The 144,179-nt window shown below is 42.9% G+C and overlaps 1 protein-coding gene across 3 annotated transcripts; it reads left to right on the plus strand.

The window, feature by feature from the left end:
• The first annotated feature begins 5,032 nt into the window (after positions 1 to 5,032).
• UCHL5 (ubiquitin C-terminal hydrolase L5) lies at positions 5,033 to 108,382 on the plus strand. 3 transcript variants are annotated; one of them, XM_089692631.1, is made up of 12 exons: positions 5,033 to 5,231; positions 10,527 to 10,590; positions 17,807 to 17,912; positions 31,473 to 31,598; positions 36,377 to 36,438; positions 39,195 to 39,325; positions 43,961 to 44,024; positions 59,271 to 59,373; positions 69,622 to 69,732; positions 85,780 to 85,878; positions 86,071 to 86,126; positions 108,110 to 108,382. In XM_089692631.1, the coding sequence occupies exons 1-11, from the start codon at positions 5,156 to 5,158 to the stop codon at positions 86,101 to 86,103; spliced, it is 975 nt and encodes a 324-aa protein (XP_089548757.1). In that variant the 5' UTR covers positions 5,033 to 5,155; the 3' UTR covers positions 86,104 to 86,126; positions 108,110 to 108,382. The 3 variants fall into 3 exon arrangements, with proteins under 3 accessions (XP_089548757.1, XP_089548756.1, XP_089548758.1); XM_089692630.1 differs by lacking the exon at positions 86,071 to 86,126 and having other exon boundaries at positions 5,035 to 5,231; XM_089692632.1 differs by lacking the exons at positions 31,473 to 31,598; positions 86,071 to 86,126 and having other exon boundaries at positions 5,035 to 5,231.
• The last annotated feature ends 35,797 nt before the right edge of the window (positions 108,383 to 144,179 follow it).

Raw genomic sequence — 144,179 nt, forward strand, 5'->3', positions numbered from 1 at the left:
AATGTGATAGAAAATAAAGTCTGCATAAATTCCAGTATATATACTATAGTTTGTAGACTCAATTACTTTCACACAAACCAAATAATATACACTTATTGGGATTTTTTTTTACCAGACATGTAGCAGAATACATTTTGGTCTAAATTTATGATGAAATTTGATTTTATTGGATATTTTTTATTAAAAAAAAGTAGAAAGTATTTATTTTCTTCAAAATTTTCAGTCTTTTTATGTTTTTTTACTGAAAAACGAAAACCTTGTGGTGATCAAATACTACCACAAGAAAGCTCTTTTTGTGTGAAAAAAAAGATAAAAATGCAATTTGCATGCAATGTTGCATGACTGAGCCGTTGCCAGTTAAAACAGTGCACTGCTGAATAGCAAAAAATGCCCTGGTCATAAGGGGGGTAAAACATTTTGGAGGTCAAGTGGTTAAAGTGGAACAAAAGGCACATTACTAACTGTAGATCCCTCATTGGTGGCAGCGTCTTCTCTCTAGGTTCCGGTCTTCTGGTATCTCCATTGACCAGCACGGAATGACATAACGTCTGCACTTGTGTGATGTAAGCATGATCAGCTCAGTGTACATCCTGCAGAAGACTGAAAGCAGGCAGCTACAGTGGTGACAATAATTATTTGATCCCCTGTAAAATTTTGTAAGTTTGCCCACTTACAAAGAAATGAAGGGTTTATAATTTTTATCATAGGTGCATTTTAAATCATAGAGACAGAACAGCTACCAAAAATCCACAAAAAACATGATACAAATGTTGTAAATTGAGTTGCAGTTCAGTGAGTAAAATAAGTATTTGATCCCCTAGCAAAACACGACTTAGTACTTGGTGGAGAAACCCTTGTTGGCATGCACAGATGTAAGATGTTTCTTGTAGTTAGTTACCAGGTTTGCACACATCTCAGGAGGGATTTTGGTCCATTCTTCTTTACAGATCTTCTCTAAATACTTAAGTTTCTTGGCTGTCACTTGGCAACTCAAAGTTTCAGCTTCCTCCATAAGTTTTCTATAGGATCAAGGTCTGGGGACTGGCTAGGCCACTCCATGACCTTAATGTGCTTTTTCATGATGCAGTCCTTTGTTGCCTTGGCAGTATGTTTTGGGTCATTGTCATACTGGAACACCCATTCACGACCCATCTTCAAAGTTCTGGCTGTGGGAAGAAGGTTCTCATCCAAGATTTTCAATGTATGGCCTCATCCATTGGCCCCTCAATGTGGCAAAGTCTGCCTGTACCTTTAACAGAGAAACAGCCCCAAAGCATAATGTTTGTACCTCTGTGCTTGACTGTAGGGATGGTGTCCTTAGGGTCATAGTCAGCATTTTCCTCCCTCCAAACACAGTGAATCAATTTAATGCCAAAGAGCTAAATTTTGGTCACATCTGACCACAGCATTTTCTCCCAATCCTACTCTGAATCATTTAGATGTTCATTGGCAAACTTCAAACGGGCCTGTACATGTGCCTTCTTGAGGAGCGCTGCAGGATTTCAATTCATGGCAGGCGTATGGTTGGTTTGGTGACTGTGGTCCCAACTGCCTTAAGATTATTCTCAAGCTCCTCCCGTGTAGTTCTGAGCTGATCCCTCACTTTTCTCATGATCATCCTTACCCCATGAGCCAAAATCTTGCATGGAGCTCCAGACCGAGGGAGATTGATGGTTATTTTATATTTCTTCCATTTGCAAACAATCACTCCAACAGTTGTTTCCTCACCAAGATTCTTGCTGATGGCCTTGTAGCCCATTCCAGCCTTTGCAGGTCTACAATCTTGTCCCTGACAGCATTTGACGACAGTTCTTTGGTCTTGCCCATGATGGTGAGGTTTAAATGGAAGAAAGAGATTTTGTGGACAGGTATCTTTTATACACATTACGAGCTGTTGTTAGGAGCACCTTCTTAAATTGACAGGACTAATCTGTGTACCCAGGGGCGGACTGACCATTTGGAAACTCCGGCACTGCCCGAGGTCAGTAGGGGGCCCCATGAGATGCCCTGGTACCTTTTTCATAGGCTTTTTTGAGTTTGGGAAAGGACACAGGGGCCCCATGATCCCCTATTGCCCGGGGGCCCCATGAGTTGTCAGTCCGCCCCTGTGTGTACCACATGAGCAGATAGCCAGTGGGAGCCAGAATTATTGTTGGTTGGTAGGGGGATCAAATACCGGTACTTATTTTACTCACTGAACCGCAACTCAATTTATACCATTTATATTGTGTTTTTCTTGATGTTTGGTTGATATTCTTTTTCTATCATTTAAAATACACCTATGATAAAAATTATAGACCCTTCATTATTTTGTAAGTCGGCAAACATACAAAATCTGTAGGGGATCAAATTATTTTCCCCACTGTATGTGTATTTTATTGCATAAAAGTTATTGCATTTTCCTTCTGCAATCATAGCCTGCTTGTTATAGAAATGACTTTTGTTGGAGTTGGACTTCAAGATTCTGGGAGCATAAGCTGCCCAGCACATGGTAGGAAAAAAGAGACCGTTTTTTTTTTTTTTGTAAAGAGGAGTCATTAAAAGTCTCCTCTATCAAAAGATTCCACCTGTTTGCATTTTTTTCAACATTTTTTATAAAATCAGAAACGTTCATCAATATAATGAACAGCCAAATAGAATACAAAACCAAGTCATCAGCTGACACAGCATAGATTGAGTTATGCAGGCCATAGATGGGTCGAAAATCGGCCGATTTTTCTTTAAAAAAACGAAAAATCGGTCGTTCAAGCGGCCGACGTTACCAGCAACGGTAAAAAAAATTGGCCGATTTTCATCCCATCTACAGCCGGCAAAAAGTGTCCCTGCAGAGAGCTCCGCTATTTCTTTGACAGTTCCTTGACATTTATAGCGGTTGCAACAATGTATTTGTATCCATTTAGGATACAGATGTTTTTATTCGGAAACAAATAGATAGATTGTTGCAACCGCTATAAATGTCAAGGAACCGTCAAAGAAAGAGCTCTCTGCAGGGACATTTTTTGCCGGACTGGAATTCCTCTTCTTCTTCATCTTCCTCTTCTTCATCCTCTTCTTCTTCATCCTCTTCTGCTTCTTCTTCATCCTCTTCTTCTTCATCCTCTTCTTCCTCTTCCTCATCCTCTTCTGCTTCTTCTTCATCCTCTTCTTCTTCATCCTCTTCTTCTTCTGCTTCTTCTACTTCTTCACCCACTTCTTCTTCATCCTCTTCTTCTTCATCCTCTTCTTCTTCCTCCTCTTCTTCTTCCTCCTCTTCTTCCTCCTCTTCTTCTTCATCCTCTTCTTCTTCCTCTTCTTCTTCATCCTCTTCTTCTCCTCTTCTTCTTGTTCTTCTTCTTCTTCATCCTCTTCTATTTTCTTCTTCTTTTTGTCTTCCTCTTGCAGGTCACTGCTCATGCGCAGATTTTTTTATCGGTAAAAAGATCGTCCGATTTGCCCATCATTGCTGCGAAAATCGGCCGATCGGCAAAATCGGCCGATTTTTTTTACAACTTTACCGATAAAAAAAATCTGCCAAAAAACGGCCGAACAATTAGCCCACTAACGATCTGAAAATCGGCCGATTTTATTTTCGGCCCATCTATGGCCTGCATTAGGGTTGCCACCTCATCCCTTTAAAACCAAACACATTAATTACACAGGTTTTATGGCTGATTAAGGTGGCAATTAACCGCTTCCCCGCTGCAGTATAGCAGATATACTGCTACAGGGCTGTGCAAAATCACGTACATATACATGATTTTGCATTCCCAGGTAGGGAGCACGCGCAAGCCCTACCAGCGTCGCCATTCGCGGCTGTCAATCACCAGGTCCCGGACGGTTATTACCAAGCATCTCCGACGGGGAGGAAGACTGTTTTGTTTACAGTCTTCCTCCCTGTCAGCTCAGGCACGTTGCTCTGGATGGCTGTGCACAGCACAGCCATCCAGAGCAGTGTGCTTACACACCCTGCCCCCTAGTAAAACACTCCCTACGCATTTGATCGCCCCTCATATTAACCCCTTCCTGCACAGTGCAATTAGTACCGTAGCAGTGTTTTTTTTTAGCACTGATCACTGTATTGGTGTCAGTAGGAATGTCAGTGACACCAAGTCAGTTCCCACCCAGTGTCAGAATGTCCTCCGCAGTCCCGCTAAAAGTCGCTGATTATCGCCATTACTAGTAAAAAAGAAAACTCCCTGTATCTATACCACCATTTGTAAACGCTATAATTTTCACGTAAACCAATTGGTTTAATTACTTTACATGTATTGGAATTTTTTTTTTAGCAAAGACATAATTATTATTATACAGGATTTATATAGCGCCAACAGTTTGCTCAGCGCTTTACAATATTACGGGAGACAATACAGCAACAATACAGTTCAATACAACAGGGATAGGAGGGCCCTGCTCCTTGGAGTTTACAATCTAGGAGGCATGTCGCAGAATACATTTTGGCCTAAATTTATAACGAAATTTGATTTTTTAAATTTTTTTACTGGACATGTTTAATAGCAAAAAGTCCAAAATATTGTTTCTAAAAATTGTCACTTTTTTTGTAGTGCAAAAAATAAAAAACACACAGGCGATCAAATACCACTAAAAGAAAGCTCAATGCATGAGAAAAAAAGGGCGTAAATTTCATTTGGTTGCAGCGTTGCATGACCACGCAATTGTCAATTAAAGCAACGCAGAGCCATAACGCAATAAACGGCCTGGTCAGGAAGGGGGGGAACTCGTGTCTTGAATTAGCCTCAGAACCTGTGTAATTTATATGTTTGTCGGCTTTAAAGGGATGAAGTGGCAACCCTAGATAGAGTACGTTAAGAATCATATTTATTTGTACTCATTTCATAACTTGTACAGAGAAATGACGGAAGGACACTCATATCATGCTATCTATGCTGCAAAACACCAACCGCTCACTGCACTACACTGCCATAGAACACAGCATATCAACCCATTCAGCAGTGAAACGATTCCGGAAGTGCAGACACAGAGCGAAGTCCCGCCCAGTTGTGTGGTGAGCGTAGATTGGCGGACGCGGGGTCACACCAGTGGAGAGCGGAAGTGACGATGTTGTTGGGGCTGTAGTGAATGCGGATTGAATGTTTCAATGACTCAGCCGTACACATGGTAATACCGTTGTACATGCGGTGAAGCAGGCAGGGTTGACATGGCGGGCAGTGCTGGAGAATGGTGTCTGATGGAGAGTGACCCCGGTGTGTTCACCGAGCTTATTAAAGGCTTTGGTACGTGCTGTTGCGGATATGAATTCCATACATTCACCATGAATCTGTGTTGTTAGTCAATGTGATGTCATTAGTGTGAAAGTCGATAGCGTTACGTGTATGTGCTGATCGCACAATAAATGACAGCTGCTAAGTATACTATTATTCTTGTAACTTAAATCTTGTCCTGGTGCAGTGCTGTGTTTGGACGTGCTTGGTTATTTAGAACTGTGTCTGTGTGCTGGGCTAGCCGCTAGTGGAACACGGAACTGCAAGGGTTAAATGCATGGGTGGGTTTAAACCCCCAAAGAGAAATGTAATATATTGTTGCTTCTCCTTAAGGTGCCAGTGACATGGATCTGAACACAGGCAGTGTGTATTGGGATCTGCACAGCTGTCAGATTATGACATGCAGATGTGTCTATGCAGCCTGCATCCACCTCTATAGGCTGTTTGTGTGCAGCTCAATGCAGGCGCAATAACAAATGCAGCATGCACGCTGAACAGGTGTCCGTTGGGACGAGACCTTATAAATCAGCAATCTTTAGGTTTTAATTACATTTCTTAGTAGCAGTGAATGTGTAATGTTTTACTACTATGCATTTGACTAGGATAATCATGTTTGTTAATTGGACACAATCTTAACGTAGATCTATGTTCAGTCACTGAAATCTCATAGAACTACATCAATTTTGAAAGTAGTTCATGCGCTACTTTTTGCAAGTTCAGGTGCGATTTGCATAGACATATGTGCATGAAAACACGCAGATGTCTTCCAAGGCGAACCTGAAATCACACTAACATCTGACTTTGAAATCATGTGAATTCAAGGGAAGTTGCACAATTTCAAAGTCAGATTCTGTGTGGCCGAAGCCTTACAAAAAAACGAAAAGGCGAATTAACACTGGATATTGTTGCTGCCATGTTTACCTCTGGAGATGCTGAGCTATCCGTGTCCACAGGAGCTGGGGAAGCAGGAATCCAAGAGGACATCCTAGGTCAAGATCTCTGGATAGCACAACTCCAACTCCCCCCCCCCCAGTCCCTGCTTTACTTAGCTCTGGGGATGTTAAGCTATCAGTGCCCACACAGCTGGTCTTGCAGGCCGGGGATTTCAGCTTCTCTGGGATGGATAACGTCAATTTAATAAGCCAGTTCCATGACAGTGAAGAGATCTCGTCCATCCCAGAAGTACTGCGCAGAGCAGGGTTTTCAAATCCCCAGACTGCTGAACTAGCCGTGTGGGCACTGATAGCTTAACATCCCCAGAGCTAAGTAAAGCAGGGACTGCGGGGCAGAGGGGGAGTTGAAGTTTTGTTATCCATCAGGTATCCAGAGATCGTGACCTAGGATGTCCTCTTGGATTCTGGCTTCCCCAGCTCCTGTGATGATTATGCAAGGGCAAGAAAAGATTCTTCACTCCTAGGAAAAAGTAGAAGAAAAAGTTATACCTTTTAAGGTTGATGGGGATTGAAAAAAAACAATATTTTTGTGATATTAAAGGTACAATTTTTGTTTTCCCCTTTAAATAACAAACTTATAATATTTACCTGCTCTGTGCAATGGTTTTGCACAGAGCAGCCTCCATCTTCCTCTTTTCTGGGTCCCCTGCCAGCCCTCCTGGCTGGCTGCTCCCAATGGTTTCTGCTGCTCATAGGAGAGCAGAGCTGGTCAGAGGTACACAGCGTTGGCCCAAGATCGGGCTTAGGTGGGTATTTAGGGGAAGCTGAACTTAAAAAGTTTTTAACCTTAATGTATAGAATGCATTAAGGTAAAAAACCTTTTGCATTTACAACCACTTTAATTGCATAGGTTGTTTTTTAATTCTGCAACTTTTGTTTAGGCCTCTTGCACACAGGAGAAAAAAAACTTTTAGCTATGTAGCTGTAAACATACACTATATTGTCAAAAGTATTGGGACACCCACCCTTACACTTACATGACGTTTAATGGCTTCCCATTAGTCCGTAGGGTTCAATATTGAGTTGGTCCACACTTTGCAGTTATAACAGCTTTAGCTCTTCTGGGAAGGCTGTTCACAAGGTTTAGGAGTGTCTATGGGAATGTTTAACCATTCTTCAAGAAGCTCATTTGTGAGGTCAGGCACTGATGTCGGACGAGAAGGCCTGGCTCACAGTCTCCGCTCTACTTCATCCCAAAGGTGTTCTATCGGGTTGAGGTCAGGACTCTGTGCAGGCCAGTCAAGTTCCTCCACCCAAAACTCGCTCATCCATGTCTTTATGGGCCTTGCTTTGTGCACTGGTGCATAGTCATGTTGGAACAGGAAAAGCCATCTCCAAACTGTTCCCACAAAGTTGGGATCATGAAATTGTCCAAAATGTCTTGGTATGCTGATGCCTTAAGAGTTCCCTTCACTGGAACTAAAGGGCCAAGCCCAACCCCTGCTGAAAACCCCACACCATAATCCCCCTTTACCATACTTTACACTTGGCACAATGCAGTCAGGCAAGTACCGTTCTGGCAACCGCCAAACCCAGACACGTCCATCGGATTGCCAGACAGAGAAGCGTGATTTATCACTCCAGAGAACACATCTCGACTGTTCTAGAGTCCAGTGGCGGCGTGCTTTACACTACTGCAGCCGACGTTTTGCATTGCATTTGGTGAATTAAGGCTTGAATGCAGCTGCTCGACCATGGAAACCCATTGCATGAAGCTCTCTATGCACTGTTGTGCTAATCTGAAGGCCACATGAAGTTTGGAGGTCTTTAGCTATTGACTCTGCAGACAGTTGGAGACTTCTGCATAATGTGCGCTGACCCCGCTCTGTCATTTCACATGGCCTACCACTTTGTGGCTGAGTTGCTGTTGCTTCCACTTTGTTATAATACCACTAATAGTTCACCGTGGTATATTTAGTAGCAATTAAATTTCATGGATGCACTTATTGCACAGGTGGCAACCTATCACAATACCATGCTTTTAGTCACTGAGGCTGCACAGTGTAAATTTATATATCTTAATTGCACAGTAGTGCAATTTGAATGTAACACACACACACGCCAAAAGTATTGGGACACCCCACCAAATCATTGGATTCAGGTGTTCCAATCACCTCCATGGCCACAGGTGTATAAAATCAAGTACCTAGGCATGCAGACTGCTTCTGCAAACATTTGTGAAAGAATGGATCACTCTCAGGAGCTCAGTATATTCAAGCGTGGTACTGTGATAGGTTACCACCTGTGCAATAAGTCCATCCATGACATTTCCTTGCTACTAAATATTCCACACTCAACTGTTAGTGGTATTATAACAAAGTGGGAACAACCACAAAACAGCCACAAAGTAGCAGGCCACGGAAAATGACAGTGGGGTCAGCGCATGCTGAAGCGCACAGTGTGCTGAAGTCACCAGTTGTCTACAGAGTCAGCAGCTAAAGACCTCCAAACTTCGTGTGGTCTTCAGATTAGCACAACAGTGCATAGAGCGCTTTATGGAATGGGTTTCCATGGCCGAGCAGCTGCATCCAAGCCTTACATCACCAAGTGCAATGCAAAGCGTTGAATGCAGTGGTGTAAAGCATGTCCTCATGGATTCTAGAGCAGTTGAGATGTGTTCTCTGGAGTGATAAATCACACTTCTCTGTCTGGCAATTCGGTGGACGTGTCTGGGCTTGGCGGTTGCCAGGAGAACGGTACTTGCCTGACTGCATTGTGCCAAGTGTAAAGTTTGATGGAGAGGGGATTATGGTGTGAGGTTGTTTTTCAGGGGTTGAGCTTGGCCCCTTAGTTCCAGTGAAATGAACTCTTAAGGCGTCAGCATACCAAGACATTTTGGACAATTTCATGCTCCCAACTTTGTGGGAACATTTTGGGTATGGCTCCTTCCTGTTCCAACATGACTGCGCACCAGTGCACAAAGCAAGGTCCATAAAGACATGGATGAGTGAGTTTGGGGTAAAGGAAGTTCACTGGCCTGCACAGAGTCCTTGACCTCAACCCGATAAAACACCTTTGGGATGAAGTAGAGCGGAGACTGTGAGCCAGGCCTTCTCGTCCGACATCAGTTCCTGACCTCACAAATGCGCTTCTGGAAGAATGGTCAAACATTCCCATAGACACATTCCTAAACCTTGTGGACAGCCTTCCCAGAAGAGTTGAAGCTGTTATAGGTGCAAAGGGTGGGGCCAACTCAAAATTGAACCCTATGGACTAAGACTGGAATGCCAATAAAGTGCATGTAAAGGCAGGCATCCCAATACTTTTTGTCAATATAGTGTATCTAAGTGGTGTAAAAAAAAAATAGCTATTACCCAACAAGCTCTTGCTTTAATGTTTCTGTGCATTGTTAAATTGTAGCTGGCTGATATTAACTCTTGCATATATTGTATTTCAGTAGTACAGGACTGAGCAAGCATGCCCTCCTAGTGTGTTTTAAAACCGTGCTTATTTCATTGTTCTGGTATGGTCACTTGAGAACAGTTAGACTATGTTCACACTTGGCAAAAATTCTAATGCTGACGTAAACCAACCTGCCTATAGTGGTTTTTTTTCAAGTGGGAAGTATTTTTTTTTTTTCATCTCACTGTTCTTTTATAAACGCTTTTCAAACACAATGTAAATACGCTGTAATCGCTACAGGTGCGTTTACTCGTCACTATGGACTTGAATGGAAGGAGTTGACAGGATTCAACTTATTTCAGATTCAACATGTAGCTTCACCTTTTGCTACACAGCAACACAAAGCGATGCAAATGCTACATGTTTTTCAATTGTGAACAGCGCTGTCCATATTATTCATTTTAGGCTGCTTTGCTAGGCGTTTGGGGAGTGGCAAAAACCTGCCCCAAACACCTACCTGTTTCTAATGCCAGTGTGAGCAGGGCCTTCGTTACCAGAGGTGCTTGAAGGACTGTCCATGGAAGTCTGTTAGAAACTACTGCGCAGTTGTGACCAGCATACAGAAGATATTTGGATTGGAATGTAAACATCAAAGAAGGCCAATGCCACTAGATTGAGGTAAGTACCTTGAGAGGGTAGACTAGTTTAGGGTAGGGAAATCCAGATAAAAGGATAAGAGATTTTACTTTTAAAAAAGGTAATTTTGATTAAGCTGAATATTGTGGTCTCCAACTTGGTTTCTACAGAATTGATTGAACAAGATAAAGTCCAGTACGACCAGCATTCGATCTGCAACTGCAGTCAGAATATACTGTCCTTACCAGGAGAGATCCCTGCATCAACATCACTTGTGTTGATGTGAGGACCTGTCAGTATTTTTTCCTTCAACTGGTGTGTGTACCCAGCTCAAGTTGCTTTTAAAGTGATGTTTAGTTTTTTCTTTCTTTCATAGGTTGTCAAGGAGTTCAAGTGGAAGAAATCTGGAGTTTAGAGCAAGAACACTTTGAAGATCTGCAGTAAGTTAAATTTAATTTTTACTTACTAGTTTTATTTACCTGTAGTCATACATATACAAGTACATGTTAGATAATCACGGCTATAAAAATGGCCAACACCTAACAACAATGGTATTAAAGCCTATGGTAGTTTCATTTATTGTAAAAACGTAGAACAAACAATAAAAACCACTGCAGGTGCATCTCTAGGAAGTAACCCAGCTGCTTATCTGCACATACATGATGCTCCACAGGGAAAAAAAAAACCTGAGTGCTTAAACGCCTCCTTAATGCTGCCAAAGCCTGCATCACAGTAATGAGGAAACAAAGTTCACCCCCCACTATCTCACAGTGTCTTTCCAGAATCACAGAGATTTAAGAAATGGAACAGTTTACTGTGGCTTGAAAGGAGAAGGGTAAAAAACACTGCCAAGTTTGGACACCTTAGTTCTTTCATAAAGACCAAAGTCCCTTAGCATCCTTGCCGAGGATTGCACCCTGAACCCAGGCCTTCTGAATGTGTGGCACTGGTCTTGGATGCAGGAGGAGAGGTGGGCATCTGAACAATGCCTTTCACCCTCTAGGTTAGATGCCTCCCCTTTCTTTCTTCCTTATTTTCCCCCATCCCCATCTACTTTTTTTTACAGGTACATATACAATTTGGACTGTCTTTCTCTTGAATAAATAATTTATTAAAAAATGGTTATTGTCATAGAGACATCTTTTGCGATAAACAAACTGATTTTTTTTTATTATGCATAGTTGATTTGTGTGTGAATAGTTGAAAAAAGTCGAATGTTTTCTGTGTTCACTTTCTGCCTTTAGGCACTCATTCAAGTGAACGGGGTGATGTTGCAACTGCATGCGGTTGTAGTTCGGGCTTTTAGGGGTTAAAATGGCACAGAGGAAGCCTGTTTTGAGGGCTAGCTCTAGTGTAAACGAGCCCTAAAACATAAATTTTCTGTGTCAAATGCTTTGAAGTCCTAGATACACTACATCCACATGCCTTCCTTTATCCAGATTACAGCTCACCTCATAGACTGTTACTAGGTTGGTCTGATAAGAAACATCTTTCATAAATCCATGCTGGTTGCTACTAATGATACTATTTTTATTTGCAAATTCTTGGATATGGTTCCTTATCATCCCCTCCAATAGTTTACAAACTCTTGATGTTAGGCTGACTGGTCTGCAGTTTCCAGGTATGTATCTCGGCCCCTTCAGTCTGCTGGTACCATTCCGGTCAGTAAGCTTCCTAAAAGATTAGGCATAGCGGTCTGGCAATGACCTGACTCTTCTGGTGCAAACCATCTGGTCTTGGTAGTCTCTTAGTAGTCTTTTCAGTGCTGAAAAGTACAAGCACATACTTATCCATCATCCAGTACCTTTTAGAGAGGCATCTTAGCATTCCCAAATTAATTCTTCAGTTGGACAATGATCTCAAACATACAGCCAATATCACAAACAACTATCTTCATTAAAAAAAGAGCGCGTATAGCCCCCAGAGAGCCCTGATCGCAACATCATTAAGGGGAATTCAATAAACCATATACAACATTTTTCTGGCAGTAGTTCCCATTAGAATCTTTAGTTCAGACAAGCATTTGGACCATTTTCAGTAACATTACTGACACACCAAATGCTTAGACAGTCATTTGATGTGTCAATTTCCTGAGTAATTGGTGACTGGTTTTTTTTTTTTTTTTTTTTTTTTTTACACCGTACAGTGTCTTTACAGCAGCTAGCCAGTGTTCATGATCATTATTCACCCCAGGACAGTGTCACTGTGGTGGCTAGTGATCAGGGGCACTAGATTGGTTGCTCTTGTGACACTGTATGCCGGGGCAACCAGCCAGTGTCCCTGATCACGAATAACACCAGTACAGTATCACCATGCTACTGCAGCCTGCCACTATCCCTGATCGCTGCCACAGCTGTACAGTGTCACCAGACTAGTGCAATCAGCAAATGTGTTCTTGATTGTTCTTACACCAGTCCTATTGTCACCAGACCAGTATAAGCCAGCAGCAGTGTTTCTGACAGCCGGTAAACCAGTCCCAGTGTCATCAGACTAATGCAAGTCAGCAACAGTGTTCTGAATGCTAACCACTCCAGACCAGTGCAGCTACCCTGGAGACAGGTCGTACCCAAACGCAGGACTCCTCGGCGTGTTCTTCCCTCTAGGCGGTGTTCCAGGATGCGCTTCATCTTCAAACCTCTGCCAGTAAAATTAATTTATGACACCAGACTCAGCGTAGTTTTGAGCAGGGACGGAAGAAGGGGCGCATGGTGGCGTGCCTGTCCAAGGAACACTTCTCCCCTGTATCTATCCCCTGGATACTTGCCCTCACTGGTGCGGTTTTGACTGATCCTGATCAAATTAATGCTTTCTTTGCCTCTTATCAGGATTTGCATAACTCTCTGGAGGCTAACATTGATCTTCCTTGCCTAACTCCCTCCTGTAGGGACAAGTTAGACAGCCCAATTACATGAAAGGAACTGCAGGTTGCTGTGGCCAGCCTTTAGTCCGGTAAAACTCCTGACCCAGGTGGCTTTCTAGCCAAACTTTTTAACACATACATATGAGCTGCTCCCCACATTTCATATTATGATGCTAAAATCTTTGGAAGCTGGTTCCCTTCCCCCCTCTATGACCGAAGCAGTGGTGGAGGTCCTCCATAAACATGACAGGGATCTGGATCTTTGTTCCTCATACAGACCTATTTCTCTCTTCAGTGTGGATGCTAAGATCCTAGCTAAGGTTTTCTGTCATCGCTTGAACAAGGTCTCATTACTGCCTTGGTACATGCTGGGCAATCTGGATTCATGCTGGGCAGGGGAACTGAAATCAATATACGCAGGCTATTCGCACACATTGCCAGGGCAGATGAGTACAGCACTGGGGGGGTAACCTCCTTTTGATGTTGAGAAAGCATTTGATTTGGTAGAGTTTCCTCTAGACTGTCCTCATAAATTTGTCTTAGGGCCCCAATTTACAAACTGGATTTGTCTGCTATACTTGCAACTGTGACAAACCACCTGGCATCCCGTCTGGGTGCTTCCACCAGAGAGCTGCTTTCTTGCCTCTGGAACACAAGAACAAGTGATTATAGCTGGGAATTGCACCCAAGAACTAGACGACAGTAACTTAGATGCAAACAGGAACTGTTTTTATTGAAAATTTATACTACACAAAATCAGTAAGAGCTTGATCACATGATCCTACACAATGCAAACTTTAAACCGTAATATCATCAGTACACCTAACACACTTCTAATGAACAGCTAGCAGCTAACCAGTAACCTAATTAAACAGTGGCCTAATTAACAGTAAGCTAATGAACAGCCAGGCACCTTGGCCATCTTTAATTAGCCAGGGAGTCCACCCCATACAGTCTGGTGCCTACATAGGAGTAAATGGAACAGAGACCAATGTTAGTAGCTCTTTCAACAAACATGTATAGTTCCAAATAAAACAAACCAGGAATAGTCTTTTAAGGCAAATACAAGAAAATAGTCCTTCAAAAATGTAACAAAAAGGGAAATATAACCACTAAGAGGGTGACTATGGACAGAAAAGGTCCCTGCAACCAGTGTCCATGACAGCAAGCTACTGTCTTCCCATTTCTTCTCTGTAGGGGAACAAGATAAGGGTGTCTGCTCTCCCCGGGATTATTCGCCCTGACTGTGGAGCCACTTGCTACACAAATCGGGAATGCAGACTCATTATGGTTTATTCACGTCAGAATGGTGAAGGAGAAAATCTCCTTATATGCAGGTGATATGCTCCTGTACCTTCGTGATAATGCCTCTTCCCTACCCTAAGCGTTTGGATTATAGACACCTTTGGCTTATACTCCAGGATTAAAGTTAACTGGGGGAAGTCCCTGTTTTTTCCTCCTTCATCCATCCCATCCTAAACCCCTGCAAATACTCTTTGGGTGGATGAATTCAAATACTTGGGGTAGTGGTTGGAGGCCACATGGCTAATTATTTTGATCTGCATTTACTTCCCTGCCTAAACACCTTCCCTAGAAATGTCTTATGTGGAAATCCCTACCCCTCACCCCAGTGGGTAGGGTAAATCTTATCAAGATGTTTCTCCTGAAATGTCCTTACCTTTTTTCAGAATTGTTCAATTTTTCTACAGAAATCTTTCTTTGGTAAACTGAACAGCGTTAACACCTGCTTTTGTGTGGGCCGGAAACATACCTTGACTGGCCTTGTTTACCTTCCAGTTGTCTCCTTACCCAGGGTGGGTTGTCCTTGCCAAATTTTCAGATCTACTATTGGGTGTCAATCCTGGTCACAGTTATATGGTGGTTCTCCCAGGCAAAGAACAAACCTGCGGTGACCTTGGATGCGGCTATCATAGGCTCTTATTCCACTCTTAGCAACCTGGTGTTCCAGGGCAAAAGGTCTCACCCTGGAGTCATGTGTCTGATAAAGATTACCATCTCGATCTGGCATAAGGCTAGGGCAAAGTATCTCTCTCCCAAAAATTTTTTTCCTTTATGGGGAAATCCAGCTCTTCTGCATATGAATAATATTCCAGAACCCAAAGTCTGGGTGACTATTGGGGAGGTGGGACTGAAGCATATTGTTACTACGGGTAAGTAGAGGATGTTTCCTGACCTTTAGAGCTACTTATGCTCTTCCTAATTAGATGTTTTTTAGGTGTTTTCAACTCCACCACGCCGATTGTAAACAGTTTCTGTCCCCTATTACCTTACCTTGGTTGAGCGATTATTGAACGCTAGAGTGCTAGAAAAATCGTTCTCGATTTATCTCTAACCTTCCCTGACCTACACTTCTAAGGTTACTAGAGTATGCCAAAAATGGTGGTCTGATCTCCCAGATTTGATGGACGATAATTGGGATGGCAGTCTAAGTTCTTATATCACTAATCTGATTTGACCTAGAGATTGTTCCCTTCAACTCAAACTACTTCATAGGGCATATTATACCCCTCAGAGATTAGCGGTTATTTATCCTTACACTTCCTTCTCTTGCTCCCAGTTTTTTGTGTCCAAGTCAACCCTTTTACATATTGTGTGGTCCTGCCTTTCCCTCTTATCCTTCTGGACTGCATTATTGGCTGATTTTAATCGTGTATGCGATCTAACCTTCGAATTGGACCTGAAGAGGCTTTTGTTGAATATTTTTGATGATTAAGTTATAGAATGTTATACTAAGTTGTTTGTATGTTATGGCACGTTTTATGCACACAGAGAGTTACTTCTCCATTAGAAATCTGTTACCTTAGCACCAGTTGCTGCATGGCATTCAACCCTTAAAGTGTTATTAAACCCGCAACAGTAAAATCAGTCTGTATATGCAGTAAAGCATGCTTGTTATACTCACTGTGGAACTTAAGGGGTTAATCCTCTGAATTGTGTAAAAAGGCCATTTGATCCTTTCTTCTCTGTTCCTCCTTTTTTTTCAAGCGACCACCTCTTATCTCCAGACTAAACCGTTGGCATGCACATGCTTAGTTTGGTGTATATTGCTAGAGAGGTTTTTTTTTTCTTGGGAGAGTGCATGTGATCAGCACAGGGCCAATCAGCACTGTCCAGACAGAGGTCAGGTGATTTCCATTTTCCTAGAGCAGAAATAAAATTCCTACAAGCTTTAGCTAGTGGTGTGCTGGACACAGAAGTTACAAGACTGCTCTAACTGCTGATGAGAAAAAGGAATTTAGAAGTTTTATATTTACTAAAAATAATTGCATTTCCATGTTCTGTGTACTGTGGGAGACCAGATATAGTGGATGCAGGGTCCTGGGTTTAGTAACACTTTAATTCTGTATTGCCATTATATAAGCTCATGTATACTAACAGAAACTGCCAGAAAAAGTTTGAGAAAATATGGTCTGCTTGGATAGACTCCCGGGGCTCAAATGAGGACCCTTTGAGGCTAGATAACGAGCCTTTTGTAGATGATGGTTCCCCTTTGGAATGCCACTTCCCCCTCTACCTTGCCCCATTTCTGTACTTTCCTGTTCCCTGCCCCCCATTTGTACATTGCCGCAGTCGTCCTCCCCCCCCCCCCCCCCCTTTTTTTTTTTTTTTTGCGCCTTTATCTTGGTCTAGAAGGATGAATTTTGTCAGGAACTATATTCTTTATGGCTGTTAATTTAGGGCTTGACAAATGTTGCTTTGAATCTAGGAGCCAGGTAAATAACGTTAGGAGGCATATTTTTTTTTTTTTTCTTTTTAGCGTAGCATGGGCTGTCAGCGCCTGAGGCAAGGCAACCTTTGAGCGACAAGCTTTACGTGATGCGATTTGCCACACTACAGTCATAGCAAAACCGCACCACGTTTTAGGTGCCGTTGAAAATGATGGCACCTGAACCTATCGCAGAGATTCTGCCATGATCCCAAAACGCCCAGGTGTGAATGGAGCTGCCCTGGTTGACACATATGTCATTCTGGATGCGTTTTTCAAATTCAGATTCACATGACAGGCTAGACATTATATATTCTATTGAGGTGGTTCACACAGATGCATTCTGCATGCATTGTATTTTGAGTGCCACTATAAAAAGGGTCCATTGTGAGTTTGTAGCGTTGCATTCCAGAATCCTGAATTCCAGAAATGTTATTGACAGGCGTTTTTGCACTGAAGTCTGTGTGTGCGTGCGTGTGTGCGTGCGTGCGTGCCCGCCCGCGCAGGCGCCAGGACCCAATTTCTAGTTGCAATGGCAACTTGGAATTTGTTAAGCCTTGTGTTAATTGTATTTCTCTTGTTATGCTGGATACCATATATTATGAGATACCTTTTGTGTATGTATAATTTGGTTACAATTTTTTTTTTAAATGTTATAATTTCAACTTTTTTGCTCTATTTTGTTAATAAAAAAGTTGCACATCATAAACGCCCCATCCATCTCTGCTGTGAAGCACAGTGATGACAGCAAAATGCTTTGAAAGGTTCCTGTGTAGCAGGCCCTGGTTGCCTTGGAAGGAGTTGCATAAATGCAGGCAATACTGTGACTTTCTCTTTAAAAAAAAAAAAAAAATCCACTGTGATTTAATTTAAGGACAATAATGATGAAAACTTCCAAGGGGTTGAATACTTATAATAATTTTTTTGTTATGAATGCCTGGAAATTACTTCATTGTTACTACTAATCTTGTTTATATGTGTCTTTCAGGATAGACTATTATGTTTAAGGTCCACATTGTTTAAATGCTGTTTGTGTGTAGTTAAAACTATTTATCATTATGTGTTGCAGACCAGTGCAAGGTTTGATCTTCCTTTTTAAGTGGCAGCCCGGAGAAGAGCCATCTGGATCTGTAGTACAAGATTCCCGCTTGGATACAATATTTTTTGCAAAACAGGTATTTAAAAAACAAAAAACCCAGAGTATTGGATTTTTGTAAGGTTATTTTTGACTTCCAGACTAGTTGGCTGGATATCAGCAAGAGTGCAGCCAAACTTAAAAACAAAAAATACTATGATGGCCTGCTTGGGCTCCAGAGGAACAGGAAATTGATTTTAAGGCGAAAGCTGGCCATACACTAGTAGAATTTGTATGTTCTATTTTTAGAATATTCATTTGATTTTCTAATCGGAGGGATTCACACTGATGTTCATTTTGAAATGCAGTGGTGAGAAAATTCAAAGGGTCATGGTGGAATGTTTTTCTCTAGTGAATGTCAAATTACATTGTTTCTAAAATCATTACAGTCGCTTTGAATGGCATTAGTCAAGGCTTCAAGTGTACTGATCAGAATGTTTGCATAAATGTTTGTACAAACGTTCATTCAGAAATCTAGTGTGGAAAGCTTTACACACATATATTGTTGTCTGCAGTTTAGTTCTGCTACTACATAGAAATGTTTTAAGCCAGATAAGATCAATTTTAAAACTCTAAGTAGTTTCAAAAGACACAAATTAATGCAGGTATGTTACCGTTAAATTTTTCATATTAATACAAAAATCCAAAAAGGGAAATAATTCTCATACAAGTAGACAATTATATAACATTTCTGCCTTTCCCTTACTAAAAACTCTTTTCCTTCCCGTCCCACCGCCCCTCCTCCCCCCTCCTCCCCCTCTGCAGACTCTAGCCCTTTCTAATCTCTTGAGGCTTTTTAATTTTTTTTGCTAACATCCTAGTTCATATCTTCCTATATTTCTCTTTCAATCCTGCTCTTTCCCACTTTTCCCATCTCCTAGAATAAACTGCCATCCGATCTTCTTGCATATGGTATGATCTTTCCATTCTACCTGTCTGGTTTACTCTATTAATCCAGTCTACCTCCTTCGGAACCTCAGCTTTCCGCCAAAACTTGGGTATCAACCCTTTCGCCGCATTCAAGAAGTACCAAATACCTGAATCTTTATATTTATTTACGGATGTCTCCACATTGTGTAGGAGGCACGTCGTTGGGTCTAACCCTATGTCAAATCCAGTTATTTCTTCAATTAATTTAACTATTATCTTCCAAAAAGCCTGGATTTTCGGACATTCCCACCATATGTGAAACACCGTGCCTATCTCTCCACATCCTCTCCAACACATATTTGAGTTTTCCCCATTCATCTTGTGCTCTACACTCGGTGTAATGTGCCATCGTGTCACACACTTATAATTAACCTCAACCTCTCTCACGCTAACATTATCGTGTATCAATCTAAACATCTTTCTCTGTCTATCTTCATCAAACCCAACTCCCATATCCCTTTCCCATTTTGTCATAAAAATAAACTTTGTGTTTGTGTCTAATTCTGTGAGTATTCTATACACTTTTGAGATACCGTGCTTCCCATCCCTTCGTGTCTCTAACAACCTTTCAAACATATTCCACTCCTGTTTTATTCTCAGGGGTTTCGGTAGATTTCCAATAAAACTTTTCAATTGATGATATTTCCACTCATCTATTCTAATAAAAATATCTCCCTTCTTCTCTATTAACTCTTTAAGTGATCTCAATTCTCCCTCCACCAAAACATCTCTCAATTGGGTATCCTCCTTTCTAAACCATCTTCCTGATATCTTATTCTTTCCCGGGGGGAAGTACTCAGAATTTGTGAGAGGCATTAAGATAGAATTAAATTCCCATTTCATATTTTTGTGTAAATTATCCCATACCCTAAAGACATTTAAAGTGTATATACTTGTGCTTTCTTTAAATCCCCTGAACTGTGGTGGGACCCATATCATCTTACTCAATCTTTTGCCACTAAGATTATTTTCAATTGTTACCCAACTTTTCCCCTTATGGTTAAATGTCCAGTCATATATTCTTGCTAAAACCACTGCTTTATAGTATCTCTTGACATCTGGTAGGCCCAGTCCCCCTTTCTCTTTGGTCCTACTCAATGTTTCATATGCTATTCTGGGTTTTTTATTCTTCCAAATATATCTTGTTAACATTTTTTTCATTATCTTAAAGAAGGCTTCTGGAATTTTAATTGGTACCATTTGAAATCTATACAGTATTTTAGGCATAATTACCATTTTGACTAGGTTTATACGTCCTATCCAGGATGGATTTCCTCCTTCTAGTCTTTTTAAATCTTCCCTGATCTCATTTATCAAAGAGATATAGTTTAATCTATACAAATGCTTAGATGAGGCAGTGAGTTTTATTCCTAGGTATTTTATCTCTTTTTCTCTCCGTATAAAGGGGAATTCTTTTTGTAGTTTTTCTTTTTCATTCTTTGGTATATTAATATTCAGGATCTCTGTTTTCGTTGGATTAATTTTTCAATTTGATAGTTCACCATACTCCTTCAGTATCTTCATTATATTTGGGAGAGTTATTCGGGGATTCCCCACATAGAACAATAAGTCGTCCGCAAAGGCCGCTACTTTATGTTCTATGGATTCTATCTGAATTCCCTTTACCGATCCACTATTTCTTATTATTGACAACAGAGGTTCAAGTGACAATACATATAGCAGAGGGGACAGTGGGCAGCCCTGTCTTGTACCATTAGACATTCCGATGGGTTCTGATCTCTACCCATTTACCGCGATGATTGCAGTAGGCTCCCTATATAATTTACTTATCCACTCTCGCATTCTATCACCTATCCCCAGCACTTTTAAGTTGTCCATCATAAAGCCCCAATCCACTCTATCAAATGCCTTTTCTGCATCAATTGACAAGAGCACCACCGGGGCTTTCCCTTTTCTACTTTTCTGAATAAGCATCAGGGTTCTCAAGCCATTATCTCTACCTTCTCTCCCCGGTACAAAGCCCACCTGGTCTGCATGAATCCATTCAGGCATCAGATCCCTCAACCTGTTTGCTAACACCTTTGCATACAGTTTAGTGTCTGTGTTCAATAATGAGATAGGTCTGTAGCTGGAGCACTGAGATGGATCTTTTCCCTCCTTGTGTATAAGTACTACATAGGCCTGTAGGGATTCTCTCCTCACTTCCATCCCACCTCCCATATCGTTCATATATTTCTCCAACTTGGGTAGCAGTACTTCACTAAATTTCTTATAGTACTTAACTGTATATCCATCCGGGCCTGGGCTTTCCCCCCCCCCCCCTGTGCTTCTTAATGCTGTTTTAATTTCTTCCTGGGAGATTTCTGCATCTAGGGAGTTCAACTGTGCTTCACTTAGTTTTGGTAATCCCGCATTTTTTAAGTATGTCATCTTTTTTTCATTAATTCCCTTTTGGGCTTCTTTTAGGGGGCCTTGGGGGCTAATATTATATAACTTTTTGTAATACTCCATAAACACTTTAATAATCTCTTTATTTGAGTGGACCAACTCCCCCTTTGAACTTTTTATCTTTTCTATATAATTCCTATTTTTCTTTTTATTCAAAGCTCTCATTAGATATCTTCCTGGTCTGTCTCCCCATCTATATCTCTCATTCAAAACCTTGTTGTATACTCTTCTCTTCTCCTCATCCATCAACCTCTCTAGCTCATCTTTTTTATCCGATAACCTCTGTCTCGTATCTTTTGTTATTTTCTTCTTATGTATCTGCTCCAAGTCCAATATTTCTCTTAATAGCCCACTGACCCTCTCTCTTCTTTCCTTTTTCTTCCTTGCTCCTGCCGCAATCAAGATTCCTCTTATGAATACCTTATGGCTTTCCCAGACTGTAGCTATCGATACTTCCTCCGTTTTCGTTCTCCTTAAAGTATACCTTAATCTCTTTCTCGATTTTCTGAACTACATCCTCATTCAGAAGAAGACCCTCATTTAATCTCCACCCTAATCCTCCCGTCCACCTTCTTCCCCATCCCATTTTCATTACAACCGGAGCATGGTCCGAGAACGTCCTTGTCTCTGTCAATTTTAACCAGATGATCTATAAGTTGATGGTCTATTAAGATGTAATCTAATCTCGAGTATATCTCATGTGCATTAGAGAAGAAGGTATAGTCTCTGTCTTTCATATGCTTTATTCTCCAAGTGTCCACTAGTTGATATTCATGCATCACTTTTTTCAGAGCTCTCAGAGACCTACTCCCCTCTCTTTGCACGGAAGAGGTATTATCCTTTTGTGGGTCCATACAGAAATTTATGTCTCCAGCTACTATCAGGCGCCCTTTTTTAAATTCCATTAATTTTTTCAGCAGACCTTTCATATACATCTCCGGGTTTTTATTAGGGCAGTATATATTGGCTAAAGTACACTCAATCCCCTGGAGTCTACCTTTTAAGAATAAAAACCTCCCCTCCGGGTCGGTTCTTCTATCCTCCAGCTCAAATCTCATATTCTTTGCAAAACCTATTGCAACCCCTTTTGCTCTTTTAATTGGAGAATCTGCATAGTACCATGTTGGGTAGTGTTTGGATTTCAATTTCACGTTTGCCTCTATCTCAAAATGCGTCTCCTGTAAAAATACCACTGACGTAGCCCTATGATGTAACTCATTAAACAACCTAAATCTCTTCCCTGGACAACTCAACCCGTTCACATTATAGGTTATAAACTGTATTTCTTCCATCATTCCCAATTAACTCCATCTCTCTTCCAGATTGCCTCTTCCTCTTTATCCCTTCTGTCATGCAGAGTATTGACCCAATACCTCCTCCCTTCCCTCCCTCCCACCCAACTTTGTCCCCTCCCTCCCCCCCTCCCCCCTTTCCCCCCACCCCTTTTTAGGCTTGTAAAGTTCCTACTAATCATTTGTGGGATCATTCCCACCCTTGATTTAAGACTTTGGGGTTGACCTCCACCCATGGGCGGCTCACCTCTCCTCCATCCTCCCCAGTTTACCTCTCTCTAAAAATTTGACTCAGAGAGAGAAAAAAAAAAAAGATGAAAATCAGTCCAGAAGAAATACCCTATTTTCAGAAGGGGGTGGGTGGGAGGGAGATGTGGAGAGTGGAAGGGAGAGAAAAAAAAAAAAAATTTGAGTCTCTATTTCTCCCCTCCCTCTCTCCCCCCGCCCCAAACCGCCCCCTCTTCTTCCCCTAACCCGCAGCCAGTCCTCTTTTCTTATATCTTCTAATTCTCCTTTTTCTTTTTCCCATCCTTCTATTTCCATTCTTTGCAAGTCCAATCTCTCACAAAAGACTCTCAGTTCCTCTGGAAATCTCAGATAGGCTGTGACTCCGTTTCTCCATCCAATTAGGCATTCTGGGGTTCCCCATCTATACTGCACCTTCTGCTTTCTCATTTGTTCCAATAAAGGTCTCAAGGATCTTCTTCTCCATAGGGTCTCTGATGTTAAGTCCGCATAGATTTGGATATTTAAATCTCTATATTTAATTATTGATCTTCCTTTAATCTTCCTCCAAATCTTATCTTTGTCCCCAGATTTTTGAAATTGAACAACTGTATCCCTCGGTCTCTCCTTCCCCATGATCTGTTTGAGCTTTCCTGTTCTGAACACTCCATCCAGATTAATCACTTCTGATTCCGCTCTATCCATTATGGAGTTTAGAATTTTACTAACTAGTTCATACAGTGATTCCCCTTTTACAGACTCTGGGATTCCTCGTACCCTAAGATTACTCCTTCTTTCTTTATTCTCTTGAACCTCCATCCTATAAAGAAGTTTTTTCTGAATAAAGTCCATATTTATTATCTTCCTTTCTAGGTTAACAATGGTTTGGGCCTGATTTTTAACTTTCTCCTCTCTTTCCTCCACTCTCAGCAACAGGTGCCCCAAATCATTCCGAATAGATGTCATTTCTTGTTTTATCATTTTCTCCAGACTTTGAAACATTTCTGTCATCTCTTTTTTATTTGGTACATGTAGTTCATCTTCAGGTTCGTTTTTCTCCAGCCTTTCCACCGTTTGTTGACTACAGCTGCTCATCATGTCCAGTGATAATCTAGGGTTACTTCCCAAGCTGATTTCCATTTCACCCTTTTCACTAGTATCTTAGGGCCTTTCTGGGGTACTATTTCCTTGAGTAGTATATTTCTTGATCGTTCCCGTTTGAGACCCTTTGAGCCCTGCTCCTTTAATTCCTTTATTCTTCATATCCTCTATGGGTCTTGTTTTTTTCTATAACCCCTTATACAAGTGTAAGTCATATGTCTATGGCTTGTTAACCCAGCCTTGCCTTGCTATTTTTCCTTTTATTTTACTTTTCTGTGTCTCTTTCTTCCTCTTCTCTTCTCCACCTCTTCTTGACCCTTGGGAATCCCCCCTCCTCTCTTTCACCTTTTTCCTCCCCTCTGCCACAGGAGATTATAGTACACACACAATATTCCAATATGTAAAAAGCCCCAGCCGCTCTCACTCACCCGTCTCTTTACTTGCTCATCGGGTAGAGGGCCTTTCTCAGTCCCAGGGGGATTCCTCCGGGTCTCCTTTGGCCTCTCGGTCACCTGGAGGTCATCACAAGGCTACAGGCTGCTCCTCCCTATTTTCCAGGGTCCAGGGCCAGTCTGCGCGCCGGGGAACTAGGCCAGGATTGAACCGGCACTTCCCTCTCTGCTCGGGATGCCGGCCGGTCTCACCTCCTCCCAGAGATCCTCCGCGGCTTGTCACATGGTCCCGCCGCGTCTCCTCATCTCCCGGCTGACCCGGCTCCTGCCTCTCTTCACGGGCCACTCAGCTCCCCTGCTCTCCGGCCTCTCCTGCTCGACCCACCTAACTCCGGTGAGTCTGCCCCTTCATTTTTTTTTTTTTGTTTCCGAGGGTCCCTGGGAAGGATGGGAAGCGGAGCCTAGCAGAGTGCTAGTGCCTCGCGCTCTCCTCGGCCGCCATGTTCGGGCTCCTCCCCCGACGAGCGTCCACACGGTGGTATCTGGTATGTTACCGTTATTATTTGATTTAACACAGCATTGTTAGAACCTGAATTTCACTTCAGCCTCTTGTAGTTTACTCCTCTTCTTTTTCTTTCCTTCTTTGTCACTCATTTCTTTCTCTGCTTTCCTCCTCCTTCCTGATTTTTTTCTTTCTTCCCCTTTATTCAATCATTCCCATTTTTCCACATTTCATTCTTTCCTCACATTGAGCTTCCTTTTCTTTTATTATTCCTTTTTTTTTCTGTCATCTTCCTTCCTTCCTTCCTTCCTTCCTTCCCTTATGTGCCTTCTTTCCTTTTCTCTCCTCCTTGCCTCCCTGCCTTCTTCTATCATTCTCCTCTTCTCCTTCCTTCGTCATTCCTTTCTCCACTCCCCTTTTCCCCTCTTTCTGATTTTTTACATCCTCTGATAGATGCACAATCAAAAAAATTTTTTTTTTTTTTTTTTGTAACCATGTAAAACTGTAAATAAGCAACTTATATTTAAAACATTTGTGACCTCCTCTATTTGATGTAATAGTGAAAAAATGTCCTCAAAAGTATTCTTAAGCCTCTTTCGATTGAGAAGTTTAAAGTGGAGCTGCAGACCCCCCCCCCCCCCCCCCTTCCACGCGATATCACCTTGCACGCTGTGCTTTGTGAATGGCAGCAGTCTTCCGGGACCTGTGAAGTGTCCCACAAGGGTGTGGGGGTTAGGATGGGGGGCCAAACTTCCAGCTCAGATCGCTGCGTTGATCTTACCCAGAAGTGAAAGCGGGTACCTGTCAAAACCAGGTACCTGCTGCCCCCCCCCCCCCCAAAAAAAAGTGTCAAATGTGGCAGTGGAGGGGGGGAGGAGGCAGACAAGCAGAACTTCCCCTTCTGGGTTGAGTTCTGGTTTAAGTGGACTTCTGATGTTTTCCTGTGGTTTTGGAGACCATCCCACAGTAAATGTTTGTCCACCTACTCCCTGACACTGAACCCAGTCTCTCCCAACTCACCATCCTGAAGTTACTAGTTAGAAGGCTGGCTTTAGAGAACAATGAATACAGTAGCTGAGTTAATACACCCATTGGAAAATTGAATAACTCAGGCTTTGTTATAGTTGGTAGAACTGATAAGCAGATTTGCAGCAATCCAGTTTGGTTTTACCCTTAGCAGAGAGGTCATTGGGTATAATTATGATAAGCTACTTGTTTCAGTCTTTTGATTGCCATGAGCTATAACATAAAATCACTGGCTACTCAAGAAAGGGTACAATAGTTATCTATGTAATAGGTACTCAGCAGTGTAAGGGATACTATTCCTTGGATCCAAGCTTTTCTGCTGCTTTTCAGCATTTTGTTGGCAGAAATATGGGATGAATGTAGATGATTATCAGAATGATAAAATTGAATTCAGTTGTAACTATATAATCAAGCAGAACATCCATTAAACAAGTGAAGTACTGCTCAGTCTCTTCCTCCCCCCAGCCTCTAATTTAGTTGCATATTTTTATGGGGAGAGGGAGTATCTTGTGTTCACTGGGAAAATGCAAAGCGTTCTCTGGTGTCTGTGCTGAGCAAGGGAATGGTAAGGGCTCACAGTAAAAGGTAAGTCCTGTGTTTGAGTACCCTTATTAAGTTGGGGGAATATTCAGGTGGCAAACCCAGAGGGGGGCAGTTTCATATGCCACTATTACCACGAACACCCAGAAGAGCAGCCCATCTAGTAAGGGTGTTGAGAGTAATGCAGGAAGGCCCAGACAGTTAATGGTAATAGGAAATCCTATAATCAGAAGGACTGGAAAAATATTTTTTCTAAGGATCGCCTCAACTGACTGGTTTGCTGTCTCCCTGGTTCTAGGGTTTGGCATGTGGTGGACTGAGCAGACAGATTACTGGGAGAAGCTGGGCCTAACCCAGCTTTCATACTGGGACCCATGACAAAATACGTGGAGGATGAAAGATCCTTAAGAATTAATGTAAAGAAGCTGCAAGTTGAATGGAAAGACCTTCATGGTCCTGTTCTCAGAATTATTTTGAGCCTTGTGCAGCACAGTAAAGACTGTAGGAGAACTGAATGTATGGTTAAAGACCTGGTGTAAGTTGGAAGAATTTGGGGTTTTTAGAGCACTGGGCTTACTTTTCATTGGGATACAACCTGTATGCTAAAGATGATTTTACCTAAATGGAAGGGGATCCGTATGCAGATTCTTATAGGAAGCTTTATAACTTCTTATTCAAAAAGTGTTTGGGTCTCCTACAATGTACTTACAGGGATTATGAGCATGTTTCCCTGTCTTACGGAGCCTTTGTCCCCCTTGACATTCTCTTTATATAGGAGTGTCTAAAAGTGGATCTAAAGGCTCAAGGTTTTTTACCTTCATGCATTCTGTGCCTGAAAGTAAAAAACCTTTTGTATGCAGCAGCCCCCCCCCCCCAATACTCCCCCTCTTGAGCCAGCGATGTGTACTGGGGTCTCGGCTATCCCTCTTCTTATTGGCTGAGAAAGAAGTGGGAACCATTGCCTCCCACTGTTGTCAATCACATCCAGTGAGCCAATGAGGAGAGAGGGTGGAGCCGAGCTGCTGCTCCGCGTGTGAATTGCACATAGAATGCCTTAAGGTATAAAACTTTCTGAGATCGGCTTCCCCCCCCTGCCCCCCCTGATACTTGCCTGATTCCCATATCAATCCAGCACTGCCCTCTCTCCCTCCTCACAGGACTTAGATGCAGCCATTGGCTCCTGCAGCTGTCAAACACAGCCTGTAAGGAGGAAGCGGGGGCTTGGTGCGGAGCTGAGCTGTATGATTCCCTCCCAGCATCCGAACCCAGAGAAGCTGGAGGCTGATAAACCGAAGATAAATTTAGGCATTACAATTAAATTTGAAGTAAACGTTTACCAATATTGTGCATTACATAAATAATTGTATGCATGCTATAAAGTGTCAGCCTTTTAATTTAAAAATTTATATCTTCTCCTCAGTCCTCCCTTCATTTAGCTTGACTGACTCTGTGTGATGACACTTTGCTACAGTGTAAAGTTGTGAGCGTACAGCTTGTATCACAGTGTAAATTTTCTCTCCCCTTAAAATAACTCAACACACAGCCATTAATGTCTAAACCGCTGGCAACAAAAGTGAGTACACTTCTAAGTGAAAATGTTCAAATTGAGCCCAATTAGCCATTTTCCCTCCCCGGGGTCATGTGACTCGTTCGTGTTCTAAAGTCTCAGGTGTAAATGGGGAGAGTAGGTATGTTAAATTTTGGTATTATCGCTCTCACTGTCCCATACTGGTCATTGGAAGTTAAACAAGGCACCCCATGGCAAAGAACTCTCTGAGAATCTAAATAAAAGAATTGTTGCTCTACATAAAGATGGTCTAGGCTATAAGAAGATTGCTAAGACCCTAAAACTGAGCTTCAGCATGGTGGCCAAGACCATACAGCAATTTAACAGGACAGGTTCCACTCAGAACAGGCCTCGCCATGGTAGACCAAGGAAGTTTAGTGCACATGCTCGGCGTCATATCCAGAGGTTGTTTTTGGGAAATAGACGTATGAGTGCTGCCAGCATTGCTGCGGGGGGGGGGGGGAGGGGGGTGTCAGCCTGTCAGTGCTCATACCATACGCCGCACACTGCATCAAATTGGTCTGCATGGCTGTCATTATTATTATTATACAGGATTTATATAGCGCCAACAGTTTGCTCAGCGCTTTACAATACAGAGACAATACAGCAACAATACAGTTCAATACAAGAGGGATTTGAGGGCTCTGCCACTTGGAGCTTACAATCTAGGAGGGAAGGGCTAGTGGTACAAAAGGTAGTAACTGTGGGGGATGGACTGGTTGGAAGAGTAGAAGATTCCAGTATTAGCTGAGAGAAGGATAGGAGAGGATTCCCAGAAGGAAGCCTCTTCTAAAGATGATGCACAAGAAAGCCCGCAAATAGTTTGCTGAAGACAAGCAGACTAAGGACATGGATTATTGGAACCATGTCCTGTTGTCTTATGACACCAAGATTATTTGGTTTAGATGGTGTCAAGCGTGTGTGGCAGCAACCAGGTGAGGATTATAAAGAGAAGTGTGTCTTGTCTACAGTCAAGCATGGTGGTGGGAGTGTCATGGTCTGGGGCTGCATGAGTGTGCCGGCACTGGGGAGCTACAGTTCATTAAGGGAACCATGAATGCCAACATTTACTGTGACATACTGAAGCAGAGCATGATCCCCTCCCTTTTGAGACTGGGCCGCAGGGCAGTATTCCAACATAGCAACTGCAAACACACCTCCAAGACGACCACTGCCTTGCTAAAGAAGCTGAGAATAGAGGTGCTGGACTTGCCAAGCATGTCTCCAGACCTAAACCCTATTGAGCATCTGTGGGGCATCCTCAAATGGAAGGTGGAGGAGCGCAGTCTCTAACATCCACCAGCTCTGTGATGTCATCATGGAGGAGTGAAAGAGGACTCCAGTGGCAACCTGTGAAGCTCTGGTGAACTCCATGCCCAAGAAAGTTAAGGCAGTGCTGGAAAATAATGGTGGCCACACAAAATATTGACTCATTTTGTTTCCAGCGGTTTAGACATTAATGGCTGTGTGTTGAGTTATTTTGAGGGGACAGCAAATTTACACTGTTATACAAGCTGTACACTCACTACTTTTACATTGTAGCAAAGTGTAATTTCTTCAGTGTTGTCACATGAAAAGATATAATAAAATATTTACAAAAGTGTGTGTGTGTTTTGAATAGAAATTTTGATCTGAGTCTGATATGTACCAGATTCAACCTCCTATAAGTATACATCTTTTTCCTTTCCGTTTTTCTGAAAGTGGATTACATATTTGGTTCCCTAACTATATAGCTGGTTATTTATATTTACCACTGCATATAGATATTCGAGAATAATTTAGTTTTCTTTTTACTTTTACATATTATCTAAATTGCACATTATGCCTATTTTTTTAAGGTTTTTATCCAGTTAGTTGGCCAACTAATTGATTATGAAAACAATCATTAGTTGCACCCCTAATTTAAAGTGATTCAAAAGGCTTTTTTTTAAAATAATAAACATTTCTATACTTAGCTGCTGTGCGCAGTGGTTTTGTACAGTGCAGCCCGGATCCGCCTCTTAAGTCCCCTGCAGGCACTCCTGGCCCCTCCCTCCTGTGAGGTGCCCCGCCCCAGCAAGCTGCTTGCTATGGGTGCACCTGCTGCTCCATGTGTCCTTTCACACATGCAGCTGTGCTTGGCCCCACCCCCTCTCTCCTCTGATTGGCTGTCTCAGCCTATGAATAGAGGGAGTCCTGAGATAGCTGAGACTCCAGTGCACATCCCCGGATCAAGAGGGGGCTTAGGTGACTATTAGGGGGGCTGGGGAGGTTGCTGCATAGAGAAGCTTTTTACCTTCATGCATAGAATGCTTAAAGATCTAAAACCTTGAGTCTTTTCGAACCACTTTAACCACTTCCCCTATATGGTTGTCATATTACATCCTGAGGTTTAAGCAGTTGTATTGGGAAGATGCCTGCAGCTACAGGCATTAACCCAGTATCAAAATTTGCAGTCGATGATGCTGTTTCATGTAGAAGTGATTCAAATGGCCATACAGCCACCTGATCACTCCTATGGGTGGTGGAAGGGGGTGCCCTTCCTTCCCTCCCACTGCTGCCTTTCCCAGGTTCTCATATCCCATCTCGGAGCCTGGCCATCGACATTCTGTGCACTGCACGGAGAGAGAGGAATTGTTGTTCCTCCCTCTCTGTGAGATCAGGAACCGGAATCAACGAAGATTTTATCACTTTGGTTTTGGTTCTTTGTTTACTGGCCTGTTACCGGCCAGTGAAGAAGCTGATCAGATTGATCTGTGTCTGATTGGTTGCATTGGAGGCCAGAGGAGAGATTTTGTGTCTAAAAGACCCCAGATCTTTCCATAACGAGGACGTGTAATGGCGCTTGCTATCACAAGGAATGTTGTTCATCCTTTGTGAAAGCAATAAAGTTGATTTATTTAAAAAAAAATTTTTTTTTTTACTGTCCCTTTTAACTTTTTCTTTAAAGTGCAAATGCGAAAGTAAGTCCCGCACACACGTGACTGCTGATCACACCACTCGTGAAGTATCATCACTAATGTCAGAATGGGAGCAATACTTCTAGTACTAGACCTGCCATGTGACTCTAAACTGGTAACCTGTAAAGACCTTTAAAGCGTTGCATATGGAGATATTTAGGTACCATAGTCTGTCACCATTCCATGGGCGTATGTAATTTTAAAGCATTAAGTGTTGGGTAATCCTTTATATTTGACAAAAAAATTGGGTATTATATTGTTTTTGTTCACGAAGATTCATTAAAGTTTATTTTTTCCAAAAATATTGGATTTGAAAAACTGTTGAGCAAATACTGTGTGAGATAAAAAAAAAATGCAACCCTCGCCATTTTATTTTCTTGGGCTTCTGCTAAAAAAAAAAAAAAAAATGATATAAATATATGTATTGCATTTTTGATATGTTTTTGCCACATTTTGCATTTAAAATCTGCCTAGCAACAAGAGAAATTAAAAAACCGCAAGTGCAAAAAGGCAAAACGCAATGCAGAAATGCAAACTGCATAGGTGTGAACCTAGCCTAATGGAGGGTAGAATTCAATGTTGAAATGGAATTCCAAAAGATTTTTGGAATTCTTTGGCATATTTGTTAATTGTGTATAAGTTGTGACAAACATACATTTTATTTTCTTTTTTCCTAGGTAATAAACAATGCATGTGCTACTCAAGCAATTGTCAGCATTTTGTTGAATACAAATCATCCTGATGTACACCTAGGAGAAACACTCAATGAATTTAAAGAGTTTACCCAAAGTTTTGATGCTGCAGTAAGTACCTGATTCATTTTTTTTTTTTTAAACCATTTTTCATGATAATAGTCTGCAAATCAGTTTTATTCAATACTGGACACTTTAACCCTTTTCCTGCCTATGCCAATTTTCACACTTTGAATTACAATTATTCAGTCATGCAGTGCTGTAATGTAAATGCTGCAATGCTGTACCCATATGAAATTTTTATAATTTTTTTTTTCTCACAAATTGAGCTTTCTTTTGGTGGTTTTTTATTTTTTTGCGCTATAAATGGAAAAATTATCAAAGTTTGAAATAAAACCTCATTTTTCTTTGTTAAAAAATTTTGCAAATAATTTTGACTATATTTTTTACTGCTACATTGCTTTGGTAAAAATAACCCAAATCCGTGTATATTGTTTGGTCTGCGCAAAGGTTGTAGAGTCTACAAGGTATGGTATCCATCATTTTGAAATTGATCACACCTGATCACAATTGAAATACTGATGTTAGTGTCTCAAGAAATGAGATCGGCCAAGCCAGGAAAGTGCAAATACCCCCCAAATGATCTCTTTTTGGAACATAGACATTCCAAGCTATTTAGTAAGAGGCAGGGTGACTTTTTTTTTTTACGTAATATTTTTTTTCCACAATTCTTTGGAAAATGAAGAAAGTAAATAAAATTAATTTTTTTCACAAAAATGTCATTCGTTATTTCTCACACACGGCATAGGCATACTTGCAGCTACATCCCAAATCACATTCTGCTACTCCTCCAGAGTATGGTGATACCACGTGTGATACTTTTTTTTCCTTCAGGCATTATCCACTTTAAGACCAGGCTTTCTTCTGACACTTTTTGTTTTAGAGGTAAAAATCAGTTTTTTTCCTAAAAAATTACTTAGAACCCCTAAGCATTATATATTTTTAGCAGAGGCACTAGAGAATAAAATGGTGGGTTTTTACAGTTTGTCACACAGTATTTGCGCAGCGGTTTTTTTGAACACAGAAAAAAAAACTTTTAAGGAATTTTACCAGTTTAGATTTACAGAGGAGATCTGGTGCTAGAATTATTGCTCTCGCTCTGACGTTCGCAGCAATACCTCACATGTTTGGTACGATTGCCATTTTTGTATGCATATGAGACCAATGCATGTGTTCATCTTTGCATGTGAGCAAGGGGAGATGGGGGTACTTTTAATTTTTTATTTATTTATTTTGTGCACTGGTACACTGACAGATATTTATGTGCACTGTACACTGGCACACTGACAGATGTTTATGGGACACTATGACAGGTGTTGAGCACTGTGGACAGGGACAGATGGTGCTTTGGTGCACTGGTGTGGGATGGCTGCAGTTTGTGAGATCTGTGTAGCTGAACAATAAAATCATCAGCTGTCACCAGCTGCAGCATACCCTGCACTTAACTCTCACTGAGCTCTGTGGGGAAATCAGCTACAGGGACACATGTTTACATTCAGTGATGGCTGTGATTGGACACGTGATCGGGCGAGCTAATCGGAGAGCCCATATCCCAAACTGTGATGGGCTGTGTCCAAGGGACACAGCCATTATAGAATTGCGCTGCTGCTTGGCATCGGGGCCAAACGCAGGCACCCTTTCTGAGGGACGTACAGGAACGTTTACTCAAAACGGGGAAGCTCCCATCTGCCCGTTTAATGTACATTATCTGTGTGGGAGGTGGTTAAAGGGTAATGGTTTGAGGTCAAATTTATTTTACAGGGTTTTTTTTTTTTCCTTTTTACTGTAAATGTATACATAACAAAGGATTCCCAGATTACTGTGGATTATTTAAAGAGAAGGCACAGCTGTAGCAGCCTGCCTTTTTCTGATACTATGGGCAGAGCTGTATGATAAGGTATTACAGTTTGTCGTTGATAAATCTTATAATGTGACTTTTCAGTCTCTACAAAATCCTCATTAGATATACAAACTACAGTTAGGTCCATATATATTTGGACACAGACACAGTTTTCCTACTTTTGACTCTGTATGCCACCAGAATAAATTAAAATGAAACCATCGAAATGAATTTTAAGTGCACACTTTCAACTTTAATTCAAGGGGTTGAACATAATTATCAAGTACACATTTTAGGAACTGCAACCCATTTTTCATACACAGTCCCTCCATTTTCAGGGGCTCAAATGTAATTGGACAAAAGAATATAATAAATAAAATGTTCATTTTTAATATTTTGTTGAGAATCCTTTATCGGAAATGACTGACTGAAGTCTGGAGCCCGTGGACATTACCAAATACTGGGTTTCCTCCTTTCTGATGCTTTGGCAGGCTCTAACTGCAGCTGTCTTCAGTTGTTCTTTGTGGGTCTTTCTGCCTTTTTAGTTTTGCCTTCAGCAAGTGAAATGCATGCTCAATTGGATTAAGATCAGGTGATTGACTCGGCCACTGCAGAATATTCCACTTCTTTTCATTCCAAAGCTCCTGGGTTGCTTTTTCAGTGTGTTCTGGTAAATACCTGAAAAAAAACTAAAATTGTGCCAAATATATATGGACCTAACTGTATATATCAAGAAGGTTTACCTAAAGAACACTGTTCTTTTTATATCTAGGCAGGTAGGCTCTTGCCCACTACCTAGTAACTAGTAAAGTTCCCTTCTCGCTGCTCGTAAAAACAATTCAGCAGCTAATTGGCCACTAGGATTGCTTTTACATGAAAGCCGACCGCAAGATGAAATAAACTACCAGGATGCCTGTAGCTGCAGGCATCATCCCGATATAACTGCTCAAAGTCCAGTGACGTACCAGTACATTGCTGGTCCGTGTTGGGCATATATGTAACAGTAGAGAGCACGGGCATATGATGAATCAGGTCTGTGGACCAATATGACTGCAATTCATTCTTTTTTGTAATGCCCATGTTGAATGTAAGTCCCAAGAAAGTTTTAAATTCAGAAACAGTAATAGGTTTCCATGCGGATTGCAAGAGCTGAATTTGGGTGGGTAGCGATGTATTGTTGTGCATATAAATTGCTTTGGCCCACAATCAATTGGTACAAATCTTCCGTGAAAAAATGGCGGAGGGGTTAAATGCTAGTGCTGGCAGCAAACAGGGCTGATCCTGCTAACACTGCGGTTTTGGGGACACTATACAAAGCAGGCACCAGTATAGTTCTGTACGTGATCATTATATTGATCCGTACAAAGACTACGCTAGTAATGGAGGTGATCAGTGACCTATAGAGTGAGTGCGTTGGTGTGTGGGCAATCTAACGCTAGCTGACACTGACTGGGTGGGGCGCTTACTGACTCTGACGTTATCTGATGTCGCTAGTGGCAGGGATACAGTGATCAGTGAAAATTTTTATATACCGATACTGTACTAATAGCATTGGCTGAGTGACGGGCCGATGAAAGGGTTAAATGTGCTAATCTAGTGTGTGTGTGTGTGTGTGTGTGTGTGTGTGTGTGTGTGTGTGTGTGTGTAAAATGTAGTGCTTTTACTCTGTGCCGTGTTCTCTCTTCTCTCCCTTGACTGACTGGTGGGGGGCGCAGGCGTGTTCGCACCCCAAAATAGGAAGCGACGCAAGATTACGTCGCTTTGCCAAGAGCCGCTGCTCGCCCGCAAAATGCGGGTAAGCGCTTGGCAAGTAGTTAAAAGAAAAGAAAAATTTGCAAAAAATTCTCACTATGGTATTTTTTTTATTTTGTTTTTTTATTATTTCTTTTAATACTTTTATCAGAATAGTACAATGTTACCATAGTAACCGTGTACTACTATGGAGGGGGGGGGGGGGTGATTAGGGTTTTTTTTTCCGTACACTTAGGAGAAATAAAGATAATTTCTATTGCAATGCGAAGCTTGTTGTGATGAACCTGACAGCTCAAGATGGTGATCTGTGATTGGCTGGAGCTGGTCACATGGTACAGGGTGCTGTGATTGGCCCCATGTGTCACCGCTGTGTGTGACCGCTATGGGCCAATCACAGCTCACTAGGAAGAGAAGCACAGCTGTTATGAATGAGATTGATTCATAACAGCTTTGCATGTGATCATGTGATTGCATAATGGGTCCCATTCATCAGGATCTTCATTCCGTTGTGTCTTTCAGACACAGCAGTCGCTGGGGGAGTGCTGTGCGCCCCCCCATTGTTAGTACAGCCAGAGTGACGTATGGGTACGTCGCTTTGCCTGTAGCTGCTGCCCGGCCGCAGTACATTGTGGGCGGGCTGTCAGGAAGCGGTTAAGGAGACCGAACAATCTGTAGTATACGTAACCATTTCAAGGAAAAATAAATGTGCTCAATTTAAGCCCATGTACATAAAAGCAAATAGTTTTTGTTCTGTTTTAGCTACAGTGTCAGCTAATTTGGGAAGCACCCAACTGTTTTTTTTGTTTTTTTTTTTGTTTTTTGTTTTTTTTTGTTTTGTTTGTTTTGATTTTTTTCTATTTTATTGTTGACATAAAGGGCCCTGTTATAGTTTTTCTCTTTTAATAATTTTTGAATAGTGTGTTTATATACATGCAAAAATACCATAACCACATTTACTTCGGCATATGAAAGAATCTGAAATATTATGTTTGGTCAGAAGGTCTGGCAGTCAAAAGGCGACTAATAAACTGTAACAAATTAATTCATGTTTTTAAATAAAGCATACAACATCACATGCATGTTACTGGCATGCTGTCCTTTTAACAAAGTTTAGAATTCTCAGCTTATCTGAAGAATTAAATGGTTTTTTTTTTAAATGTGTGAACAAGCGTCAAGGGGGTTCAGAGACTCTAGAACAATTGACCTGAATTTTACATGTGTTTTTTTTGTCTTTCAGATGAAAGGATTGGCATTGAGCAACTCAGAAGTGATCCGACAAGTGCATAATAGTTTTGCAAGGTACTTCCTTTGTTTATTTTTTTCATGTGGACTTGCTGGATGAGAATTTTAGGTTTTTAAAATATTATTTACGCCATTAAAATACTTGTAGTTTAAGTAGAATTCCAAGTCAAGTAAAAGGCAGGTGTACTTTTAGCAAAACATTTCTGAATTTGGCTTATTTACCACCATTGCAGAGGCTCTACATTTTATGAGATAATATTCAGTGGACCCATTGAGAATAACAGACAAGTTGTAATGCATGATATTCAACCCAGACTGTGGTTGTGAGCAACCTTTTTATTGTTGAGATTCTGTGCTTGATTTGGGTAACAATGCTGTGAGTCTGAGAAGAACTACAATTCCAATTCCAAAAAAGTTAGGGCGCTGTGTAAAATATACTTAAAAACAGAATGCAATGATTTGCAAATCATATAAACCCATGTTTTATTCAAAATAGAAAATGGAAAACATATCAAATGTTTAAACTGAGAAAATGTGCCATTTTAAAACTGTAGTAAAATCTCAAGAGCAAAATTAAAGAAATGGTCCCCCTGCAGCTTTTAATCATATGCATACTAGTACATTGTGACAGACTTGCCTACAAATGATGCCCTCCAGCAATGTGCTAGCAGGGCTCTCCTCTGTGCTTTCATCTTCACCCAGTCTTCCTTCTGGCCTTCGTACTTTCAGCTGCGTGATTGGCCGAGCCAATGTGACGTCACTCTTGCGGACCGTAAATGTGGTCTGAGCTGTACATATGTGGCTCAGGTCACATTACCCAATGACAGGCAGGGGGGACATTTAGGAAACAAGAGACCACTAGGGTCTCTTCAGTTATAAAAAGCCTGCCTGTCAGCATTTTTTTTTTTTTTTTAATGACTTTACTACCACTTTAAGAAACAAAATAAGGTAATTTTGTCAGATTCTTGTAAACTTTTGATATTCTATACTGTAGATTATATATTTAAAGCCTTTGCAATTTTAAGTTGAGGAACATTATTCTGACATTTGTTTGACACTTTTTAGACCCTGCTTTTTACAGATTGGTGAACCTCTGCCCATACTCTGGCTCTCCAAGATTCTCTTTTTATACCCAATCATGACTGACCTGCTGCCATTTAGCCTAATTAGTTGTAGACTGTTCTTCCAGCTCTTCCTTGTTAGTACCACTTACTCTTACATTTTTTTTTTTTTGCCCTGTCCCAACTTTTTTTAAATAATGTGTTATGCTAAAAAAAAGCAGATTTTTCTTATTCCTGCTTTAAAGTGGTTCTAAACCCAGTGAAGTGATGTCATGATGCCATATGGCCCACTGCCATTTTTGTGCTGCCTGCAACCTGGGCCATGCTGATATGGTGGTTTACTCACTAAGCTGTGAGTATATAACTGCTTATTGAATAGAAGGGGAGCATGAGCTTTGTGATGGCAATGCTGAAGAGGCTCTATGAACCCGCAGGTTATTCCCACCAATGACAAGAAATTAAGACTGAATAGCAAACCTGTCCTCTCCCCTCCTGTAGGCACAATTCTTGTTTTAGTGTTAAATTGAATAGGACTTTGATTTGCTCACACTGCTACCCCTTCTTCTCGAATGTACCAAGTAACAGAACAGAAGATGATATATTTACCAAAATGTACAAAGAAATGTACCTTAACACTGGTACATAAGATCCAAGTCATTGAGGTTTTTTTTAAGCTTTTTTTACCAGGCAGAAGCTAAAAACAAACATTTTTGCACACAGGCCCATTGCGTCATTGCATTATTTCTCCAAATTGCCATAGTTAGTGTTAAACCTGAGTTTGGCAGTGTCCATAAACATTTTTTGAAAGTTATCTGCAAATATAAATTTCTATGTGAACCCCACAAGAACTGGCTGGAGGGTTTCCACGTCCTGCTATCCATTACTAATTAACATGTGTCCCCTGACAACCATTTTCAATCTAATAATCTTGCTACCCCTTACTAAGACAATATAAGTGAATAGGTTATATATCCCAACGTTTACTATTTTTTGTCAAAGGAATACTGTGTGGGAGTTGGTATTGCATAAGGAAGAGTTGTGACACTGTAGTAGAGAACAAAAAACAAAGCGCACCAACCTTGCGCATTACCTCAGTAAGCAATTCATAAATTTATTGATAAATTATACTCACGAGTGACACATTTAGAAGGGGGGTCCCTTCTTCCTCAGAGCTCTGAGGAAGAAGGGTCCCCCCTTCTAAACACCTCAGCTTGACCAAGAGTTTCTCCCTTCCGGATGGAACTTGCACGTGTCTCCTAACCCTGTGTTTGGTTTTGGATGTTGTATGCCTTTTTTACTGCTACTCTTGTGAGTATAATTTATCAATAAATTTATGATTTGTTTACTGAGGTAATGCGCAAATTTGGTGCACTTTGTTTTTTGCTCTCTACTACAGTCTGTATCGAGCGTTCCCAACTTCGTATTAGAGCCGCACAACCTTTGATCAGTGTTGGATGAACATTTATCATTTTTATTCGAATGGCCTTCTTATCTGGGTCCCTGAGTGCAGGGATGTGTGTCGACGAGTTGTGACACTGACCAGGGTTGTCTTCAGTGGGTTGACACTGGCAATTTCTGACAATACCTCCTTCTGATCTGCCATGTTGTGACACTTCCCTAGTTTGACAGAAGCAGTTTTTTTTAATGTAATTTCTGTTCTTGAATGACCAAGCATACTTTTGCTGGTTTACAAAGTATTAAAGGAAATAGAAGTATATAAAACGCCTAAATATTTGTTTCCTTTAATTTTAGGCAGCAGATGTTTGAGTTTGATGCAAAGTCTTCAGCAAAAGACGACGATGCTTTTCATTTCGTAAGTTATGTTCCAGTCAGTGGGAGACTTTACGAGTTGGATGGCTTACGAGATGGACCTATTGACCTAGGTAAGTATTTTCTGTGTTAACGCTATATTTTTTAGTTAGAGGTAAATGTATTTTCTTTCTATTGAGATTTTAATGCATCAATAATTCCATAACAAATGAGAGTGCGCCGATATGTGATTGCTAATGACAGTGGTATCCTTTATTTACATGTAACTTCTTCTGATATCTTCAAAACAACTCTATTGTGAAAAAACTCTTAAATTAGAGGTATGCCTGGTTCTCCACTTTTCACCATGAACACCATCAGGCAGCTTCTACTTAGCTGCAGGAAGTGACCAGAGTTGTATTGCTTAACTAGCTGCCGACCGCAGATAGCCGAATGATGGCTACACTGCGGCCGGCCAGTTCTGAGTGGACGTCATATGACGTCCTCCCAGAACGCGCTTTGCTGCGCGCCCCAGGGGGCGCGCACCTGGCGATCTCCGTGATCGCTGTGTCCTACGGACACAGCTGATCACGTGATGTGGTAAAAGGCCAATCACAGCGGCCTTTTACCACGTGATCAGCGGTGTCCAATGACACGCTGATCAGAGGGAAATGCAAGTGCCGGTTCTCGGCTGCACTTTCCTCACGCTGTCAGATCGTGAGGAAAGTACTGCCGAGGACCGGCAGTTGTCAGAGCGGGGATCGGCACTGATGATCAGTGCCCTGATGATCGGTGCCCAGCAGTGCCACCCGCAAGTTCCGCCCACCTGTGCCCAGCAGTGCGCCCACTAGCTCCGCCCACCTGTGCCCAGATCACCCACCTGTGCCCAGCAGTGCACCCACCTGTGCCACTCTGCAGTGCCACCCACCTGTGCCCAGCAGTGCACCCACCTGTGCCACTCTGCAGTGCCACCTACCTGTGCCCACCAGTGCCACCCACCTGTGCCCGCCCACCAGTGCCGCCCACCAGTGCCACCCACCAGTGCAGCCCAGCAGTGCTGCCAGTCAGTGCCACCAGTCAGTGCCCAGGGGTTGTGCCAGTCAGTGCCGCCAGTCAGTGCCCAGCAGTGATGCCAGTCAGTGCCGTCTATCAGTACCCATCATCAGTGCCGCCTATCAGTGCTGCATATTAGTGCCGCCTATCCGTGACACCTCATTAGTGCTGTCTATCAGTGCCGCCTATCCGTGCCACCTCATTAGTACTGCCTATCAGTGCCCATCAGTGCTGCCTATCAGTGCCCATCAGTGCTGCCTCATCAACGCACATCAGTGAAGGAGAAAAAATACCTGTTTGAAAAATTTTATAATAGAAACAAAGAAACTTTTTTTTTTTTTTCAAATTTTTTGCACTTTTTTTATTTATAGCGCAAAAAGTAAAGCGCCCAGTGGCGATTAAATACCACCAAAATAAAGCTCTATTTGTGAGAAAAAATGATCAAAATTTCATATGGGTACAATGTTGCATGACCGCGCAATTGTCAATCAAAGTGCGGCAGCGCTGAAAGCTGAAAATAGGCCTGGTAAATAAGGGGGTATAAGTGCCTGGTAGGCAAGTGGTTAATTACAGAAGAGTTAGGTCACCAACTTGGACTTTGCATGCCTTTTGTAAATCCAGCCCGGCTAACCTAGAGATGTAATATTTTCAGAAGTATTGAAGCCATGAGAAAAAAAGTTTTTTTTTTTTTTTTTCCCCAGTTTTTTTTTTCCAGAAAAAATGTACATTTTTGGAAACATTTTAAAAATATTCAGTGTTTTTAGAGCAGCTCTGGCATGCAAGGGTGTGTTTTTGTCTTCCTTGTAGCATTTGAAAAAGAATATTTCTTCTCACAATATTTGCAAATTGCAGCTTTCCTTTCAGCAGAATTTGCTATGTGTAAATGTGTCCAAACTCTAGATGTTGGTCTCACCATTTTACTGAGAGGAGGAAGAGAAAAAAAACTAATTACTGACCAGACTATAGGCATACATTATGCTGTGATGGTAGAGAGCATTAATAGGAATCATTTAAGGGTTCTAAAAATTAACTAAATTGTCAGACAAATTTACCCTGCTACCTGTCAAGGCCTGAGAGGAAGACAGAAACTAACATCTACTGTATCCCAACAATCATCCAACTGTAGGAGGTACAAAATGGAGCCCATAAGCAAACTAAACTGGAACCTTTCTCATACAGTACACCTTAGTGGCAGAAATGTATATATCTCTTGTTTGAGAACTGCATTGGGAAGCACAGTGTTACTTGAATTGTATTCCAGGATTTGCTTGTCTTCAGCTGAGAGAACTTGCAATCATTTAAGACTTTTCATAAAGTCTCAAATGTTTCATTAAGGTCTTCATGTTATGTCATTTGAATACCATGTCATAGAAATATTATTTATCATTTTTAAAAGAACATATTCCACACTTTCTTCGATTTTTTTTTTTTCTGGACAAATCGGCTTTGGAAAAAAATTTCAGTTTTTTTTCCAGTCCTTAACATCTCTAGTCTAACATTTTAACCTCCGCTTATGTATTTCAAACAAGAGCTTCCGGTTTGTTTTTGTTTTTTTAAATTAAAATAATAAACATGTCATACTTAGAGCAGCCCCGATCCTTCTCTCCTCAGATCCCCGATAGCGCTCATGGCTCCTCCTCTTCATCTAGTGCCCCCATAAGAAGCCACTTGCTATGGGAGCACTTGTGCGGGCACGCTCCTGTGCCCCGTTACCTGCGTCCATAGACAGAGAGTTTGACAGCAGCAATCTGCCCTGTGAGCAGGGACAGAACCAGGAGAGCCGCTGCTCTCATGCACAGTGCTGGATCATGATAGGGCTCAGATAAGTACAAGAGGGGGTTGAGGGTTATCCCAGACACAAGTTTTTTACTTTAATGCACAGAATGCATTAAGGTAAAAAGATCTTAAGGCTTTACAACCACTTTGTTGGGGGGGGGGATAGTTACACTGCTCTGTAAACATTTTTAGGCAGGTGTGAAAAAATGCTGTAAATTTTAGAATGCTTTCAGAAATATGTGTTTAATAGTTTTTTTTATCAATTCACAAAGTGGAAAGTACATGGACAGAAGATAAATCCAAATCATAAAATCAGAATTTGGTGTGACCACCCTTTGCCTTCAGAAACCGTATCAATTATTTCACACAGGTCCACTTGCACACAGTTTTTGAAGAAACTCATAAGGCAAGTTGTTCCAAACATCTTGGAGAACTAACTACAAATCTTCTGTGCATGTAGGCTGCCTCAAATCCTTCTGTCACTTCATATAATCCTAGTCGGATGCGATATTGAGATCAGAGCTCTGTGGAGCCAAACTATCACTTCCAGTACTTGTTCTTTTTTTATGCTAATTAATCCTTAATGACATTGGCTGTATGTTTGGGGCTGTTGTCCTGCTGCAGAATAAATTTAGGGCCTATCACACGCCCCCCTGATAGTATGGCATAATTTAGAAGTATCTGCCTGTATTTCTCTGCATTGAGGACACCATTGATACTGACCAAATCTCAAACTCCATTTGCATAAATGCAGCCCCAAACTTGCAAGGAACCTCCAGCGTCCTTCACTGCTGCCTGCAGACACTCATTATTGTACTGCTGTCCAGCCCTTCTGCAAACAAACCTGCCTTCTGCTACAGCCAAATATTTCAGAACACCAGCTGCCATTTTTCTGCAACCCCTTGTTTACAGCTAGGAAGTATGGCATTTTGGCTGTCAATTTTCCATGAAGACTGCTTCTAGCCAGATTTCTCCAGACAGTAGATGTGTGTACCTGGGTCCCACTTGCTTCCAGCAGCTCTGTGCTGATGGCACTGCTGGACATCTTCCGATGTTGAAGGGAAGTAGGCATGATGTGTCTTTCATCTGCTGCATTAAGTTTCCTTGGCTGACCACTGCGCCTACGTTCCTCAACATTGCCCATTTCTTTGTGCTTCTTCAAAAGAGTTCGAACAGCACATCTTGAAACCCCAGTTTACTTTGAAATCTTTGCCTGGGAGAGACATTGCTGATGCAGTATAACTACCTTGTGTCCTGTTGTGCTCAGTCTTGCTGTGGTGGCATCTGTGGCATAAAAGGGTCTTTCACATCCTCATCTTAGTAGTAGAGTTTGGCCGTTCACCCAGTTTTAAGCCTCCTACACAGTTATTTGTTTCAGTTGATGAATGTGTTTCAACCTGCATATGAAATTGATGATCATTAGCAACTGCATGGTATAATTGGTTAATCATACACATGATTCTAATCCTACAAAATCCCTGACTTTGTGGAACTATAAGAATTGATGCTGGTTTATAAGCAAAGGGTAGTCACACCAAATATTGGTTTTAGATTTTTCTTCAGTTTGCTCACTTTTGCATTTTGTAAATTAATAAAAATAAACTATATAAAACTATATATTTTTGAAAGCATTCAAACTTTACAGTATTTCTTCACACCCACCTAAAACGTTTGCACAGTACTGTATGTTTTAATTGTTAGGGATATGTTAGAGGACAGGGCAATACTAGTCCAAATTTGAGGACCATGATAACTGGGCTGAGGGTTAGTGAATGTAGAGACTTGCTGATATTAGGGATTTTGATATTTTAGTTCTCTGACAGTTTCAACCTGAATGATCACATTCAAAAAAGCAAAATTTTAAATATTAGTACAAACACAGTCGTAAAAAAATATTTAAAAACATTTAAATTTGTTTTTCTTGTTTTCTTTTATTGCAGGAACATGCAACCAAGATGACTGGATCGGTGTTGTGCGGCCAGTTATTGAAAAGCGAATGCAAAAGTAATTTAATATTTTTACTACTTTTCCTCAGTCTGCTGTGACTACAAGCATATATTGGGACTTAATATAATGCTGTCCAGGGACAGACTGAGTAGGCTGTGACTGGAAGAATTTAAATATTGCCTGTCAGACGTTTAAGTCGGTATTGTTTTGCTGCATTTGACGTGTTTGAAACATGTCACATGGGGGTCAGCAAATTGGCATTTACTGATAACAGTACACATTACAGTTCACAGGCTGAGTTTGAACTGTGTTGCATTGCATTTTTGGTTGCAGCATGTCCTATCAAGGTGCAGGCAAATTTGGTCAAATTCAACCTTTTCTTGTGGATGAACATGAAGATATCTTTGTTTAAAATTCCGAAGACATGCCGAAGAATCTAAAAGTTTACCCGAATCCTACATGTCTTTGGCAGACTTGGGTTAGGTTATCTTTATGTTGTAACAAAGTTGATTTAGTCCAATTTATAGTTAATCCCGAGAAGGTACCAAATTGTTTAATAGTGTCCATTACAGCCTATAGTGAACTCCAAGTGTTACCCAAAAAAAGAAGCATTTAACTATGGAACCCCTTGATAGCGTCATGAAGTCTGCTGTGATTTTGGCTGTAGTAACAAAGAGGTGCCCCCCATGTGTTTCCCTTCCTCGTAAAACATCAGTTACTTATTGTCTTTCTTAAAGGTAGACAAATATTTCAATATATCCTGGGATGCCACCAACTCAGCTTCTGTATGTGGGTAAGGTGAAGCAATGTACACCTGTTCTTTCAGGCCTGTCTGACGAATCGGACTCTTCCAACAACCTAGAAGAGAATTTTATCTCATTAATCTCTTTTAATAAGAATTTTTAAAAAAAAATATGGCTTAAACAGGCTTGCACTATCCATGCTTGTAGATAATTATTTTTTTTTATATCAGAAAAGATTTTTTTATTTGTACAAATTCAAGCATACAGGTTCCAGAAATACTCACAGTACAATACAAAAATGTGATGTACAGGATCAGGTAATCAAGTACAGCTTCCAGCATCAGAACTGTGTGGCATACCCCAAAGTCAGATAGTGTTAAAGTGACAGCTTTTTTTTTTTTTGTTTTTTTTCTTATAAATAACAAACATACTGTATCTATACTTACCTGCTTTGTGCAGTGGTTTTGCACAGAGCAGTCTAGATCCTCTTCTTTTCAGGTCCCTTCCGCTGTTCCTGGCTCCTCCCCCTTGAGCAGTGCCCCCAGGGAAACTCCCCGCTCTCTCCTTATTGGCTTACTGGCTGTGATTGACAGCAGTGGGAAGAAGTGGGCTCCCGCTGCTGTCTCAGCCAATGAAAAGGAAGGGTCCCCAGACAGCTGTCAATGTTGTTGGATCGGAGGGGGCTCAGGTAAGAATTGGAGGGGTCACTGCGCACAGAAGATTTTTAACCCTCATGCATAGAATACATGAAGGTAAAAAAAAACTTAAACCTTTAGAATCATTTTAACCAACAGCAGACAAAGGCATCCTAGCCCAGTATCTTATCAATAACCAAATATACTGGTGCCAACTTCCCTAAACCCTGTCAAATTTAGCAGGACATTTGCAGTGCTGATAAGTGACTCGTTCATATCTTAGGGTGGTACCCATGTGGTCAATCCATTCCTTAAGGGATGAAGGGTAATTACTTTTCCAGTGCTAAAGAATAGCTTTATGTACCTGAAACAAGGCCCTGGATGTGGCTTCCATAGTAAAGGCATCCGTGATAATATCATCTAAAATCCCCAGCAGACGTCTGTAGTCAAAGGGGGGATGGCTGTTTTGGAATACACTATTAACAGTAGCAAGAACTGACTCCCAATATCTGTGCAATTTTGGGAACCTCCACAGCATATGCATTCGATCCCCATGATCCCTACTGCATTTAGGGAAGATTGGGTCTTGCAGAATTTCCAGTTTGAACAGTTTTACCTGGGTATAATGCACTCGCAGTAAAAGGTACAATTGTGATAGACGCTGAGAGGCATTAAGAGAACTAGCATACACCGCTTCCAGCACATTTTCCCACTGTTCTCCAGGCATGCCCCCCACATCAGGCTCCCACAAATCCACAGCCCTATACACCTCCAAATATATATTCAGTAAAGATGCATGGCAATTAGAAAAGATGGTTATATTTGGCAAATAATTGAGATTCCAAGCCCTCTGGGAGCAAGGAGGAGTGGGCATGTTGAAGCATAATGGACAGGAAAGAGTCTCGAGACTCACCAACTGGCTCTTATGTGATCATACCCTGCTGCAGATGCTGCAATTGAGCAGCCAAATAGTATACCCATGAGTTCAGAAATGCTATTCCCCCTATTTCTTTAGGTTTTTGTAATTGTTCTAAGCAGATCCTTGCTGAACCTTGCCACCAGAGTAGTTGATGAAAAATGGAGTTAAGTGGCATAAAAAGCTTAAGGGGCAGAACTATGGGAGTGTTATGAAGAAAGCATAGAAACTGAGGCATTACAATCATTTTCATTAAATTAGCTCTTCCTACCACAGAAAGCAATAGTTTTTGCCAAACGTTTACATTATCCCAAAATTTTAATGTGAAGAACTCGACAAGGTTAATGGCTGTTGATTTACCAGGCATGAATAGCCAGTCTGATCAGGGTGGATAATGCCCTGTTTAGGCGTAGAGCCAGAAACTTTGCAAGGATCTTTATATCTGACTGAAGCAGAGAAATGGGCCTAAAAAAGCTTGGATCCATAGGAGACTTGCCCAGCTTCAGCAGGAGAACAATAATTGCTTTGGGCATAGAATCAGGAAGACGTTTAGATTTTAAGGTGGCAGTGAATATTTCCAATAAATGAGGCAGAACAGTTTCTGAATATCGCCTGTAAATCTCTATGGGAATTCCATCTTCCCCCAGGGCTTTACAAGCAGAGAATGAACCAACCACCTCCTGCATCTCCTCAATAGTTATAGGAGCATCTGATTGTGCTTATTTCTCTGTCAATCGTATGTGCACCGGTGTTACTTAAACATAAATCAATCCTAGATAAAGATAAATGAGTTGAAAAAGCCAGCTTTGAGGAATTTCTAATCTTCCACAAGTCCTGCCATTAGAAATTCCAAATAAAGTGGGCCAACAGGGATCCTGTAGATGTCGGTGGACCAACAGGAGGATGATGCCTATCCTGCTGTGACTGTAGGCAGCTGTTAAAGTCTCCCAGTATGAAGAGCGTATGTCAGGCTTGTCAGATAAGTCACCAAATGTCTCGCATTGGTAGAAAAGGGTGGTGGTATATAGACTAGTACAATAACACTAGCAATATTGCAAGACCTTCAATTAACCTCAGACATGAGCTTCTTGAAAAATGATCATGACCCAAGATGCAAGTACACACCGTCCCCCCAGCAAGCATAGAAAGGACCTGTCCAGCATCCCTAACAATGCTCCCCAAATAGGCCATAAGGATGTAAGGGATATGGGAACCATCCAAGTTATTGTAATAGCGAAGCTGAAGCCATATGAGCAGGTGTAGTTCTGGAACCAGGTTTAAATAGGTGCAAACTGAAAATACAAGACATATTGATTGCAAAAGAGTACATATCCCACCCAACAGGATAGGAAGGTTTAGAAAAAATAGTGGAGTGCTAATACCAACAACAAAAATTCCAATTAGGTTATTCCTTCTATTCCCAGAAGGTCCTTTTCTGAGAAAGCCCCTGGGCATAGTGTCCATCAACGGAGATATGCATACATTGTAAAGATAGAAACCACGTTGGTCCCCCAAACTACAAAACAAGGAATATATAAAAATCTGATCTCCCTGCTCGTATATCTTCCAAAAGAAAAAAGGAGAAAAGAGACTGCTCTGCTGTAAGGCAGTGATCACTCACGCTTGATAACAAGTGGTCATCCAGCTTCTTCCTCCTCAGTGTCCACTGAGAGAGGTGTCATTCACATCCAGCAATTCCATAGAATGCCAGAGACAGCATTGTTAAAGAAGTGGGTCCTACCACAAGCTGTACCCACAAGCGGGCAGGGTATAGCATGGCATACGTGAGCAAAAGTCTCTGCAGATGCTTTTTGACTTCCACAAACTTCGAGCATTTATGCTGCACTAAAGCAGAAAAATCCAGATAAAAGGATACAGGGACACTGTTGTACTTGATATTGCAATGTTCCCTGGCTAAACGCGGCACCGTTTCCCTGTCCCTTTAGTGAAGTAGCCTGGCAAAGATAGATCTAGGCAAATTCCCTAGGAGGCATACGTTGGGGGCAAACAGAGGCATAAAAGTATCGTGCCCAGATATGTCCTGCAACCATTTTTCCACTAGTTCAGTAGGATCATTTCCTTCGGGGCGCCTGAGAAGACTGTGGACATTGTTGCATCTTAAATAGTTCTCAGTATCATCCACTCGGTCATTACCTGCATGCACCATGCGGGTTGTAGATTTAGGTTCAGCAGCTAAAGGTGGCAGCTAGTCCTCCAAATCACTAATATGAGACTCCGCAACTGTAGTGCGTTCACAGATTTTCTGAAAGTCCTGTCTAAACAAATCGGCTTCCTCTTGCAGTCCTCCCAACTGGGATTTAACTGATTTAACTGTGGCAGTACAGGTTTTCATTGCTTTCAGAATTTCACCCAAAATAGGCTGCTGCTCTCTCTCCCTAAGGTCTGCTGTATCATCCATGATCTCCTCATCAGAGGACTGTAATGCAGCCAGGCCTCTTTCTGGTGGAGGGTGCAGCAGCCTGTGTATCTGCAAAGCATTCTCCCAGCTCCACGTCTCCCCGTACCTTAGCCTGAGGCTTTGGGAGCTTTTGGGCATAATAGACTGTCTGTGGGGCTGTCCTTACCCGACTGCCGGGTGTTCTTTCCAGCTTTAGCTGTCCTCTCCTTCAGCTTGTCCAAGCCACAAGGCATTCTCTGAGGCTATGCCAATCCACCAGCATTTCGGAACTTCTGGACTGCTGCTTCCTCAGATTTAAGACTCATCATGGGTGCTGCCATTGCACAAAATATACCAGTAGACTGGGAACAGTCCGAGGCCGTGAATAATGCTGGTCACAGAGCGTTTGGTAGTCATGCAGAGGATTGGTGACAGGGAGCCTCACGAACCACAACTGCCCGATCTTGCCACACCCCCCATGTTGTAGATAATTGATTGGCTGTAGCTATGACTAGAGCTTCTCATAAACAAATCATTTTGAACATTTTTGTTTTTGTAACTGTTACATTTATTTAAGATGTACAGTGGTACAGACAAACAGAGGTGCATTAAACCTAGTCAAGCGGACAATATATGATAAGGTAAACAGAATACGTTAATATCCAAAAACAGAAGAGTCCTACAATAGCATCCTGATGAAATTCTGTGTTCCACCCAAGACACAAAACGAACAAGCTAGTCAAACAGGAACTTGGTGGGACCAGCCGGGGAAGGGGAGCGAGGGGGGAGATGAGGAGGAAAAGGGGAATAAAGCAGGGAGAGAGTTGGGGAGGGTAGGAGTTGGAGGGGGGGGGAGAAAGTAGGGAAAAGGGAAAGACAGAGGGCATGGGAGGAGATTAGGTGGTACAGGTAGCCATACGTTATTTGGGTGCTACAAAAATCTTCAAATAACTGGAGACATCACAACCTGTATTGTGAGGAGGATAGAGAGGAAGAGCACCATTAATTGCTGCCTTCCATCCAGAAACAGTGGGTGGGGTTGTCAGCTTCCATCTCAACAAAATATCTCATCTAGCTTAATAAGCAGAGAAGACAAACAGCTTACTATGCTTTGGTGCCTCCACAAGATCAATAAGTCCCAACAGCATTATCAGCGGGTCCATAGGAACAGACAGGTAACCAACTGCGTTGAGTGTCCAATACCCCAGTCCAAAAGGGACACATCCTCGAACATAACCAAAACATGGTTAAGTGTGCCCTCAACCATTTCACAGCGGGAACACTCCGCCATTCTGCCAGGATACATTGCAGCCAGTCACTGAGGAGTAGAGCATTGTCTATGGATAAATTTGTCGCAATATCTTAATGCCATACCAAGCCCACACAGCAGGACCTGGTACCATGTGCAGATGAGGAAGTGTAGGGTTGCCCCAGAGTGGTGTGTAGGTGGCATTTATGCCATATTGAACCCTAGCCTGCCTCCATACTGTCAGAGTCGTCTGCATAAGGGTAGTGATGGCCGGGTTAGACTTCGGGCCCCTATAAACAAGGTTACTGAACTCTGCATAAGAGCCCAATATAGCTGCTTCCAGGATCACCGCCACGTTGTACCTAGCTGAGAGAACCACCAGTACACTGTAACTAAGACAGCTGCCCTGTAGTACAGTAGGAGCTTAGGCAGCGCCAGGCCACCCCGATTGGTAAATGTAAGGTAGATCAGGAAAGTCTAGGAGCTCCCCCAGCCCAGAGAAACACAGACAATGCCATCCACACAACAGAAAAAGGATTGTGGAATCTGTATAGGAGTTTGGAGGGAATAAATGGAGAGATTTGGTTAAAAAAAATAATTTTAAAAAGATTTACTTTATGGTGCTAATAGGTAGGGAGGACCAGGCACTAAATTTAGTCTGCAGATGTTGCAAAAGGGGAAGGAGACAGTCTGAACCACCACACCTAAGTATTTAAATTTGGAGACTGATTTTATAGGGGCCAACGGAATGACAGGGTTCTTGATGCAAGAGGGAATAATATTGATTTTTCCCAGTTTATGCGCACTCCAAAATAATGGCTTAAGCGATCAATAATGTCAAGCGCTGCTTTAAGAGATAGAACACTCCTCCAGGTATAGAAGAGTGTTGTCTGCATACAAGGAATCCCAGGCTTCCCAGTCACCCACAGGAAGCCCTCGCAAGGTCTTAGAGGAGAGGATCAGACAGGCCAAGGGCTCGATCGCCAGAGCAAAGAGACCTAGCGAAAGGGGAGAGCCCTGTCAAGTGCCTCTGTGGAGAACAAAAGAAGGGAGATTACAGCATTATTAGTATGGATTCTCGCATATGGTGAGTTGTAGAAGCACTTGACCCATGAGATGAATTGGGGCCAAATCTGAAACGCCGAAGAGCCTCCCACAGGTATTTCCATTTGACTGATTCTTTAAGGGACAGCATGACACCTGGGCTTTCTCTGGTACTGGCAATAGAGATGTGAGTGAATAACCTTCATATGTTAATGTCAGTGCCTTCACCCGGGATGAAGCCTGTCTGATCATTATGCACTAACATAGAAATAATCAAACAATCTCCCAGCAAGCACTTAGCGAAAATTTTCATGTCTGTATTCAACAGGGAGACTGGCCGGTAAAGAGGAGCCCTGTCCATGCTTTAAAATCACCAATATCACTGTCTGCAGCATAGACGGTAGCAAATTTCCTGTCTACTGTAGGGGATTTTTGGAATTTTATGCTGCTCTCATGGATCCTACAGCACAAGCCCAGGATTATTAGGAAAAAATAAATTGTTTTGTGGGAGGATTAAATGGATCTTGTTGATGATGATGACGCCTTGCAGGAAGTTTTAACTAGCTACCTCTTTAGCCTGCCTATAATTTGATAAGCTGACTCAATTATTTTACTCCTCTGTGCCTATCTGACACCAATTCATCTAGCAAGATATACAGTAAACAATCTTATATAGCCCATTATGTTTTACGAGTTAGTGGACTACTGGCACTTTCTTTTACCAGCTTTGGTTTTGCCCACAGATATAGGCTTGCTGGAAGTAGGTTTTACCCTTTCTGCATGATGTCATGGGCTCTCCAGTACAACCAGATCCTTGGCTTTGCTTGCAGGATCCTCATGGGACTAGAATTAAATATTTCTCACGGTCGTTAACGGTCTTCTGTGACCATTGGGTTTATAGTGCCAACTACAGGAGCAGGAAACGTGGCAAGAAAAAAAACAGCACCGCCCATGGGCAGTCCTAGATGGTGTAAACCCACTCTCTGATATACAGTTAGGTCCATATATATTTGGACACAGGCACAATTTTTGTTTTTTTCAGCTATTTACCAAAACATATTCAAGCTATAGTTATATAATGGATATGAGCTGAAAGTGCACACTCTCAGGTGTAATTTGAGGGTATGTACATGCAAATTGGAGGAAGGGTTCAGGAATTACAGCTCTTAAGAGTAGCCATCCCCCCTTTTTCAGGGGACCAACGTAATTGGACAGTTGAATCAAAAGGCCAGGTATGGGCTACTCCTTCGTTAATTCTTGATCAATTAAGCAGGTAAAAGGTCTGGAGTTGATTCTAAGTGTGGGATTTGCATTTGGAATCTATTGCTGTGACCCTGCATCATGCGTTCAAAGGAGCTGTCCATGCAAGTGAAACAGGCCATTGTAAGGATTCACAAACTAAACAAATCCATCAAAGAGATTGCAGCAACATTAGGAGTGGCCAAATCAACAGTTTGGAAATTCTGAGGAAAGAAGAACACACTGGTGATATCAGCAACATAAAAAGGCATGGACGTCCACGGAAGACAACAGTGGTGGATAATCGCAGGATCCTCTCTATGGTAAAGAAAAACCCATTCACAACATCCAGACAAGTGAAGGACACTCTCCAGGAGGTGGGCATATCATTATCAAAGTCTACAATCATGAGAAGACTTCACAAGATCAAATACAGAGGGTTCACCACAAGGTGCAAACCATTCATAAGTCTGAAGACAAGAAAACCAGATTAGGCTTTGCCAAAAAACATCTAAAAAAGTCAGACCAGTTCTGGAAAAGCATTCTTTGGATGGATGAAACTAAGATTAATCTGTACCAGAATGAAGGGAAGAAAAAAGTGTGGAGAAGGCTTGGAACAGCTCATGATCCAAAGCACACGTTGTCATCTGTAAAACATGGTGGAGGCAGTGTGATGACATGGCCAGTCATGGCTTTCAGTGGCACTGGGTCATTAGTGTTTATTGATGATGTGACAGAAGCAGCCAAATGAATTCTGCAATGTTTAGTGATATACTGTCAGCCCAGATTCAGCCAAATGTAGCAAAGTTGATTGGAATGCGCTTCACAGTACACATGGACAATGATCCGAAACACATTGCAAACGCAACCCAGGAGCTTTTGAAGGAAAAGAAGTGGAATATTCTGCAGTGGCCAAGTCAATCACCTGATCTCAACCCAATTGAGCATGCATTTCACTTGTTGAAGGCAAAACTAAAGGCAGGAAGACCCACAAACAATGAGCAATTGAAGATAGCTACAGTTAGAGCCTGGCAAAGCTTCAGAAAGGAGGAAACCCAGTCTTTCGTAATGTCCATGGGTTCCAGACTTCAGGCAGTCCATTGTCCGTAAAGGATTCTCAACAAAATATTACAAATGAACATTTTATTTATGATTATATTCATTTGTCCAATTACTTTTGGTCCTTTGCAAAAGGGGGGATGGATGGATACTCTTAAGAGCTGAAATTCCTTAACCCCTCTTCCAATTTGGATGTACATACCCTCAAATTAAACCTGAGAGTGCGCACTTTCAGCCCATATCCATTATATAACTAAAGCTTGAATACGTTTTGATAAATACCTGAAAAAAACTAAAATTGTGTGTTTTTCCAAATATATATGGACCTAACTGTAGGCCTAGAGTGGGAGTAAGGAGCTAGTTCTCTGCTGGGACGTGTGGTTCCATAATATTGTTTCCATTTTTTTCTTGGTATCTTTTCCTGCGGAGATCTTCAGTCAACAGCCATGATGGACGACACACTGGATAATGTACATCCAGTGGTCACCGCAGTCTGGCCAATGAGCTCATGCAGACTTTTAGCACCGCACTGCGCCAGCTGCAACAAGCCCCATCCTAGACTGGGGTGGCCAAGGAATTAATCCTCTTGCAGTGACCCCGAGTGGCCTGACCTTTCATCAGTCCACCTTGTTTCAGGAGGAGATCTGCCCCTGGGGTTTCTAGCCCTGTCCCCCTCAATGGTGGTGGTGGGGTCCTACAGTCCCTCCGCTTCTTTGGACGTGCTGTTGGTTGCCTGTGTGTTTTTGCTCCAAAGAGGAAGTGGCGTGGACGCAAGGGCAAGTGAGAAATGTCCCCCATCCAGTCCTTCCTCCTCGGGTGAATTTGAGTCAGTCTGTCTCTGTTGCTGCTAGTCACGCTTTCCCTGTGCACCCAGAGGCTGCAACCCATAACTCCTCTAAAGCGAGGGCATCTCCCCTGCTGCTGTTTTTGTGAACAAACAGATGCTGGTGCTTCTATGCCGCAACTCTGAGCGCAAACTCCCTACTGCTGACAGTCCTCTGGAGCTACGGTGGTCCTTTTTGTGGGACCTTTTTTTCGGTATGTTATTGCTTTGGTGAGACCCATCCGGAGTGGCCCTTCTGCCTGTCATGGATCCTTCTGTCTCTAGGCTGAACAGGCCACCTCAAGTCCCAGGGGCAAATCTCACATCCTCATCAAGGGTGCTTTGCCCATCTCCAGGGTCTAGATGGCTTTTGACAGGATTGCCCTTTCATAACGAGTGTCCTTTTTGTGCCCCGCTAGACATCTTTCCAATTCCTTTGGGTGGGCAGCAGTGTCCTTCTAAAGCAATCTTGGGCGGGCAAGGAGCCCTGCACTAGTAGGGTCTTCCCCTCTGTGCATCTGCGTGGCCTTTCCTTTTTTCCTTTTTTCGCTCCCCAGGCTACTCATACAGGAGCTCTTTAAGCGCTTTTGGGAGTCCAAAGCATGTTGCTGACCTTTCCATTCTCATGACCCACAGTCATTCTATCCATGACACAAGGCTTGGCCCACCTGTTTTTTCTCCACGGTGGGGGCTGTCTTCTTTGATTCGTGGACCTTTGGATTACCTTCTCTCCCATCTGATGTGTTTGTGACCTGCTATTGTTGGACTATGGAAAAGGTTTTCTTCCTCCACCCCACCCCCCCTAGAGGTACAGGATCGGTTGGACTCTTGACTTCTTTAGAACCGTTTACGGTATATTATAAAGGTTAAAATCCATAGGATTTGTGCGTAGGATGAATAGGCGGGGTGACGTACATAACCTGCCTAGTTATCCAAGTGTGCTTTACAAATAATTTTACATTAATCCTGAGTTGGTTACAATCCTATAGTTCCAAAAATATTGGCACCCTTGCATTTCTGTCAGATAATGCACCACTTTGCCCAGCAATTACAAATATTCAAGCATTCTCATGTTTATTTCTTTTGTTTGTATTGGTATGACAAAAAAGCAAAGAAACAAAAAGCCAAATCTATTCCATCCAAAACCCCAAAAATGTACTGGACAAATTTATTGGCACCCCCAATTTAATATTTGGTAGCACACCCCTTGGAAAAAATATCAACCGCTTCCTGTAACCATCAATGAGTTTCTTACACCTTTCTACTGGAATTTTGGACCAATGTTCTGTCGCCAACTGCTCCAGGTCTCTCAGATCTGGAAAAAAACAGACAAGGGCGCACTCTCATTGTGCATCACCGTGGTAAAACACGTGTTTATTGAATAAAAAGAGGATATATACTCACAAAGCAACGTGATTAAAAGCAGTATAGGTGGTCCACAAAGACAGTCACAATACATCTGTGTCTAATGATGCGAATGAGCTGACGCGTTTCGGGAGCTAAACCCCCTTCCTCAGAGCTAGCCACGGTAATGCACGATGAGAGTGCGCCCTTGTCTGTTTTTTTCCACTAGTGCTCAGATTTCCCGATCTTAGAAGGGCTGCACCTCTTCGGTTGGCATTTTGGCATCTTCTTGGGTGTATGAAGAATGGAGCGCTGGTTACGTTTGTTTATCTCTCAGATCTGAGATCTTTCCACAGGTTCTCTATGGGTTTGAGATCTGGACTCTTGGCTGGCCAGTTCAGTACTCTCCAGCGCTTTGTCTGAAACCATTTTTGGGTGCTTTTTGACGTGTGCTTTGGGTCATTGTCCTGCTGTAAGACCCATGACCTCTGACGGAGATGCAACTTTCTGACACTGGGCCCTACATTGCACCCCAGAATTTTTTGGTAGTCTTCAGATTTCATAATGCCATGCCCACGGTCAAGGCACATCCTGTGCCTGAAGCAGCAGAGCAACCCGAGAACATCAGTGAACCTCCACCATGTTTGATTGTAGGTACTGTATTATTTTCTTTAAAGGCCTCATTTCTTTTTCTGTAAACAGTAGAATGATGGGCTTTACCAAAAATCTGTAATTTTGATTGATGTCCACAGCACATTCTTCCAAAATAACTTTGGCTTCCTCAGCTAAGTTTTGACAAGCTCCAGCCTGACTTTGTTTCTGTGTCAGCAGTGGGATCCTCCTGGGTCTCCTAACATAACATCCTTTTTCATTTAGATGGCAACGTATAGTGCGAGCTGACACAGTTGTACCCTGTGCCTGAAGGTCAGCTTGAATTAGTCTGGACGTTGATCAAGGTTCTTTGGCCACCATTCGAACAATCCTTTTTTTGCAATCTTTGATTAGGTTTTTCTCTTTTGTCCACGTCCAGGAAGATTAGCTCCGGTGCCAAGGGACTTCTTGATAATGTTGCGCACAATGGACACAGGAACATTAAGATCTCTGGAGATGGACTTAAAAACTTGGAAAAGTCCATGCTTTTCCACAATTTTTGTTTTCAAATCCTCAGACAATTCTTTGCTGCTCTTTCTCTTCTCCGTGCTCCATATGGCACAAAGAAACGCACAAAAGGAAGGATGAGTGAATTTTTCACCATTTTAACTGATTGTGTAATTTTTATATTGTGAGCACCTGTTAATTGATACATGTGAGTTTAATTACAAATTACAGAAGCATCATAAGCTTGGAATGCAATTTTGAAAAGGTGGCAGTAATTTTCTGTCATACCATTACAAACAAAAGAAATAAACATGAGAATGCCTAAACATTTGTAATTGCAACAATTTTCTGGGCGAAGTGGTACATTATCTGACAGAAATGCAGGAGTGCCAATATTTGTGGCCAAGACTGTACTTGTTTTGCAGGCAACAGATGGCAAACTGGTAATTTTACAGACTAGAGAACACGTGTATGTTTCAGGAGTTCTCCCAGTCACCTACAGGTATATTCCAGGAAATACATGAAACCTCTGTAATAATGCCGTAAGGCTCCTCATAAACATTGCCCTCCTAAGCAATGAGTGAGATGTAGCCCTCTTATCAAAGCAGGAAAGAAGCATGGTCCATCAGAGTGAGAGGAACAACTGAAAATTCTGTCCATTTTGGCCAGCTGAAGGTAAACCTTTGATAATGAAATAGCTTTTGCTATAACTGCAAAAAGAGAAAAACTACAGCCCTGGAGGACACAAAGGGTTCCTGTACAAGAGTTAATGAACGGACAGTGTAAATTCTAGCTTCTTATAGCCTAAAGGAAGCTGGGTGTCCCTCAGACAAAACTACTTACAGTGGCAGAAAAAAGGTACTGTATTTTTCGCTCCATAAGACACACTTTTTTTTCCCCCAAAAAAGGGGGGAAAATGTCAGTGCGACTTATGGAGCGAATATGGAGTGGCCGGTCTGGTATTGCTGCTGCCGCCACCCTGTCAGAATACTGGGCCGGCCGCTCAGCTCTTCTCTGCAGTAAGACCTTACCTGTTCCTCGGTCCAGCACTGTACAGTCTTCCCACGACGGCATCTTTAGTGTGGGCACCCGGCTGTGACAGCCGGGTGCCCACTGCGCATGCGCGAGAAGCCCTACGCTTTGTGAATGGCCCTGCGCCTTCTGGGACACATGACAGGTCCCAGAAGACGCCGGGCCATTCACAAAGCGCAGCACTTCTCACACATGTGCAGTGGGCACATGGCTGTCAGCCAGGTGGCCACCCTAAAGGGAGGACAACTCTGCGGAAGTGGGAGCGGATACCTGTCCAATTCAGGTACCCACTCCCCCTCCCTCCCCAAAGGTCCGCAGTCTCTTGGTTATCCCCTGTACTGCCTGCAGTCTCTTGGTCATCCCCTGTACTGCCTGCAGTCTCTGGTCATCTCCTGTACTGTGTCCGCAGACTCTGGCCATCTCCTGTACTGTGTCGGCAGTCTGGTCATTTATTTCTGTATTGTGTCTGCAGTCTATTGGTTCAGAATATTTTTTTTCTTGTTTTTCACCTCTAAAACCTTGGCGCGTCATATGGTCAGGTGCGTCTTATGGAGCGAAAAATACAGTAGACTCAGTACATAGAATCTCGCCAGCCTTGGCATTTTTGCAGACAAATGAAGAACCTTCATTCACATTGGTAGCACAGGTACGGTTTATTTCTTTCCAAATCAAAGGAGTGATTTTCCCTTTGGGCAGCCACCCTTGGTTTACCAGGGTGTACAGTGCATGTGGATGCTGTAGACACTACAGGCAAACTTCTCTTGTGCAAAACTGTATTTTTCTATTTGAATCTATGCAGGTGCATGAAATTAGACAAGTACGCCCATCAATATGAGCCCTAAAATTCCTGTATTAAAGTGATTCTAATGGCTTATTTTTCTTTAAGAAATAACAAACATGTCTATATTTACCTGCTGTGTGCAGTGGTTATGCACAGAGCAGCCTGGGTCCTCCTCTTCTTTCGTCCCCCGCAGGCTCACCTGGCCCCTCTCCCCTGTCAGGTGCCCCCACAAAAAGCAGCTTGCTATGGGTGCACCTGCTGCTCCATGTCCATTCACACATGGTGCCGTGGCTCGTCCCCCCCTCTTTTCTCATTGGCTCACTGGCTGTGATTGACAACAGTGGGAGCCAATGGCTCCCACTTCTGTCTCAGCCAATGAGAAGAGGAAGTCTTGGGATAACCTGTTCACATCGCTGGATCGAGAAGGGGCTTAGGTGAGTATTAGGGAGGCTGGGGGTGATGTATACAGAAGGTTTTTTTTACCAAGGTAAAAACCTTGAGCCTTTGGAACCACTTTAAAGCGGAACTCCAGGAAAATATATTTTTTCTTTTATCCTGGATACTACAGATAGTGATATTCTTCCAGTGCTGCAATTGACAGCTCCTGACTATTGTACAGTGCAGGGATTGTGTCATTGTCTACCCTCCCCATCCATTTGTCCATTTACAAAAAGCCTTTTTTTAATTTTTTTTTTACTTTAATGCTATTACAAGAGCTAATATCACCTTTTCATGCTCTTGAAGCTGATGAGTACAAGGAAGTGGCTTCATTATTACTCTATAGATGCGATCAGACAGCTTAAACGTTTAACAACAAAAGTTTGTGCACATGGCAACGCTGCAGTCAAACATAATAATTACATATAGGTGGAAGGGAATGCCCATCCATTATTACTACCATAAGCTGTTTTCTTATTAATGTGGATCAAAAATTATTTTCAGATACTGTGAAGGTGAGATACGTTTCAATCTGATGGCGATTGTTTCAGACAGAAAGAAGATATATGAAAAGAAAATCTCTGAATTACAAAAACAACTTACGGAGGTCAGTAAAAAATTTTATTTTATATAGAATAAAGATAAATATTTTTTCCTATCAGATTCGAAACATTTTCTTTGTAAAGAAAAAAAATCAGGATATAAGAGAATATTACTTTAAAAAAAAATAAAATAAGCTGCTGTCAGTTGTAGCATCCAGTGGACTATGTGAGTAGAAAGCTGACTCCTGTGGAGGAAAATTAAAGTATTGTGGCATGGGAATGCATAGTGATTAAATTGTTGCTGGAAGTTTTACGGTATTATTTTGTGGGTTGTCAGTTATGGCTCATTACTCTTGTCCCCTCATATGGATGACAGATATCCAAATATATCCAATAAACTCAGTCATAAATTTAGGCTAAAATGTATTCTGCTACATGTCTTTGGTAAAAAAAAATCTCAATACATGTATATTAATTGGTTTGTGTGAAAGTTTTAGTGTCTACAAACTATAGTGTATATACAGTATCTCACAGAAGTGAGTACACCCCTCACATTTTTGTAAATATTTTATTATATCTTTTCATGTGACAACACTGAAGAAATGACACTTTGCTACAATGTAAAGTAGTGAGTGTACAGCTTGTATAATAGTGTAAATTTTCTGTCCCCTCAAAATAACTCAACACACAGCCATTAATATCTAAACCGCTGGTAACAAAGTGAGTACACACCCCTAAGTGAAAATGTCCAAATTGGGCCCAATTAGCTATTTTCCCTCCCTGGTGTCATGTGACTCTTTAGTGTTACAAGGACTCAGGTGTGAATGGGGAGCAGGTGTGTTAAATTTAGTGTTATCGCTCTCACTCTCATACTGGTCCCTTCCAGCTGCTCGTAAAAACAATTCAGCAGCTAATTAGCCACTAGGATTGCTTTTACATAAAAGCCGACCGCCAGCTGAAAAAACAATACTAGGTTGATGGCTGTAGCGGCAGGCATCATCCCGATATAATCACTCAAAGTCCAGCGATGTACCAGTACATTGTTGGTCCATGTTGTGAATACATGTAACATCAGAGAACAAAGGCATACAATGAATTGGCTCTGTGGATCAACATGACCGCAATTCATTCTTTTTTGTAATTTCCATGTTGAGGGTTAGGCCCAGAAGAGTTTTAAATTCAGAAACAGTAATAGGTTTCCATGCGATTTGTCTGGCAAGAGCTGAGGTGGGCGGCGATGTAATGTTGTGCGTATAAATTGCCTTGGCCTACAATCAATTGATACAAATCTTCCATGAAAAACAGCGGAGGGGCTAAACGCTAGTGCTGGCAGCGAATGGAGCCGATCCTGCTAACCCTACGGTTTTGGGGACATTATACAAAGGAGGCACTAGTATAGTTCTGTACGTGATCAATATCTTGATCTGTGCAAACACTATACTAGTAATGGCAGTGATCATCGACCTATAGCATGAGCGCAATAGTGTGCGGGCAATCTAACGCTAGCTGACCCTGGCTGGTTGGGGCGCTTACTGACCCTGACACTATCTGATGCTGCTATTGCCAGGAATGCAGTGATCAGTGAAAAATTCTATATACTGACACTGTACTAATGGCACTGGTTGTGAGATGGGGCGATCAAAGGGTTAATAGGGGCGATCAAAGGGTTAAATGTGCTAATCTAACGTGTGTGTGTGTGTAAAATGTAGTGCTTTTATTCAGTGCCATGTTCTCTCTTCTCTCCCTGGACCAACATGTGGAGGGGGGGGCACAGTTGTGTTCACACCCCAAAATAGGAAGTGATGCAAGATTAGCCGCTTTGCCAAGAGCTGCTGCTCGCCTGCAAAATGCAGGTAAGCTGTTGGCAAGTAGTTTAACAAAAAAAAAACTCTTAAAAGAATGTAAAAAAAAAATTATCATTATGGTATTATTTTTTATTACTTTTATCACAATAGTACAATGTTACCATAGCAACATTGTACTACTGTGGGGAGGGGGGTGTTTGGTGATCAGGGATTTTTTTTTTTTTACACTTTGCTTTGTAGGAGAAATAAAGATCATTTCTCCTGCAATGCAAAGCTTGCTGTCATGAACCTAATTCATTCATGAACTGTCATGATTGAGTTAAGTTTTGACAGCTCAAGATAGTGATCTGTGATTGGCTGGAGCTGGTCACATGGTACAGGGTGCTGTGATTGGCCCCATGTATCATGTGGCAGCTGTGGGCCAATCACAGGTTACTAGGAAGAGGAGCAGAGCTGTTATGAATGAGATTGATTCATAACAGCTTTGCTTATAATGTGATCACGTAGCGAGCACATGATCACCAGGTCCTCTTTCAGTGGGATCTTCATTCCGCTGGACACAGCAGTCACGAGGTGGGAGCACCCCCCTGTGTTAGTGACATACGGGCACGTCGCTTTGCCTGTAGCAGCTGCCCTGCCGCAGTACGTTGCAGGCGGACGGTCGAGAAGTGGTTAAAGAGAATTTGTGTTTTATATCGGTGTTAACCAGCTCTGTTAACACCAGCGTACATAAAGTCGGGGTACTGCTCAAGGCTTCCTCAGCTTCCCAAGCCATCTGCGAGAGCCATGCCCACCACCACTTGTTTATGTGTAAACATTTAATTATCTCTAGGGCTGGCTTCTGCTTGTGCACTATGCACTCAGAGTGTTGCGGTGTCATTCATTTTGAATAGCACACCAACACACTAAAAACATGCACCTGCATTGCTGCATGCCACAATGCACTATTGTGCGTCATAGTGCACTGCATCGGGGGAAAGTAGTGTAGTGTGTTTTCTGGCGCATTGGCAGCTTGTTCAAATGGGATGCCACTGTCACAAAGTATGGGGACTGATGACCTGAAGAAAATGCTAGTTGTCTTGCTTTGTCTGTCTTTAAGTGACACTAAACTCAATTTTATTCTTTAATACATCAATCTTTCTAAAATATTAAGCGTATCATGGTGTTTTTTTTGTTTTGTTTTTGAAAGGTATCTTACCATTGTTTTCATGCTTCTATTTTGTTCTGTATACATTCCCTATCCTCCACTGATACACCCCACTTCCACCAGTGTAGAGAAAGCAGTGCCAATATTTCTGGTTACATGTTCTGCTCTATGTACTACAGGGCACATGTAAAGTCAGGTCCATAAATATTGGGACATCGACACAATTCTAACATTTTTTGCTCTATACACCACCACAATGGATTTGAAATGAAAAGAACAAGATGTACTTTAACTGCAGACTGTCAGCTTTAATTTGAGGGTATTTACATCCAAATCAGGTGAACGATGTAGGAATTACAACAATTTGCATATGTGCCTCCCACTTGTTAAGGGACCAAAAGCAGGGTGGATTTGATTTAAATCAAACTGATTTAAATCACGATTTATATAACTAGTCAGTAAGGCTTGATTTAAATCATAGTTTTCTACATAAAGACTAATTATTGCTGGTATAACTTTAATATGCAAGTAGATGAAGATTTTTAGAATAAGAACTTTTCATATTACCGTATATACTCGAGTATAAGCCGACCCGAATATAAGCCGAGGTACCTAATTTTACCACAAAAAACTGGGAAAAACTATTGACTCGAGTATAAGCCGAGGGGGGAGGAATAGTGCCCCATCGTTGGTGTCAGTGGGGGGAGGAATAGTGCCCCATCGTTGGTGTCAGTGGGAGGAGGAATAGTGCCCCATCGTTGGTGTCCGTGTGGGAGGAATAGTGCCCCATCTTTGGTGTCAATGGGGGGAGGAATAGTGCCCCATCGTTGGTGTCAGTGTGGGAGGAATAGTGCCCCATCGTTAGTGTCAGTGGGGGGGAGGAATAGTGCCCCATCGTTGGTGTCAGTGGGGGGAGGAATAGTGCCCCATCATTGGTGTCAGTGTGGGAGGAATAGTGCCCCATCGTTGGTGTCAGTGGGGGGAGGAATAGTGCCCCATCGTTGGTGACCCCTGCTCCAGCCTGGGCTCGCTCGCTCCCTCCCTCTCCCATGGTACACACTTACCGGTCAGATGTCTTCCTTCTCCGGCCGCTCTCCTCCTCTTCACTCACTCGATCTTCGCGGTGCCGCTTGGCTCCTCCTCTCCAAGCTCCACCTCCTCGCCGGTGATTGGGCGCCTGTGTGCCTCTCCTAAGCTACAGTTCCGGCGGCCAATCACCAGCGAGGATTGATCCCGGGGGTGTGTCCAGATGACAGGGACGGCATGTCATCTGCAGACGTTGACTCGAGTATAAGCCGAGGGGGCCGTTTTTCAGCACAAAAAATGTGCTGAAAAACTCGGCTTATACTCGAGTATATACGGTAGTTTTTTTTATCTCCAGTTTAATAGGTTAATCATTCATGTTTGGACAACTTTTCTGTTGTACTTAGGAAGGAGAAAAATAATCATTACGTTAATATTAACAATTTAAATAGATTTATTCAACTGAAACAATAACATTACAGCATATGTTATTTGCTTAAACATCCATGTTTGTTAACTAATTTGGCTAAACAAAATATATATATTTTAAGAAACTTAGACTGTCAGCCCCTTCCTCCTCACACTTAGTTTCACTTTCTTCTTGTGCAGATCTATTCCACTCCAAACAATCAGAAAAATATTGTTTCTATTCTATTCACTGAACTTCTTGAAACTTAGCACTGAAGGGGTTGATTCTGTGTTCATAGGTTTGTAGAAGTTAGGATTAAGGTCTTTTTCTTAACTCTGTTCATGTTATAACATTTTTGCTGTGAAGAGGAGGCATGTGATCTCCGTTGAGTCAAATTCAGTTTTGAGAACTGCAAAAGTAAACCAAGCATCTGTGATAATATCTTGTAGGCAGAGAAACTGCCCAATAATCTTACAAAAACCTCTGGAAGAGCATGACATTGTGAATGGATTAATGGAATTTATTTACCAAAAAAATTAAACATATACAGCCTTATTCTACATATTTGAAAAACTAATCTTTATTTCATGATGGAATAACCTTTGGATGTTAATATATTTTTCTCAAAAAGCATTTAATTAAAAAAAAACTGATTTTTTTTTATTTTTTTTTTTTTAAAATCATTGATTTTTATCCACCCTGACCAAAAGTAATGGGACAATTGGCTTCTCAGCTGTTCCATGGCCAGGTGTGTGTGTTATTCCCTCATTATCCCAATTACAATGAGCAGATAAAAGGTCCAGAGTTCATTTCAAGTGTGCTATTTGCATTTGGAATCTGTTGCTGTCAACTCTCAAGATGAGATCCAAAGAGCTGTCACTATCAGTGAAGCAAGCCATCATTAGGCTGAAAAAACAAAACAAACCCATCAGAGAGATAGCAAAAACATTAGGCATGGCCAAAACAACTGTTTGGAACATTCTTAAAAAGAAGGAACGCATCGGTGAGCTCAGCAACACCGGAAGACCACGGAAAACCACTGTGGTGGATGACCGAAGAATTCTTTCCCTGGTGAAGAAAACACCCTTCACAACAGTTGGCCAGATCAAGAACACTCTCCAGGAGGTAGGTGTATGTGTGTGTCAAAGTCAACAATCAAGAGAAGACTTCACCAGAGTGAATACAGAGGGTTCACCACAAGATGTAAACCATTGGTGAGCCTCAAAAACAGGAAGGCCAGATTAGAGTTTGCCAAACGACATCTAAAAAAGCCTTCACAGTTCTGGAACAACATCCTATGGACAGATGAGACCAAGATCAACTTGGACCAGAGGGATGGGAAGAGAAGAGTATGGAGAAGGAAAGGAACTGCTCATGATCCTAAGCATACCATCTCATCAGTGAAGCATGGTGGTGGTAGTGTCATGGCGTGGGCATGTATGTCTGCCAATGGAACTGGTTCTCTTGTATTTATTGATGATGTGACTGCTGACAAAAGCAGCAGGATGAATTCTGAAATGTTTCGGGTAATATTATCTGCTCATATTCAGCCAAATGCTTCAGAACTCATTGGACGCCGCTTCACAGTGCAGATGGACAGTGACCCAAAGCATACTGCAAAAGCAACCAAAGAGTTTTTTAAGGGAAAGAAGTGGAATGTTATGCAATGGCCAAGTCAATCACCTGACCTGAATCCGATTGAGCATGCATTTCACTTGCTGAAGACAAAACTGAAGGGAAAATGCCCCAAGAACAAGCAGGAACTGAAGACAGTTGCAGTAGAGGCCTGGCAGAGCATCACCAGGGATGAAACCCAGCGTCTGGTGATGTCTATGCGTTCCAAACTTCAGGCTGTAATTGACTGCAAAGGATTTGCAACCAAGTATTAAAAAGTGAAAGTTTGATTAAGTGTTCTTGCATGGCAAGACCACTTACTGTTATCTCACAAATATATTCTTATTATTATAGCCAAATTTACCACCCTAACTCCTCCCACAGTTTTTACACTACATAGACAGTAATATACCGAAACGTGCGGATTGTTCCCGATTGGTGTTCTATTACTTTGTGGAACGTTTCGCAGAATGGTTCACGAAATATCGGTGTTTTTGTGGTGAAATTGGTCCCATAGGAATGAATGGCGGAATGTTCAAAACTAGAGTGGGAGCTGACAAAAGCTAGAGTGTGAGCTGAAAAATCAGGACATGATTTCTAAACTGCCATCACTCCCTCATTTTCAAGCCCACCTACACAAATTTTATATCAAAACATTCAGCTATCCCTGCTGCCACTAAAAAGGTCCACGGCTAAGCCATAGTCCTGGTAGTTTTCACAATATGACCATTTGTTTGCAACTCACGACGCCCATTGACATTCATTGAAACTCCACTCTAGCCACCTCAAATTTGAAGGGCAATTTCTAAACTGCGACTGTGCCTTCATTTTTGATGCATATACTATGCATCAAAATGTAGGTCTGGGTCTTGTGATTCTCACAATATAAAGCTCTTCGGGGTAGGATTTATAATTTTTAAACTACAACCATTTGAAGATGGCAACCGCCAGTGAAGTGAACAAGTTGGAGCAGTTTGTTTTTAATCGCTCTTCTCTGCCCTTGCTGTAGAGTGAGTTGCCATAGGAACCCAGGTGTGTAAGCAGGCAGCAGAGTGACAAAAACTAGAGTGTGAGCTGAAAAATAAAAGTTGAAATGCATTTCTCACTCTATCAAGCTTGCCATGTGCACTTTTTAAATTTGATCAATCGGTTGGTTAGTGTAATGTTTACTATCTTTACTCACTCCAAACACTCCAAACAGTTACTCTGCCCACTCCATAAAGTTACTCTGCCCAGTCCAACCTTTTCACAGTTACTCCAGCCACTCCAACCACACAACAGTTACTCAAGCCACTCCACCCAGTTACTCCGCCCACTCCAGTTGTAGACCACTGGTGGAGGCAAGAACACTTCACACAATTTCCCCAGAAATTGTAGCTTTTCTAGTTTATGATTATTATTCTGTCCCATTACTTTTGGTCCCTTAACAAGTGGAAGGCACATATGCAAACTGTTGTAATTCCTACACCGTTCACCTGATTTGGATGTAAATACTCTCAAATTAAAGCTGACAGTCTGCAGTTAAAGCACATCTTGTTTGTTTTATTTCAAATCCATTGTGGTGGTGTATAGAGCCAAAAATGTTAGAATTGTGTCGATGTCCCAATATTTATGGACCTGACTGTAGCTGAATTTGTCTGAAGGTGTGTAGTCTATTTTGGGGGGTGAGCAGGAAAGGGCAGCTACGTTCACATACACAAGGAGGCCATGGAGAACAAAGGTAGCCACCCTAGAACAGGAAATCTGGGATAGCAGAAAAGCTTGTATTTGAGAGATTAAAAAAGGGAAAAGAGAGATAGGTACATTCTACTTATATTTAGACATACTGCATTTATTTTTTTTTTTAAATGTGAGTGTAGTGCCACTTTAAATACTTTTAAGTGAAAGACCCTCATAATTGCATGCTATAAATGAGCGTCAAATTTCCTTTCTGTATACTTGTCAGTTCAGTGACGCGGAATTAAACTCTATTTCTTTTAAATAAATGGATCCCCATGAGCTTTATGGCTAGTATGCACAGCAGACCAATAATCTCTTCTGTTATTAAAAAAAACCCTCCTTGCCAGCGGTTTTTAGAGTTCAATTCCATGTTATGGCAGTGCTTCAGTTTTGAAAAGAGTTCAGCAAAAAAAGGCTCCATGATTCTAACATTACCATTTAGCACAAATATTCACTATTTGTACTGGGCCACACAGATGTGAATTAATGAACTAAAGCAGGCCATACATGGGTCGAATTCCGAACGATTTTTCAGTCAAAAACATCGTTCGTTCTGTAATCCGATGGTGCTACCAATGATTTAGAAAATTTCAAATTTTCCAGCATGCCCGATAAACGAAATCGGGAGGAACCAGAAAAATCAGCTGGTGCCATTGCTCCACTAACAGAGCGAAAATTGTCCTATTATTCTTAGGTCCGATTTTCAAATGAAAAATCGTAAGAAAATCGACCCATGTAATTAATTAATTTCTTTTTGTGCTAGAAACTACATACCACTAACCTGCTACAATATAATGTGATCACTATTATGTAACCAGCTGAATGGAATCATTGAGAGCACAAGTTGTAAGTGCTCATTCAGTTGGTCACATTTTTATGGACTTATAGCGAGTGGGCAGTTTATGGTACATAAAGATAAAATTTAGAGAGAACCCATAATTGTGATCCATGATCCATCGTATGAAAATTGGTCCATGGGTATACAATGTTTACACATCCGGCAAATTTAAAAAGCTGCAGTATGGCCATACCGCTGTTCAAAAAAAAAAAAAAAACACTACACGTTTATAAAGTACAGCCATGTTCTTATAAGATGGGTTTACCATTTTATCAGCTTTGGGAGTCTGAAGCTGGCGGGGGCTATTAACTGAATGGGAAAAAAAAAAAGTAACTGATTGTGTAAGTACATTCTCTATTCAGATCAGTATTTAGTGGGCGCACCTATGGCAGCAATTACAGTCATATATCTGGTGGTGAGGTCTTATAGGTTTGCACATCTGGACACTTCAGTTTTTCCCTGTGCAAAACTGCCCCCGTTTTGTCAGCTTCAATGAGGATCTTGAGTAAAGACCCGTTTTTCAAGTCCAATGACGCATTTTCTATTGGATTGAGATCTGGTCTCTAACTCAGCATTTTCACTAAACTTGTTTTAAAGAGGAACTCCTGCCACATACATCTATACAAATTCAATATACAAAGGCAAATTTTGCCTTTTGAAGTGTGTTTGTTTATTTCTCAGCTTGGTCCTGTTTATTGGATAATTCATTAGTACTTACTGAATAATACAGCCGGTGTTGTATTTCCAGAGGTGCAGCTAATAGAGGTGTTGAGAGCTGCAAATCTCATGCAGTGAAGGGATCCTGTTGTTTTTCCTTGTCCTTTTCTTTCCCCTTGTCTAATTACAGAACATTTTGTATTCTGTGAACAGAAAACCTCAATCTGTGAATAGGTAAGGAAAAGGAGGGGTGGATAAATGATGGGATCCCTTCATTGTATGAGAAAATTTACAGAATGCATTAGACCAGAGGTGAGAAGGTACTATTATTTTTCTCAACCCCAGTTTTAACCCCTTAAACCTTACACCAGTAGTTGCAATGCGCGCATTTTGCAGCATATATACATCCCTCTGCTGCCTTTGCGGTTTGAGCAGGAGTGGTTTACATTTGTGGTCAGGCGGTGGTAAAAGCATGCAATTGAACAGTGTTTTTTTTTTTGTTTTTTTTTCTACCAACCCCTAACCACATATGTAAACATGCCTTAGAGCTTGTTCTCACCAGCCTCCATGCTAAATGCTGTAGGTTGGTGTTCATTGAAACCGTAAAACTGTATGTCCAACATTTTGGTTTTCTTTCAGTTCTGGATAGAGTTTGGGAAAGAGTAGAATATCTTCTATTTGGGACTACATTAGAGAGATTTTCCCTCACATACTGCCTAGTGGCAATGGTTTCACCAGACATGAAACACAGACAAGAAAGTGCTTTAGTGGAAGGCTAAAAGTCCTGTTTTTTTTTTTTTGTTTTTGTTTTTTTTACTGTCTGTGCTCTGTTGCAAATTTCCCTCTTTTCTGGCTGCTGAAGATATGATCATCATGACAATGAGTGCAAATCACTTTAGCAAAGCCCCAGATAGCAGTAAAAACATGACAGGGCTTCCAGCCCACATTGTCCAGAACTACAAAAAAAATAGTTTTGACTGGGCTTACACTTTATCTCATTGACTGACCATTTTGCATTTGGGCTACAGATTGTAAATTAATTTGTCTGCAGGCAAGTGTCCACCTAATTCCATCTATGTTTTTTTTTCTGCTTATTGACAGGTGCAGCCAATGGAAATGGATCATTGTAGTTTTGTAAGCTCAATTAAATCTGAAATTGCTAAATATGAGCTCCTCCTTGAAGAAGAGAACCAAAAGACTAAGCGATATAAGGTTAGCTTTATTTTAATGTATTGCATTTAATAGTTGGCTACCTGAAGTTTTTTACCATATTTTCCGGTGTATAAGACGACTTTTTACCCCTTGAAAATCCTCTCAAAAGTCGGGGGTCGTCTTATACGCCAGTATATGGCATACTGACGCCCCCCCCTTCCAACGGAAGGGACACTAAGTACAGGGGTGGGCAGGGGCTGCTGTTTCTTACCTGTATCCGGTCCCATGACGATCCGGTCCAGGAAGCGCGGCTGCTCCTTCAGTTCAGCCACTGGATGTTAACGCGGCTGCTTGGCTCCGCCTCCTCACCGGTGATTGGCCACCAGAACTGTAGCTCAGGAAAAGAACACAGGCGGCCAATCACCGGCGAGGGGCCGGAGCCGAGCGGCCCCGCGAAAATCGAGTGAAGGAGCGGCCGGTAAGTGTGCAGTGTAGAGGTGGTGCTGAAACCACATATGCTGGCTGCAGCAGCACCATACTAGAGCATTGGTCAGCAAGTGTAATTGATACTAATGATGGGGCATTATTCCTCCCACTGACACCAACGATAGGGCACTATTCCTCCCACTGATACTAATGATGGGGCACGATTCCCCCCACTGACACCAAAGATGGGGCACTGATACTAATGATAGGGCACTATTCCTGCCACTGATACCAATGATGGGGCACGATTCCTCTCACTGACACCAATGATGAGGCGCTATTCCTTCCACTAATACCAATGATGAGGCACTATTCCTTCCACTAATACCAATGATGAGGCACTATTCCTTCCACTAATTGATTTACCTTCAGCTATATAGTTCAAGGGCCTGCCTGATTGCATACAAATTTGAGAGTGTTTAAATTTGAACTGATATTATATGGTTTTGATAAACCTAAGGGAAAATTGTACAAGAAAATTATATAATGTGTGGCTAGCCTTAGATACACTAAAAATTGGAAGCAAACTCCATCTCACACTTTATAGTCAGGTACAGGAAACCAATTTTTTTCCTATTGGGATAAAAATGTTGCATGAATAAATAAAAGCTGATCACTTTAATCACCCCTGCCAGTGTTAAGTGGCTTGTCTCATCTATGTAAATGGATACAACTTACTGGAGAGCTTGTTTTGTTAAAAAAAAATAAATCTGTGTACACATTATAAGATAATTGGGCAAACAATCATCCAAGTAGAACCTGAGGGTGGTACTAATTGTATGAAAATTCTCAAATGATAAAGGCTTTTTTGTTTTTTTTGTTTGATATAGAAATGTTGTGTAAATTGTTGGTTTCTGATCATGCACAGTCTTTTGTATTCATATGAAAGCAGTACACATTAAATGAAAATCGTTAGTTCTGTTCACGTATGAGAAAAATTTTGGAAATTATAGTTTGGAAAGTCTGACTTGGATGTCAAAAGTTGTGTACACGCTACAAAAATCAAATGATCGGTCCTCGTACTAAATCTTTCTAAAAAAAGAAACAAATACAATCATCACACCTAAAATATGGTAAGCTGCAATATAAAAAATTTAATACATTTTTGCTTTTGCGTTTAATACTGCTTTAACTGCATGATAAAAGGCAGCACAACTGGTGTTAAATAGGATAGAGATAAGAATGAGGGTCTAGAAAAACAGAGGCTATAGCTAGTAGCTCAAGACCGAATAAGCAAGCTCCATTTGTAAAATCAGAAATACTTTTTAATATGGACTACCAAGCTAAACTCTGTAATTCAGCTTCTATATATTGGGACACAGATACAGTGGGTATAGGAAAGAATCGCCTCCCCTTTAAAATCACATTTTGTTGCTTTGCAGCCTGAAATGAAGACACACAGTTTTTGTTTTATCTAACCATATTTACTCAGTGCAGCTTATAACATCCAAGTGAAAGACATAACACCAACATGTCAGAAAAAAATTCAAAAACAGAATTACTGAGTTGGAAAAAGGATCACCCCCCTCTCCTAAAAATGACTTGTAAACTCCATCAGGTGTAGCTAATCGCTGGCTCAATAGCACACAAAGCCATTTGACTTTCACCTGTGATCAACTGTGGTAATTTTGATTAGCTCAGCATGAAAAGAGCTTTCTTGGAGCATTTCAGTCACTGGTAGTGCAACTGTTGCAAACAATCAACTATGGGTGGCAAGGCTCTGTTAAAGGATCTCTGGGATAAATTTGTGGATAGGCACAAGTCAGGAGATGGATACAAAAAATTTTCAACTACTTTAGTAATGCCTAGAAGCACAGTGAAGTCTATTGTTAGGAAATGGAAGGTATCTGGTACAACACAGACCCTCCTTGGATCAGGATGTTGATTCAAACTGGATGAAAGAGCAAGGAGGAAACTGGTCAGAGAGTCTACCAAAAGGCCTACAGCAACTCTGAAGCAGTTGCAGGAATTTATGACAAAGAGTGGTCATTGTGTGTATGTGACAATATCACAAATTCTCCACAAATGTGGCTTGTATGGGAGGGTTGCAAGAAAAAAGCCACTCCTCAAGCAAGACCACATGCAGTCAGGACTGAGCTTTGCCAAAATGCACCTTGATTCTGAGGCCACATGGAAAAAGGTGCTATGGTCAGATGAGGCTAAAATTGAAATATTTGGCCTCAACACTAAACGATATGGCAGAAATCCAATACAGCTCACCATGCAAATGCCACCATTCCTATAGTAAAGCATGAAGGTGGTATTATCCTGTTATGGGGAATCTATCTGCAGCAGGGACTGGATCACTTGTCAGGATAGAAGGAAAATGTATGGGGCAAACTACCATCAAATTCTTGAGGAAAATCTGCTGCCCTCTGCCAGAAAGTTGTCAATGGGAAAAAGGTTTAACTTCTAACATGACAGTGACCAAAAGCACACAGCAAAAATGACCACACAATGGTTGAAAGAGAAAAAGGTTAATGTCCTTGCATGGCCTAGTCAAAACCCAGACTTAAACCTCATTGAAAATCTGTGGAATGACTTGAAGACTGCATTCCACAAAGGGTCACCATCATATTTACCTGAACTTGAGTAGTTTTGCAAAGAAGAGTGGGCAAATATTGCAAAGTCTAGATGTGCAAAGTCAGTAGAGACCTATCCCAACAGACTAAAGTCAGTAGAGAAATGTCAACAGACTAAAGGATGTAATTAAAGTAAAAGGCGGTTCAACAAAATACTGACACATGGGGGTAATTCTTTTTCCAACTCAGGGATTCTGTTTTTGAATTGTTTTAATTTTTTTCTAAGATGTTGGTGTTATATTTTAAAAACAGCTGAAGGTTTCGCTTTAAGGTCTGTGGGTGGTTCAAACACCCTCCCCCCCCCCCCCCCCCCCCCATTGTGGGAGAAGTCCTGTCTCAGTTCTGTATTCACATCTGGGACTAAAATGTGGTTCCCTGGTGCATTTTGCACCTGCTTTTTCTTCTGCTGTGAATAGGTTCTTTAACTACTTGAGCCCCAGCCACTGCATTAAAACGTTTGCAGGGCGGCACGCCGTAACACAAACCTCTTCTGTAACCGCTTCCTGACCACTCTACAGCAGAAATACTGCTAAAGGGCGGCATGGGTACGCAAAATCACATATATATATATATATATATATATATATATATATATATGTGTGTGATTTGCGCTCCCGTGGTTTTCACACCCCTCCCAGATAGCGTCAGATTGCCCGTCAGTACAACAGTCATCACATTTAACCCCTTGATTGCCAGGAACACGCTCATGTACAATAATCTTCCATTGCTAGTATAGCATCTGAACTGGTCAATATCTTTGATCAGATCAGCACTATACCAGCGTTCACATTAATATAGCGTCCCCAAAAATGCAGCGTTAGCGGGATCAGCCCCGGCACCTGCCAGCACCTGCGTTTAGCCCCTACGCTTACCCCCCCCCCCCCCCAGCAAGTGCAGTGTCAGTAGGTCACGGTCACTTGATACATTGCACACAAAACCCCAGTGTTCGCAGAATCAGGCCTGATCTCTGTTAGCACTTGCCGGTAAATTTTGATGGCTCTCATATGCAGCAGAGTGCCAGTACTAGTGCCGCTCTTCCTTTTGGTGAACTGGCGAGTACCAGCGCTCTAGTACATCCTGGTCTTTCACATACCTCCTTGATTTTTGGAGCTGTTTTTCACGGAATATCTGTATGCGTTGATTGTGGATCAAAGCAATTTATATGCACAACAATTTATAGCCGCCAACCCAAATTCAAACCTTGCCAGATCATTCGCATGGAAACTCATTACGGTTTTCAAATTTACATTTTTTTGGGCCTAACCCTCAACATGGGCATTACTAAAAGAAATGAATTGCGGTTGTATTGGTCCGCAGACCTGATTCATCATATGCCGTGTTCTATGCTGCCATGGCCAGGCATAGATATGAGAGTATAATGTGTTTTATGCATTTCAGCGACAATACACTCTGTCATCCTCGGGGTGACCATGAATTTGACCAGCTCCACAAAATTCAGCCCCTCGCAAATCACCTTAACCTAAAATTTGCAGATGTCTATACTCCCCAGCAAAACATCTGCGTTGAGGAGTCCCTCATTAATTTTTCTGGCTGCCTTGCATTCAAACAATTTCTCCCCTGCAAGCGTGCCAGATTTGGGGTCAAGATGTAGAAGACCTGTGAGAGGACAACAGGCTATACTTATAAGTTTTGGATTTACAAGGGAAAAGATAGTCATGTGGAGCCCCCCCTGGATGCCCAGACTACATGGGGAGCAGTGGCAAGATAGTTTGGGACTTGGTGTCATCATTTCTCCATATGGGGTACCACTTATACGTGGACAGTTTTTATTCAAGCGTGCCACTATTTAGACATTTATTCAATCTTGGAACTGGCACTTGTGGCAAAGTGTGACCTAATGTGTGACCACCATTAGAAGTGGATGGATGCAGGGTGGTATATTCTAATGGTGGGCATACCACATACTTTTTCTGGCAGAGATTTCTTCTCATTTTTTCATTCATTCCACAGGCTGCATACAAAAAAAAAAAAGAACATAGCATATATAAGCAACAAGGACCAGCGATGTACTGGTACATCACTGGATTTGAATGGTTATACCAGGATGATGCCTACAGCTGCAGGCATCATCCTGGTATAATTTTTTTCAGCCAGCGATCGGCTTTCATGTAAAAGCAATCCTAGTGGCTAATTGGCTGCAAGATTGCTTTTACAAGCAGTGGTAGATGATGTCCCCCCCCCCTCCCCCGCTGCCTTCCACGGCCTTCTCGGACAGTCCCGTGCCATCAGGGGAACCTGAGAATGCAGCCGGTGTTTCTGCCAGCTGACCATAGAGCTGATTGGAGACCAGAATGGTGCCAATCATCTCTATAGTCTAAGAATTCAGAAGCTACAAGCATTTCATCACTTCAGTTTCGCAGGATATAAACAGCGCCATTTGTAAATTGGGAATGCATCTGATCACACCGATTTTGTTTTGATTAGATAATGTAAGGGCCCCAGATTTCTCAAAAAAGTATACATGACAATGCCAATTGAAGTTATAGGGGTTATTTGCATTCCCTGTTATAGCATTAAAAGTGATCAAAAAAAAAAAGGTACAATGTAAAAATAATTTAAAAAAAAATCAAAATAACTAAAAAAAAATTGCCCCTCCCATGCGCGCACACCTGTGTGCACGCGCCTTGACCCTGTGCCGTTATGTAAACAGCGGTTGCACCATGCATGTGAGGTATTGCCATGAACGTCAGATCAAGGGCAGTAATTCTAACACTAGACCTCCTCTGTAAATCTAAAATGGTAGCTTTTAAAGCGCTGCCTATGGATATTAAAAATGTTTGCAGTTTGTCGCCATTGCACGGGGCATGCGCAGTTTTAAAGCATGTCCTGTTTGGTATCTATTTACTCGGCATACCATTATCTTTTATATTTTACCAAACAATTGGCCAATATATTGTGTTTTTGTGCATTAAAAGTAAAAAAAGTGGATTTTTGTAAAAAAAATTTGCTCTTGAAAAATCGCTGCGCGAGTACTATGTGCCATGGAAAATTGTAGTACCCACCATTTTATTCACTAGGGTGTGCTTTAAAAAAATATATAATGTTTGGGGGTTTAAATTAATTTCCTAGCAAAAAATACAGATTTTTTTCATGTGAACAAAAAGGCTTGGTCTTCAGGTGGTTAGAAGAGTGAATGATGTGTGGCATAAACTTCTAATGCTGGGCATAAAACGCCCCCACCCCCCAAAATAACCCCTTTTTCGAAAGTAGTCACCCCAAACTATTTGCTGAGAGGCATTTTGATTCAATAGAAGAGTTTGTTTTTTACCACAAGTTTTTGGAAAATGACAAAAAAAATATATATATTTTTTTACACAAAATTGTCAAATGATTTACTGCTCACACATGCCGTGGGTATATGTGGAATTACTCCCCAAAATACATTTTGCTACTTCTCCCGAGTATGGGGGTACCACATGTGAGAGACTTTTTGGCGGTCTAGCCAAGTACAGGACCCCAAAATCCAATAAGCACCTTCAGGCTTTTAAAGGGCTTTATTTCCTCATTACACTTCCAGACTACCTATCACAGTTTCGGAGGCCCTGAAATGCCAGGATAGCACCTAACCCCCCCAAATTACCCCTTTTTGGAAAGTAGACACCCCAAGGAATTTGATAAAAAGCATGGTAAGTATTTTGCAGATCTCATTTGTTGCCACAAGTTTTTGGAAAATGAAGAAAAAAAACAAAAACAGATTTTTTCTATTTTTTTTCTATTTCAAAACCTTGTGAGAAAAAATGAGATCTGCAAAATACTCACCATGCCTCTTTTTAAATTCTTTGGGGTGTCTACTTTCCAGAAAGGGGTCATTTGGGGGGGGGGGGTTTGGGGCTATCCTGGCATGTCAGGGCCTTCGAAACTGTGATAGGTAGTGAGGAAGTGTAATGAGGAAGTTACACACCTTCAGGCTTTCAAAGTGGTCATTGGATTTCAGGCTCCTGTATGTGGCTAGGCTCCCAAAAGGTCTCACACATGTGGTATCCCTATGCTTGGTAGAAGTAGCAGAATGTATTCTGGGGTGTAATTCCACATATACCCTTGGCTTGTGCGAGAAATAAATCATTTAAATGACAACTTCGTGTAAAAAAAAAAAAAAAAAAGTTTGTAATTTTCCAGAAACTTGTGGAAAAAAAATAAATCTTCCATGGACTCAATATGCCTCTCAGCAGACAGCTTAGGGTGTCTAATTTCCGAAAAGGGGTCATTTGAGGGTGTTTGTACTATCCTGGTATTTTAGCACCTCAAGAAATGTGCTGGGCAGTCAGAAAGTAAAAGCTATGTAAATTCCATTATCTATACCATAGTTTGTAGATGCTATAACTTTCACAAAAAGCAATCAATATACACTTATTGGGATTTTTTTAACCAAAAACATGTAGCAGAATACATTTTGGCCTAAATTTATGACGACATTTTAGTTTTTTTTAGATATTTTTATGACCAAAATGAGAAAATATTGTTTTTTTTAAAAAGAAAAAAATTTTTTCCATTGATACAAGGCAGGATGGTTCAATGTTTTCATGTTGTTTATGCCAAATTCTGACCCTACCATCTGTATGTCACAGCAACCAGTCTGCCCATTCTCCTCTGACTTCTGACATCAACAAGGCATTTTCAGCCACACAACTGCCGATTTATTTTCTCTTTTTCAGACCATACTCAGTAAACCCTAGAGAGGGTTGTGTGTGAAAATTCCAGTAGATCAGCAGTTTTTGAAATACTCAGACCAGCCTGTCTGGAACCAACAACCATACCTTGTTCAAAATCACTTACATCCTCTTTCTTCCCCATTCTGATGCTTGGTTTAAACTTCAGCAAGTTGCCCTCACGACATCTACATGCCTAATTGCATTGAGTTGCTGCCATGTGATTGGCTAATTAGCTATTTATGTTACCAAGCAATTGAACAGGTGTACCTAATAAAGTGGCCGGCGAGTCTATATCTTTAAAGTAAAAATGCAGCGCTTAAAGAAAGTGATAAAAACACAGTCCAGTGAAAAGTGCTCCGTGATTCCTAGTGCAAATGGTAGAAATTTACACTAACCAGATAGCGTAAAAATATACGTATGTGTGTATAAATCCTGTGGAATCCCCTTCTCCACTCAGATCTGGTCAAAAGAATAGCCGGAAAAGGTAGATATCCTACGCCCTCATGTGGTGAAAGAGTGGTCCAGCAGGTCAGAGCGATGCCAATCTGAGAAAGCCTCCCCCTTCACGGGAGATCCTTTAGGGCTGTGAAAAATGGAAGAAGCTCCTCAAAGGAGACACAGGGGAGTACTCATAGTGTAGTAGGTAAGGCTTTATTGTAAAACATCTGTGCACAATGAACAGGGTATAGGCAGATATGGATGAACACACTGACCCCTTGATATTAAAGATGGCCGCCGGGCCTCCTCGTGGCACCGGCGGCTTAGTGTCAACGGCGTCCTGGGTCCCACCTGACGCGTTTCGTGCGCACGCACTTCCTCAGAGGTGGAACATATGACCTTTAATGACTGGCACCTACTACACTATGAGTACTCCCCTGTGTCTCCTGTGAGGAGCTTCTTCCATTTTTCACAGCCCTAAAGGATCTCCTGTGAAGGGGGAGGCTTTCTCAGATTGGCCTCGCTCTGACCTGCTGGACCACTCTTTCACCACATGAGGGCGTAGGATATCTACCTTTTCCGGCTATTCTTTTGACCAGATCTGAGTGGAGAAGGGGATTCCACAGGATTTATACACACATGCGTATATTTTTACGCTATCTGGTTAGTGTAAATTTCAACCATTTGCACTAGGAATCACGGAGCACTTCTTTCACTGGACTGTGTTTTTATCACTTTCTTTAAGCGCTGCATTTTTATATTTATGAATCGTGGGACTTTATATGCGTTTTCCTTTATGTTCAGCTGCTGCCACTATTATTGAGCGCTTACTGTATATTTTTTTCCTTATATCTTTAAAGTGTTCCCCTACTCTTCTCTTCAGTTGTCTTTTTGCTTTACCCACATATATTTTCCTGCATAGGCAGGTACGACTATACAATTCACGAGTGGTTGAACAGTTAATCAAGCTGTTAATTTTAAACTGAGTTTGAATATGTGAGTCATTATAGACATCCATCTGCTCAACATAAGGACACATTTGACATTTCCCACATGGGAACATCCCCCTTGATCATGGGAAGGATGACTACTATGTGGGATCTTTACTTGGGGTATATTTTGAGTGCACTAATAGATCTCCCAAGTTTGGTGCTCTTCTAGCCACCATTTATGGATAATCGCCAACAATTCTCCTCTGTTCTAGGCATTCTATCAGGACGTGCTACTGTCAGCAAGTGCGACGGCGCACGGATCTGCACATGCGCAGAACGCCAATGTGCCCTAATCCGCTGGCGCTAGGACCTGGGCGGCAGTGGATGCGCACTCGCGGACGCGCCTGGCACCAATGATGGCGCAGGGCGCCCTATTTAAACCAGCTCTGCACAGACACTAGTTGCCATATGGTCTATTTATCCTCTTCCTGTGTACTTGCTCATTGACTTATTGCCGACCCTGCTTGATCCTGACCTCTGCTGACTATCTCCTGCTCTGACCCCTGGCTCGTTTGACTACTCTCTTGGATATTCCTATTAATCTGAACTCCTGTTACCAAACCCGGCGAGTGACCTGACTACTCTTTGCCTGCTGCCTTGTACCGCGCTGACCCCTCTGTTACCGAACCGGCCCGTCTGACCACGCTTGCCACTCTGCCATCCATCCGTCCTGCATGGATCCGGTTATCCCTGCTCAGGCCTTTCCGCCTCTTCACGTCAGGCTCTCTACCAAGTATATACCTCTGGTGGTTCCCTCTACCACTGGCGGGTGTACTCAGGGCCGCGACCTGGTCACTGTCTGCTCCAAGTCCATCCCCACCATCAGGGGCTCTGGTGAACAAGCAGACTGGGGCTTAGACTCCGCGCTCTGGGAAATCCTGTCCTGTGGATTGCTAAAGGTAACGTCAGGCGGTATCTGACACCTACTAAGGATTCCCTTCACTTCATCCCATTGTGCACCAAACCTGGTGATCATTCTTAGTGATTGTATTCCTGCCTCCTTCTGTCTTTCTTGCTCTAACCTTTCTTTAAGGGGAAGCAAACTGTCCCTGTCAGTTTCATAAGCCCTTCTTATGGCTCTTCTTATTTGTGAGTGAGAGTAACCTCGTTCTTTAAATCTTTTATACAGATCCGTTGCTTCCTTTCTGAATTCCTGGGTTTCTGAGCAGTTCCTGCGACAACGCAAGAACTGCCCAATTGGAATCCCATTGATCAGGGAGTGTGGATGGTGGCTGTCAGCTTTAAGTAGTTTATTAGCCACAGTAGGTTTGCAATATGTACAGGTGGACAACCTCCCATTCTTATGCCTGATCTTCAAGTCCAAAAATGAAATCTCTTCATAGTTATATGTATATGTCAATCTGATATTCAGATTAATACCTAGTTCGCCTAGGAATTCTGTCAGCTTGTGCACATCCCCCATCCATATCATCAGGATGTCATCTATGTATCTGAGCCACAGTTTCACATGGTCATGAAACATAGATGAATAATACACATTTTTCCTCCAAAAACCCCAAGTGGAGGCACAAGTAGGATGGTGCCAACAGTGCCCACATGGAGGTTCCTCTTACCTGTTGGAAAAAAGTGCCACTAAACTGGAAGAAATATTCACCAACGTGGATTCCAATAGATCAATAACAAACTCATTCTGTGACCCCCATATTAGGGAAATTTCTTTCCAGAAAATAGTGGACAGCTCTTTTCCCACAGCTGTGGGGTATTGACATGTACAGTGATTCCATGTCAGTCCTCGCTAATAGGGATCCCTCTGGTACATTCAACTCTGAGATTTTACTTAATACATTAGTATCTTGAACATGAGACCTAAGGCCAGGGACTATTTCCTTAAGAAGAAAGTCAATATGTTTTCCTGTTTTTACTAACTGACCTTTAATGACTGGCACTATTGGTCAGCCGGGGGGGTTAAAAGGATCCTTGTGAATTTTAGGGATCACATAGAAAATTTGGTTATTATACTCTTCTACTTTCAGAAAGATATTCTTTCTTAGTAAGCAGGCCTTCTTTTCTTGCTAGATCGAATTTAAAATTAAGTTTTTATTAACTGAAGTAGGAAAGGGGTCTTCAGCCAATTTGCGATATGTATTGAAGTTACCTAGTTGACGTTTAACCTCTTTTACATAGTGCTCTTCATTATGGATAACTACATTGCCCCCTTGTCACTTCATTTTATGAATATATTATTGGCATCCCTTAGCTCCTTTTAATTCCTTTCTTCCTTGGTTAATTTTTCGTATGTTGGCTTATCCCAATTTTAATTGTTTTAAATCAGTGGATAGCGAGTTCAAAAAGAGACCAATCCATCCAATTGCTTCTGAAAATGGGCATCTTGTTGGATTTTAGCTTCAGATCAGCTCTCCTAAAGCTGCAATATTTTGTTCTTTACTGCATCCCTCTTCACAATTTCCTTCCTCATACAAGAACATTAATATGTCTAATGCTTCAGTATCTTCTTTTGATTTCCCATCTGTTTGTTCTGAGTTCTCTTCACCTTTATCATACAAAAGTCTGAATAAGCTTTTCCTAGGAATAAATTGATATCTTTAAAGATATCAAATTCATTCATCTTTATTGTCAGCGAAAATTACATCCCTTTGTTCTACACACTAATATGTCTCTGTTTGAGGGGAAAATCTGACAAATTAATTACTTTATGATCTTCACATGGGGAATTTAATATTTATTTTGACTACTTGTCCTGCCTTTTTCTTCCTGAATTTCTTACCCTTGTCCTTTTGGGCCCTCTCCTCTTTTCTTCTGTTGATTTTGTATTTTCTTTCCCTGCTGCACTTGACTTGATGTTAATTCCCCCTTCTCTCCCAGTTATAAAAAATAAACTGATTTAGTTTGAGTGTCACTATCACTTTCAATGGAGGGACCATCTCCTACTGATCTAGATTCTGAATGGGAAATTCTACCTCTCGAGCGACTTCTTCCCCTATGCAAAGACAAATGGCAGATTTCAACTGTTTCCCAATCTTTCAGATCACACCTAAATTTAGACTGGTTGCTTTTAAGTTTTTCTTTACTTAATCTGCATCCTCCTTGAAAATCTCATTATATTTATCAAAACTCTCATTGGTTTTATATGGTTCTGAATTTTTGGAACTCTCCTCAATTGCTGAATTTAATTCTTGAAGATGGAGTTTCTCCTCAACAATTACCTTCATACTGGTGGTGATCCCTTTTTCTATACACAATGCCTTCCAAAACATTAAAAAATGTTTGTTGTGAAGATGTTCAGCAGGCACTACTCTACTTCTTAATCCACAGAGGATAATATTTTGTTTAATATATGCTTCTAAGAAGCACATATCCCAATTACGGTTGAGATGTTTAATAGTTAAATTTTTGTGTTTAAATTTTATTCTAATGTCTTCCTCCTCATTGGATAGAGAGGACAGCTTCTCAGAGAAGGCTTTAATTTCTATATCAGTATCTCCATCTGGAAGAAAAGCCATAAAGGCTGTTGTTAACTTGTATACTTAAAGTATAAAGCAGCCTTTCTCAACCGGGGGGGTGCCATCAGAGGTCTTCATGGGTGCCGTGGTGGCCTGGCAGAGAGAGGCTATGAGTTGAACCTGAGCTCCTGATACTAAGCTGCACTGTACGTCGGCACTGGGAGTTGTCAGACTGCTGAGAAGAGTGTAGGCAAAGGGAAGGGGAGTATCTTCTGTGGTTTCTGCCTCCCCGTAGATTACAGTACCCAGCTGTCTGCGTGAAAATAAGGTACTGTAACTTTTTTCATAGGGCTGTATAGATGTGTGTATGTGTTTCTTGCTAGTGTTTAGGAATTCTCAGAGGAAAGCAGACCCATTTTACTTGACATTTTTCCATTTTTTAAAAGATTTTTTTATTCAGTCAAGATTCCTCATTAAAATATAAATCTATACTGGACGAGGGTGTGTTTCCCTACGCACCATCTGCCCAATTGATGAATCTAAAATATAACCTTTATTCAAATTGATAAAAAATGTATGCTCAGCTGTAATTAATGCCTATTGGAGTGTAATGTACTGCGCACAACAATATAACTGGATACCATTGCAATTATTTACCTTACATCCACATGGTTAATAACACCAGACCAAATCAAATACCATATCGTTTTAGAGGAAGTGACAGCATAGAAAGAGGCACTGTAGTTTGATCATAAGCCTATCAGCTTGAATATATAATCTCTGTTAAGGAAATGGGGTTACCCCATGGACAAAACTAATTAGATAGTATAATCTATCTTGCTACAGATATGCAATAAGGATACACTCACAGGCTTAAATGTCAGCCTCCCATGGATAAGCCCTATACATCACCATAGCCACCAAAACTACTTAACTGTCTTCAGAAAAGCAAATGATTCACTGTGTAAAATGCAGTACAGACCTCTCCAAAAAAAAGGGAGGAGAGCAGCGAATACCATGTGCATTGAAAAAGTGCTCTGCTCCCAAAGAAAGACCCAAAGAAAAAAAGAATCTCTACATGTTTCGCTCCAGAACACAGAGCTTTGTCAGGAGTATAAAGAATTTAAAATAGGTTATATAGTGGCTGGAAGTTGTGCTCAGCTGCACAGGGTGGCAAAATGGCACCTACCATTTGTTTCACCTCTATATATAGAGAAGGCCATTAAAATGGCCCCCGCACATGCTCAGTTTCTCAACACACCATCTTGTAGACAAAAAACTGCACATGCTCAGTACCTCAACAGACGCCATCTTGTGGACATAAACAGTACCACAGCAGCACATTAGTCCACAACACAATAGACACTGCTGGTGCTCTCAAACATTGTTAATGGCCCACTAATTAAGGACCACAATTACAGTTCCTGCCATTTATATAGCATTTATGGAGCCTCATAGGACAATCAGACGAGAATGAAAACTCCTCCTACAAGCTTTAACCAGTGCTCTGCTGGACAGTGATAGAAGTCACAAGACTGCTCTAACTGCTAATGGGAAAAGGTATTTAGCAGTTTATAGATACTAAAATAATTGCATTTCCATGTTCTTTGTATTGTGGGAGACCAGACTAGTGAATGCAGGGTCATGGGTTTAGTAACACTTTAAGGCACTGTGCTCTGCTTACGGCAAACACCTGGTGTACTGTGTTGGCCTCAGTACACTTTAAAGGTTTTGGGCTGTAATACACCCACTGGCATAACATAATCCAGTCCATGAAGACTCCATTGGGTGTATGCCCACCTTTTTAATCACTTTCTACTCTGGTGCCAGTGGTCTTTACCAGAGGTCTAACCCTTATATGCTCTTCAATGAACATTTAAAAAAATGTCTTTACATACACTTGGAGAAGAAGGTTATTGGTACTTTTATCTCATATTCTATCACTTTAATTCACTACTTCACATCTTACACTTGAAGTGGTTAAAATAAGCTCGTGGCTGTAGCTGCTGCTATGAGCTTAGTTTAATTTTTTTTTACAGCCCAAGATCACCTGTTCAGTTCAGCACCTCTGTTTCTCCCAACCCCCAAAGCCTATATGCAGATGTGAATGTGTGTAGGTCCTGCATGTGCGTATATGTAAACAGTGATTCCACCATATGTGAGGAATTGCTGTGAACGTTGGAGTGGGAGAAAGGAATTTTAGTACCATAATTTTTGGTTATTACTAAACTGATCACCTGTAAAGGCTTTTAAAGCGTCAACAATTAAAAATTTTAGGTAACATAGTTTGTCACAATTTTAGGTCTTTATATGTTTGGTATCTGTTTACTCAGTGCAACTCCATATTTTGTATTTTACCAAACAATAAGGCATTTATTTTGTATTTGTGTACACTAAAATCCATTTTTTTAAAAATATGCATTTGATAAATGGCTGCACAAATATTATGAAAAAAATTGCAGTGGCCACCATCTTATTTTCCAGGGCCTTTGCCTTCAAAAAACATAACATAATTAGGGTTCTAAGCAATTTTCTAGCAAAAAATGCTGATTTAAGATTTGTGTGTGGAAAAAAAAAAAATTGCCACGAACAGCAAATGGTTAAACCTAAATTAATTTTTCAAGGTTTGAATTTTGGTTAAGCTATTTTTTTCCATTGTATTATTGTATGGAAGTTTGAAGTAGTCTGTACTTGGGGCATGAGTGATACTTCTGCAACATTTTCTACAGTCTTACAGCACATGTAAAATATGACCTATGTCAGGTTCCTCTGTGTCCTTTGCTGTCTGTTCTGTCTTGCTGGTACTTTCCAGCAATAAGGAGTCTTAAAGTAAAGCGATTATACCCTTAGTAGAAAATCATCCATAGATTGCAAGACAGTTTGTTTAGTTAACATGATTTCTTTTATTTTGTAGGCAGATCTTTTCTTTCTGTGTAGAATAGGACCAACTTAAGTTTTTTTAAAGGGAAACTAAATTTAATGATTTCCCAAAACCGTTGCAATCAGGGCATGCCAGGAATGATAATTGTCACAGCTGCTTGTTCTTTCAACCTAATTGTCAAGCCATCAAGTGATTGGTGTCATAACTGATCACATGTGTAGCACCATGGGGAACGCAGATCAAACAGAGGCTAAGATGGCAGCTTCCTTGACTGTAGGGGCTCGTTCACACCATGATGCAGACATGTCAGTCTTTCCGCACGTGTTCTGCAAGAGCACAACAAAATCATTTCTCTGTGTGCCCTGTTCACACCACAACACTAGTATCATGTGCACATTTTTTTCTGCGCAAGAATCTGCAATGTGTATAAAATTAATTGAAGCGCACACGAAAACCGATGTAAACTGACGTCTCTGTAAGTGAAATCTGTGTGTCCGTTTCAGTTTTTCTGCACGTATGGTATGAACAAGGCCTTAAGTATAAGAGGTTTTAGTTCCGCTTTAGTATAGAAATACATTTTTTGTGTTGTACCTTTTTAAAATGTATTTTTTTTTTTTTGTATTTTGCTATTTCCAGATTGAAAATATCAGACGGAAACACAACTATCTTCCATTCATTATGGAGTTATTAAAAACTTTGGCAGAACACCAACAATTAATACCGTTAGTAGAAAAGGTAAGAAGAAGCTGACAAAGGGATTTTCTACCACATATGTAGGACTAGACTACAAACTACAGTATAAACTATAAAAACAATGTATAATTTAGTTATGGAATAAGGTTTCATTTTTTTTAAACCAGGTAATTTTTATTGAAGAGGTTTTAAAGTAGTTTTTTTTTTTTTTTTTTTATTTTGCTATACAAACAGAAGAAGATAACCAAAAAAGATCTCAACAGATGATGTTCACCTTCCCATGAAAAGCAGTAGGCAACTTCCATTGAAAGAGTTAATACTTAGAGGAGCACCAGTCGGTTTTCTGAAAATTAAAAGGGGGTGCCAGGGGCTATGCTGCATGTTGTGAATGGTCCCACAGTCTTCTGGACCCGGTCATGTGCCCTAGAAGAATGCAGGGAGGAGGGGGTGGGGCGGGACTTCCGATTGCAGAGGCAGATCGGAAGTGGGAGTGGGTACCTGTCAAAATCAGGTACCCAGAGCTGGGGAGGAGGCCTTAAAGTGGAGCTCCACTTTAAGCTGGCCATATATGGATTGAAATTTGGCTAGTTCAGTCCTGTTCAAGAGGAGTCAATACAATGATCGACTCCTCTCAAACAATAGCGCAGCGGGAAAGATTTCCCCATCCACCTCACTTCCTTTAAAGTTTATTTTTTCCCAGGATAAGATGGAATTAACAAGTGATTTCCAGAATTAACATTTAGGGGGATTGGGGGAAAGCCATCTTTATGCAATGAGTTTCCATACTAGAAAAAGAAGCCTTGTGACAGAGGTTATAATATCTGGTTGATAGTTACATTTGAAATGTTTTTATGTGAATTTTTTTTTTTTTTTCATTCTACAACAGTATGCCCTTTTCAGTCACTAATGGTTGCTTAAACATTAAAGGATACCGTTCTAAGAGCGACATGAAGGCTGTCATTAAGTGCAAAATCAAAAAAAGAAATATAATAGTGATTACGCTAGCCCCATTAAACCTCTTCCGCTCACTAAAAGAGTCCAGAGTATAAAACAGTCCAGAATAGTGGCTGATGCTCCTCAAAATTTTCCCTGGGCGGCAGGAGCAATTTAGAAACCAAAACACAAAAAGAGCGCGAGTGCCCCCTAGTGTAATTTTTTTTATTAAGAGAAAATAAAACCAGTATAAATGCACTCACATGACCGTGACGTTTTCAAGCATTAAACATGTATGTCCCATCTCATCCGCTTGTGAGGCCTGGATGGATGCTGGTGCTTTGATGCTTGGATGGTGCAGGCTCGCTGGCCGGAGCAAGCCTCAAAAACCTCTGGTAACTCCAAGCACAAGCTCCGCCACTGACAGGCAGAACATACAGTTCACACCACGCATGCGCCTGGTTCCTGTACAAGTCTAACCAGCATCCCTTCCCTCTTCCTATTTAAAGGCAAACCTACCACTCTATATTAACCTTTCTGGTGCCTACAAAGGTTAGAAGAGGTAGACAGAAACTACTGTACGGAATATATTCTTAAAACAAATAATCTTTCTGGACTGAAGCAGACTCATAACAGTCAGGAAACTAGCATTTGCAAAATGAAAAGCAAATGGAAGCAACCCACTTGTTTTAGGTTTACCCTCTTGCTTCAATACTTTGTGTCCCTTACCTGGAATCCAAAATAGAATGTTACCTTTAGACATGTATTCCAAGTCCATCCGTTTTAGTGTACTGAGCAGAAAATTAACACCTTCAGAGGGGAAAAGTATGTGTTTTTTTTTTTTTGTTACAATTGATCCTCATTTCAGTACTCTGAATTGGTTATAGTGGATAACAGCATTGAATGCTAGGAAACCCTCACCTTGTTAAACAACTCATTCAGTTTAAAATAGAAATGAAAGGCAAAACATTTGTGTATAGATGTAAAAAACATGATATACACCTTCCTCCTCCCCCCCCCCCCCTTTTTTTTTTTTTTTTATAATTGATCACATACCACCTGTTTTCAGCTGCATAAGAGCTAGGGGAGGAGAAACAGAAAAAATTGATCTTCCCAGTGAAAGACTGTGCAGGGTGGGGGATTCAGCAGAAGTCTGATCATTGGAGGAGAGCACATGGAGTTCCAATGAAAGCTGAAGAACTAACCATGCTTTGTTCTCATGCCTAGTGTAGTCAGTCTTTAATACTGAAGCACAGGGACAGGCAGGATCACCAGGTATTTCACATAAAGGAAACAAAGAGAACAGGATACTTTTTCATACAAGTATAGGGTACAGCAGGCACATACCAGGAATATGAAATGTTGGATTTACATATTCTTTAAGCCAAGTTGAATGACTGCAAATTATGATCCATTCCACTAAAAGCATTTAGACTGGGAGTTGGCAACCTATTGATTGAGATCTACCCACCACTCGCAGGAAGGTAATGGGTAGATCATGTCCCCTCTTTGCTGAACCCTGGGAACCTGCAGCAGCTGAAAGCTGGCTTCTCCTCCTCCAATCATTTCCTCCAGAAGGAGGGAAAAACAGGAGATCTGTTCCAGTAAACGCTGTCGCTGCCCCTGCCCCTGCCTGCCATCCCTGCCCATGTGCGGTTCCTCCCTTCCCCCTCCTAGCAGCGCAGCCTGCTTCCTCTCCTCTCCTGCCAGCTGCTGTGGGGGATCAATTGGAATAGGTAATGGATAGAACTTTAAATATACCTCTGGCGTTCACAAGAAAACAACATAAACCAAATGTGTATACAGTGGATATAAAAAGTCTTACACACCCCTGTTAAAATGTCAGGTTTCTGTGATGTAAGCAAAATGACAAAGAGAAATAATTTCAGAACTTTTTCCACCTTTTTAATGTGACCTATAAACTGTACAACTCAATTGAAAAACAAACTGAAATCTTTTAGGGGGGGTAGTAAACATAAACTAAAATAATGTGGTTGCATAAGTGTGCACACCCTCTTATAACTGGGGATGTAGCTGTGTTCAGAAGCAATCTCATTCAAAAGCATGTTAAATAGGAATCAGTACACACCTGCTATCAATTAAAGTGCCTCTGATTAACCCCAAATAAAGCTCAGCTGTTCTAGTAGGGTTTTCCTGACATTTTCTTAGTCGCATTCTACAGCAAAAGCCATGGTCCGCAGAGAGCTTCCAAAGCATCAGAGGGATCTCATTGTTAAAAGATATCAGTCAGGAGAGGGGTACAAAAGAATTTCCAAGGTATTAGATATACTATGGAACACAGTGAAGACAGTCCTCAAGTGAAGAAAATATGGCGCAACAGTGGCATTACCAAGAACTGGACTTCCCTCCAAAATTGATGAAACGACCAGAAGAAAACTGGTCTGTGAGTCTGCCAACATTTAAGGAGTTGCAGGAATATCTGGCAAGTACTGGCTGTGAGGTACATGTGACAACAATCTCCGGTATTCTTCATATGTCTGGGTTATGGGGTAGAGTGGCAAGACAGAAGCCTTTTCTTACGAAGAAAAACATCCAAGCCCGGCTAAATTTAGCAAAAACACATCTGAAGTCTCCCAAAAGCATGTTGGAAAGTGTGTTCTGGTCTGATGAAACCAAGGTTGAACTTTTTGGCCATATTTCCAAAAGATATGTTTGGCGCAAAAACACCACTGCACATCATCTAAAGAACACCATACCCACAGTGGAGCATGACAAGGGAGATCTCCCCAAGAGCACATAGGCCCCAGAAGGGGATTGTTTCAGGATGGAGAATGGGTAAAAGTGACTAAATATATCCTGAATGAACACAGTGAGTGACTGGTACTGATCACTCACTGTGTGCATTCATTACTGAAGCATAGTAAGCTGTACTTACTATGGTTCAATTTGTAAATGAACAGGGAGACTGCAGAGCTCTTCCTGTGCATTCATGTGGTGCAGCTGAGATGGAGAATGGGGATTGTTTCTCCTTTCACTGTCTCAAAAGTGAGACATCAGGGATCTGTTTAGACCAGGGATAGGCAACCTGCGGCTCTCTAGCTGTTGTGGAACTACATTTCCCATGAGGCATTGCAACATTACAAAACTTAGTTACAGCTATGACTTGCAGAGGCATGATGGAACTTGTAGTCCTGCAACAGCTGGAGAGCCGCAGGTTGCCTACCCCTGGTTTAGACCCCTGATATTTCACCAAAGCCCCCCCCCCCCCCCCCCTCCCACAGGGCTGCTAAAAATTTTTTTAATAAAGTTGTAAAAAAAATAAAACAACTGACACCATCCACTGCTCTACTGACACTGCCCCCCTGCTCTACTGACTGACACAGCCCACTTTTAAGGTAAGCTAAATTTTATATTTTTACAGCGACATTTGTTTTATTATATTTTTTTATTTTTCCTTACTAGTCAGGCCTTGCTAAATAGTAATATTAGTGATCTTAATCTCTTTCATGTTGTACAACTAAATCTCCACCTCTCAGTGTCAGATCAATGTTCAGCATCTACTGGCCAAATTTTGACCAGTATTGTCATCCCTACTTGACAGACGGTCATTTTGATTGAATTTTGTTGAAGGAACATGCTGGAAAACTTTTTCAAACAGTGGCTGCAGCTATTGACTAGTGTATTCTGACGTCTGTGGGTCTTGTCGTCAATTTATTTTTTCCCGTTAAGCCAGAGAATGGCCAGCTTTATGCCTAATGCATGTGATGAGAAAATTGGATGGGGAAAAAAAACTCACTTTTGGAGCAATCACCCGATAATCTATTCGTTAGTACACAGCTTTTGAGAGCCAATCACAAGAGTTCATGTGAAAGGGGCAAGCATGAAAATTTTTCTCATAAGATAAATGATTTTCCTTTAACTTCTTCCCATTGGCTGCATGCATATATGTGGCCTTTCGGCAGGTAGGTCTTAATGACGAGATGCCGGGTATATGTGTACCCAAAAAAACCCCCAGAACTGTGCAGTACCTGTGCACGTTCTCGGCCTAGCTCTTGGTAGCTAACGGAAAGTTCCCGATCGCTAATTGCAATCTGGAGCTTTTCGATCATGTGACCATTGTGACAGCCAAAAACGGCAGTCACATGATCACAAACCCTGCCTCTCAGCATCTGAAACCACTTAAAGGGCTGGGAGGCACCGGCAACAAGGGTTTAATCAGTACAGAATTCATCTGTAAAAAAAATTGACTGACCAAGAGCATGCATAATTGGATACATGAAAATAACCCAGAAGGAGAAAGGGCAATGCAAGCAATCCTTGTTTACAATAAAAATGCTCCTAAATGCAAAAAAATATATATATTGTTTCAGGATAGTAATATGTGCAATAGTGATAATGAAGTGATAATCTTAATGCTACAATTTGGTAATCGTCTGCAGAATGATCACACATACATGACATCTCTTCCGGTTACATGCTGTTACATTGCGACACACAGAGGAAGTTGTACTGGATTGTATGATAATTTTCATATGTTTAGTAGCGCTCTTGTATTTGATATGAGAGTGCATGCAAAAAAAACCACGTACGATCATTCATCTGATTTTCTCATCCTGTGTACTAGGTCTAAGACTCCTAACCGTATCTGCATTCCGTGGAGCCTTCTAATTGGGCTACTGTCTAATTCAGTGTTCTCTTAGGCCCATGTTACACTAGCAATCCTGTAGCTGGAAGCAAGCAACTGGATTGTTAAAAGGGCAGCAAGGATACTCACCTGCCTTTTATAATGTCTCTGTATCACTGGTCAAGTCAGCAAGGTGTCACTGCATTGCTGGGATTCTGTAGTTAGGCCAGTGAAGAAGAAACGGTCATTAGAGGCAGTGAGTAGTCTCTTTAGTGACCCTGTTGCCTGCTTCATGACTTTGTTTCTGTGTTGCATTTTTAGATAAGTGGTTACATACATGCATTCTAAGTTAGTTAGCTCGCTCTTATGCTGGTCCATTGGTTTCAGCCCTTCCTAAATCACTACTACATCATGAGTATGCAGATCAGATGTTCTGTCTTCGCTTGTGTGCTTGTTTTGTACCAGTAACTCAATATATTACTGACATTATAGATAGGCAGGCAGATAGCGTTTTGACGATAAGGTCAGTAATGGCAGCTCACATCTTGTTTCATTGCAGAGTTCCTTTAACCACTAGCCTACAGGGCACTTATACCCCCTTCCTGCCCAGGCCAATTTCCAGCTTTCAGCGCTGTCGCACTTTGACAATTGCGCGATCATGCAACACTGTACCCATATGAAATTGTTATAATTTTTTTGAGACAGAGCTTTCTTTTGGTGGTATTTAATCACCTCTGGGATTTAAATTTTTTCTTAAACAAACCAAAAACCACTGAAAATTTTGAAAAAAACATTTTTTCTTTAGTTTTTGTTATATAATTTTGTAAATAAGTGATTTTTCTCTTTCACTGATGTGCGCTAATGAGGCTGCAGTGATGGGCACTGATGGGTGGCACTGATGAGGAGGCACTGATGGGCATTGACAGGCAGCACTGATATATGGCACTGATAGGCAGCACTGAAGCGCACTGACAGGCAGCACTGACTGGCACTGATAGGCAGCACTGATGTGCACTGATAGGCGACACTGACTGGCACTGATAGGCTGCACTGATAGGTGGCACTGATTGGCATTGATAGGTGGCACTGACTGGCACTGATGTGTGACATTGAAAGGCAGCTCAGATGGGCACTGATATGTGGCATTGATGTGCACTAGTATGCACTGATATGTGGCACTGGCATTTGGCACTGATAAGCACTGATGGACACTGACAGGTGGCACTTCTGGGGCCACACTGATCATCAGTGCCCTGATGATCAGTGTACATGTCCCCTCCGCAGAAAGCCAATTACTGGCTCTCCTCTCAAGCTGTCAGCGTGACACCTCAAGAGGAGAGAAATGCCGATAACCGGCATTTTTGTGTTTACATGTAATCCGCTGTGATTGGACACAGCTGATCACATGACCGAGCCAACATCTTCGGCTCTTTCCATGATCCCCTGTGTCCGAGGGACACAGCGCACCGGCGATTTCTGCGCGCTCCCTGAGCGGTGATAATGGAAGGACGTCCTATCAGAACGAGAGAACCACCTTGCGCCCGTCATTGTACTATAGGGCGGGCGGAAGGTGGTTAAAGTGGAGTTGCAGCCATTTTTGTGTTTATTAAAAGTCAGCAGTTACAAAAACTGTAGCTGCTGACTTTTAATAAACACAGACTTACCTGTCCCAGAGTCCAGCAATGTGCTCACCCACGGGGTCCCTTCTCTCCTTTTTTCCCCTCCACGGAGCTAGCATCTCAGCTATAGGCACAAGGCTGTGTCAGCTTGCAGCTTCACAGCCTGGTGCCCACTGCACATGTGCAAGTCACGCTACACCTCCTAATTGGTCTGGCAGTCTCTTGGGACCTGTGAAAGGTTCCAGGAGACTTCGAGAGGAAGGAGGGGGCTGAACTTCCAGCTCACTTCGCTGCGGCAAACTGAGCCAGAAGTGGGACCAAGTACCTGTCAAAACCAGATATCCACTCCCTCCTCCCCTGAAAAGGTTCCAACTATGGCGGTGGAGGGGGCAAATACGTGGAGATTCCTCTTTTGAGTGGAACTTTAAGGCCGATTCACATTTCATTTTACTTGCATTATACACGTTTTACTGTATGCATAAAAGGACTCCTAAAGCTAAATTCTATGTAAACTGCTAAATACACAGTTGACATTTATATGGAAACTGCCTTATGTGCCAAAGGTTTCTGTCCATCCACTCCTAATATTTACAGAGCTCTGGTACAATCACAGTCCTGTATGGCAGGGCAGAAGACCTGTTTCTCTGTTTCATTTAATGTGTTACTAAACCCAGGACCCTGCATTCACTATATCTGATCTCCCACAGTACACAGAACATGGAAATGCTATTGTTTTAGTAAATATAAACTGCTAAATACCGTTTTCTCATCAGAAGTTAGAGCAGTCTTATTCAGCAGAGCACTGGTTAAAGCGTGTAGGAGTTTTCATTTTGCTCTAGGAGAATGTAGAACTCCTGACCTCTGTCTGGACACTGCTGATTGGCCCTGTGCTGATCATAAACACTATCCCAAGAAAAAAAAAACCCTCTCTGCACATGCTCAGTTTGGTATGTATTGCTAGAATGACTCCACACGATGAGGCTTATCAGGAGATAAGAGGGGGACAATGGAGGAAGGGGAGGTTCAGAGAAGTCAGGATCAAACAGCATTTTTACACAATGCAGAGGATTAACCCCTTAGGTTCCTCAGTGAGTATAACAAGCATGCTTTACTGCATATACAGACTGATTTTACTGTTGTAGGTTTGGTAAGACCTTAAGTAACACAGACCTTGTTGCTCTCAACCTGTAACTGAACAGTGAAAGGAGCAGTAGACTGATATGTTTATATTTCACTTTGCTCTCTTCCCCTATCAGCATGCTTCTTATTAGCTGTAACGAAACTGATCAGCTCTTTGTGCTGCTTCTTTCTGTTCCAGGCTAATCTCTGCTGTACAGGGGTTGAAAGAAGCTTATACCAGATCAAACCAAGGTGCACAAACTGCTTGCACTAACATACATTTAATGATGTATTAAAGTATACACATTTGTGTCTTTCATTGCTGCTTGGAATTCAGCTTTAACCACTTAAAATAAACTTATATATAAAATCGAGCGCAGTGTATAGGTGTAAGTACGGTAGCTGCTTGCACAAAAAGGCACCTCGGGAACCTCCAAAGTAATTGATAAAGAATGAGAGTGCAGCGCTAACCCAAATAGCGATTAAACATATGATAGACCACATATGATAGTGGATCAGTAAAATGTCAGTGTAAGTTCATCAGATGTGCTGAAAGTGCATACAGTCTCCAATATGTAAAGAACCAAAAGTAGTGACTTTCAGAAATGATAATAGCCAAATATTGCACTAACCAGATAGCGCATATTAAAGCGCATGGAGCATTTAAGACCTGCCCCTGGTGCTCAGCCACTGTATCACTGGAGCCAGGAGATGTCATCTATAGGGTGACCACTAGATGTCATCTATCCGGATGGAAGCTGAGTCCAGCCACTGTATTAGAGGATCAGGCGGATGTCATCTATAGGGCGACCACTAGATGTCATCCGTTCCAGGAGGAGCTGTGTCATGGATCCAGGGATGTCACTTGCAGATGTGTCCTTTGCTCAGCACAGCCCCAGGACCTTCAGAATTACAGGCTCCCCAGAAATAAAGAGCCCGTGGAAAAAGGCCTCAAATAGTGTGATATCGTTTATTAAAGTAGGTAAATAATCAGAAAAGAACTTACTAACAACGGTTCAGCTGCTCATAAACGGCCAGACCAGAGGTACATGTACACAGGATATAAATAGCTTGGCACTTCCCTAGGGAAGTGCCAAGCTATTTATATCCTGTGTACATGTACCTCTGGTCTGGCCGTTTATGAGCAGCTGAACCGTTGTTAGTAAGTTCTTTTCTGATTATTTACTGATCCACTATCATATGTGGTCTATCATATGTTTAATCGCTATTTGGGTTAGAGCTTTAACCACTTGCCTACATGGCACTTATACCCCCTTCCTGCCCAGGCCAATTTTCAGCTTTCAGTGCTGTCGCACTTTGACAATTGCGCAGTCATGCAACACTGCACCCATATGAAATTGGTATAATTTTTTTGAGACAGATAGAGCTTTCTTTTGGTGGTATTTAATCACCTCTGGGTTTTTTATTTTTTGCTAAACAAACCAAAAACAACTGAAATTAAAAAAAAAGACATTTTTTCTTTCTGTTATAAAATGTTGTAAATAAGTGATTTTTCTCCTTCACTGATGTGCGCTAATGAGGCTGCAGTGATGGGCACTAATAGGCTGCACCGATGAGGAGGCACTGGTAGGTGGCACTGAAAGGTAGCATTCATATATGGCACTGATAGGTGGCACTGGCAGGGGTGGCATTGATGGGGCTACACTGATCATCAGTGCCCTGATGATCATTGTACATGTCCCCTCTGAGGAATGCCGAATACCGGCTCTCCTCTGCTCACGAGCTGTCAGCATGACAGCTCGTGAGGAGAGAAATGCCGATAACTGGCATTTCCTTATTTACATGCGATCAGCTGTGATTGGACACAGCTGATCGTATGACAGAGCCGATGTCTTCGGCTCTTTTCATTGATTGGTGATCCGCTGTGTCCCAGGGACACATCGCACCACCGATCTGTGCATGGTTAGAGTGGGAGGACGTCATATGATGTCCTCCCAGAACGAGAAAACCGCCTTGTGCCCGTCATTTCCTTACATGGCGGGCGGGAGGCGGTTAAAGGAAACACATAATGCGAAAAGACCTGAACTACCATTACACTGTATTTTCAAATCATATTTGCCTGGCTAGTATACTGATCCATACATTTTAGAATAAGTATATATATATATATATATATCATACGCATAGGTGTAATTTTCTTGACTTACTGCATGGTTGTTATGGGGCACTGACTCAAAGTATGAAAATCTTGAAAACAAGAGTTTTCAGATGGAGATGCATATACTATCTATAGGTTTGTGCGGTCAAAGAAAAACATCCTGAACAACACTCCTCTGGTGAACAAGTGTAAATTGCAAAATATAGCTTTTAAGGTGCTTCTATTTACTAAAGAATAACAAATTCCTTCAAGATCATGTTGCAAAAATGAATACACGCCAATGAAAGTCATAGGAGTAAAGCAAAATTTTCAACAAAATCCTAATTAAGAATTCAAAATACGGGCAAGTGTAATTCTTCATTAAACGGGTGTCCAGCAGACAGTTGATTATAAAAGGGTGCTACTTAAAGAAAACCCCTTCCATTTCATTCCGTTGACAATGGCACCACATGGAAGAGAAATGTCACAAGGCCTGAGAAAGTAAATATTTTCTTTACACAAGAAAGGTGAATACTACAAGAAGATCAGCAAAGCCTTACTTATCAGTCAGAATCCTGTAGCAAAAGTGATACAAAAATTAAACAAAGGTGGAACTGCAACCATCTCACAGAGACGTTCAAGCCATCCACGGAAGTTAACACCTCGACAGGATCATCTTCTGATGAGAAGGGTTGAAGAAAATCCCCACGCAAGTTCAATGCAGTTAGCTAAAGCAGTAGAAAGCCAAACTGGGGTGTTTGTTTCCTGTGATACAATACGGCATACACTGCAGAGGAATGGCATGCATGGGTGTTGTCCTCGAAGGAAGCCTCTCCTAAAGCCCATGCACAAAAAAGAGTGGGTTCACCGTGAGCTATGTGACAGATGTGAAAGGGTCTGGAGAAGCCGTGGAGAACGTTATGCTGCCTGTAACGTCATTCAGCATGACCGTTTTGGTGGTGGGTCAGGGATGGTCTGGGGAGGCATATCCATGGAGGGACGTACAGACCTCAACAGTCTAGACAATGGCACCCTGACTGCATTTAGGTATCGGGATGAAATCCTTGGACCCATTGTGTCAGACCCTACACTAGTGCAGTGAGTCCTGGGTTCCTCCTTGTGCACGACAATGCCCGGCCTCTTGTGGCGAGTGTATGTAGATAGTTTCTGGAGGATGAAGGAATTGATACCATTGAATGGCCCCCACGCTTGCCTGACCTACATCCAATAGGACACCTCTGTGATATCTTGTTTTGGTCCATCCGACGCTGCCAGGTTGCACCTCAGACTGTCCAGGAGCTCAGTGATGGACTGGTCCAGATTTGGGAAGAAATATCCCAGGACACCATCTGTCGCCTGATTAGGAGCATGCCCTGAAGTTGTGAGGTATGCATACAAACACATGGGGGTCATACAAACTACAGTATACAAACTAAAGTACCATTCTGATTTGCTGCAATGAAATTTCAGCAAAATGGACTAGCCTGCTGCATCATTTTTTACTTAGATTTTTGGGAAGTCTTTGAATTCAGCCCTCTGTAGGTTGATAATTTTCATTTCCATCAAACGATGGGGCATCCTTACGTTCCTAACTCATTACCCAGTCCATATCAGTATAGATATCCAGCATGATATTTGGGATCTGATGTGTTTTCAAAGTGGTCCTTTAATTTTTTTGAGCAGTGTATGTATGTATATATAATATGTGTGTGTGTATTTGTATATATATTGTGAGAACTAGCATCAAGGGTAGAGCTTTAAAGTACACCACCACTCACTTTCTTGTTTTTCAGGGCCGTTTTTGCCCAATTTTATTTAAAAGAAAGTTCCATAAATCCAACACATTGCGCAAAATCCTCTTGTATAGCGAGCAAAATCCTCTCTTGTTTTAAAAGAGGTATAGACTCCAGAGAGAGCGATATCATATTACCCCTGTACAAATCATTAGTAAGACCTCATCTGGAATATGCAGTTTAGTTTTGGGTACCAATTCACAAAAAGACCAGTGGGGAACTGGAGAAAGTGTAGAGAAGGGCAACCAAACTGATAAGAGGCATGGAGGAGCTCAGCTATGAGGAAAGATTAGAGGAACTGAATTTATTCTCTCTTTAGAAGAGGAGATTAAGGGGGGATATGATCAACATGTATAAATACATCAGTGGTTCATATAGTGACCTCGGTGTAGAGATCCTCACAGAGGACAAGGGGGCACTCTTTATGTCTGGAGGAAAAGAAATGTAATCTCCAAACATGGAAAGGTTTCTTCACAGTGAGAGCTGTGAAAATGTGGACTAGACTCCCTCAAGAGTTGGTTCTGGCCAGCTCAGTGGATTGCTTTAAGAAAGGCCTGGATTCTTTCTTAGTGACAGAATATAACTGGATACAAACATTTTATAGGTAAAGTTGATCCAGGGAATATCCAATTGCCTCTCGGGGGATCAGGATAGAATTTGTTTTCCTGCAGGATCAAATTGGATCATGCTTTGCTGGGGTTTTTTTTTTTTTTTTTTTGCCTTTCTCTGGATCAACTGTGGGTATAGGATTGTAACTTTTTTTTTTTAATAGTTGAACTGGATGGACTTTTGTCTTTTTTCAGCCAGACTAACTATGTAACTATATGTAACACACAGATTTCCCTCACAGGAGTTTTCAGCATTTCTCTCTTCCAAACACAGACTTTTAGCCTCCTGGTTTATACATACAATCCTGCTGTTTCTGGCCTTCCACTTCCGGCCATGTCTGTCTCCTGCAGACTCTTTTCTAAATGGCTCTTTGAGGGACACAGCTAGCAGCTCCTTGCTGCTCTTGCTCCCACCTCTCCTAGGTGGAGCCCTTCTGACTCCTGGGCAAGGACCTCCTGTCTGCTGGGGTGGAGCCTCTACAAAAAGGGCCTGCACACACCTGTGTAATCAGTGTGCTGGCTGTTCACAAACCCTAGACCCAGGACTGGAGATTTTAGAAAACAATGCGGAAACTGAAAAGCCAGTTTCCTCTGCATTAGGCCAACCCCCTGGAGCCCCTCAACCTGCCTGGATGAGAATCCTGAGTTATAATCCGCACTTAGACCGTGGTAGGGTACTATACTGCCACAAACCAATTTTATTTATATATATATATATATATATTTATTTATATTTTTTTTTGTGTGTGTGCATAATTTCATTAGACAGTTGTCTCATCTGCACCTCCGCTCCACCTAGAAAAATTAATCTATAAAAGACAACCAGCAGCCAAAAAAAACTATATTTCTGATTCCTTAAATTAAGTAATCTTACCTAACTGTTAACTTGCTATATAGTTAGGATGTAATCGTGAAAACAATAATAAAAAGCTGACCAAATTAACTTTAGCACACAATGAAGAATAAACTACTACACTATTTTGCGACATTCCAAAATACCCTTTAGCTTTTTCATATTGTGTGTTGAAAAGTGGTCATTTTTTCCCTAAGCTGATCCATATAGTGAGACCAGGTATCAAAGAATTTATGCATATATTCCTTATTTCTGTGTCCAGTTTATTCATCATACACGGTCTAAATCTAGTCACCCAAAATTTGTCTAGAGTAGAGTCAATATTTTTTATTTTTTTTTGGTTCCCAGCAAACCATTTACCATCTGCTAAGTGCTACCTGTGGCCTCTCATTCACTTTCAAGGGGTAATGTGGAAGATTAACACTTAATGAATGTTTTAAGCATTTGTAATCTCTTCAGAACAATTCTAGGCCCTTTACCTTGACATATAAACAAAGAAAAGGCCTAATTTAATCCATTAATATATTTGTGTTAACAGTAGAGGAATTGTCTACATGGGATAAAGCAAACTAGCCAAACTAACCAATTTAGTCAAATCACACCTGCCTAACATAGAAATGGGAAGGTTTTTCCATTGCTATAGTTCTGAAATGTTTATTAATTACGGGGAGGTAATTAAGGGTGTATAGATCAGTGGTCTTCAAACTTTGGCCCTTTGCTTACTTTTATCTAGGCCTTTCAGCCACTATTACTCCTACTTACATCAATGATGGGGCAATATTCCTTCACTGACACCAATGACAGGGCACTCTGCCTTTCAGTGACACCAACAATGAAGCACTATTCTTCCCCATAATGCCAAAGATGGAACACTATACTTTCAATGACGCCAGGACATTTTCTACTTCCACTGGCCACAGTCCAGCCCCCCTAAAGTCTGAATGACAGCAAACCAGCCCTTTGTTTAGAAAGTTTGGCAACCCCTGGAATAGGTCATATATAGTTTTAGGTATCAACATCTCAAGATATATTAAATAATTATTCTGGACCTTTAAGCTACTCTTCCAGTATAAATCATTTTCAGGAAGAAATATGTATATTTTGTTAAAATATCTAAATTTATAAATCCCAGAATTATAATGTACAATATAATAACACAAAATATCCTCTCCTACAATCTCATTAAACTATATATTTCTACCTCAATTTATGTATAACTTTATTCCAATGTATCATTTTCAGGAATGTGTTTCCATTACCTAATGTGTCCATGACTCAAGATATATCTTTCATCCCCTATATACTCACATGCAGAATGTGGGGGGTTGTGTAGAAGGGACCCTCTGTGATAATTAGATGGCTGCTGTAAGTGGCTTCCATGTAGGTCTTCTAAATTACCTCACATTCTCTTATATTTAGTCTTTATTACAATTCCTATGTCTTACAGTTTTAGGGCTTCAAAATTACAAATTTTGCCTTCCTTACATTGATTCTATGGTATTATTTATAACAGGTACTTATATAGCGCAGTCAATTTACGCATCACTTTACATATATATTGTACATTCATATCAGTCCCTAACCCTCAAGTTTATAATGTAAGATCCCTAACTTACATTTATACATGCACATAATAGGGCCAATTTAGACCGGATCCAATTAACCTACCAGCATGTCTTTTGCGTGTGAAAGGAGAACTGGATGAAACCCATGCGGTCACAGAGAGAACATGCAAACTCCAGGCAGGTAGAATCATGGTTGGGATTCAACCCAATGACCCTAGTGCTGCTAGGTGGAAGTGCTAACAACTTAGCTGCTGTATTACATTCCTAGTTGGATTTTCACATGTAGTTTTGAAATGTTCTATGTTTCATTTCCCTCAAAGAGGTACATTACTCCAATATGTCACCAGAGCTGAGATGTACAGTTGTGCTCAAATGTTTGCATACCCTGGCAAAAAACATGAAATTTTGAAAAAATTACTGATCATGCCAAAAACGGTCTTTTATTTAAGGATAATGATCATATGAAGCCCTTTATTATCACATAGTTATTTGGCTCCTTTTTAAATCGTGATGACAGAAATCACCCAAATGGCCCTGATCAAAAGTTTACATACCCTGGAGTGTTTGGCCTTGGTACAGACACACAAAGTGACACACACAGGTAAAGCGGATGTCACAGTCAGGCTCAAAGACCAGTTGCTATAGCGGTGTAAAGGCTTACCTGAAACCAGCAGGATAGGTACACAGGCAGGTCACCGTGGCAGAGTAGTGGGATTACCCAAGGTGCAGAGTCTGAGTACCAACCGGTGTTCACTAGAGCTCCTAATGGTGGAGATGGATTTGGCCGCGTGTTAGCACCAGGTTGCGGTCCTCGGGCTCACCCCACCAGGAGGTGAGCAAGTGGAGGTCCAGTAGCGTATGAACAGGTAAGGATCAAACGGAAGCATGGTCAGTAAACAAGTCAAGGTAGGTAAGGGGCAGTCGCAGGTTGGGATCAGGCAGAAGCGTAGCCGAGAACAAGCCAAGGGTCAATAACGAGTGTAGCAAAATACAGATAACAGCAAAGATGATAAGGAGCATAATATTGGCTGGAGAGCACAATAATCTGGCAAACAGGAAGTGCAGAGACATGGTTTATATCAGGAAGTTCATGAGAGGAGCAAGGGGTTCAAGGTTCATGATAAACTAGGTCAAGGTAGGATCATCCAAATAACTGTCAAGGGAGCTGTCCAGCATTCCAGGTGGCTCAGCAAGAAGAAACATTGCCACTCACCGCAGAAGGCTCAGGTTCGGACCCAGGCTCTGACAGTGGAGTTCCGGTCACCCCTCCCAAAAATTGAAAGTCAGCAGCTACAAATACTGAAGAATCTGCTCGGGGTGAGATTGATGGGCACTTATCTGTCCATCATTCTCACCCGAGCCGATTCTTTAGTCGGCTATTGGGTGCTGGTGCTGCCATTTTGTCTAAGGGAAACCAGCAGTTCTCCTACTGCACATGCGTGAAGTGCTTTGTGAATGGGCCGCAGCCTTCTGGGACCTATGAAGTGTCCTGGGGAGGGGAGGGGGGTTAACTTCCGGCTCAATTTGCAGTGGCAAAAACCAGGTACCTGCTTACCCCACCCCTAAAAGGTGCCAAATGTGGCAGTGGAGAGGAGGCGGTGGCAGATAAGAGGAGCTTCAACTTTTGGGTGGAATTCCACTTTAAATGGCAAATAATTGTTAATTTCCCACATCTGTGGCTTTTTAAATTGTAATTAATGTCTGCGTATAAATAGTCAAGGAGTTTGTTAGCTCTCACGTGGATGCACTGAGCAGGCTAGATACTGAGCCATGGGGAGCAGAAAAGAACTGTCAAAAGACCTGCATACCAAGGTAATGGAACTTTCTAAAGATAGAAAAGCATATAAAGATATCCAAAGCCCTGAATATGCCAGTCAGTACTGTTCAATCACTTAAGTGGAATCTTTGGGGATCTCTTGATACCAAGCCAAGTTCAGGTAGACCAGGAAAGATTGCAGCCACAACTGCCAGAAAAATTGTTTGGGATATAAATAAAAACCCACAGGTAACCTCTGAAGAAGTACAGGCTGCCCTGGAAAAGACTCTGTCAGACAATTTGCATTCTACTGAACAAAAACTGAACATGGAACGCTCTTGGACATTCCAGCATGATAATGACCTTATGCACAAGGCCGAGTTGAGCAGGAAAAGGTGAAGGTTCTGGACTGGCCATCACAATCTCCTGACCTTAATACCATTGAGCCACTCTGGGGAGATCTCAAACATGCGGTTCATGCAAGACCAAAGACTTTGCATGACCAAGACGAATGGGCAGCTATACCACCTGCAAGCATTTGGGGTCTCATAGACAACTATTACAAAGATTGCATGCTGTCATTGATGCTAAAGGGGCAATATATAGCATTAAAGTGTTACTAAACCCAGGACCCTGCATTCACTATATCTGGTTTTCCACAGTACACAGAACATATAAATACAATTATTTTTGTAAATAGAAATTGCTAAATACCTTTTCTTATTAGCAGTTAGAGCAGTCTTGTGACTTTTATCAGTGTCCAGCAAAGCACTGGTTAAAGCTTGTAGGAGGAGTTTTCATTTTCCCCTGATTGTTCTATGAGGCTGCAGGACCCTCGGCCCTCTGTTTGGACAGTGCTGATTGGCCCTGTGCTGATCACATGCACTATCCCAAGAAAAAAAATACACTCTCTAGCAATACACACCAAACTGAGCATGTGCAGCTTGCCCCCAAGGCTCTGTTCTATCAGCAGATGGATTGGGGACAGTAGAAGGGGAGGATCAGAGAAGACTGGATCAAACAGCCTTTTTACACAATGTGTAGGATTAACCCCTTAGCTTCCACAGTGAGTATATCAAGCATGCTTTACTGCATATACAGACTGATTTTACTGTTGTACGTTTAGTAACACTTTAAGAACTAAGGGTATGCAGACTTTTGAACAGGGGTCATTTCATTTGTTTACTTGTTGCCATGTTTAGTTTTAAGATTGTGCCTTTCTGTTAAGACCTACAATTGAATATGAATCCCATAACAAATAAAAGAAATGTGTTTTTCCTGCTCACTCATATTTTCTTTAAAAATGGTACATACTGTATATTACCAATTCTCCAAGGGTGTGAAAACTTTTGAGCATAACTGTACTGCAATTCTGCTCCAATTAAAATACTCTACCCTAAATGAACAATATAATATTTTGGGCCTCCTGCCTAGTCCATTCCAATGAAAAGCTCTTAATTGTATGGTATATAATTGATAAAAAAAAAATCCTCAGTAGTAAAATGTAAAATGGTCATCAAATAGCAGGACTACATATTCGCTTTCAGGCTGTCATAAGCACAAATTGCACAAAACTGCTTAATTATATGCCAGCCAATGGTGTTAGGATTCCACAGCTTTCCAAAACACCAACATGAAGTCAGCTGTGGATTTCTATCAAACGTTTCCATTAAACATGCATTCTGAGGCAGGTAGGTAGATGTTAATGTTTGTTAATGTAAACCTTGCAGAAGAGAAATACAAGGGTCTGCCATTGCTAATTCCCTTACGACAAAACCTGGCTGATATGTTTACCTACTGGTCTTAAAGCAGAACTAAACCCGTTGGTTTGCTTCCCATTACAGTTAAGGCATGCCATGAAAGAGAACTGTCACATTTTGCCTGTGCTCTCAACCAAACCATCAAATGGCTGGTGTCATAACTGATCACATCTGCAGCACCATGGAAGCTGCAGCTCAAACAAAGGCTAAGATGGCAGTTTCCTGGGCTTTAAAGGACAGGAGGGTTTAGTTCCGCTTTAATATTTTCTGACCTGCTGATTAATTTCCTTTAAAGCCAGACTCCAACTAAAACGTTTTATTTAACATTTGGACAGGTATGGAAAGAGTTAGAGAGGGAAAGTGTCACGGTCTTATTTCTGTCTGTGTCTCTATCAGAGAAATTTCAGCTCACTCTGTGTTAGGACAGGAAGTGATGATAAATCTTTTCAATGGGAACAGAAACAAGATATACCTGTGCTCAAATCCCAATAGCTTGTACATACATATAAAAACACGTTTAGTAGTGTGGGGAAACAGAACTTCTGACTGTTCTTATTACTGTCTGTTTCCAGAGACAGACAGACAGACACGCTGTGATTAAAGTGCAATGTGTCAGCCCCACAGTCATTCGCATAATTCCAATGACAGATTATACTTTAGAGTGGTTGTAAACATCTGAAATTAAAATTTAACAAAGCATATCCATTTTTTTTGTATACTTGCCTCAATTCAAAGTGCTTAGTGTGATTTCTAGTGTTTCTGTTCTCCCTCTGCTATCTGCATGACTCACTTCTGATCAGTTATTCTGACCCCAAGCAATCCCGGGAGATATCCCCAGCCCTCTCCAGCACACAGAAGGTGATTTACAGCTTCACCTGTGCATGTTTCTTATGAGACTGTGTAGAGGTGAGTTTGTCCACTCCCTCCACTCAGGTCTCAGATTACAATCAACTCTCCTCTCTGTACTGCACTGTGTGTGACATTACATTCCTTCCTCCTGAACCGCAGAAAGGCTGTGTAACCAGTGCACTCTGAATGGCTGTAGAGAAGAGAGTGTGGCAGATAACTGGGTACAACTTAATGTAGGAGAATTTGTTTAATCTCTGTGCAGCACCTGAGGCTAGTTGCTTCACTGGGTATATGTAAATGTTTACAACCTCTTTAAATGAAAGCAGAAAATATAAATGAAGCTTGACATTACAGGAACATGTGTAACAACACTTGAATTAGGTACGCTTTAAATCATCATAGTCTTCAGACTGCTTACTCTAGGTGGTGATTTGCAGAAGAGGCAGTCAGCCACACTATATTTTCACTAATGTTTAAAGGCCAGTAAACTGGAAATGCTTGTGTTTGTGATTTTGAAAAATTCCAGTACATATATTAGGATATTTGACATTTTATTTACAGACCACAAGAAATAACATGTATTAACCCCTTCCTGCACACTTTCAGTGGCCCTTCAGCTTGGTCTATGTACCGGGACACAATCTCTTGATCACTGATTAACTGTCAAAATAGTCCACAAGCTGTCTGTAACTCTGCTGGCATAGATATATATGTGCAGTGTGTGGGCAACAAGGCCCAACCTCCCTGCCGCTGTACCTATAACGTTAGTTGTCGACAAGAATTTAAGGTACATAGCAAATGTTATCGGTTATCTTAAGTTATTTGCGAGATTCACTATTTAATACCCATAAAAAGGTGCATGTGGTTCATGGCAGTACTCGGTTATGCTGTGGTATTTAATCAATTCAATACCGGGCAATTTTACACCTTCCTGCCCAGGCCAGTTTTCAGGTTTCAGCACTCTCACACTTTGAATGACAATTGCGTGGTCATACAACATTGTACCCAAACTAAAATTTTATCATTTTCTTCACACAACTAGAGCTTTTTTTTCGTGGTATTTAATCACCACTGGGGGTTTTATTTTTTGCTAAATTAACAAAAAAAGACCAAAAATTTTGAAAAAAAAAAAAGTTTTTCTTTGTTTCTGTTATAAAAGTTTGCAAATAAATAATTGTTCTTCATAAATTTTGGCCAAGATGTATTCTGCTGCATGTCTTTGGTGAAAATAACCCAAATTAGGATGTATTTTTTAGTTTGTAGGTACTTCATAAGAGGCATGGCGAGTGTTTTGAAGTTGTATTTTTTTTGTCATTTTTCGGAAAATGAAAAAATTTAAAAAATTTGTTTTCTCTATTTTATTTTTACATACTGTCACCAGTGCAGTACAGCCTCCTCATATAACTGGCATGGCGGTGATCAGGGACACTGACTGGTGACAGTATGAAAAAAAAAATATATATATATTTTTTATTTATTTATTTATTTATTTATTTTATTAAATTGTTTTTATTTTTTTTAAGATTTCACTATGACCAAAGTAGTACAATGTTACCTTAGTAACGTTGTACTACTTTGGGGAAGTGATCAGTGTCATGTGACCTGTTGTGATTGGTCACAGCAGGTCACATGGTACTGGCAACGGGGCCGGCACTCAGATCTGTCATCGGCCATGTCCGAGGTACACGGCTGGTGACAGATCACGCCGATCTGCGCATGTGCGGGAGGACGCCATACGGCGTCCACCCGGAATGCTGATGACATTTGCCACCCGCCATTCGGCCATAGGGCGGGCGGCAAATGGTTAAATGATGATCAGGTGATATTAGGGGGCAATTTTATATACCAAGTAAACCTTTTTAAAATTTTTCATATAATGCAGGGGTCCTCAAACTACGGCCCGCGGGCCAGATACAGCCTGCCAAAGTAATTTACCCGGCCTGTCCGTCATTCAGAGCCAGTGGCGTTGCTAGGGGGGTGGTGGGGTGCGGACCGCACCTGGGTGACACCTGCTAGAGGGGTGACACCCAGGGCCTCCCATCGGATTCCCTCCGCCACTTGCTGTCTCTAACACAGCAGAGTGGAAAGCAGGAGGCAGAACACTTTGCTGAAAATAGGGCGGGAGCTGCTGGAATTAACCAGCTGGTGATTGGTGGTCCTAGCAACCAATCACCAGCTTGTTAATATGAAAAATTTACTATAGCAGCTCCCGCCTTCTATTCAGCGCTGCTGTCTCCCACTCTGCATGTCGAGTAAGGTAGGAAGGGGCAGAACTGCTGCGGCTATGTAATGTGAAGGAGGGGGAATAGTTTCAAGAGGGCTGTGTAATGTAAAGGGGTCCAGCGGTGCAGGGGCTGTGTAATGTAAGGGGGGGTCAGAGGTGCAGGGGGCTGTGCAATGTAAACGGGTTTTCCTGCATTTTACCTGTTTTAGCTGCAGTCCTTTAGATTCCTATTAGGTTGTGCGGTTTTTTCCTGCATTTTCTGAAAGCACACCAAAAGTCCTGCGTGCTGCATCTTTTGGCACATAAATAAGACGTGGGTGTGCATAGGAATTCATTCATATTTTTTTCAAAGTATAGTCTGGCCCTCAACAGTCTGAGGCACAGTGAACTGGCCCCTGTTTAAAAAGTTTGAGGACCCCTGATATAATGCATGTAATACTTTATGTATACAGGTATGAATTTCCTCGTGTTTGCAGTGCTTTACCTACTTTGCATTTTTTTTTATTTCTAGGCTAAAGAAAAGCAGACAAGAAGAGCGCAGGAAGCAAAATAGAATAAACTTCGCTGAAGGCAAAAAAAGACAAGTTTAGCTTCTTTTGCAAAATTCTGGATGAAATCAGCAATCAAAGACTTTTTATGTTATTCACATGTATTGCAAATATTCCAGTTCTTTTATATATTTATCACTATTTGAATTCCTACCGCTGGCACACATTTCCAGTTAATACAGAAGGCCCTGTACAGATTGTGTTACTATTAAAATGTGTTTACAAATATAGTGAAAGATGATGTATGGACTTGTCCATTTATTAACACAGGTACCTGTACTGCAATCAAAGCTATTTTATTAGTTCCAGGAATATAAAAAGTATATTTGGATAACCAAGACGTTTATACACCCTCAAATGCTTATTCTTTTGCAGCATTGTTATGTTTGAAGAAAAAAAAAGTCTTATTGTTTTTTTGAGCTATTGTAGGTCCCTTTGTTTTTTTTTGTACGGTGTAATTGACATCTTGCTTTCAAGTATGCTTTATTATTACCATTTATACTGAGGATTTTTGTCCAATATTTTCATTTTCTTACAAAATAAAATGTTCATTTTAATGTAATAATGACCTGAAGGAGGTTGATAAAGAGGTCATTGGTGTTTGTGAATGAAATGGAAACCAAACATGCTATTTTCCCAAGTCATCGTCCAGGACAGCCACATGAGATAGGCCCCTCCTCTTACAAGAAACAAGCTCAGTGAGAAGTTAAAAGCTCCCCACCCACTATGCCCTACAGTATTACCAAATATGAGCAGAAAATTAAACAGAATCAACCATACATTAAAAAAGAACCTTAGGCAGGCAGAATCGGACAGACATCACTTCCATTGGTCCTCAGAGGTGCACTGGCGGTGAAGTCACTGGGGGCTGCCTTCCACTTCCTGGGGAAAGGATGTTGTGAAAACCATTTTCTCAGGGCTGGACCTATCCCTCCAGGATGGGAGAACCCAGCCAAAGTGGCAACTTCTCCAGAGCGAGGCACCAGCTCCTCTCCGGTTAGACCGTGACAGTTTTAGGGAGTATATCTGGAGGGTTTTATAGCCCTTTGGAGAATGCATACTTCTGCCTTTGGGAACTCACACTGGATAGGCATGTATGTGTCCAGAAAGGAGGCCTAGGCATTGTGTTTGGGGAGAGGGGATAACCATGTGGTCAGGCAAGATTGCTGTGGGGGTCCTGGTGATTTAGTATCCGCACTGCTTAGCCAGCACTATCCCTATCAGGTATGCTCTGGGGCAGGGTGACTCCCAGCTTTTTCCTTTTTGGAGCTTACCCAAAGCTGTTTTCCTCTCAGAGTTGGAGAGGACACAGTCAAATCTACAAGTCATATAAAATCCTTTAGATTGTAAGCTCCATGAGCAGGGCCCTCATATTCCTTCTGTACTGAAATGATTGTAATTGTACTGTCTCCCTTATATTGTAAAGCGCTGCGCAAACTGTTGGCGCTATATAAATCCTGTATAATAATATAAAAAATTAGTGCGCTGTACACTAAAAAAAAATCAAATAAATACTGCTACATAAAAAATGTGCATAGATTAATTGAAATGATATAAGTCCACATTCATATATTAAATAATTAAAAGTCCCAAAATCCAATAACACAGTGCTGTGTGCTAAAGAAATCCTCCCAACGGAAAGTGCATAGGTGTCCACAAATACTTGACACAAAAGAAAAAAATCAGCCTCTTACCAGACACTTTGATCTCCAATCAAGAGATCAAACAAGCAGATGGTGTTTAGATCCAACACTGACACCCTAGTTAGCCTTATCAAGGAGATTAATGGACAACTGCAGGTTCACTTGAACGAATCCATCACATCAAACAGCTCTCCACATCATGCAAGGAAAGGTTTAAAACAGAAGAAAACGTCATAGTGCGACCCAATAAACCAGCAAAGAATTTATTAAAGTATTGCACTTACATAGATAAGGTGCATAAAGGCAGTGTAAACATTTACAATTCCCGTGGTGTCAAACCACCGGCCGGAACGAGGTGACGTCACAGAAAACTCTGCCCGACTCACGTTTGTCCAAAAATGGCATCCTCTGGAATTGGAGAACAATCCCAGATTTGGGGACATTTAATTATTTAATATATGAATGTGGATTTATATCATTTCAATTAATCTATGTACATTTTTTATGTAGCAGTATTTATTTCATTTGTTATTGTTTATGATTTTTTAGTGTACAGCGCACTCTTTTTTTATGTTTTGTATTTTCTGGTGTTCAGGGAAAGAGTAGCAGCAGTTCACTAATTGTTTCACTATTGTTTCAGAATATATATTGTGATATTGGGGATTCTAAGCTCAGTGGTACATGCGTTTTGTAGCGAGTTCACTTCAGACAGGAGCTAAACTTAGCCTGGTAGCCCACTTTTATTAAACAATAACTGAAAAGTCCTTTCAACACAAGGTTTCCCACGCAGTGGGTTTCAGCTTCACTCAAAATAATACACAATGAAATTGCCAAGCCACCTGGCTCTCTGGTTAGCTTGGTCTCCCAGACCACTGGCTATTCAAGCTCTCTCAGCCTAGGTGACAGCTCCTTGCTGTTCAGGCCCCACATGACCTCTTGACAGAGTTTTCCCTGTAGTTTAGTTTGCTTCCTCCAGAGACTCACGGATTCGCTCCAGCCCCTTGGACTCACTGGCCTCTGCAGCTTCCTCAGCCTCCCAGACCCTCTCTTAGTCTTCCAGACTCTAGTAGCTGGCCAGACTTTCCCAGTCTTTGGGCCCCCTCAAAAGGGTTGTAGTCTCCACCAGGAACTTCCAGCTCTCCTGACAGGGCTGTCTTCAGGCTTGTAGCAATAGCAACTCCTATTCTATCTCCACCACTTGTGAGCTATGCTCAGATCTGCCTTATAATGAGTGTGTGCACCTGGACACACACCCTGCAGAACTTCTGAAAACCCTGGACACAAGACTGAAGACCGTCCCATCCAATACTCTTTGGAGCCTTCAAGCTTACAGCCCAGACTTACCAAATCCAGGGAAGCTTAAAACATAGCTTTCTCTGCTCGCAAATCATTTGCTGGAGCCTCTCAAACTGACTGTTTGAGAGTCCTGTGTCATTCTCAAACTTATTTCCACAGTGACAGAGCCTCGCACTGTCAGAATATTTTTTTCACACATTTATTCACATATTGTATTGTCTGGGGTGTAGCACAGGTTTTTTTCCCTTTTTTTAAATCTACAAGTCAGCCTTTTGGTCCTGGGATTGTAAGAGGGGTGTGTGTACCCCTCCGGGTATAGGTCCTCTGCTCCATTGTATACACACAGTGGGTATAAGAGGCCTTCCTTTATTCAGTAGGCCTGGCCTGGAAGTTTTGCAAAGTTCTAATATGAATGTGTTATTGAAGATAATAGTGTTTTCACTTTACACATATGCATGTTTTGAAGTGGCCAGGGTCCTCTAAGTTACAGTTGCAGACTAGGGAGGGGGAATCTATGACTCTGGTGCAACCTTGTAATCTGTTGCTAGATAAGTGAGCATTTTAGTCAGTGTTCTAATCTCACAGTGGATAATCCAATGACAATGCCCAGAGGTGAACTACGGGCAGGTAGAAGAAATAATGAGCCTGTATTCTTCTGACAAGCTGTTAAAATCTCTTTTTAGTTCCAAGTGGCTGGGTCATGTTAAGACCTTTTCCCCACTATGGTAATCTTTTGGTTGATCAGACTAAGGCAATTGGGGATCTTTTACATAAATATTTTACTGGTAAGGTAGATTTGAAATCATAGCTTGAATTAATAACATGTGGATCCTTCAAAATGTTATTGAAGGACTCCTGAGACAAACGTCAATGCAAGGGCTATATTGGCAAACCTGTGTTTGATGATTACTCGTTCCTGCCTATAGGTGTTGGACTTTGATTACATTTCCATGCTGAAATGTTGGCCACCTCTTCTGTGGGTGTCAGCAGCTTTAATTTACCACTAGGTCTGGCTTGTTAAAAACTTAGAAGCTGAGAGGCTTGGACTGTCTCCCACCTGTGAATGGTGGTGTATCTGGATTTTGCAAAAGCATTTGATACAGTTCCCCATAAATGCTTAAGTTACAAATTGACATCTGTTGGCCTGGACTATAGGGTATGTACCTGGATTGAAAACTGGTTACAGGGGCGTGTTCAAAGGATGGTGAGATGGTGATAAATAGCGAGTACTTAGAATGGTTTGGAATGGAAAGTGGGGTACCCAAAGGCTCTATCCCTGTACCAAATCTATTTAATTTATTCAAAAACAATATAGAGGTTGGCATAAATAGTTCAACCTAAATGTTGCTGATGATACAGTGCTAAGCAGGGCAATAATGTCACAACAGGATATAGAAACTTTACAAGAAGACCTCAATAAAATAAAGGGCTGGGCATCTACATGGCAAATGAGAGCTAATGTTGAAAAATGTAAAGTAACGCATATGGGGACTGAAAATATGAATGCAAGTTTCTCGCTAGAGGGAGAATCTTTGTAGGAATGCAGGATGTAAAAAGATCTGGGGGTCCTAGTAGATCACAGGTCCAGCAATGGCATGTAAGGCCAAGCTGCAGCAAGCAAAGCAAGCCAAATTTTGGCGTTCATTAAAAATGGGATTTACTTGAGAAAACTATAATTCTGCTACTTTACAAGACTCTGTTTCAGGTGCAACTTTAGTATGCTGTCCAGTTTTGGTTACTAGTCCTCAGGAAGGATGTGCTGGAACTGGAGAGAGTCCAGAGAAGGGCATTAAAGCTAATAATTCTTGTCTTCCCTCCAGCCCGGACACCACCCCCCATTGACTTCTCCATCATGTCCAACAACGCCACCATCAAACCCGCCCCGCAGGCCAGAGTACTTGGTGTCATTTTGGACTCCAACCTATCCTTCCAGCCCCAAGTCCACTCTTTAACAAACTCGTGCAGACTCCGCCTCCGCAACATCGCCAAAATCCGCACGTTCCTAACTCCAGAAACCACTAAACAGCTCATCCACTCCCTCATCCTATCACGACTCGACTACTGCAACTCCCTCCTCACTGGCCTGCCTCGCCGCTGGCTATCCCCGCTTCAGTCCATCCTGAATACGGCTGCCAGACTCATTCACCTTTCCAACCGCTCCGTTTCCGCCACCCCCTCTGCCAATCCCTCCACTGGCTTCCGATTGCGCAACGGATCAAATTCAAAATCCTAACGCTGACGTACAAAGCTGTCCACCATACTGCCCCGAACTACATCACTGACCTAATATCCAAGTACCGCCCAGCACGCACACTCCGCTCCTCACAAGACCTCCTTCTCTCTAGTTCCCTGGTCTCCTCCCATGCCCGCCTCCAGGACTTCTCCAGGGTGTCACCCATCCTCTGGAACTCCCTGCCCCAACCCATCAGGTTATCACTTACTCTCCTCTCCTTTAGGCGCACCCTGAAAACCCATCTCTTCAGGGAAGCCTACCCCGCCCCCTGCTAACTTGTCGACCTCCTCCACTCTTCCTACCACTCCATCCCCCACAGCTATCTCCTCCTGTGCCACCATCCTCTCCCTCCTAGATTGTAAGCTCGAAAGAGCAGGGCCCTCGATCCCCTCATGTTTTGCATTGTATTGGTATTGTTCTGTCACATTTTCTCTGTAATGTACAGCGCTGAGCGAACTATTGGCGCTTTATAAATACTGTATAATAATAATAAGGAAACCAGAGGACCTCAGTTACGAGGAACAGCTACAAGCATTAAAGGTATTCTTCCTGGAGAAGAGACGCTTCAGAGGAGATATTGTAGTGGTAAATAAATACCTCAGTGGTGATTCTACCATAGGGAGAAAACTATTCAGTTTCAGGGAGCTTAAAAAAGCCATACTGCCGCTCACTGAAATTGGAGGAAAAACATGTTTACCTTAAACTGCAGAGAGGGCTCTTCACTGTCAGCGGTAAGAATGTGGAACACCTTTCCACAAGTATTGGTGTCATTGGGCAGTGTAGATTAGTTTTAAAAACTATTGTATGGGTGTCTTAGCAAATGCAATATACAGGGATATGGAATTATTAAATATACCCACACAGGTTTAACTGCATGGCCTGGTGTCTTTATTCAACCTTACCAACTATGTAACCATGTCAATAAGAATTTTCTGTTACTAGCACAGGCTCAGTCTTTTTATTAGTTATATTCATAACATAACACTCATTTTTACAATGTACCCCATGGTGCTGGAGCAGTCAGATTTCAAAGATCAGGCGGGGCACCTGACATTTGGTAAAATAGCCTTGGCCATTCTTTACCTAGCTCTTTTCTGCTTTATAGTGTGTTTAACTATAGATGTTTGGGGAGCTGGGGTATACAGCACTTGCATAGCTGTTATACCAACATGCAGATGTGAGGAAAGCTTTAGGTATGGGTGTTTTTTTTCAGATATGTGAAGCAGGTAGGTCAACTGTCTATGCTTCAGCTGTCATGATGGGTATAAGCATTCGATCTGCAGTTCTACATGGGCATGTGTTCTGCGGTGGGGTTTGGATGTGGATCATCTTATGGGTGAGTATTCCAAAGGGTCTAGGGAATGGTCAACTGTGTCAAACCTGATCAATCATCTTGCCATTCTCAGAATGCAACTCTGCCATCTCTTTGCTGAAGCGGTGGCCAGAGGTTGCTTCTAGGGACAAGAGTAGTTGTATCTTGTGGTACATAGAATATACTAGAGCAGGGGTTTGAATTAAAATTCAGAGGTCCAGTCAGTAGACTATTCTTGCAGCAGAGGTCCGAATCATTTGTACGATCCACATCACAACCCCCTTTTCCTCCTAGGCTAGGTTCACATCTCTGTGGCTGGGAAACGTGCGCAAAATCGCATGCATTCCTGACCCACAGAGAAGCTCACTTAATTCTTAATGGCATACAGCACCACCTACAACACATTTCTGCATGTGCCAAATCACATGGTGCTGCAGCACTGTGTGGTGTGGTTTAAAAAAACGGGACTGCGGTGTTCTAGATGGGATGTTGACTTGGTTTGGATCCAGACTGTGGTCCAACATTTAATGATTCCTGTACTAAAGTATGTAATGACAAGTTCTGTCCATTCTTCAGGGGTTTCAACAAGTTAAGACTTCAGTTTCAAAATATGTCTAGTGTTCAACAAAAACCTACACCCTCGAATACTTGTGTTAGGTCAAAATTTCAGCACACTACCACTCAATCTATTAGCGGGGGACTGGTGCCATCTTTGCTCTAGTTGCAGAGCAACTTTGTGGTCTGGTACTTCTTTCAGACTTGGCAGTATTGACCTTTTGGTCTTGTCTAAATTAGTCTTAGCTGTTTAACATTTTACTGGCTCCCAAACTATACATCATGGTGGTCTCTCATGTGACTGTCCTGGATAATGACTTGGGAAAACACGTGTTATTACCTTATAACTAGAGATGAGCGAATTATTCAAAAATTCGATTCGGCTGATTCGCCGAATTTGCGGAATAAATTTGATTCGAGGCGAATATATTCGCTGCGAATTTAACTTATAAAAAGGGTGTTTCTAGGCTTCAGAGAGCCTTTATATTAGTGCAGAACACTGTACCTTTAATTTAAATGCCCTTGGAGTCTGCTGGGGAAGAGAAATAATACTGTCAGTCAGTATGACATGCAGATGAGTGCCGTCGATCTTAGAATCACCGCACACTTCACTCATTTGGGCAGTCACGGGGCCAAAACCAGAGTGTGGAGCCACAGTGTGGCGGTGGAGGCAGCAGCAATGGGAGGCCATAAGGCACCCTATGACAAAATGGAACCCACCAGCAGTGTGAGGAGACCTGAAAGTGGCACATGGCAGAGTGTGGCGATGGAGACAGCAGCAATGGGAGGCCGTACAGGGACCCATGACACACTCTGGACCTGGCAGCAGCATGAGGAGGCGGTACAGGGGCCCATGACAGATTACAGGCCTGGCAGCAGCAGTGGGCGGGCGGGCGGTGGATGCAGCAGTATTCGGAAGCCAAACACAGGCCTCGGTTAAAAAGCAGAAGCCGTCAGCAGCGTGAGCAGACGACAGAGGCACATGGCGCAGGGTGGTGGTGGAGGCAGCAGTATTCGGAAGCCATACACAGGCCTAGGTTAAAAAGCGGAAGCCGTCAGCAGCGTGAGCAGACGACAGAGACACATGGCGCAGGGTGGCGGTGGATGCAGCAGTATTCGGAAGCCAAACAGGCCTCGGTTAAAAAGCGGAAGCCGTCAGCAGCGTGAGCAGACGACAGAGGCACATGGCGCAGGGTGGCGGTGGAGGCAGCAGCAATGGAAGGCCATACAGCACCCTATCACAAAATGGAACCCACCAACAGTGTAAGGAGACCTGAAAGTGGCACATGGCGCAGGGTGGCGGTGGAGGCAGCAGTATTCGGAAGACATACACAGGACTAGTTTAAAAAGCGGAAGCCGTCAGCAGCGTGAGCAGACGACAGAGGCACATGGCGCAGGGTGGCGGTGGAGGCAGCAGTATTCGGAAGCCATACACAGGCCTAGGTTAAAAAGCGGAAGCCGTCAGCAGCGTGAGCAGACGACAGAGACACATGGCGCAGGGTGGCGGTGGAGGCAGCAGTATTCGGAAGCCATACACAGGCCTAGGTTAAAAAGCGGAAGCCGTCAGCAGCGTGAGCAGACGACAGAGACACATGGCGCAGGGTGGCGGTGGATGCAGCAGTATTCGGAAGCCAAACACAGGCCTCGGTTAAAAAGCGGAAGCCGTCAGCAGCGTGAGCAGACGACAGAGGCACATGGCGCAGGGTGGCGGTGGAGGCAGCAGTATTCGGAAGCCATACACAGGCCTAGGTTAAAAAGCGGAAGCCGTCAGCAGCGTGAGCAGACGACAGAGACACATGGCGCAGGGTGGCGGTGGATGCAGCAGTATTCGGAAGCCAAACACAGGCCTCGGTTAAAAAGCGGAAGCCGTCAGCAGCGTGAGCAGACGACAGAGGCACATGGCGCAGGGTGGCGGTGGAGGCAGCAGCAATGGAAGGCCATACAGCACCCTATCACAAAATGGAACCCACCAACAGTGTAAGGAGACCTGAAAGTGGCACATGGCAGAGTCTGGCGATGAAGTCAGCAGCAATGGGAGGCCGTACAGGGACCCATGACACACTCTGGACCTGGCAGCAGCAAGAGGAGGCGGTACAGGGGCCCATGGCAGAGTGGCAAAGCGTAAGCAGCTTAAATTGAAGGCCATACAGAGGCCTATGTTAAAAATAATAACATGTTTGGGGCATGATTCATGGCGGATTTAGTCAGTTGTGTCAGGAACTGGTGGTTTGAAATCCAGACTAATCCACGCCTGATTCATTTTCACAAACGTGAGTCTCTCCACACTTTGGGTGGACAGTCGTGTCCTCCGCGGAGTTACAATACCTCCTGCCGCACTAAACACGCGCTCCGATGCCACGCTACTGGCCGGGCATGACAGCCTTTCAAGGGCAAATTCAGCTAGTTGGGGCCAAAGGTCAAGTTTCGTTGACCAGTAGTCAAGGGGATTGTCTACCTCGGTTGGCAGGGTGCTGTCCAAGTAGGCCCGAGCCTGTTGTTTGAGGTCCTGCTCCAGGTCCACCTGATGCTGCTGCGGCTGGTTAGTAGTTTCCTCACTGCGCTGGTGAAAGCTACTCATCATCGACTGCAGACTGAGGCAGCCGCTGCTGGTGGAGCTGCCACTGCTCCTACCACCCCACCCCTCCCCTGCTGCCATGGCAGCGGAACGCGAGCGCACAGGGCCCACAGTGTCTGAGGATGGACGTTGGCGCAGAAAGGCAGAGACCAACTGACTACATAGGTGGTTTTTATAGTACTTTATTTTGGCCTCCCTCTCAGTAGGTGTGAAAAAGGCCACCATTTTTGAACGGTAGCGAGGGTCCAACAAGGTGGACAGCCAAAAGTCATCCCTCTGTCTGATGGTTATTATTCGGCTGTCGCTACGCAAGCAACCGAGCATGCTATGGGCCATTTGTGCCAAGGAATGCGAGGGACTCCCTGCCTCCATCTCCACAGCATACTGCCACGGTGCGTCTGGGTCCTCTGTCTCCTCCTCCTCCTCCTCTACCAGATGCTCCTGCTCCTCCACTCCTGTCCGCTGAGTGGAAAAACCACCCATTTCACTCAATAATTCCTGAGCACCAATGTCCTCCTCTACCTCCTCCTCTTCTTCCTGTCCTGCCCCCACAAGGGTCATGTGGCGTTGAGATCTGTGCGCCACTTCTACCGCACCCTGACCAGCCATTGTTAACAGCATTTGTTCCAGGACGTGCAACAGAGGAATGACGTCGTTCATCCCATAGTCCTGCCGACTCACGAATAGCGTGGCCTCCTCAAAGGGCCTGAGCAAGTGGCAGGTGTCACGCATGAGCTGCCAATGGCTGACATCTAAGTTACACAGGGGAGTACCTTTATCCGCTTGTAACATCAGGAAATCGGTGATGGCCTTTCGCTGTTCGTAAAGGCGGTCTAACATATGTAGGGTTGAATTCCACCTTGTTGCAACGTCGCAGATCAGGCGATGCTGTGGAATTCCGTTCTGCCGCTGCAGCTCAAGGAGGGTGTGCTTTGCGGTGTAGGAATGGCTGAAATGCATGCAAAGTTTACGTGACATTTTAAGGATGTCTTGCAGTGGGATGGTGGATTTTAGGAGCCGCTTGACAACCAGATTGAACACGTGAGCCATGCATGGCGCATGGCACAACCTTCCTTGACGCAGAGCAGACACCATGTTCTTTCCGTTGTCGGTCAACATGGTTCCGATTTTCAGTTTGCGCGGAGACAGCCATCTGTCGATTTCTCTGTTCATTACACTCAGAAGTTCCTCCCCTGTGTGACTACGTTCGCCAAGGCATACCAGGTGCAGCACAGCGTGACACCGTTGCGCCCTGCACATGTGATATGCCGGTCGGGTAATGGGACTTGGCACGGGGGTGGCGGCTGAGGACACGGCGGAAGAAGAGGTGGTAGAGGCGGACATCTTTGCTGGACCAAGGACGTGCAAACGTGGAGGCAAAAGCGGCGTGACCTGTCCAAGTTGCTGGTGCGGCTGTGCCGGCACCACGTTCACCCAGTGGGCCGTAAATGACATGTACTGTCCCTGACCGTAGTTACAGCTCCACACGTCGGCGCTGCCGTGCACTTTGGCAGAGACCGACATGCTCAAAGACTGGCCCACCATCTCTTCTACATGTGAATGCAGGGCTGGCACTGCCTTTTTGGCGAAGAAATGCCGGCTTGGCACTCTCCACCGCGGCTCGGCACAAGCCATCATTTCTCGGAAAGGTGCTGAGTCCACCACTTGGAAAGGGAGGGACTGCAGCACCAGCAACTTGGACAGGAGGACGATCAGCTTCTGCACCGTCGGGTGCGTGCTCACAAACTGTTGTCTCTTGGAAACGGATTCCAAGAAAGACTGCTGACGGAATCCGTGAAGAGGAGTAGCAGGAGAAGGAGCATCTGAACGAGCGGAAGATGCCAACGAGCGACAACTCCCCTCAGCAGAGGTGTTGGAGCCTTGACTGGCTGATAGAGGGCGATTGACGTCAGGTGACGGAGCAAGTAACGGAGCGGGTGATGGAGCGGGGGCTGGGGCAGGCAGAACCGCCGTATCTTTATCACGGTTTTCCCAGGCCACCGAATGGCGACGCTGCATATGCTGACGCAACGCTGTAGTCCCAACATGGGCCCCCTGGCCACGCTTGACTTTCTGGCCACATAGTCGACATACGGCTACGTTTACTTCCTCGGGCGGCTTGACGAAAAATTGCCACACCGCCGAGTAGGAAACTTTGCCCCCGCTACTCCTCACTGGCTGACTGCTACTTCCTCCGTGCACACCGGCACCACTACTGGCCGTGGTGGTAGGCTGCAGTGGAGCTGGTGCTCTACTCTGTGGCCGTTTGCCTCCACTGACACTGCTGCGACCCTGCTGCCTCCTGGGCAACCCACCGACTGTTTTGCTCGCTGGCAAGCTGGCACCCTCTTCTCCTGATGATGCGGAAGCAATAGCCTGATGACGACGAGGCTGCCAAGTGCGATCGGCCTCATCATCATCAATTAGGGTCTCCGCGTCACTACTAGCCCCCTCGGCTGCGTGTGGGTCAGGAGACAGACCTGTCTCTAGACCGGCTACCGAGCCACTCTCCTCGCCAGTACTTCTTCGCCTGGCTGCTGAAGAGGCGGATGTCTCCCCCCGTTCCTGACCGCCCTCTGTTAGCTCTTCCTCACTGTACAGTGGGGCTGAGCCCACAGCATGCGATACTTCGCTTGGTGAGGGAACACCAAAGGACAGGGGCAGGTAGAGGACACGTGATTTCAGTGGGCTTGCTCCCGGGCCATGCCAACTAACGGTTGTGTCTGACGTACCCACCGACCGTTGGCTGTAGGTGTCAGAGGTGACCTGGGAAGAGGAAGACGACCGAGTCAACCAATCGATGACGGCAGGGTTGTCGGTGGAGACACGACCGCTGGATGACACCGGGAGCACTGGCCTCTGGCTGCGACTAGTGCTGCCTCGACCCCTTCCTCTGCTGCCACGTCTGCTCGCTCCTGAAACATTGCCTCCTCTGCCACTCCTCTGCGTGTTGTCTGACATACTCTTTAATTCAATAAGCACCCCAAACATAAAACAGGATTTAACTCTTTGAACGTACAATAGTGGTTGTGAAGCAGAAAGTAACGATTCTGTGTCCCTGAGTAACGATTCTGTGTCCCTGAGTAACGATTCTGTGTCCCTGAGTAACGATTCTATGTCCCTGAGTAACGATTCTGTGTCCCTGAGTAACAATTCTGTGTCCCTCAGTAACAATTCTGTGTCCCTGAGTAACAATTCTGTGTCCCTGAGTAACAATTCTGTATCCCCGAGTAACGATTCTGTGTCCCCGAGTAACAATTCTGTGTCCCTGAGTAACGATTCTGTGTCCCTGAGTAACGATTCTGTGTCCCTGAGTAACGATTCTGTGTCTGTCCCTGAGTAACGATTCTGTGTCCCTGAGTAACAATTCTGTGTCCCTGAGTAACGATTCTGTGTCCCTGAGTAACGATTCTGTGTCCCTGAATAACGATTCTGTGTCCCTGAGTAACAATTCTGTGTCCCTGAGTAACGATTCTGTGTCCCTGAGTAACGATTCTGTGTCCCTCAGTAACGATTCTGTGTCCCTGAGTAACAATTCTGTGTCCCTGAGTAACAATTCTGTGTCCCTGAGTAACAATTCTGTGTCCCTCAGTAACGATTCTGTGTCCCTCAGTAACGATTCTGTGTCCCTGAGTAACGATTCTGTGTCCCTGAGTAACGATTCTGTGTCCCTGAGTAACGATTCTGTGTCCCTGAGTAACGATTCTGTGTCCCTGAGTAACGATTCTGTGTCTGTCCCTGAGTAACGATTCTGTGTCCCTGAGTAACAATTCTGTGTCCCTGAGTAACAATTCTGTGTCCCTGAGTAACGATTCTGTGTCCCTGAGTAACGATTCTGTGGCCCTAAAGTCTCTGTGGCCCTAACTCTGTCCCTAATACAGACAGGTCTGTCTCTCTTGAATGACCGGAGACTAATGGAGAATTCTAAGATGGCCGCGATTTATAGCTCCACCATTACACAGTGCTGGCTGGCTGGCTGCTGATTGGCTAATGCGATCACATGTCATGAATGAATGCATTATGGGTCAGCGCACCTTGTCTGCGTGCCTTCCCAGAGATCCCCGCTCCGTCGCCACACATGTCGCCGCCATTTTTGGGAAAATTCGATTCGTGCATCCGAAGTTTGCTAATTTTCGGATTCGGCGCGAATCGAATTTTTCCTAATCTTCGAAACGAATTCCACTTCGTCATGTTCGATTCGCTCATCTCTACTTATAACTCCTTTTCCAGGAATCCTCCAGGACAGTAAGTTGGTTGCCCTAAGGATCTCTTTTTTAATGTATGGTTGGTTCTGTTTAATTTTCTGCTCATATTTGGTAATACTTAGGGCGTAGTGTTTGGGTAGCTTTTAACTTCTCTCTGTGCTTGTGTTTACTGTAGGAGGAGCGTATCTCTCTTGTGACCATCTTTGAGGATTTCTGGAAAAGGAGTTATCAGGTAATAACTTGTGTTTTCAGCATTGTAATAGTTATTTTTGACATTCCAGTAAAAGCTTGGAAATGTCCTTTAATGTTGTGAGTTCTGCCTGTCTGCTTTTTCCACGTCTTCCCTTTTCATGTATTCCCTGTATTATTTTTCAGCTTCTCTGCTTTTTATGTTGTTTCTAAGGGCTACATATCCCATGGTACCTTGCTACCTGCAAGCTATGATTACTATACTGACTGTGCCTCCTGAAACTCCTCCTCTCAGCACCGCTGTAGTTCAGAAGGTAGACTTTGGGAAATCTGATACAGCAGTGCCTACTAACAGAGCATAGTAAGTTTGTGTAACAGAATTCAAGGAAGTAAATGTGTGGGGATCTTCACATAATATGTTTTACAGATGTCAAGATCATCCAAATTAACAGAAGTAGGCTAGAAAAAAAAATTAAACCAATGTGGCAATATATAAATAATTCTACATTTGGACCATAGATACACTTTAACTCCTTAACATACAGCCTATTTTTTCATAGCTCTTAGGTCAGATTCATGTCAGAAACTTGAGAAATTGAGAGGCTTAGAACTGGGATGTAGAAACCTTACAGCACTCCCTCCTGGCATCGGTTTTCAGTGGATGATCTACCAAACAAGTACAAAAGAAACAGTACATGACTGCAGGATGCTCTCACTTGATGGTAGCTAAAATCTATTGGCCAATAGCTTGGGATGAGCATCTAATCCAGAACACTGCAGGGAACTCAGTGCAGCCTGATCTTAGTTTAGTTATCCATTATTTATGTAAGGGAGTTTATAAGTATCACTCTTTCTCTCTCTTTTCTTGTATAATAGAAAGGTGCACTGATATATCTGTTTAACCCCTTTTTGCAGTGATAGGGGATGACCCAAAATGGGGGCTTTTTCTATGGTCTTTGCATCAGCTCAGAGCAGATAGTGAGAAGACCTTTTAGTTTGTTTCCAAGGATCAAGAATTCTACTCTAACAGACAGTTCTCAGCAGAAGTCACAGTTCACATTTACATGTTTTAGTGTGGTAAACTTTTGAAAAGTCTTCCTTGCTGCATTTTTAAGTTTCTAGTCAATTAATCTTCTATAGGTTTGTAGTGTATTGCTGTGAAATACATTCTTTTGGGTGGGATTTACTATTATGATCTGTCCTAAAGACCACTGCCAGTGGGACAGCAATTAAGGGAAATCGCTGCTCTGGAGATTAAGTCAGTAAGAATTGTGTCATGGGATCTGAAAACATTCCCCTTTTCCAAAAATTATAATGCTCATGTGGACCTGGAAACACCCTGAAGACCTGTTTCCTCTTCCCAAACACTTTGCATCCCTGTACCTGCTTACTTAAGTTATTACAGGAAGAAATCAAGAAGTGGTCTATATCACCTGTGACTGACCCCTTTATTTCTCACCTGGACAAGCAAAGTTGAGGGTGTTTCTTTATGCAATGACTCCACAAATAAGATAATGGAAGCTATTTCTACACATATACTGGTCACAGTCTATTTCCAGCTTTTGTTCTAGCCTTACTTCCCCAGTCCCTGGCTGGATGGTCAAAACTAATTAAATGTGATTTTACTGATCATGGGTTGTGTGGACTAGATGTCTGCCTTGTTAAACATGATGCAACTTGCTTTCCTGCATCAGCCTTATAGCGGACCATACTTTGCTACCATTTTGGACGGTGTAACATGCTTCTAAGAATTCACTTCTCTGTATGGCCTTTGTGAAAAGATATCTCTGGAACCACATTCAAAAGCGCTAATAAAAAAAACCTTTTTCAGGTCCAAGGGAAATGGTTGTTGGAGGAATCAACTTTGGGTGATCCAGTTGTCCCTTAAAGAAAAACTGTGATAGGCAAAAAAAAAATCACCCATTAGTACACCCCCTACACAAAACACTAAACAGTTAATAACATTTTTATAAATCCTTACCATTGAGGAGAAAAGTCTAGTTGCATTTTCATGACTTCATCTCTGTAATTCAAAAGATAACAGCATCTGCTCTGCCAAGGAAGGTGTGTGATAGCCAGAATTATGTCATATCCTCTCCTCTCTCTCTGCAGTAAAACTACAGTTCCCATCAACCACTGGGAATTGTAGTGAATGTGGGCGGGTACACTAGGCCTGTACATGTTCAATGTGTCTGAGAGTCTTGGTCCACCCACCACTGCAAGTAGGGCTGAATTAAATCACTGCTTTCTGCAGAAAGACCTACAGAGGGGATGTGCCAAGACCAGTGGTTGGGGGAATAGGAGGCATAATACCCACCAGTCTTACAAACAAGAAACCAAAGAGAATTAACGGTTTGATTTGAAAATGAATAGGCTCTTTCAGAGCAACTACTAGGTGAACCAGAAGATGGATGACCTATTCAGTGAAGGTAAGAGATCAGCAACCAGGACATGTAAAGAAGTTTTTTCCTAGAGTTCTGCTTGAAATAGGCCAATCAGCTGACAGGGTACCAAATTTTGATACAGCTGGACTACGTGACAACAGTGGCATGTGCCAAGTATCAGGGAAGAACATGAAGTCTCACTGCTGCAAGAGAGCTTGAGCTCAACTTGACCTGGAACAAGTTCCATATTTCTCTGCTATGTACATCCCTGGTGTGAAAAGTTGGGTGGATTTTCTTAGCCACAAGCACCCAGACTGGTCTTTCAACCAGGAGGTGTTCCAGAATCTATGTGAGCTCCTAGCATCCTGGTTCAATGTTAAATTGGACAGGGTTGTCTTCAGTTTTTGGGATCCACTAGTGGAAGCAATGTGTCAGGGCTCCCAGGTGTGACCAGAGGTGTGTGGCTGACGCAGGGAAACGCAGACCTCAGATATGTTATAAACAATATAATTTATTAACACTAACAATACAAACATAAACGCAGTGCAATACTAAAACATAATACAGTGCAACCAAACCAAACCAACCACCCACAGATAACAGTACATACAAGCAAGCGTCGTCAGGCAGGCCGGGTCAATATCAATAGGGCAGGTAGGTACAGGGGGAGCAAGCGGAGATTGGTCGGGGTCACAGGCCAGGTTCAGCAGGTAGCAAGCAGCGTAGTACAGAGGGTCAGGCAGAGGGATGGTCAGGGTCACAAGCCAGGGATCAGAACAGGTAGCAAGCAGCGTGGTACAGAGGGTCAGGCAGAGGGATGGTCAGGAGCGAGCCGGGATCAGAGCAGGAGAAGTCAGCAGCGGTTCAGAAACAGGATGCAGGACAGAAACAGGATACAGGGCCCAGGACAAACACAACACCAAGGCAGAGTCTGTGGGTCTGGCCATCCCTTAAATACCCCAGCATAATCAGTTCCAGGTGTTAGCTGGCTGCAAAGTTGAGTCTCTGATTGCTTTGAGCATCCGCTGGCCAGCCCTGGTACTGCAGATCAAAAGGCAGGTGAGTCCCACCATTGCTGGCCAGTCCATTCCTGACAGTACCCCCCCCCCTCAAGGAGCGGCCTCAGGATGCTCCAAACAGTCCTAGCTGGGAAAAATGTTCCACCGCCCGGGTCTGGTAACTGGCGGGATATCAAAGACTGGCACACCGGGCAGGACTCCGGGCAGCGGTACACCGGGCAGAGGCACACCGGGCTGGACTCCGGGCAGAGGCACACCGGGCCGGACTCCGGGCAGAGGCACACCGGGCAGAGGCACATCGGGCTGGACTCCGGGCAGAGGCACATCGGGCTGGACTCCGGGCAGAGGCACACCGGGCAGAGGCACATCGGGCAGGACTCCGGGCAGAGGCACATCGGGCAGGACTCCAAGCAGAGGCACATCGGGCAGGACTCCGACCAGAGGCACATCGGGCTACCAGGCGAAGCGGCAGGCAGCGGGCCACCGGGCGGGGCGGCAGGCACCGGGCCCCCGGGCGGGGTGGCAGGCACCGGGCCCCCGGGCGGGGCGGCAGGCACCGGGCCCCCGGGCGGGGCGACAGGCACCGGGCCCCCGGGCGGGGCGACAGGCCTCGGGCCCCCAGGTGGGGCAACAGGCCTCGGGCCCCCAGGCGGGGCAACAGGTCTCGGGCCCTCAGGCGGAGCGGCGGGCGCCGGACCCCCAGATGGAGCGACAGGTCTCGGGCCCTCAGGCGGAGCGGCGGGCGCCGGACCCCCAGATGGAGCGACAGGTCTCGGGCCCTCAGGCGGAGCGGCGGGCGCCGGACCCCCAGATGGAGCGACAGGTCTCGGGCCCTCAGACGGAGCGGCGGGCGCCGGACCCCCAGATGGAGCGACAGGTCTCGGGCCCTCAGGCGGAGCAACAGGTCTCGGGCCCCCAGACGAAGCGGCGGGCACCGAGTCACCAGGCACGACAGTGGGCACCGAGTCGTCTGGCAAGACTGCGGGCACCGAGTCAACTGGCGGAACAGCGGGCATCGAGTCAACTGGCGGAACAGCGGGCACCGAGTCTGGCAAGACTGCGGGCACCGAGTCGTCTGGCAAGACTGCGGGCATTGAGTCGTCTGGCAAGACTGCGGGCATCGAGTCGTCTGGCAAGACTGCGGGCATCGAGTCGTCTGGCAAGACTGCGGGCATCGAGTCGTCTGGCAAGACTGCGGGCACCGAGTCAACTGGCGGAACAGCGGGCACCGAGTCGTCTGGCAAGACTGCGGGCACCGAGTCGTCTGGCAAGACTGCGGGCACCGAGTCGTCTGGCAAGACTGCGGGCACCGAGTCGTCTGGCAAGACTGCGGGCATCGAGTCAACTGGCGGAACAGCGGGCACCGAGTCGTCTGGCAAGACTGCGGGCACCGAGTCGTCTGGCAAGACTGCGGGCACCGAGTCATCTGGCAAGACTGCGGGCACCGAGTCGTCTGGCAAGACTGCGGGCACCGAGTTGTCTGGCAAGACTGCGGGCATCGAGTCGTCTGGCAAGACTGCGGGCATCGAGTCAACTGGCGGAACAGCGGGCACCGAGTCGTCTGGCAAGACTGCCGGCACCGAGTCGTCTGGCAAGACTGCGGGCACCGAGTCGTCTGGCAAGACTGCGGGCATCGAGTCAACTGGCGGAACAGCGGGCATCGAGTCAACTGGCGGAACAGCGGGCATCGAGTCAACTGGCGGAACAGCGGGCATCGAGTCAACTGGCGGAACAGCGGGCACCGAGTCGTCTGGCAAGACTGCGGGCACCGAGTCGTCTGGCAAGACTGCGGGCACCGAGTCGTCTGGCAAGACTGCGGGCACCGAGTCGCCTGGCAAGACTGCGGGCACCGAGTCGTCTGGCAAGACAGTGGGCTCCGAGTCAACAGGCACGACAGTGGGCACAGGGTCATCAGGTATCGGATTGTCTGGCTCGACAGCGGGCATTGGGTCCCCAGGTATGACAGCGGGCACTGGGTCACCAGGCATCAGGTCATTTGGCTTGCCAGCGGGCATCGCGTCATCTGGCAAGGCAGTGGGCACCGGGTCACCAGGTATGACAGCGGGCTCTGAGTCAATTGGCACGACAGCGGGCACTGGATCAGGTACCGGATCATCTGGATCAACAGCGGGCATCGAGTCAACTGGCCTAATAGGATCGTCGGGCTGGATCAGTTCATCATGCTGAGTAGCGGCATCAGGCTGAATGCAGGCATCAGGCTGAGTAGAGGCTTCAGGCTGAGTAGAGGCTTCAGGCTGAAGAGAGGCATCAGGCTGAAGAGAGGCATCCGGCTGAAGAGAGGCATCCGGCTGAAGAGAGGCATCCGGCTGAAGAGAGGCATCCGGCTGAAGAGAGGCATCAGGCTGAAGAGAGGCATCAGGCTGAAGAGAGGCATCAGGCTGAGTAGAGGCTTCAGGCTGAGTAGAGGCTTCAGGCTGAGTAGAGGCTTCAGGCTGAGTCACGGAAGGCAGGTTCACCGGTTTGGATACTGGCAGGATGGTATTGGTTGGAAAGAATTTTCGCTTTTTTCTGGTTTTAACTACTGGAGCACTGCAAGTAAACGCAGGTCTGCAAATGAATGGAGCAGCTGGAGACAGAGAAAAACTGGAGGATGGAACAGGAGAGGGAGCAGTTGCTACAGAGGGCTTTTTTACAGGGTTAAAGGCAGGATAGGTGCAGCGAGTGGGAACAGGGTACTGACATGCGGTAGATAGCCAAGTATACTGGGCTGTAACTGGAGGAGCTGGTGGGAATACAGGAGTAGAGTTAGAAGCAGGACTGGGTCTTTGTAAGCTGACTGAGGCTGGGTGCAACAAGTCTGTCCATGTCTGCAGTAGGGGTTGAACAAAGCTGAGCTTACGCAAAGCCTGTCTGGTCAATGACTGCACTGCGTTTATACAATCTCTTAGTGTCTGTGGTGAACATGTGGAATAACGCTCCAGAAAGTAACCCACATCATCCTCTAATAACCACACCAGGGACTCTACCTGGTCTGCACTAAATGGTGGCAAAAATTCATCCCTGCATTCGGGGGAACCAGATGAAACCAACTCAGCACAAACCTCAATCAAAGGCTGCACCTCAGAGAACTCTGCCCTGATCTACTAGAACATGAGCGAGCCGTATACATTCTAGTAGTTGATCCCTGGGATACTCCTTCAGAGTTTGATAAGCATACTCCCTGTCATCAAACACTAGCAGATATAAATACACAACCTCATCCAGATCCATCCTTCCCATCAACAAGCCAAGATGGCTTCCCTGTGCAGCCACTTCTGGTCAGGATTGGCCTTGGTGTAATGTCAGGGCTCCCAGGTGTGACCAGAGGTGTGTGGCTGACGCAGGGAAACGCAGACCTCAGATATGTTATAAACAATATAATTTATTAACACTAACAATACAAACATAAACGCAGTGCAATACTAAAACATAATACAGTGCAACCAAACCAAACCAACCACCCACAGATAACAGTACATACAAGAAAGCGTCGTCAGGCAGGCCGGGTCAATATCAATAGGGTAGGTAGGTACAGGGGGAGCAAGCGGAGATTGGTTCAGCAGATAGCAAGCAGCGTAGTACAGAGGGTCAGGCAGAGGGATGGTCAGGGTCACAAGCCAGGGATCAGAACAGGTAGCAAGCAGCGTGGTACAGAGGGTCAGGCAGAGGGATGGTCAGGAGCGAGCCGGGATCAGAGCAGGAGAAGTCAGCAGCGGTTCAGAAACAGGATGCAGGACAGAAACAGGATACAGGGCCCAGGACAAACACAACACCAAGGCAGAGTCTGTGGGTCTGGCCATCCCTTAAATACCCCAGCATAATCAGTTCCAGGTGTTAGCTGGCTGCAAAGTTGAGTCTCTGATTGCTTTGAGCATCCGCTGGCCAGCCCTGGTACTGCAGATCAAAAGGCAGGTGAGTCCCACCATTGCTGGCCAGTCCATTCCTGACACAATGAATGCACTAGTGGCCTTGTGGCATCCAATACAGTCTGATCTATGCCTTTTCTCCCCTGCAACTACTTCTGTAATGGAACCAACTCAGACTGCACTTGAGTACCTCTGTTAGAATACCGCTTCCCCGTCCGAACACAGACAAATGACACCACAGCTGACCATACAAGACTAGACGACACCAGTCTTGAAGTAAACCAGGAGGTAGACTAGTTTATTTTAACATAGATACAAGATATATACACTCAAGGGGACAATACCCCCTCCCTGCATAATGACACAGGGCGGGGTAACCTACATTTAGTAACAAGAGACACACCAACAGACAGTCCAATCAGGAGGGAGGGCTGCTGGAGACACCCCCCCACCAAGCCAATACACATAAACACATACATCCCATAATAGTTTTCTCCCAAGCCAGATGCACAATAGAACAATTGGATGCAACCACATAACATCAAACAATCAACAACCCCCACACAATATTAGGATAGATCACCCTGTACCCCTAACAGGCACAGGGTGATTTACACATAAGAGTGATATGGGGAGCTGAGACGGGTCTTCCCACCTCTCCAAAGTGAGCTGGGTTCCATGGGCCCCCCACCCAAAGTGACTCCCGTCACAACTTCCTTGTCTCCTTTCACAGGATTGAGGTGGAGGGCATTCCAACGGTCCTCTTAGCCTGGGTAAAGTTGTTTGCAGATGCACTTTGACTTCTGCCAGACATGCTGTCTCAGAGACTGATCTGCTATCCTGCCTCTTGGTTGTTGGATTGAATTGCTTGGTTATTGAAGGCAAATTTCTGAGGGACAAGGGCATCATGAAATCTGTGATTCTATGGTGATGGTGAAGGCGCACAAGTTCACTGCCCATTACTTGTACCATTGGACTTCAAATGCATACTTTAGGTTGTGTAAGTCCAAGGGCTTTAGGTGGGTCCTCATGCAGCTCGCCCTTAGTCCTATAAAGTTTCAAGTCTCAGTCCTAGCCATCCTGTTGCAGACACCACTGGTGTCTCACTCTCTCATTCCTTCCATTCAGGAGTTCACTCATATAGCTACCCTGTCAAATCACCCGGCCCTATGTTGGATTTAAATTTGGTTCAGTGCTCCCTTTGAGTCTTTCAGAAATATCCCTCTCTGTCTTGCTGCAGAAGGTGGCCGTCACAGATGTTTCAACTAGCTCCTCTATCCCATAGGAAACCCTGGTGATCAGACCAGAATTCAAACCTCAATGTGAATGCAAATGTTTCAAAAATAAAGAAAATAGATGTTTCTGAGACCCAAAGGTTTCCTTCTGCAAGGTGACAGACACTAACCCGTACATACATGCATTATATATATATATATATATATATATATACACACATATATATATATATATATATATATATATATATATATATATATCTATATATCTATATACACACACACACACGTATCTGCATACATACATACACACACCCATCAATTATCAGAAATCCATGCATCAGTGCCTTCTTGCCTGGTCTTATTCATACAAATTGGAATGTGCAATGTCAAGGATGACACAGAAATTGTGCCCAATATGTCCATAGAGGACAGATGGCAAGTGGTGATGTGACCTTTAAAAAAGGCCTTTGATGTTTAGTATGGTGACTGTTATGAACCAGGAATGTAGCATGTGTTCTGGAACAAGCACACACACCAACTGCCTTTGCATCTCAAAACCTGTAAGTGGTGTACCAACACCTCCCTGTGCTATAGAGCAGTCTTTTTTCAGCCAGGGTGCCTTGAAAAAATGCCTACAAATTGCCCAAAAAGTGTATACAAGCCAGCAGGTGGATCAAGCCTGCCTTTTGGTTACACAAGGTCACAGGTTTTCATAGTGCAAAAAGCCCTTGATGTTTAGGATGGTGAGTGTGCACAGCACATGCCCATGTATCTCAAAACCTGTAAGTTGCGTACCCTCCCTGTATGAAAAAAAGCAATAAGGCTGGCCATATATTATACAATTTTCTTGTACAATTTTCCTTTAGATTTGATAAAAACCATATAATATGAGGTCAAGCCTAAACACTTTCAGTTTGTATACAGGCCTGTGCACTGCATAGTTGAAGGTAAAAATAAAGGAAATCGAACAAGAACATTTTTTAATGTATGGCCACGCTAAGAGTAACCCCTACCAATCACAAAAACCTGTGCAAAAAAAAAGGACAAGGGCAAAAAACAAAGTACGCATGAGGCAAAACATGTGAGATAACCAAATTTTTAAACTCTGTGTCCAAAAACAAAGTAAAAAATGCAAAGAAAAAAAATTACACTTGGAATACACTTGGGTAAGAAGCACAGGGGTGACCATCTGCAAAGCATAAATTCAAAAAGACTCTCCCTGTAATACAACATGATTTCTTTGACCACTATGATGAGAACTTGGGACCCAGTCAATGATCATACCTCTAAGTTCATGAGTTTGGTGAACAAAGTGCACCAGCACAAGTTTGTTGCATTTAATAGGATTATACAAATGGTGGTTCTCCAGGGCTACCCTTTGTTGCTGCTGTGCTTCTGAAACCAACACTTTAAAGGTCCAATAGTCTTTCCAATGTTGAGCAGTGAGTATGGGTATTTTAAAAAGTAAACGCAATAATCAATGTCACATTTAAAGTATTCCGAAATACGATAACCGTTGAGTAGATGTTAACGACCAAATTGTTCCTTTATTGGAACATTGACATTGGTACAAATTCACATAGAAATCAGGGTAAAAACAAATACTGGCAGTGAAACAGGCAAAATGCACACATGAGCAAATACAATCTACTGACAAAGAATCCATACATAATGCAGAGAGCATCATCATGCACATACATCGTGGAGCATATGTGATGGGATCACAGCCATGCCAGGACCAATGGATAGGTACATCGACAGAGGGAAGGGTTCATTTACTGGGCCATCCATGGCTGCCATAACCTATCAAATTTACGTGGACAATTTCTATTGATGTAGGTCAATTTATACATAGGAAGGACTTTGTTAACAGCTTTCTCACAGGAATCCATGGACAGGGGGGAGGATGTGTTCCATTTGAGTTTAATTTATTTCTTGGCATGGCAACTTGGTGTATCGAGGCCTCTGCATGTCATTCTGAATGCCGAACAGTGCCAGTTCAGGGAAGACCAGAAGGGTCAGCTGCAGACAGAGACTGATGAGTTCAAACACCGACACCCAGCACGTAGATACCTCTGGGCTATCCCAAAACATATGGAAATAGGTGCCAACTGCTGTCTAGCAACAGGAACAGTTGGACAACTGTTGAGGGTAAATATTGTCCAATCTCTGAGGAGTATAGTATACCCTATGTAGGAATTTTGTCTGAATGAGTTTATCCCTGGAGGAGAGCACCAACCTCAAGCTGTCTTCGAAACAGTCCCTATCTAATGTAGGAATGTCAGGCCTCCCAGAGGGCCTCCATTTTGGGGAACTCCACGTAGAGTAGAGTAGCGCTGAATAGAAGGAAGAAAGAGGTTTGGATAGGGATTCCTGAGCTAGGAAATGCTCAATGGGGTTAGTTGTCAACTAGGGAGGTGCAGGAAACTGGGCCATAGCTGCATGCTGAAACTGGAAGCATCAAAAATACATCCATGTAGGGAGCCTAAATTTACTCAAAGGGTCTCTAACGGAGAGCAAGGATCCCGCGGTGAAGACATCTTTCAAAGTTTTAATGCCGAAACAGTCCCAGAGTTGTGGGTCAGGTATCAGTCAGAAATGAGACAGGTTAGGTTTCCCCCAAAGCGGATGGTACAGGGACAATTGTCCTGACTGCAAGAACTGCTTCCCAGCAATGGCCCAGACCGTGAGAGTCATCCTAGTGGAGCGTGGTACGTAAGCATAAGCCCTGGGGCCCCTCTAGACCAAGTCACCCAGTTCCTGGAACAAGCCCAAAAGCTTTGCCTTCAGACTGCAGTGTATGTCCGGGAATGCACATAGGGCAGCACAGTGGCTAAAAGGTTAGCACTTCCGCCTGGCAGTACTAGTGTCGGTTCGAATCCCAACCACGGCACCACTTGCCTGGAGTTTGCATGTTCTCCCTGTGCCTGCATGGGTTTCCATCGGGTACTCCGGTTTCCTCCCACACTCCAAAGACATGTTGGTAGGTTAATTGGCTCCTGTCTAAATTGGCCCTAGTATGTGTATGTATGAATGTAAGTTAGGGACCTTAGATTGTTAGGGACTGATGTGAATGTACAATATATATGTAAAGAGCTGCGTAAATTGATTGCGCTATATAAATACCTATTATAATAAACCACATCACTCCGGGAGGTGTAGCGTAGACGTAGCCAGATGAGGTAGAGCTCCCCCTTGCATAGGAAAGAGCCTACACAGCAGTCAACCGCTCTGAAAAAAGAGTTCGATATCTAAATTGGGCAGTTCCGAAAAACATGTAAACTTCCGAAGGAGAACCATCTTAAGGATATTAATGGGTCCAAGTACATTCAGTGGTAGAGTACCCCAGGAAGTACACTTTTTCCTGTAGCTGGGTTAATAGAGGATGCAATTTGAGTTCATAATAATCTCAGGGGTCCCATATCACCTGATTACCCAAGTATATAAATTGGTCAACCCACCACAGCGGGGTGGTCACCACTGTTTCCCATGCCCCGGCATCTAGTGGGAAAAGAAGCGACCTTGACCAATTTATACGGGCACCAGAGCAACATCCAAACTCATTGAACATATCAAGTGTTGCCCTCAAGGAGGAGTTCACATCATGAAGATGAAGAGCATCATCAGCAAAGAGCAAAATCTCCAGGGGGCTCACTGTCAAACCCTCAACTAAGCGGGAGCTTTGATTCAGCATAGCTAGAGGCTTTAATGCCAGGGCAAAAAGGGAAGGAGACAGGGGGCACCCTTGCCTAGTACCCCTTTGCAATGGGAAAGGCTCAGAGAGCCAGCCATTAGTGTGAATACCGGCAACAGGAGCCCGGGATAGCATAATCAACCACTGAAGAAAGCGAGGCCCAAATCCAAATTGACGCATCACTTCCCAAAGGAAGTCCCACTCCACGAAGTCAAACGCCAGGATCTTAGCATCCACATTGGGTAAAGAGATTGGCCTGTAGGAGGTGCAATCCTCGGGGTCCTTGCCTGGCTTGGGCACAGCACAATAATGGCCTCAGACAGAACTCAAAGAGGAGAATTGTTCTATCAAAGAAGTGAGCCTGGGTGCAACTAGTTCCTGATATAATGAGTAAAATTCTAGAGGAATTCTATCTGCTCCTGGGGTCTTCCCAGCTGAGTTGAGCTATGGCTTCCTGCACATCCTCCAAAGTAATAGTAAGAGTTCAGAGGCTCTATAATATACTTAAGTGGAATATAGAAACTGATAGTATTGAAGGAATCTATGATTGATGCGGTCTGGGTACCGCAATAGCATCCCATCAGTATCCCTGATCCCACTGATATGGGTGGCAGAGATTGGTCCCTTCGCTAACCAGGTCAACAGTTTACCATTTTTGTTGCCTAATTCAAACACTCTCTGGGCTGTATGAAGCATAGACTTACAAGTCAACTCAGCTTGAAGCAGTGCAACCTCCCACATGGCCAGCTTCCACACTCCATAACTGATTTGTTTATGGGTAACCACATATGAGGCCTCCTTCTCTCTGAGGTCCTCCTCCAACTTCTCAAGAAATTGCTCTGAGGCCTTTTGGGCCGCAGCAATGTGTAACACATCCTCCATTAACCTAGGCCTTAAAGGCATGCCAGACCGTCATGGGGTCTGCAGAGTCCAAATTAGACAACCAGTATTAGCATAATTCCTCTGGCATAGCATGTTGGATTTTCTGATCCATGACCCAGTATCTGGACAGCCTCCATAGCCCTCTACCCCCCAGCGGGCCCAATGATAGTGTGACCAATATGGGGGTATGGTCTGATATGCCTCTGGGATATCAATCTTGGACACATGCTGCAATAGAGACTGGAAGGCAAAAATTAGGTTGATGCAGAAGAGTGTCTGGTAGAAAGAGGAATGAAAGGTAAACTCCTTAAGAGAGGGGTGAAAATGACGCCAAACATACATCAACCAAATGTGGATGCCCACAAATGCTCCAACAGTTGATCTATTTTCACCAAGCTGCTTGGCAATTGCCCCATAGCCCTTTCCAGCCTTGTGGAGGTCCACAATTTTGTCTCTGTTGTCTTTTGACAGCTCTTTGGTCTTGCCCATGGTAGTAGTTGGTGTCTGACTGACTGTAGGGTGGACAGGTGTCTTTAAAGAGCTCAGACAGGTGCTACTAAGTTAGATTAATGAGTGGAGTAGAGGTGGACTTTTTAAAGGCACAGTAACAGGTCTTTGAGAGCCAGAATTCTTGCTGTTTCTTAGGTGTTCAATACTTATGTTCAGCAGTGCAAGACAAATAAATTCTTTAAAAAATCACACAATGTGATTTCCTGAATTTTTTTTTAAATTCTGTCTCTCAGAGTGGGAATGCACCTACAATGTGAATTTCAGACCCCTCCATGATTTCTAAGTGGGAGAACTTGCAAAATCGCAGGGTGTTCAAATACTTCTGTTCCTCACTGTATGTACTAGCAACTGCATATCTATGTGATCACAGTACATAGCTGACCAAATAATTTTGCTTTGAGGAAACCTAGAAAGATGATGGCTAAAGAACGTAGATCTTTCCCATAGTAGTGCCATTGATTTGCTTGGAACCCTTTCTGGTTCTTCATAGAGGCAAAGTTGTTTTGAGGCTTAGGCATTCTTTTTTTCCTTTTTTTTATGGTCTTGGCTTTTGAGCTTATCGAGAACATGGCTCTACTGTGACTACTTGACTGTCTGGATTTGGCTTGTGCTGTGTATGTGTCTCAGCCATACCCGGGTAGCGCTGCCCTCTTGAGGGCCACTGTGTTTCTGGATCCCTATAAAACCTCACTCAGGCAGGCAATGTGCATATTCCACACTTGCATCCACAATCAGTGAACAGTCCATGAGCTTGGTTTGTGTTATTTATTAGGGGATATACTGTATCTTGGATAGGGTAATGGGGATTGTGGGATGTGCAACTTGACTTAATCAATGCAAAGAGACAACTTCCTTCCGATTTACAGAAACAGATCCTGGACTGTTCTTTTCCTTGAAAGTGGTCAGTCGTTAGGGATCATTGGCAACTGCCCCTTACAGACTAGGGACTCGCAGCCCCTCTGAAAGTTTACTTAGCTTCTTGCAAACTACATGCAGAGATGTCTTCTCTCCCCTGTAGAACTGCTCCCAGCTCCACAGTCTGCAGACACTACCAGCCTTCCTGGCTGCTGTGAAGATCTCCCAGGACAAGGATAAAGGATTAAGCACAGCACCGTCCTTTGAAAGCTTGCTACATGTGGCAGTCTCTCCACTTTTAAAACCCTGGGTGTGCTGATGTATTCACTTTGTCCTCCTTGCTCCCACTGCTCCCTGGCCTTGATCCTGTTCATACCATGATGCTGAATGGACCCTCCTGAGCCAGCCCAGCCTGGAGGTCAGCCCCCCTAGGCCTGGGGGACCCCTCCCCGGCCACTGGCAGACTCCTCAGCGCTCCATCTTCCACCCAACTCTCCTGCCAGCCTGACTCTCCCATATTTATGGGTTGGTCTCTACCAGGGCCTCCAAACCTGGGATTAGTTAGACTCACGGCCAGACTGACAATTTGGAAACTCGGGCACTGCCCGAGGGCCCAGGGTCAATTGGGGGCCCCATGAGATGCCTCTGCTACCTTTTTCATAGGCTTTTTTGAGTTTGGCAAAGGACACAGGGGCCCTATGATCCCCTATTGTCCGGGGGCCCCATGAGATGTCAGTCCACCCCTGGTTAGACTCCCAGAAACATGCACATTAGGTCTCCACCCCTTCTGCCCATTGGCTTCTGGAAGGTTTCATAGTCCTCCAGAACCAGGAGGAAGCGATAGAGTCACAACCTGTTAAGCCATTCAGCCTGACCTGCAGTAACCTGACTTAATTACAGGCTCACACAGTTACAGTGATTCATAAACAATAAGTTTACCTACACTACTGTAGTAACACACTAGAGGGTGCTACTCCCATTTTTAGGAAAATTGATTCCTTCTTTGTTTTTTCAAGTGGGCCCAGAAAGCGCAACCAAGCCTCCAGTTTGACCATTTGTAGGTAGCTATGTTAGACCAGCATCCGAGCTTATGGTCTTAAAGATAGGATGCTATTTTCTTTTGAAAGCTCACTCTACCAGGACTATAAGAGCTTCTTGGACTTTTTAGCATAAGGCCTCAATTTTACAGGTTTTAGTCTTCCGTTTCCTGTGTTCTTTAATGAAAGAGGCAAAAATAGGATTTTTGTACTCACTGAAAATTTTTTTCTCAATAGGGGGTGCAGGTCAAACCCCCCCCCGAAGTATAGACTTTCAGATGGAGAGCTGGTGGGAATGTCAATGGACTATAAGTGCAGCAATTACCAAACTCACTTTCCATTGAAAATTACAAGTCTGTCTCCCTCAGTGGTAGAAGAAACTTATAAACAATGTATATATGTAGCCATGGACTTTTTGAGGAACATATAGGTGAAAGTGAACACTGCATATATGCAAGTATAAAGTTTATTTATGCATTGAATAAAAACATAGTTGAAAAAAAACTCAGAAAATAAAAAGTGACTGCTTTGGGGTTTACATAAGTGATGGTGTGCAATACAATCCACATGTAGACTCTTCCTCAGGAGCACATACCAATAATATACAGGAAACACAACACATACTGTATAGTATAGACATGTAACACATTAAAAACAGAGCAAATGTGTCATCATACGAAAGACTTTAAAAAATGTTTCATACCCATATGATGAAACCCTCAATTTCTTGGGATAGAAGCAAGAATACATAAGTCAGCTGGGATCCACAAACTTTCTCCTGGGTGGGGGCGGGGGGATGGAATTTTGATGGGGAAGGAATTTTGATAGTGTAGGTGGTACTTTAACACAATGTATTGCAGATAACATTATCAAGCATCCATCACCCTCAGTTGCACAAGTCAAGCGACATAGAAGGCTGTCTCCACCATATGTATATTGTATATTAGAAGAAACTTGTGGTTTATTGATTTATAGATCTTTGTGAATGAATGACATGGCTGTAAATCATTGCCCTTAGACCAGGGGTCTGCAACCTTTAAGACATAAAGAGCTACTTGGACCCGTTTCCGAGAGGGAAAAAAAGACTGGGAGCCGCAAAACCATTGCAACATTTAAAACAAATCCGACACTGCATATATTGCAAAAAACGCTCTGGTCATGAAGGGGGTTTAAGGGCCCAGTAAGCAAAGGGTTAATCAGGGCCACAGTGTATCGTCATAATCACAATCATAGCCTTAGGTCAGTGGTGGGCAACCTTTTTTTTCGACTGAGCCAAATCTCGCCAAAACCACGATTGAAATTTATTTTGAGAGAAACATTTTTAAAACTGAAAATACATCCCCCATATAGTAATTCATCCCCCATATAGTAATTCATCCCCCATATCAGGGGTCTGCAACCTTTAAGACATAAAGAGCCACTTGGACCCGTTTCCGAGAGGGAAAAAAAGACTGGGAGCCGCAAAACCATTGCAACATTTAAAACAAATCCGACACTGCATATATTGCAAAAAACGCTCTGGTCATGAAGGGGGTTTAAGGGCCCAGTAAGCAAAGGGTTAATCAGGGCCACAGTGTATCGTCATAATCACAATCATAGCCTTAGGTCAGTGGTGGGCAACCTTTTTTTTCGACTGAGCCAAATCTCGCCAAAACCACGATTGAAATTTATTTTGAGAGAAACATTTTTAAAACTGAAAATACATCCCCCATATAGTAATTCATCCCCCATATAGTAATTCATCCCCCATAGTAATTCATCCCCCCTATAGTAATTCATCCCCCATATAGTAATTCATCCCCCATATAGTAATTCATCCCCCCTATAGTAATTCATCCCCCCTATAGTAATTCACCCCCCCTATAGTAATTCATCCCCCCTATAGTAATTCATTCCCCATATAGTAATTCATCCCCCCTATAGTAATTCATCCCCCATAGTAATTCATCCCCCATAGTAATTCATCCCCCCTATAGTAATTCATCCCCCATAGTAATTCATTCCCCATATAGTAATTCATCCCCCCTATAGTAATTCATCCCCCCTATAGTAATTCATCCCCCATATAGTAATTCATCCCCCCTATAGTAATTCATCCCCCCTATAGTAATTCATCCCCCCTATAGTAATTCATCCCCTATAGTAATTCATTCCCCATATAGTAATTCATCCCCCCTATAGTAATTCATCCCCCATAGTAATTCATCCCCCCTATAGTAATTCATCCCCCATAGTAATTCATTCCCCATATAGTAATTCATCCCCCCTATAGTAATTCATCCCCCCTATAGTAATTCATCCCCCATAGTAATTCATCCCCCATAGTAATTCATCCCCCATAGTAATTCATTCCTCATATTGTGTGAATTCACTTACCTTTGCTCCGCGCGTTCCTCTCGCTGGGTTCCCGCGCCGTTCTGGTCTTCAGGGCGGACTGTGAGAGGAGAGGAGTTTGTCACGCTGCCCCGCCTACATCCGGGCTGCCCCGCCTACATCCTGACAGCCAATGTTTGCCAGCGGGCGCCCGGCACACAGAAGATCTGCATTAAAAGAGCCGCGGCTTGCCGACCCTATTGCCTGTCACCTGGTGGGCAGTGTGCTCCGGAGCTGCAGGAAAGGTGAAAAAGAGCCGCATGCGGCTCCGGAGCCGCGGGTTGCCGACACCCGCCTTAGACCAATGTGTGTCTCTCCACCAACCTCCTATCTTGTAGCAATGTTTTATGCTTTACAAGTTTAAATTTTAAATTAGCCAGCCACCATGATTATAGCAAAGAATTATGCTGTACATCCAGACTCTAGAGCAGCATTGGTTGTTATGGCACTGCTGGCTGGCCTGCCCCCACCATGTCAATTCATGATGCTGATCCACGGCAAACTAGATACTCTGCTTGCGGCACCCCACTGGATCCAGATGGCACCTTGGTTGAGAAACACTGACTTAAAGCCAATTTTTTTGCAGGTGTGTTTGATTCCATATGTGAGTGCACATAACATAAAATACAAAGAAAAGTTTTTGCTAGAAAACTAAATTTTTAGCAATATCAGCATTGACTTTTTTTTTTACAATTTTTTTTTTTTTACAATTCACAAGCCAACCTCAATGTACTATTTAATTGGCCAACTATGTGGCAAATGAGGTTTAATGTTGACAATGTAAATGTATGTATTTGGGACTAAAAATATCTAGGTGTTCTGATAAATCATAGACAATAATAGCATGTGATACCAAACTTCAGTTTCTAAAGCTAGATAAATACTTGTATTGTGACTACAAAAAGAGAGATATTTTTGCCCCTGTACAATCATTAGTAAGATCTCGTCTGGAATATGCTGTTCAGTTTTGGGCACCAATTCACAAAAAGGATATCGGGGAACGAGAGAGTGCAGAGAAGGGCAACCAAACTGGCATGGAGGACTCTCTTGAGAGAAAGCTATTAAAAAGGGTTATCACAATGTATAAATACATAAGTGGTCCATATAGTGAACGTGGTGTACAGTTATTCACTTTCAGGTTATTACAAAGAACAAGAAGGAACTTAACCTCCACCAACAGAAAGGCTTCTTCACAGCTGTTAAAATGTGGAATACACTCCCTCAAGAACTAGTTCTGTCCAACTCAGTAGATTGAATGGATGCTTTTCTAAACACACAATATATACCTGGATATTAACATTCATAGATAATAACACCAGAGATTTTTGATCCAGGGAATATCCGACTGCCTTCTAGTGGATCAGGAAGGACTTGTTTGCTGGAGCAAGCTGGAATTTGCTTTATACATTTATTTTGCCTCTTTCTAGACCAATTGTGGATATAGGATTTTGTAAATGGAGGTTGTCTATTATTTTTTAAACCTAACCACAGTATGTAGCATGTTTCCATTATATAAAGGATGTGTCTGTGTGTTGAGACAGTTGAATTTTTTTCTTTTTATTTGGATTGCTATTATTCATCACTTCATATTCATGTGTAAACGTTTGCTGTGTTTTAAATGAAAGTGGGCAGAAAAAGCCCTGAAATGCACTTCTTTTAAAAACATGTATAGGGGCACAGTTATAAAGTCATAGTATAGCCTCACTATGTTTAATGCATTGCTTGCTTGCTTTGGGAGTTTAGCAGTGAAGCCCTATTTAAATTAATTAATGGAAGGGAAGAAAATGCAGTGAAAAGGAGAGTGAGTGGTAATGTGGACTGTAAAAGTCTGTCCTGCTCCATATACAACAGTGATGCTGCCTTCACTCTCAACAGCCTACCCATATACCCTCTATGAGTAAAAGGCTCTTGGGAGATGTAGTTCAGGTTGTATGTCTATGTCAATAGGAACTAAGCTCCCTGCAAGAATTCTACAAGCCTGTTATGTCAAGGAATAATGAAAGCTCTTTCTTGCTACAGGAACATAGTAAAATAAATAAATAATGCTTGTATATAGGTACTCTAGAAGGGGGAGAAGGAGGCTTGGAGGTAAACACCCGGACATACATTTAGACACAAAGAAATATGAAACAACATGCAGAGCAAATCAACAAATGACTTCTAAAAAAAACCTACCAGGATCTAAAATAACAACGGGGTTGTTTTTTTTTTCTAGTAGCTTATGTCAAATCTCCTTTTCACACTGGGAACAGGCTTGGAAACATCTACATTAACTACATGACCTAGGCATTTGTTTTTTGCTATTCAGCACTGCGCCAATTTAACCAGCAATTGCTCGGGCATGCAACACTGTACCCAAATTAAATTTATATCATTTTTTTCACACAAATAGAGCTTTTCTTTGGTGGTGTTTGATCACCACTGGGTTTTTTAAATTTTAATTATACGAATAAAAAAAGACCACAAATTAAAAAAAAACAAGATATTTTCCACTTTCTGTTAAAAAACATATCCTATCAAAAAAAAATCAAATTTCTTAATTAACCACTTGCCGCCCAGCCACTGTAGATATACGGTGGCAGGGCGGCACTCACAGGCAAAACCACGTTTTAAAACGTGGTTCTACAAAACAGGTAGGGGGCGCACGCGAGGCGCGTGCACGCCCTACCTGTCCCGCGGGTGTCATCAGCGGGTCCCAGTGATTACCGGCTTTTTGGCCTTCATGAGCTGTGATTACTGACAGATAGCAGGGCTGCATTGTTTACACACAGCCCTGTTATCTGTCAGTTGCTCAGCTCTGACAAGCTGCAGAGGGTTTCTCTCCCTTGATCAGCTCCCCCCTCCCTCCCCCCCTCCAGCACACACCCCCTCCCCCTAATAAAACACTCCCCTCACACAGTGAACACTAAAAATGTTAACCCCTTCCTCCCATTGCCATTAGTACAGTTTCAGTGGGTTTTTTTTTCACTGATCACTGTATTGGTGTCACTGGGGATGTCAGTGACCCCAAGTCAGTTCCCCCCCAGTGTCAAAATGTCCGCCACAGTCCCGCAGTCCCGCCATAAGTCGCTGGTCGACGTCATATGTCGCTGATCGCCGCAATATGTCGCTGATCGCCACCATTATTAGTATAAATAAAATAAAAAATCCCAGTATCTTTCCCGCCATTTGTAAACGCTATAACTTTCACGTAAACCAATTAATTTACACGTATTGGGATTTTTTTTAGCAGAGACATGTCGCAGAATGCATTTTGGATGAAATTTGTGACAAAATTTGATTTTTAAATTTTTTTTACTGGACATGTTTTATAGCAAAAAGTCCAAAATATTGTTTTTTTGTCTCAAAATTGTCAGCCTTTTTTTTTATAGCGCAAAAAATTAAAAATGCACAGGCGATCAAATACCACCGAAAGAAAGCTCAATTTGTGGAAAAAAAAGGATGTAAATTTAATTTGGGTGCAGTGTTGCATGACCGCACAATTGTCAGTTAAAGTAACGCAGCGCCATAACACAAACCTCTTCTGTAACCGCTTCCTTACCACCCTACAGCAGAAATACTGCTACAGGGCGGCATGGGTACGCAAAATCACATATATGTATATATACGTAATTCGCGCTCCCGTGATTTTCACACCCCTCCCAGATAGCGTCAGATTGCCTGTCAGTACACCAGTCATCACATTTAACCCCTTGATTGCCAGGAGCACGCCCATGTACAATAAACCTCCATTGCTAGTATAGTGTCTGAACGGGTCAATATCTTTGATCAGGTCAGCACTATACCAGCGTTCACATTAGTATAGCGTCCCCAAAAATGCAGCGTTAGCGGGATGAGCCCCTGCACCTGCCAACACCTGCGTTAAGCCCCTACGCTTACCCCCCCTTCTCCCCCAGCAAGTGCAGTGTCAGTAGGTCACTGTCACTTGATACATTGCACACAAAACCGCAGTGTTCGCAGAATCAGGCCTGATCTGTGTTAGCACTTGCTGGTAAATTTTGATGACTCTCATATGCAGCAGAGTGCCAGTACTAGTGCCGCGCTACCTTTTGGTGAACTGGCGAGTACCAGCGGTCTAGTACATCCTGGTCTTTCACATACCTCCTTGATTTTTGGAGCTGTTTTTCACGGAATATCTGTATGCGTTGATTGTGAATCAAAGCAGTC

The sequence above is a fragment of the Staurois parvus genome, unplaced genomic scaffold, assembly GCF_062004578.1.
Source record: "Staurois parvus isolate SC_StPar_1 unplaced genomic scaffold, SC_StPar_1.0 ptg000597l, whole genome shotgun sequence".
NCBI lineage: Eukaryota > Metazoa > Chordata > Amphibia > Anura > Ranidae > Staurois > Staurois parvus.

What these genes read in the sequence shown, in the direction of transcription:
- UCHL5 (XM_089692630.1), top strand. Translation starts at nt 5,156, where the DNA reads ATGGCGGGCAGTGCTGGAGAATGGTGTCTGATGGAGAGTGACCCCGGT. An exon ending in CCCAAAGTTTTGATGCTGCA is followed by an intron (nt 31,599 to 36,376) that starts GTAAGTACCTGA and finishes TTTGTCTTTCAG; the next exon opens with ATGAAAGGATTGGCATTGAG. An exon ending in TAATACCGTTAGTAGAAAAG is followed by an intron (nt 85,879 to 108,109) that starts GTAAGAAGAAGC and finishes TTTTATTTCTAG; the next exon opens with GCTAAAGAAAAGCAGACAAG.